At 51.5% G+C, this 141,083-nt stretch overlaps 2 protein-coding genes across 2 annotated transcripts; one reads left to right on the top strand and one right to left on the bottom strand.

Moving 5' to 3' along the window:
- Positions 1–68,998: 68,998 nt before the first annotated feature.
- Positions 68,999–76,956, bottom strand: MED31 (mediator complex subunit 31). Its single transcript, XM_032945525.2, has 4 exons — positions 76,824–76,956; positions 73,619–73,693; positions 72,728–72,824; positions 68,999–69,694 (listed from the first exon to the last, which is right to left on the bottom strand). The coding sequence occupies exons 1-4, from the start codon at positions 76,840–76,842 to the stop codon at positions 69,337–69,339; spliced, it is 549 nt and encodes a 182-aa protein (XP_032801416.2). The 5' UTR covers positions 76,843–76,956; the 3' UTR covers positions 68,999–69,336.
- Positions 76,957–78,137: 1,181 nt separating this feature from the next.
- On the top strand, positions 78,138–138,581 carry LOC116938407 (uncharacterized). The gene is made up of 10 exons (XM_076063460.1): positions 78,138–81,526; positions 85,604–85,656; positions 89,415–89,516; positions 93,185–93,377; positions 96,115–96,272; positions 101,362–101,545; positions 112,750–112,810; positions 113,280–113,323; positions 114,511–114,737; positions 138,460–138,581. The coding sequence occupies exons 1-10, from the start codon at positions 80,655–80,657 to the stop codon at positions 138,579–138,581; spliced, it is 2,016 nt and encodes a 671-aa protein (XP_075919575.1). The 5' UTR covers positions 78,138–80,654.
- Positions 138,582–141,083: the final 2,502 nt, after the last annotated feature.

Below are 141,083 nucleotides of genomic sequence, written 5' to 3'. Positions count from 1 at the left end.
GTCTATGGTACAGTGTTGAGTCTATGGTGCAGGGTTGAGTTTATGGTGCAGTGTTGAGTCTATGGTGCAGTGTTGAGTCTATGTGCAGTGCTGAGTCTATGGTGCAGTGTTGAGTATATTGTGCAGTGTTGAGTCTATGTGCAGTGTTGAGTCTATTGGTAGTGTTGAGTCTATGGGCAGTGTTGTGTCTATGGTGCAGTGTTGAGTCTATGGTGCAGTGCTGAGTCTATGGTGCAGTGTTGAGTTTATGGTGCAGGGTTGAGTTTATGGTGCAGTGTTGAGTCTATGGGCAGTGTTGAGTCTATGGGCAGTGTTGGGTCTGAGTCTATGGTGCAGTGTTGAGTCTATGGTGCAGTGTTGAGTCTATGGTGCAGTGTTGAGTCTATGGTGCATTGTTGAGGCTATGGTGCATTGTTGAGTCTATGGGCAGTGTTGAGTCTATGTGTAGTTTTGAGTATATGGTGCAGTGTTGAGTCTATGGGCAGTGTTGAGTCTATGGTGCGGTGTTGAGTCTATGGGCAGTGCTGAGTCTATTGTGCAGTGTTGAGTTTATGGGCAGTGTTGTGTCTATTGTGCAGTGTTGAGTCTATGGTGCATTGTTGAGTCTATGCGTAGTGTTGAATATATGGTGCAGTGTTGAGTCTATGGTCCAGTGTTGAGTATATGTGTAGTGTTGAGTCTATGGTGTAGTGTTGAGTCTATGGGCAGTGTTGAGTCTATGGGCAGTGTTGGGTCTATGGGATTTGTTGAGTCTATGGTTCAGTGTTGAGTCTATTGTGTAGTGTCCAGACTACGGGCAGTGCTGAGTCTATGGTGCAGTGTTGACTCTCTGGTGCAGTGTTGCGTCTATGGTGCAGTGTTGAGTCTATGTTGCAGTGCTGAGTCTATCGTGCAGTGTTGAGTCTATGGTGCAGTGTTGAGTCTATGGTGCAGTGTTGAGTTTATGGTGCAGTGTTGAGTCTATGGTGCAGTGTTGAGTCTATGGGCAGTGTTGAGTCTATGGGCAGTGTTGGGTCTATGGGCAGTGTTGGGTCTATGGTGCAGTGTTGAGTCTATGGTCCAGTGTTGAGTCTATGTGCAGTGTTGAGTCTATGGGTAGTGTTGAGTCTATCAGCAGTGTTGAGTCTATGGTGCAGTGTTGAGTCTATGGTGCAGTGCTGAGTCTATGGTGCAGTGTTGAGTCTATTGTGCAGTGTTGAGTCTATGCGCAGTGTTGAGTCTATGGGTAGTGTTGAGTCTATGGGCAGTGTTGAGTCTATGGTGCAGTGTTGATTCTATGGTGCAGTGCTGAGTCTATGGTGCAGTGTTGAGTTTATGGTGCAGTGTTGAGTCTATAGTGCAGTGTTGAGTCTATGGGCAGTGTTGAGTCTATGGGCAGTGTTGGGTCTATGGGCAGTGTTGAGTCTATGGTGCAGTGTTGAGTCTATGGTGCAGTGTTGAGTCTATGTGCAGTGTTGAGTCTATGGGTAGTGTTGAGTCTATCAGCAGTGTTGAGTCTATGGTGCAATGTTGAGTCTATGGTGCAGTGCTGAGTCTATGGAGCAGTGTTGATTCTATGGTGCAGTGCTGAGTCTATGGTGCAGTGTTGAGTTTATGGTGCAGTGTTGAGTCTATAGTGCAGTTTTGAGTCTATGGGCAGTGTTGAGTCTATGGGCAGTGTTGGGTCTATGGGCAGTGTTGAGTCTATGGTGCAGTGTCGAGTCTATGGTGCAGTGTTGAGTCTATGTGCAGTGTTGAGTCTATGGGTAGTGTTGAGTCTATCAGCAGTGTTGAGTCTATGGTGCAATGTTGAGTCTATGGTGCAGTGCTGAGTCTATGGTGCAGTGTTGAGTCTATTGTGCAGTGTTGAGTCTATGTGCAGTGTTGAGTCTATGGGTAGTGTTGAGTCTATGGGCAGTGTTGAGTCTATGGTGCAGTGTTGATTCTATGGTGCAGTGCTGAGTCTATGGTGCAGTGTTGAGTTTATGGTGCAGTGTTGAGTCTATGGTGCAGTGTTGAGTCTATGGGCAGTGTTGAGTCTATGGGCAGTGTTGGGTCTATGGGCAGTCTTGAGTCTATGGTGCAGTGCTGAGTCTATGAGAAGTGTTGAGTCTATGGTGCAGTGTTGAGTCTATGGTGCAGTGTTGAGTATATGGTGCAGTGCTGAGTCTATGGTGCAGTGTTGAGCCTAGGGTGCAGTGTTGAGTCTATGGTGCAGTGTTGAGTCTATGGTGCAGTGTTGAGTCTATGGTGCAGTGCTGAGTCTATGGTCCAGTGTTGAGTCTATGGTGCAGTGTTGAGTCTATGGTGCAGTGTTGAGTCTATGGGCAGTGTTGAGTCTATGGGCAGTGTTGGGTCTATGGGCAGTGTTGAGTCTATTGGTAGAGTTGAGTCTATGGGCAGTGTTGTGTCTATGGTGCAGTGTTGAGTCTATGGTGCAGTGCTGAGTCTATGGTGCAGTGTTGAGTTTATGGTGCAGGGTTGAGTCTATGGTGCAGTGTTGAGTCTATTGGCAGTGTTGAGTCTATGGACAGTGTTAGGTCTATGGACAGTGTTGAGTCTATGGTGCAGTGTTGAGTCTATGGGCAGTGTTGGGTCTATGGGCAGTCATGAGTCTATGGTGCAGTGCTGAGTCTATGGTGCAGTGTTGAGTCTATGGTGCAGTGTTGAGTCTATGGTGCAGTGTTGAGTCTATCGTGCAGTGTTGAGTCTATGGTGCAGTGCTGAGTCTATGGTGCAGTGTTGAGTCTATGGTGCAGTGTTGAGTCTATGGTGCATTGTTGAGGCTATGGTGCATTGTTGAGTCTATGGGCAGTGTTGAGTCTATGTGTAGTGTTGAGTCTATGGTGCAGTGTTGAGTCTATGTGTAGTTTTGAGTCTACGGTGCAGTGTTGAGTCTATGGGCAGTGTTGAGTCTATGGTGCGGTGTTGAGTCTATGGGCAGTGCTGAGTCTATTGTGCAGTGTTGAGTTTATGGGCAGTGTTGTGTCTATTGTGCAGTGTTGAGTCTATGGTGCATTGTTGAGTCTATGCGTAGTGTTGAATATATGGTGCAGTGTTGAGTCTATGGTCCAGTGTTGAGTCTATGTGTAGTGTTGAGTCTATGGTGCAGTGTTGAGTCTATGGGCAGTGTTGAGTCTATGGGCAGTGTTGGGTCTATGGGATTTGTTGAGTCTATGGTGCAGTGTTGAGTCTATTGTGTAGTGTCCAGACTACGGGCAGTGCTGAGTCTATGGTGCAGTGTTGACTCTCTGGTGCAGTGTTGCGTCTATGGTGCAGTGTTGAGTCTATGTTGCAGTGCTGAGTCTATGGTGCAGTGTTGAGTCTATGGTGCAGTGTTGAGTCTATGGTGCAGTGTTGAGTTTATGGTGCAGTGTTGAGTCTATGGTGCAGTGTTGAGTCTATGGGCAGTGTTGAGTCTATGGGCAGTGTTGGGTCTATGGGCAGTGTTGAGTCTTTGGTGCAGTGTTGAGTCTATGGTCCAGTGTTGAGTCTATGTGCAGTGTTGAGTCTATGGGTAGTGTTGAGTCTATCAGCAGTGTTGAGTCTATGGTGCAGTGTTGAGTCTATGTTGCAGTGCTGAGTCTATGGTGCAGTGTTGAGTCTATTGTGCAGTGTTGAGTCTATGCGCAGTGTTGAGTCTATGGGTAGTGTTGAGTCTATGGGCAGTGTTGAGTCTATGGTGCAGTGTTGATTCTATGGTGCAGTGCTGAGTCTATGGTGCAGTGTTGAGTTTATGGTGCAGTGTTGAGTCTATAGTGCAGTGTTGAGTCTATGGGCAGTGTTGAGTCTATGGGCAGTGTTGGGTCTATGGGCAGTGTTGAGTCTATGGTGCAGTGTTGAGTCTATGGTGCAGTGTTGAGTTTATGTGCAGTGTTGAGTCTATGGGTAGTGTTGAGTCTATCAGCAGTGTTGAGTCTATGGTGCAATGTTGAGTCTATGGTGCAGGGCTGAGTCTATGGTGCAGTGTTGAGTCTATTGTGCAGTGTTGAGTCTATGTGCAGTGTTGAGTCTATGGGTAGTGTTGAGTCTATGGGCAGTGTTGAGTCTATAGTGCAGTGTTGATTCTATGGTGCAGTGCTGAGTCTATGGTGCAGTGTTGAGTTTATGGTGCAGTGTTGAGTCTATGGTGCAGTGTTGAGTCTATGGGCAGTGTTGAGTCTATGGGCAGTGTTGGGTCTATGGGCAGTCTTGAGTCTATGGTGCAGTGCTGAGTCTATGAGAAGTGTTGAGTCTATGGTGCAGTGTTGAGTCTATGGTGCAGTGTTGAGTATATTGTGCAGTGCTGAGTCTATGGTGCAGTGTTGAGTCTAGGGTGCAGTGTTGAGTCTATGGTGCAGTGTTGAGTCTATGGTGCAGTGTTGAGTCTGTGGTGGAGTGCTGAGTCTATGGTGCATTGTTGAGGCTATGGTGCAGTGTTGAGTCTATGGGCAGTGTTTGGTCTATGGGATTTGTTGAGTCTATGGTGCAGTGTTGAGTCTATTGTGCAGTGTTGAGACTATGGGCTGTGCTGAATCTATGGTGCAGTGTTGACTCTGGTGCAGTGTTGCGTCTATGGTGCAGTGTTGAGTCTGTGGTGCAGTGCTGAGTCTATGGTGCAGTGTTGAGTCTATGGTGCAGTGTTGAGTCTATGGTGCAGTGTTGAGTTTATGGTGCAGTGTTGAGTCTATGGTGCATTGTTGAGTCTATGGGCAGTGTTGAGTCTATGGTGCGGTGCTGAGTCTATGGTGCAGTGTTGAGTCTATGGTACAGTGTTGAGTCTATGGTGCAGGGTTGAGTTTATGGTGCAGTGTTGAGTCTATGGTGCAGTGTTGAGTCTATGTGCAGTGCTGAGTCTATGGTGCAGTGTTGAGTATATTGTGCAGTGTTGAGTCTATGTGCAGTGTTGAGTCTATTGGTAGTGTTGAGTCTATGGGCAGTGTTGTGTCTATGGTGCAGTGTTGAGTCTATGGTGCAGTGCTGAGTCTATGGTGCAGTGTTGAGTTTATGGTGCAGGGTTGAGTTTATGGTGCAGTGTTGAGTCTATGGGCAGTGTTGAGTCTATGGGCAGTGTTGGGTCTGAGTCTATGGTGCAGTGTTGAGTCTATGGTGCAGTGTTGACTCTATGGTGCAGTGTTGAGTCTATGGTGCAGTGTTGAGTCTATGTTGCAGTGCTGAGTCTATGGTGCAGTGTTGAGTCTATTGTGCAGTGTTGAATCTATGGTGCATTGTTGAGGCTATGGTGCATTGTTGAGTCTATGGGCAGTGTTGAGTCTATGTGTAGTGTTGAGTCTATGGTGCAGTGTTGAGTCTATGTGTAGTTTTGAGTCTATGGTGCAGTGTTGAGTCTATGGGCAGTGCTGAGTCTATTGTGCAGTGTTGAGTCTATGGGCAGTGTTGTGTCTATTGTCCAGTGTTGAGTCTATGGTGCATTGTTGAGTCTATGGGTAGTGTTGAGTCTATGGTGCAGTGTTGAGTCTATGGTCCAGTGTTGAGTCTATGTGTAGTGTTGAGTCTATGGTGCAGTGTTGAGTCTATGGGCAGTGTTGAGTCTATGGTGCAGTGTTGGGTCTATGGGATTTGTTGAGTCTATGGTGCTGTGGTGAGTCTATTGTGCAGTGTTGACACTATGGGCAGTGCTGAGTCTATGGTGCAGTGTTGACTCTCTGGTGCAGTGTTGCGTCTATGGTGCAGTGTTGAGTTTATGTTGCAGTGCTGAGTCTTTGGTGCAGTGTTGAGTCTATGGTGCAGGGTTGAGTTTATGGTGCAGTGTTGAGTCTATGGGCAGTGTTGAGTCTATGGGCAGTGTTGAGTCTATGGGCAGTGTTGGGTCTGAGTCTATGGTGCAGTGTTGAGTCTATGGTGCAGTGTTGAGTTTATGGTGCAGGGTTGAGTTTATGGTGCAGTGTTGAGTCTATGGGCAGTGTTGAGTCTATGGGCAGTGTTGGGTCTGAGTCTATGGTGCAGTGTTGAGTCTATGGTGCAGTGTTGACTCTATGGTGCAGTGTTGAGTCTATGGTGCAGTGTTGAGTCTATGGTGCAGTGCTGAGTCTATGGTGCAGTGTTGAGTCTATGGTGCAGTGTTGAATCTATGGTGCATTGTTGAGGCTATGGTGCATTGTTGAGTCTTTGGGCAGTGTTGAGTCTATGTGTAGTGTTGAGTCTATGGTGCAGTGTTGAGTCTATGTGTAGTTTTGAGTCTATGGTGCATTGTTGAGTCTATGGGCAGTGCTGTGTCTATTGTGCAGTGTTGAGTCTATGGTGCATTGTTGAGTCTATGGGTAGTGTTGAGTCTATGGTGCAGTGTTGAGTCTATGGTCCAGTGTTGAGTCTATGTGTAGTGTTGAGTCTATGGTGCAGTGTTGAGTCTATGGGCAGTGTTGAGTCTATGGTGCAGTATTGGGTCTATGGGATTTGTTGAGTCTATGGTGCAGTGTTGAGTCTATGGTGCAGTGTTGAGTTTATGGTGCAGTGTTGAGTCTATGGTGCAGTGTTGAGTCTATGGGCAGTGTTGAGTCTATGGGCAGTGTTGGGTCTATGGGCTGTGTTGAGTCTATGGTGCTGTGTTGAGTCTATGGTCCAGTGCTGAGTCTATGTGCAGTGTTGAGTCTATGGGTAGTGTTGAGTCTATCGGCAGTGTTGAGTCTAAGGTGCAGTGTTGATTCTATGGTGCAGTGCTGAGTCTATGGTGCAGTGTTGAGTCTATTGTGCAGTGTTGAGTCTTTGTGCAGTGTTGATTCTATGGGTAGTGTTGAGTCTATGGGCAGTGTTGAGTCTATGGTGCAGTGTTGACTCTCTGGTGCAGTGTTGCGTCTATGGTGCAGTGTTGAGTCTATGTTGCAGTGCTGAGTCTATGGTGCAGTGTTGAGTCTATGGTGCAGTGTTGAGTCTATGGTGCAGCGTTGAGTTTATGGTGCAGTGTTGAGTCTATGGTGCAGTGTTGAGTCTATGGGCAGTGTTGAGTCTATGGGCAGTGTTGGGTCTATGGGCAGTGTTGAGTCTATGGTGCTGTGTTGAGTCTATGGTCCAGTGTTGAGTCTATGTGCAGTGTTGAGTCTATGCGTAGTGTTGAGTCTATCGGCAGTGTTGAGTCTATGGTGCAATGTTGAGTCTATGGTGCAATGCTGAGTCTATGGTGCAGTGTTGAGTCTATTGTGCAGTGTTGAGTCTATGTGCAGTGTTGAGTCTATGGGTAGTGTTGAGTCTATGGGCAGTGTTGAGTCTATGGTGCAGTGTTGATTATATGGTGCAGTGCTGAGTCTATGGTGCAGTGTTGAGTTTATGGTGCAGTGTTGAGTCTATAGTGCAGTGTTGAGTCTATGGGCAGTGTTGAGTCTATGGGCAGTGTTGGGTCTATAGGCAGTGTTGAGTCTATGGTGCAGTGTTGAGTCTATGGTGCAGTGTTGAGTCTATGTGCAGTGTTGAGTCTATGGGTAGTGTTGAGTCTATCAGCAGTGTTGAGTCTATGGTGCAATGTTGAGTCTATGGTGCAGTGCTGAGTCTATGGTGCAGTGTTGAGTCTATTGTGCAGTGTTGAGGCTATGTGCAGTGTTGAGTCTATGGGTAGTGTTGAGTCTATGGGCAGTGTTGTGTCTATTGTGCAGTGTTGAGTCTATGGTGCATTGTTGAGTCTATGGGTAGTGTTGAGTCTATGGTGCAGTGTTGAGTCTATGGTCCAGTGTTGAGTCTATGTGTAGTGTTGAGTCTATGGTGCAGTGTTGAGTCTATGGGCAGTGTTGAGTCTATGGTGCAGTGTTGGGTCTATGGGATTTGTTGAGTCTATGGTGCAGTGGTGAGTCTATTGTGCAGTGTTGACACTATGGGCAGTGCTGAGTCTATGGTGCAGTGTTGACTCTCTGGTGCAGTGTTGCGTCTATGGTGCAGTGTTGAGTCTTTGTTGCAGTGCTGAGTCTTTGGTGCAGTGTTGAGTCTATGGTGCAGGGTTGAGTTTATGGTGCAGTGTTGAGTCTATGGGCAGTGTTGAGTCTATGGGCAGTGTTGAGTCTATGGGCAGTGTTGGGTCTGAGTCTATGGTGCAGTGTTGAGTCTATGGTGCAGTGTTGAGTTTATGGTGCAGGGTTGAGTTTATGGTGCAGTGTTGAGTCTATGGGCAGTGTTGAGTCTATGGGCAGTGTTGGGTCTGAGTCTATGGTGCAGTGTTGAGTCTATGGTGCAGTGTTGACTCTATGGTGCAGTGTTGAGTCTATGGTGCAGTGTTGAGTCTATGGTGCAGTGCTGAGTCTATGGTGCAGTGTTGAGTCTATGGTGCAGTGTTGAATCTATGGTGCATTGTTGAGGCTATGGTGCATTGTTGAGTCTATGGGCAGTGTTGAGTCTATGTGTAGTGTTGAGTCTATGGTGCAGTGTTGAGTCTATGTGTAGTTTTGAGTCTATGGTGCATTGTTGAGTCTATGGGCAGTGCTGAGTCTATTGTGCAGTGTTGAGTCTATGGGCAGTGTTGTGTCTATTGTGCAGTGTTGAGTCTATGGTGCATTGTTGAGTCTATGGGTAGTGTTGAGTCTATGGTGCAGTGTTGAGTCTATGGTCCAGTGTTGAGTCTATGTGTAGTGTTGAGTCTATGGTGCAGTGTTGAGTCTATGGGCAGTGTTGAGTCTATGGTGCAGTATTGGGTCTATGGGATTTGTTGAGTCTATGGTGCAGTGTTGAGTCTATGGTGCAGTGTTGAGTTTATGGTGCAGTGTTGAGTCTATGGTGCAGTGTTGAGTCTATGGGCAGTGTTGAGTCTATGGGCAGTGTTGGGTCTATGGGCTGTGTTGAGTCTATGGTGCTGTGTTGAGTCTATGGTCCAGTGTTGAGTCTATGTGCAGTGTTGAGTCTATGGGTAGTGTTGAGTCTATCGGCAGTGTTGAGTCTAAGGTGCAGTGTTGATTCTATGGTGCAGTGCTGAGTCTATGGTGCAGTGTTGAGTCTATTGTGCAGTGTTGAGTCTTTGTGCAGTGTTGATTCTATGGGTAGTGTTGAGTCTATGGGCAGTGTTGAGTCTATGGTGCAGTGTTGACTCTCTGGTGCAGTGTTGCGTCTATGGTGCAGTGTTGAGTCTATGTTGCAGTGCTGAGTCTATGGTGCAGTGTTGAGTCTATGGTGCAGTGTTGAGTCTATGGTGCAGCGTTGAGTTTATGGTGCAGTGTTGAGTCTATGGTGCAGTGTTGAGTCTATGGGCAGTGTTGAGTCTATGGGCAGTGTTGGGTCTATGGGCAGTGTTGAGTCTATGGTGCTGTGTTGAGTCTATGGTCCAGTGTTGAGTCTACGTGCAGTGTTGAGTCTATGCGTAGTGTTGAGTCTATCGGCAGTGTTGAGTCTATGGTGCAATGTTGAGTCTATGGTGCAGTGCTGAGTCTATGGTGCAGTGTTGAGTCTATTGTGCAGTGTTGAGTCTATGTGCAGTGTTGAGTCTATGGGTAGTGTTGAGTCTATGGGCAGTGTTGAGTCTATGGTGCAGTGTTGATTCTATGGTGCAGTGCTGAGTCTATGGTGCAGTGTTGAGTTTATGGTGCAGTGTTGAGTCTATAGTGCAGTGTTGAGTCTATGGGCAGTGTTGAGTCTATGGGCAGTGTTGGGTCTATGGGCAGTGTTGAGTCTATGGTGCAGTGTTGAGTCTATGGTGCAGTGTTGAGTCTATGTGCAGTGTTGAGTCTATGGGTAGTGTTGAGTCTATCAGCAGTGTTGAGTCTATGGTGCAATGTTGAGTCTATGGTGCAGTGCTGAGTCTATGGTGCAGTGTTGAGTCTATTGTGCAGTGTTGAGTCTATGTGCAGTGTTGAGTCTATGGGTAGTGTTGAGTCTATGGGCAGTGTTGAGTCTATGGTGCAGTGTTGATTCTATGTTGCAGTGCTGAGTCTATGGTGAAGTGTTGAGTTTATGGTGCAGTGTTGAGTCTATGGTGCAGTGTTGAGTCTATGGGCAGTGTTGAGTCTATGGGCAGTGTTGGGTCTATGGGCAGTCTTGAGTCTATGGTGCAGTGCTGAGTCTATGAGAAGTGTTGAGTCTATGGTGCAGTGTTGAGTCTATGGTGCAGTGTTGAGTATATGGTGCAGTGCTGAGTCTATGGTGCAGTGTTGAGTCTAGGGTGCAGTGTTGAGTCTATGGTGCAGTGTTGAGTCTATGGTGCAGTGTTGAGTCTGTGGTGCAGTGCTGAGTCTATGGTCCAGTGTTGAGTCTATGGTGCAGTGTTGAGTCTATGGTGCAGTGTTGAGTCTATGGGCAGTGTTGAGTCTATGGGCAGTGTTGGGTCTATGGGCAGTGTTGAGTCTATTGGTAGAGTTGAGTCTATGGGCAGTGTTGTGTCTATGGTGCAGTGTTGAGTCTATGGTGCAGTGCTGAGTCTATGGTGCAGTGTTGAGTTTATGGTGCAGGGTTGAGTCTATGGTGCAGTGTTGAGTCTATTGGCAGTGTTGAGTCTATGGACAGTGTTAGGTCTATGGACAGTGTTGAGTCTTTGGTGCAGTGTTGACTCTATGGTGCAGTGTTGAGTCTATGGTGCAGTGTTGAGTCTATGGTGCAGTGCTGAGTCTATGGTGCAGTGTTGAGTCTATGGTGCAGTGTTGAATCTATGGTGCATTGTTGAGGCTATGGTGCATTGTTGAGTCTATGGGCAGTGTTGAGTCTATGTGTAGTGTTGAGTCTATGGTGCAGTGTTGAGTCTATGTGTAGTTTTGAGTCTATGGTGCATTGTTGAGTCTATGGGCAGTGCTGAGTCTATTGTGCAGTGTTGAGTCTATGGGCAGTGTTGTGTCTATTGTGCAGTGTTGAGTCTATGGTGCATTGTTGAGTCTATGGGTAGTGTTGAGTCTATGGTGCAGTGTTGAGTCTATGGTCCAGTGTTGAGTCTATGTGTAGTGTTGAGTCTATGGTGCAGTGTTGAGTCTATGGGCAGTGTTGAGTCTATGGTGCAGTATTGGGTCTATGGGATTTGTTGAGTCTATGGTGCAGTGTTGAGTCTATGGTGCAGTGTTGAGTTCATGGTGCAGTGTTGAGTCTATGGTGCAGTGTTGAGTCTATGGGCAGTGTTGAGTCTATGGGCAGTGTTGGGTCTATGGGCTGTGTTGAGTCTATGGTGCTGTGTTGAGTCTATGGTCCAGTGTTGAGTCTATGTGCAGTGTTGAGTCTATGGGTAGTGTTGAGTCTATCGGCAGTGTTGAGTCTAAGGTGCAGTGTTGATTCTATGGTGCAGTGCTGAGTCTATGGTGCAGTGTTGAGTCTATTGTGCAGCGTTGAGTCTTTGTGCAGTGTTGATTCTATGGGTAGTGTTGAGTCTATGGGCAGTGTTGAGTCTATGGTGCAGTGTTGACTCTCTGGTGCAGTGTTGCGTCTATGGTGCAGTGTTGAGTCTATGTTGCAGTGCTGAGTCTATGGTGCAGTGTTGAGTCTATGGTGCAGTGTTGAGTCTATGGTGCAGCGTTGAGTTTATGGTGCAGTGTTGAGTCTATGGTGCAGTGTTGAGTCTATGGGCAGTGTTGAGTCTATGGGCAGTGTTGGGTCTATGGGCAGTGTTGAGTCTATGGTGCTGTGTTGAGTCTATGGTCCAGTGTTGAGTCTAAGTGCAGTGTTGAGTCTATGCGTAGTGTTGAGTCTATCGGCAGTGTTGAGTCTATGGTGCAATGTTGAGTCTATGGTGCAGTGCTGAGTCTATGGTGCAGTGTTGAGTCTATTGTGCAGTGTTGAGTCTATGTGCAGTGTTGAGTCTATGGGTAGTGTTGAGTCTATGGGCAGTGTTGAGTCTATGGTGCAGTGTTAATTCTATGGTGCAGGCTGAGTCTATGGTGCAGTGTTGAGTTTATGGTGCAGTGTTGAGTCTATAGTGCAGTGTTGAGTCTATGGGCAGTGTTGAGTCTATGGGCAGTGTTGGGTCTATGGGCAGTGTTGAGTCTATGGTGCAGTGTTGAGTCTATGGTGCAGTGTTGAGTCTATGTGCAGTGTTGAGTCTATGGGTAGTGTTGAGTCTATCAGCAGTGTTGAGTCTATGGTGCAATGTTGAGTCTATGGTGCAGTGCTGAGTCTATGGTGCAGTGTTGAGTCTATTGTGCAGTGTTGAGTCTATGTGCAGTGTTGAGTCTATGGGTAGTGTTGAGTCTATGGGCAGTGTTGAGTCTATGGTGCAGTGTTGATTCTATGGTGCAGTGCTGAGTCTATGGTGCAGTGTTGAGTTTATGGTGCAGTGTTGAGTCTATGGTGCAGTGTTGAGTCTATGGGCAGTGTTGAGTCTATGGGCAGTGTTGGGTCTATGGGCAGTCTTGAGTCTATGGTGCAGTGCTGAGTCTATGAGAAGTGTTGAGTCTATGGTGCAGTGTTGAGTATATGGTGCAGTGCTGAGTCTATGGTGCAGTGTTGAGTCTAGGGTGCAGTGTTGAGTCTATGGTGCAGTGTTGAGTCTATGGTGCAGTGTTGAGTCTGTGGTGCAGTGCTGAGTCTATGGTCCAGTGTTGAGTCTATGGTGCAGTGTTGAGTCTATGGTGCAGTGTTGAGTCTATGGGCAGTGTTGAGTCTATGGGCAGTGTTGGGTCTACGGGCAGTGTTGAGTCTATTGGTAGAGTTGAGTCTATGGGCAGTGTTGTGTCTATGGTGCAGTGTTGAGTCTATGGTGCAGTGCTGAGTCTATGGTGCAGTGTTGAGTTTATGGTGCAGGGTTGAGTCTATGGTGCAGTGTTGAGTCTATTGGCAGTGTTGAGTCTATGGACAGTGTTAGGTCTATGGACAGTGTTGAGTCTTTGGTGCAGTGTTGAGTCTATGGGCAGTGTTGGGTCTATGGGCAGTCATGAGTCTATGGTGCAGTGCTGAGTCTATGGTGCAGTGTTGAGTCTATGGTGCAGTGTTGAGTCTATGGTGCAGTGTTGAGTCTATCGTGCAGTGTTGAGTCTATGGTGCAGTGCTGAGTCTATGGTGCAGTGTTGAGTCTATGGTGCAGTGTTGAGTCTATGGTGCATTGTTGAGGCTATGGTGCATTGTTGAGTCTATGGGCAGTGTTGAGTCTATGTGTAGTGTTGAGTCTATGGTGCAGTGTTGAGTCTATGTGTAGTTTTGAGTCTACGGTGCAGTGTTGAGTCTATGGGCAGTGTTGAGTCTATGGGCAGTGTTGGGTCTATGGGCAGTGTTGAGTCTATGGTGCTGTGTTGAGTCTATGGTCCAGTGTTGAGTCTAAGTGCAGTGTTGAGTCTATGCGTAGTGTTGAGTCTATCGGCAGTGTTGAGTCTATGGTGCAATGTTGAGTCTATGGTGCAGTGCTGAGTCTATGGTGCAGTGTTGAGTCTATTGTGCAGTGTTGAGTCTATGTGCAGTGTTGAGTCTATGGGTAGTGTTGAGTCTATGGGCAGTGTTGAGTCTATGGTGCAGTGTTAATTCTATGGTGCAGGCTGAGTCTATGGTGCAGTGTTGAGTTTATGGTGCAGTGTTGAGTCTATAGTGCAGTGTTGAGTCTATGGGCAGTGTTGAGTCTATGGGCAGTGTTGGGTCTATGGGCAGTGTTGAGTCTATGGTGCAGTGTTGAGTCTATGGTGCAGTGTTGAGTCTATGTGCAGTGTTGAGTCTATGGGTAGTGTTGAGTCTATCAGCAGTGTTGAGTCTATGGTGCAATGTTGAGTCTATGGTGCAGTGCTGAGTCTATGGTGCAGTGTTGAGTCTATTGTGCAGTGTTGAGTCTATGTGCAGTGTTGAGTCTATGGGTAGTGTTGAGTCTATGGGCAGTGTTGAGTCTATGGTGCAGTGTTGATTCTATGGTGCAGTGCTGAGTCTATGGTGCAGTGTTGAGTTTATGGTGCAGTGTTGAGTCTATGGTGCAGTGTTGAGTCTATGGGCAGTGTTGAGTCTATGGGCAGTGTTGGGTCTATGGGCAGTCTTGAGTCTATGGTGCAGTGCTGAGTCTATGAGAAGTGTTGAGTCTATGGTGCAGTGTTGAGTCTATGGTGCAGTGTTGAGTATATGGTGCAGTGCTGAGTCTATGGTGCAGTGTTGAGTCTAGGGTGCAGTGTTGAGTCTATGGTGCAGTGTTGAGTCTATGGTGCAGTGTTGAGTCTGTGGTGCAGTGCTGAGTCTATGGTCCAGTGTTGAGTCTATGGTGCAGTGTTGAGTCTATGGTGCAGTGTTGAGTCTATGGGCAGTGTTGAGTCTATGGGCAGTGTTGGGTCTACGGGCAGTGTTGAGTCTATTGGTAGAGTTGAGTCTATGGGCAGTGTTGTGTCTATGGTGCAGTGTTGAGTCTATGGTGCAGTGCTGAGTCTATGGTGCAGTGTTGAGTTTATGGTGCAGGGTTGAGTCTATGGTGCAGTGTTGAGTCTATTGGCAGTGTTGAGTCTATGGACAGTGTTAGGTCTATGGACAGTGTTGAGTCTTTGCTGCAGTGTTGAGTCTATGGGCAGTGTTGGGTCTATGGGCAGTCATGAGTCTATGGTGCAGTGCTGAGTCTATGGTGCAGTGTTGAGTCTATGGTGCAGTGTTGAGTCTATGGTGCAGTGTTGAGTCTATCGTGCAGTGTTGAGTCTATGGTGCAGTGCTGAGTCTATGGTGCAGTGTTGAGTCTATGGTGCAGTGTTGAGTCTATGGTGCATTGTTGAGGCTATGGTGCATTGTTGAGTCTATGGGCAGTGTTGAGTCTATGTGTAGTGTTGAGTCTATGGTGCAGTGTTGAGTCTATGTGTAGTTTTGAGTCTACGGTGCAGTGTTGAGTCTATGGGCAGTGTTGAGTCTATGGTGCGGTGTTGAGTCTATGGGCAGTGCTGAGTCTATTGTGCAGTGTTGAGTTTATGGGCAGTGTTGTGTCTATTGTGCAGTGTTGAGTCTATGGTGCATTGTTGAGTCTATGCGTAGTGTTGAATATATGGTGCAGTGTTGAGTCTATGGTCCAGTGTTGAGTCTATGTGTAGTGTTGAGTCTATGGTGCAGTGTTGAGTCTATGGGCAGTGTTGAGTCTATGGGCAGTGTTGGGTCTATGGGATTTGTTGAGTCTATGGTGCAGTGTTGAGTCTATTGTGTAGTGTCCAGACTACGGGCAGTGCTGAGTCTATGGTGCAGTGTTGACTCTCTGGTGCAGTGTTGCGTCTATGGTGCAGTGTTGAGTCTATGTTGCAGTGCTGAGTCTATGGTGCAGTGTTGAGTCTATGGTGCAGTGTTGAGTCTATGGTGCAGTGTTGAGTTTATGGTGCAGTGTTGAGTCTATGGTGCAGTGTTGAGTCTATGGGCAGTGTTGAGTCTATGGGCAGTATTGGGTCTATGGGCAGTGTTGAGTCTTTGGTGCAGTGTTGAGTCTATGGTCCAGTGTTGAGTCTATGTGCAGTGTTGAGTCTATGGGTAGTGATGAGTCTATCAGCAGTGTTGAGTCTATGGTGCAGTGTTGAGTCTATGTTGCAGTGCTGAGTCTATGGTGCAGTGTTGAGTCTATTGTGCAGTGTTGAGTCTATGCGCAGTGTTGAGTCTATGGGTAGTGTTGAGTCTATGGGCAGTGTTGAGTCTATGGTGCAGTGTTGATTCTATGGTGCAGTGCTGAGTCTATGGTGCAGTGTTGAGTTTATGGTGCAGTGTTGAGTCTATAGTGCAGTGTTGAGTCTATGGGCAGTGTTGAGTCTATGGGCAGTGTTGGGTCTATGGGCAGTGTTGAGTCTATGGTGCAGTGTTGAGTCTATGGTGCAGTGTTGAGTTTATGTGCAGTGTTGAGTCTATGGGTAGTGTTGAGTCTATCAGCAGTGTTGAGTCTATGGTGCAATGTTGAGTCTATGGTGCAGTGCTGAGTCTATGGTGCAGTGTTGAGTCTATTGTGCAGTGTTAAGTCTATGTGCAGTGTTGAGTCTATGGGTAGTGTTGAGTCTATGGGCAGTGTTGAGTCTATGGTGCAGTGTTGATTCTATGGTGCAGTGCTGAGTCTATGGTGCAGTGTTGAGTTTATGGTGCAGTGTTGAGTCTATGGTGCAGTGTTGAGTCTATGGGCAGTGTTGAGTCTATGGGCAGTGTTGGGTCTATGGGCAGTCTTGAGTCTATGGTGCAGTGCTGAGTCTATGAGAAGTGTTGAGTCTATGGTGCAGTGTTGAGTCTATGGTGCAGTGTTGAGTATATGGTGCAGTGCTGAGTCTATGGTGCAGTGTTGAGTCTAGGGTGCAGTGTTGAGTCTATGGTGCAGTGTTGAGTCTATGGTGCAGTGTTGAGTCTGTGGTGCAGTGCTGAGTCTATGGTGCATTGTTGAGGCTATGGTGCAGTGTTGAGTCTATGGGCAGTGTTTGGTCTATGGGATTTGTTGAGTCTATGGTGCAGTGTTGAGTCTATTGTGCAGTGTTGAGACTATGGGCTGTGCTGAATCTATGGTGCAGTGTTGACTCTGGTGCAGTGTTGCGTCTATGGTGCAGTGTTGAGTCTGTGGTGCAGTGCTGAGTCTATGGTGCAGTGTTGAGTCTATGGTGCAGTGTTGAGTCTATGGTGCAGTGTTGAGTTTATGGTGCAGTGTTGAGTCTATGGTGCATTGTTGAGTCTATGGGCAGTGTTGAGTCTATGGTGCGGTGCTGAGTCTATGGTGCAGTGTTGAGTCTATGGTACAGTGTTGAGTCTATGGTGCAGAGTTGAGTTTATGGTGCAGTGTTGAGTCTATGGTGCAGTGTTGAGTCTATGTGCAGTGCTGAGTCTATGGTGCAGTGTTGAGTATATTGTGCAGTGTTGAGTCTATGTGCAGTGTTGAGTCTATTGGTAGTGTTGAGTCTATGGGCAGTGTTGTGTCTATGGTGCAGTGTTGAGTCTATGGTGCAGTGCTGAGTCTATGGTGCAGTGTTGAGTTTATGGTGCAGGGTTGAGTTTATGGTGCAGTGTTGAGTCTATGGGCAGTGTTGAGTCTATGGGCAGTGTTGGGTCTGAGTCTATGGTGCAGTGTTGAGTCTATGGTGCAGTGTTGACTCTATGGTGCAGTGTTGAGTCTATGGTGCAGTGTTGAGTCTATGGTGCAGTGCTGAGTCTATGGTGCAGTCTTGAGTCTATTGTGCAGTGTTGAATCTATGGTGCATTGTTGAGGCTATGGTGCATTGTTGAGTCTATGGGCAGTGTTGAGTCTATGTGTAGTGTTGAGTCTATGGTGCAGTGTTGAGTCTATGTGTAGTTTTGAGTCTATGGTGCAGTGTTGAGTCTATGGGCAGTGCTGAGTCTATTGTGCAGTGTTGAGTCTATGGGCAGTGTTGTGTCTATTGTGCAGTGTTGAGTCTATGGTGCATTGTTGAGTCTATGGGTAGTGTTGAGTCTAAGGTGCAGTGTTGAGTCTATGGTCCAGTGTTGAGTCTATGTGTAGTGTTGAGTCTATGGTGCAGTGTTGAGTCTATGGGCAGTGTTGAGTCTATGGTGCAGTGTTGGGTCTATGGGATTTGTTGAGTCTATGGTGCAGTGGTGAGTCTATTGTGCAGTGTTGACACTATGGGCAGTGCTGAGTCTATGGTGCAGTGTTGACTCTCTGGTGCAGTGTTGCGTCTATGGTGCAGTGTTGAGTCTATGTTGCAGTGCTGAGTCTATGGTGCAGTGTTGAGTCTATGGTGCAGGGTTGAGTTTATGGTGCAGTGTTGAGTCTATGGGCAGTGTTGAGTCTATGGGCAGTATTGAGTCTATGGGCAGTGTTGGGTCTGAGTCTATGGTGCAGTGTTGAGTCTATGGTGCAGTGTTGAGTTTATGGTGCAGGGTTGAGTTTATGGTGCAGTGTTGAGTCTATGGGCAGTGTTGAGTCTATGGGCAGTGTTGGGTCTGAGTCTATGGTGCAGTGTTGAGTCTATGGTGCAGTGTTGACTCTATGGTGCAGTGTTGAGTCTATGGTGCAGTGTTGAGTCTATGGTGCAGTGCTGAGTCTATGGTGCAGTGTTGAGTCTATGGTGCAGTGTTGAATCTATGGTGCATTGTTGAGGCTATGGTGCATTGTTGAGTCTATGGGCAGTGTTGAGTCTATGTGTAGTGTTGAGTCTATGGTGCAGTGTTGAGTCTATGTGTAGTTTTGAGTCTATGGTGCATTGTTGAGTCTATGGGCAGTGCTGAGTCTATTGTGCAGTGTTGAGTCTATGGGCAGTGTTGTGTCTATTGTGCAATTTTGAGTCTATGGTGCATTGTTGAGTCTATGGGTAGTGTTGAGTCTATGGTGCAGTGTTGAGTCTATGGTCCAGTGTTGAGTCTATGTGTAGTGTTGAGTCTATGGTGCAGTGTTGAGTCTATGGGCAGTGTTGAGTCTATGGGCAGTGTTGGGTCTATGGGATTTGTTGAGTCTATGGTGCAGTGTTGAGTCTATTGTGTAGTGTCCAGACTACGGGCAGTGCTGAGTCTATGGTGCAGTGTTGACTCTCTGGTGCAGTGTTGCGTCTATGGTGCAGTGTTGAGTCTATGTTGCAGTGCTGAGTCTATGGTGCAGTGTTGAGTCTATGGTGCAGTGTTGAGTCTATGGTGCAGTGTTGAGTTTATGGTGCAGTGTTGAGTCTATGGTGCAGTGTTGAGTCTATGGGCAGTGTTGAGTCTATGGGCAGTGTTGGGTCTATGGGCAGTGTTGAGTCTTTGGTGCAGTGTTGAGTCTATGGTCCAGTGTTGAGTCTATGTGCAGTGTTGAGTCTATGGGTAGTGATGAGTCTATCAGCAGTGTTGAGTCTATGGTGCAGTGTTGAGTCTATGTTGCAGTGCTGAGTCTATGGTGCAGTGTTGATCTATTGTGCAGTGTTGAGTCCAAGCGCAGTGTTGAGTCTATGGGTAGTGTTGAGTCTATGGGCAGTGTTGAGTCTATGGTGCAGTGTTGATTCTATGGTGCAGTGCTGAGTCTATGGTGCAGTGTTGAGTTTATGGTGCAGTGTTGAGTCTATAGTGCAGTGTTGAGTCTATGGGCAGTGTTGAGTCTATGGGCAGTGTTGGGTCTATGGGCAGTGTTGAGTCTATGGTGCAGTGTTGAGTCTATGGTGCAGTGTTGAGTTTATGTGCAGTGTTGAGTCTATGGGTAGTGTTGAGTCTATCAGCAGTGTTGAGTCTATGGTGCAATGTTGAGTCTATGGTGCAGTGCTGAGTCTATGGTGCAGTGTTGAGTCTATTGTGCAGTGTTAAGTCTATGTGCAGTGTTGAGTCTATGGGTAGTGTTGAGTCTATGGGCAGTGTTGAGTCTATGGTGCAGTGTTGATTCTATGGTGCAGTGCTGAGTCTATGGTGCAGTGTTGAGTTTATGGTGCAGTGTTGAGTCTATGGTGCAGTGTTGAGTCTATGGGCAGTGTTGAGTCTATGGGCAGTGTTGGGTCTATGGGCAGTCTTGAGTCTATGGTGCAGTGCTGAGTCTATGAGAAGTGTTGAGTCTTTGGTGCAGTGTTGAGTCTATGGTGCAGTGTTGAGTATATGGTGCAGTGCTGAGTCTATGGTGCAGTGTTGAGTCTAGGGTGCAGTGTTGAGTCTATGGTGCAGTGTTGCGTCTATGGTGCAGTGTTGAGTCTGTGGTGCAGTGCTGAGTCTATGGGTAGTGTTGAGTCTAAGGTGCAGTGTTGAGTCTATGGTCCAGTGTTGAGTCTATGTGTAGTGTTGAGTCTATGGTGCAGTGTTGAGTCTATGGGCAGTGTTGAGTCTATGGTGCAGTGTTGGGTCTATGGGATTTGTTGAGTCTATGGTGCAGTGGTGAGTCTATTGTGCAGTGTTGACACTATGGGCAGTGCTGAGTCTATGGTGCAGTGTTGACTCTCTGGTGCAGTGTTGCGTCTATGGTGCAGTGTTGAGTCTATGTTGCAGTGCTGAGTCTATGGTGCAGTGTTGAGTCTATGGTGCAGGGTTGAGTTTATGGTGCAGTGTTGAGTCTATGGGCAGTGTTGAGTCTATGGGCAGTATTGAGTCTATGGGCAGTGTTGGGTCTGAGTCTATGGTGCAGTGTTGAGTCTATGGTGCAGTGTTGAGTTTATGGTGCAGGGTTGAGTTTATGGTGCAGTGTTGAGTCTATGGGCAGTGTTGAGTCTATGGGCAGTGTTGGGTCTGAGTCTATGGTGCAGTGTTGAGTCTATGGTGCAGTGTTGACTCTATGGTGCAGTGTTGAGTCTATGGTGCAGTGTTGAGTCTATGGTGCAGTGCTGAGTCTATGGTGCAGTGTTGAGTCTATGGTGCAGTGTTGAATCTATGGTGCATTGTTGAGGCTATGGTGCATTGTTGAGTCTATGGGCAGTGTTGAGTCTATGTGTAGTGTTGAGTCTATGGTGCAGTGTTGAGTCTATGTGTAGTTTTGAGTCTATGGTGCATTGTTGAGTCTATGGGCAGTGCTGAGTCTATTGTGCAGTGTTGAGTCTATGGGCAGTGTTGTGTCTATTGTGCAGTGTTGAGTCTATGGTGCATTGTTGAGTCTATGGGTAGTGTTGAGTCTATGGTGCAGTGTTGAGTCTATGGTCCAGTGTTGAGTCTATGTGTAGTGTTGAGTCTATGGTGCAGTGTTGAGTCTATGGGCAGTGTTGAGTCTATGGGCAGTGTTGGGTCTATGGGATTTGTTGAGTCTATGGTGCAGTGTTGAGTCTATTGTGTAGTGTCCAGACTACGGGCAGTGCTGAGTCTATGGTGCAGTGTTGACTCTCTGGTGCAGTGTTGCGTCTATGGTGCAGTGTTGAGTCTATGTTGCAGTGCTGAGTCTATGGTGCAGTGTTGAGTCTATGGTGCAGTGTTGAGTCTATGGTGCAGTGTTGAGTTTATGGTGCAGTGTTGAGTCTATGGTGCAGTGTTGAGTCTATGGGCAGTGTTGAGTCTATGGGCAGTGTTGGGTCTATGGGCAGTGTTGAGTCTTTGGTGCAGTGTTGAGTCTATGGTCCAGTGTTGAGTCTATGTGCAGTGTTGAGTCTATGGGTAGTGATGAGTCTATCAGCAGTGTTGAGTCTATGGTGCAGTGTTGAGTCTATGTTGCAGTGCTGAGTCTATGGTGCAGTGTTGAGTCTATTGTGCAGTGTTGAGTCCAAGCGCAGTGTTGAGTCTATGGGTAGTGTTGAGTCTATGGGCAGTGTTGAGTCTATGGTGCAGTGTTGATTCTATGGTGCAGTGCTGAGTCTATGGTGCAGTGTTGAGTTTATGGTGCAGTGTTGAGTCTATAGTGCAGTGTTGAGTCTATGGGCAGTGTTGAGTCTATGGGCAGTGTTGGGTCTATGGGCAGTGTTGAGTCTATGGTGCAGTGTTGAGTCTATGGTGCAGTGTTGAGTTTATGTGCAGTGTTGAGTCTATGGGTAGTGTTGAGTCTATCAGCAGTGTTGAGTCTATGGTGCAATGTTGAGTCTATGGTGCAGTGCTGAGTCTATGGTGCAGTGTTGAGTCTATTGTGCAGTGTTAAGTCTATGTGCAGTGTTGAGTCTATGGGTAGTGTTGAGTCTATGGGCAGTGTTGAGTCTATGGTGCAGTGTTGATTCTATGGTGCAGTGCTGAGTCTATGGTGCAGTGTTGAGTTTATGGTGCAGTGTTGAGTCTATGGTGCAGTGTTGAGTCTATGGGCAGTGTTGAGTCTATGGGCAGTGTTGGGTCTATGGGCAGTCTTGAGTCTATGGTGCAGTGCTGAGTCTATGAGAAGTGTTGAGTCTTTGGTGCAGTGTTGAGTCTATGGTGCAGTGTTGAGTATATGGTGCAGTGCTGAGTCTATGGTGCAGTGTTGAGTCTAGGGTGCAGTGTTGAGTCTATGGTGCAGTGTTGCGTCTATGGTGCAGTGTTGAGTCTGTGGTGCAGTGCTGAGTCTATGGTGCAGTGTTGAGTCTATGGTGCAGTGTTGAGTCTATGGTGCAGTGTTGAGTTTATGGTGCAGTGTTGAGTCTATGGTGCATTGTTGAGTCTATGGGCAGTGTTGAGTCTATGGTGCGGTGCTGAGTCTATGGTGCAGTGTTGAGTCTATGGTACAGTGTTGAGTCTATGGTGCAGAGTTGAGTTTATGGTGCAGTGTTGAGTCTATGGTGCAGTGTTGAGTCTATGTGCAGTGCTGAGTCTATTGTGCAGTGTTGAGTATATTGTGCAGTGTTGAGTCTATGTGCAGTGTTGAGTCTATTGGTAGTGTTGAGTCTATGGGCAGTGTTGTGTCTATGGTGCAGTGTTGAGTCTATGGTGCAGTGCTGAGTCTATGGTGCAGTGTTGAGTTTATGGTGCAGGGTTGAGTTTATGGTGCAGTGTTGAGTCTATGGGCAGTGTTGAGTCTGAGTCTATGGTGCAGTGTTGAGTCTATGGTGCAGTGTTGACTCTATGGTGCAGTGTTGAGTCTATGGTGCAGTGTTGAGTCTATGGTGCAGTGCTGAGTCTATGGTGCAGTGTTGAGTCTATTGTGCAGTGTTGAATCTATGGTGCATTGTTGAGGCTATGGTGCATTGTTGAGTCTATGGGCAGTGTTGAGTCTATGTGTAGTGTTGAGTCTATGGTGCAGTGTTGAGTCTATGTGTAGTTTTGAGTCTATGGTGCAGTGTTGAGTCTATGGGCAGTGCTGAGTCTATTGTGCAGTGTTGAGTCTATGGGCAGTGTTGTGTCTATGGGCAGTGTTGGGTCTGAGTCTATGGTGCAGTGTTGAGTCTATGGTGCAGTGTTGACTCTATGGTGCAGTGTTGAGTCTATGGTGCAGTGTTGAGTCTATGGTGCAGTGCTGAGTCTATGGTGCAGTGTTGAGTCTATTGTGCAGTGTTGAATCTATGGTGCATTGTTGAGGCTATGGTGCATTGTTGAGTCTATGGGCAGTGTTGAGTCTATGTGTAGTGTTGAGTCTATGGTGCAGTGTTGAGTCTATGTGTAGTTTTGAGTCTATGGTGCATTGTTGAGTCTATGGGCAGTGCTGAGTCTATTGTGCAGTGTTGAGTCTATGGGCAGTGTTGTGTCTATTGTGCAGTGATGAGTCTATGGTGCATTGTTGAGTCTATGGGTAGTGTTGAGTCTATGGTGCAGTGTTGACTCTCTGGTGCAGTGTTGCGTCTATGGTGCAGTGTTGAGTCTATGTTGCAGTGCTGAGTCTATGGTGTAGTGTTGAGTCTATGGTGCAGTGTTGAGTCTATGGTGCAGTGTTGAGTTTATGGTGCAGTGTTGAGTCTATGGTGCAGTGTTGAGTCTATGGGCAGTGTTGAGTCTATGGGCAGTGTTGGGTCTATGGGCAGTGTTGAGTCTTTGGTGCAGTGTTGAGTCTATGGTCCAGTGTTGAGTCTATGTGCAGTGTTGAGTCTATGGGTAGTGATGAGTCTATCAGCAGTGTTGAGTCTATGGTGCAGTGTTGAGTCTATGTTGCAGTGCTGAGTCTATGGTGCAGTGTTGAGTCTATTGTGCAGTGTTGAGTCTATGCGCAGTGTTGAGTCTATGGGTAGTGTTGAGTCTATGGGCAGTGTTGAGTCTATGGTGCAGTGTTGATTCTATGGTGCAGTGCTGAGTCTATGGTGCAGTGTTGAGTTTATGGTGCAGTGTTGAGTCTATAGTGCAGTGTTGAGTCTATGGGCAGTGTTGAGTCTATGGGCAGTGTTGGGTCTATGGGCAGTGTTGAGTCTATGGTGCAGTGTTGAGTCTATGGTGCAGTGTTGAGTTTATGTGCAGTGTTGAGTCTATGGGTAGTGTTGAGTCTATCAGTAGTGTTGAGTCTATGGTGCAATGTTGAGTCTATGGTGCAGTGCTGAGTCTATGGTGCAGTGTTGAGTCTATTGTGCAGTGTTAAGTCTATGTGCAGTGTTGAGTCTATGGGTAGTGTTGAGTCTATGGGCAGTGTTGAGTCTATGGTGCAGTGTTGATTCTATGGTGCAGTGCTGAGTCTATGGTGCAGTGTTGAGTTTATGGTGCAGTGTTGAGTCTATGGTGCAGTGTTGAGTCTATGGGCAGTGTTGAGTCTATGGGCAGTGTTGGGTCTATGGGCAGTCTTGAGTCTATGGTGCAGTGCTGAGTCTATGAGAAGTGTTGAGTCTATGGTGCAGTGTTGAGTCTATGGTGCAGTGTTGAGTATATGGTGCAGTGCTGAGTCTATGGTGCAGTGTTGAGTCTAGGGTGCAGTGTTGAGTCTATGGTGCAGTGTTGAGTCTATGGTGCAGTGCTGAGTCTATGGTGCAGTGTTGAGTCTATTGTGCAGTGTTGAATCTATGGTGCATTGTTGAGGCTATGGTGCATTGTTGAGTCTATGGGCAGTGTTGAGTCTATGTGTAGTGTTGAGTCTATGGTGCAGTGTTGAGTCTATGTGTAGTTTTGAGTCTATGGTGCAGTGTTGAGTCTATGGGCAGTGCTGAGTCTATTGTGCAGTGTTGAGTCTATGGGCAGTGTTGTGTCTATGGGCAGTGTTGGGTCTGAGTCTATGGTGCAGTGTTGAGTCTATGGTGCAGTGTTGACTCTATGGTGCAGTGTTGAGTCTATGGTGCAGTGTTGAGTCTATGGTGCAGTGCTGAGTCTATGGTGCAGTGTTGAGTCTATTGTGCAGTGTTGAATCTATGGTGCATTGTTGAGGCTATGGTGCATTGTTGAGTCTATGGGCAGTGTTGAGTCTATGTGTAGTGTTGAGTCTATGGTGCAGTGTTGAGTCTATGTGTAGTTTTGAGTCTATGGTGCATTGTTGAGTCTATGGGCAGTGCTGAGTCTATTGTGCAGTGTTGAGTCTATGGGCAGTGTTGTGTCTATTGTGCAGTGTTGAGTCTATGGTGCATTGTTGAGTCTATGGGTAGTGTTGAGTCTATGGTGCAGTGTTGACTCTCTGGTGCAGTGTTGCGTCTATGGTGCAGTGTTGAGTCTATGTTGCAGTGCTGAGTCTATGGTGCAGTGTTGAGTCTATGGTGCAGTGTTGAGTCTATGGTGCAGTGTTGAGTTTATGGTGCAGTGTTGAGTCTATGGTGCAGTGTTGAGTCTATGGGCAGTGTTGAGTCTATGGGCAGTGTTGGGTCTATGGGCAGTGTTGAGTCTTTGGTGCAGTGTTGAGTCTATGGTCCAGTGTTGAGTCTATGTGCAGTGTTGAGTCTATGGGTAGTGATGAGTCTATCAGCAGTGTTGAGTCTATGGTGCAGTGTTGAGTCTATGTTGCAGTGCTGAGTCTATGGTGCAGTGTTGAGTCTATTGTGCAGTGTTGAGTCTATGCGCAGTGTTGAGTCTATGGGTAGTGTTGAGTCTATGGGCAGTGTTGAGTCTATGGTGCAGTGTTGATTCTATGGTGCAGTGCTGAGTCTATGGTGCAGTGTTGAGTTTATGGTGCAGTGTTGAGTCTATAGTGCAGTGTTGAGTCTATGGGCAGTGTTGAGTCTATGGGCAGTGTTGGGTCTATGGGCAGTGTTGAGTCTATGGTGCAGTGTTGAGTCTATGGTGCAGTGTTGAGTTTATGTGCAGTGTTGAGTCTATGGGTAGTGTTGAGTCTATCAGCAGTGTTGAGTCTATGGTGCAATGTTGAGTCTATGGTGCAGTGCTGAGTCTATGGTGCAGTGTTGAGTCTATTGTGCAGTGTTAAGTCTATGTGCAGTGTTGAGTCTATGGGTAGTGTTGAGTCTATGGGCAGTGTTGAGTCTATGGTGCAGTGTTGATTCTATGGTGCAGTGCTGAGTCTATGGTGCAGTGTTGAGTTTATGGTGCAGTGTTGAGTCTATGGTGCAGTGTTGAGTCTATGGGCAGTGTTGAGTCTATGGGCAGTGTTGGGTCTATGGGCAGTCTTGAGTCTATGGTGCAGTGCTGAGTCTATGAGAAGTGTTGAGTCTATGGTGCAGTGTTGAGTCTATGGTGCAGTGTTGAGTATATGGTGCAGTGCTGAGTCTATGGTGCAGTGTTGAGTCTAGGGTGCAGTGTTGAGTCTATGGTGCAGTGTTGAGTCTATGGTGCAGTGTTGAGTCTGTGGTGCAGTGCTGAGTCTATGGTGCATTGTTGAGGCTATGGTGCAGTGTTGAGTCTATGGGCAGTGTTTGGTCTATGGGATTTGTTGAGTCTATGGTGCAGTGTTGAGTCTATTGTGCAGTGTTGAGACTATGGGCTGTGCTGAATCTATGGTGCAGTGTTGACTCTGGTGCAGTGTTGCGTCTATGGTGCAGTGTTGAGTCTGTGGTGCAGTGCTGAGTCTATGGTGCAGTGTTGAGTCTATGGTGCAGTGTTGAGTCTATGGTGCAGTGTTGATTTTTTGGTGCAGTGTTGAGTCTATGGTGCATTGTTGAGTCTATGGGCAGTGTTGAGTCTATGGTGCGGTGCTGAGTCTATGGTGCAGTGTTGAGTCTATGGTACAGTGTTGAGTCTATGGTGCAGAGTTGAGTTTATGGTGCAGTGTTGAGTCTATGGTGCAGTGTTGATTCTATGTGCAGTGTTGGGTCTATGGGCAGTCTTGAGTCTATGGTGCAGTGCTGAGTCTATGAGAAGTGTTGAGTCTATGGTGCAGTGTTGAGTCTATGGTGCAGTGTTGAGTATATGGTGCAGTGCTGAGTCTATGGTGCAGTGTTGAGTCTAGGGTGCAGTGTTGAGTCTATGGTGCAGTGTTGAGTCTATGGTGCAGTGCTGAGTCTATGGTGCAGTGTTGAGTCTATTGTGCAGTGTTGAATCTATGGTGCATTGTTGAGGCTATGGTGCATTGTTGAGTCTATGGGCAGTGTTGAGTCTATGTGTAGTGTTGAGTCTATGGTGCAGTGTTGAGTCTATGTGTAGTTTTGAGTCTATGGTGCAGTGTTGAGTCTATGGGCAGTGCTGAGTCTATTGTGCAGTGTTGATTCTATGGTGCAGTGCTGAGTCTATGGTGCAGTGTTGAGTTTATGGTGCAGTGTTGAGTCTATAGTGCAGTGTTGAGTCTATGGGCAGTGTTGAGTCTATGGGCAGTGTTGGGTCTATGGGCAGTGTTGAGTCTATGTGTAGTTTTGAGTCTATGGGTAGTGTTGAGTCTATGGGCAGTGTTGAGTCTATGGTGCAGTGTTGATTCTATGGTGCAGTGCTGAGTCTATGGTGCAGTGTTGAGTTTATGGTGCAGTGTTGAGTCTATAGTGCAGTGTTGAGTCTATGGGCAGTGTTGAGTCTATGGGCAGTGTTGGGTCTATGGGCAGTGTTGAGTCTATGGTGCAGTGTTGAGTCTATGGTGCAGTGTTGAGTTTATGTGCAGTGTTGAGTCTATGGGTAGTGTTGAGTCTATCAGCAGTGTTGAGTCTATGGTGCAATGTTGAGTCTATGGTGCAGTGCTGAGTCTATGGTGCAGTGTTGAGTCTATTGTGCAGTGTTAAGTCTATGTGCAGTGTTGAGTCTATGGGTAGTGTTGAGTCTATGGGCAGTGTTGAGTCTATGGTGCAGTGTTGATTCTATGGTGCAGTGCTGAGTCTATGGTGCAGTGTTGAGTTTATGGTGCAGTGTTGAGTCTATGGTGCAGTGTTGAGTCTATGGGCAGTGTTGAGTCTATGGGCAGTGTTGGGTCTATGGGCAGTCTTGAGTCTATGGTGCAGTGCTGAGTCTATGAGAAGTGTTGAGTCTATGGTGCAGTGTTGAGTCTATGGTGCAGTGTTGAGTATATGGTGCAGTGCTGAGTCTATGGTGCAGTGTTGAGTCTAGGGTGCAGTGTTGAGTCTATGGTGCAGTGTTGAGTCTATGGTGCAGTGTTGAGTCTGTGGTGCAGTGCTGAGTCTATGGTGCATTGTTGAGGCTATGGTGCAGTGTTGAGTCTATGGGCAGTGTTTGGTCTATGGGATTTGTTGAGTCTATGGTGCAGTGTTGAGTCTATTGTGCAGTGTTGAGACTATGGGCTGTGCTGAATCTATGGTGCAGTGTTGACTCTGGTGCAGTGTTGCGTCTATGGTGCAGTGTTGAGTCTGTGGTGCAGTGCTGAGTCTATGGTGCAGTGTTGAGTCTATGGTGCAGTGTTGAGTCTATGGTGCAGTGTTGATTTTTTGGTGCAGTGTTGAGTCTATGGTGCATTGTTGAGTCTATGGGCAGTGTTGAGTCTATGGTGCGGTGCTGAGTCTATGGTGCAGTGTTGAGTCTATGGTACAGTGTTGAGTCTATGGTGCAGAGTTGAGTTTATGGTGCAGTGTTGAGTCTATGGTGCAGTGTTGATTCTATGTGCAGTGTTGGGTCTATGGGCAGTCTTGAGTCTATGGTGCAGTGCTGAGTCTATGAGAAGTGTTGAGTCTATGGTGCAGTGTTGAGTCTATGGTGCAGTGTTGAGTATATGGTGCAGTGCTGAGTCTATGGTGCAGTGTTGAGTCTAGGGTGCAGTGTTGAGTCTATGGTGCAGTGTTGAGTCTATGGTGCAGTGCTGAGTCTATGGTGCAGTGTTGAGTCTATTGTGCAGTGTTGAATCTATGGTGCATTGTTGAGGCTATGGTGCATTGTTGAGTCTATGGGCAGTGTTGAGTCTATGTGTAGTGTTGAGTCTATGGTGCAGTGTTGAGTCTATGTGTAGTTTTGAGTCTATGGTGCAGTGTTGAGTCTATGGGCAGTGCTGAGTCTATTGTGCAGTGTTGAGTCTATGGGCAGTGTTGTGTCTATGGGCAGTGTTGGGTCTGAGTCTATGGTGCAGTGTTGAGTCTATGGTGCAGTGTTGACTCTATGGTGCAGTGTTGAGTCTATGGTGCAGTGTTGAGTCTATGGTGCAGTGCTGAGTCTATGGTGCAGTGTTGAGTCTATTGTGCAGTGTTGAATCTATGGTGCATTGTTGAGGCTATGGTGCATTGTTGAGTCTATGGGCAGTGTTGAGTCTATGTGTAGTGTTGAGTCTATGGTGCAGTGTTGAGTCTATGTGTAGTTTTGAGTCTATGGTGCATTGTTGAGTCTATGGGCAGTGCTGAGTCTATTGTGCAGTGTTGAGTCTATGGGCAGTGTTGTGTCTATTGTGCAGTGTTGAGTCTATGGTGCATTGTTGAGTCTATGGGTAGTGTTGAGTCTATGGTGCAGTGTTGACTCTCTGGTGCAGTGTTGCGTCTATGGTGCAGTGTTGAGTCTATGTTGCAGTGCTGAGTCTATGGTGCAGTGTTGAGTCTATGGTGCAGTGTTGAGTCTATGGTGCAGTGTTGAGTTTATGGTGCAGTGTTGAGTCTATGGTGCAGTGTTGAGTCTATGGGCAGTGTTGAGTCTATGGGCAGTGTTGGGTCTATGGGCAGTGTTGAGTCTTTGGTGCAGTGTTGAGTCTATGGTCCAGTGTTGAGTCTATGTGCAGTGTTGAGTCTATGGGTAGTGATGAGTCTATCAGCAGTGTTGAGTCTATGGTGCAGTGTTGAGTCTATGTTGCAGTGCTGAGTCTATGGTGCAGTGTTGAGTCTATTGTGCAGTGTTGAGTCTATGCGCAGTGTTGAGTCTATGGGTAGTGTTGAGTCTATGGGCAGTGTTGAGTCTATGGTGCAGTGTTGATTCTATGGTGCAGTGCTGAGTCTATGGTGCAGTGTTGAGTTTATGGTGCAGTGTTGAGTCTATAGTGCAGTGTTGAGTCTATGGGCAGTGTTGAGTCTATGGGCAGTGTTGGGTCTATGGGCAGTGTTGAGTCTATGGTGCAGTGTTGAGTCTATGGTGCAGTGTTGAGTTTATGTGCAGTGTTGAGTCTATGGGTAGTGTTGAGTCTATCAGCAGTGTTGAGTCTATGGTGCAATGTTGAGTCTATGGTGCAGTGCTGAGTCTATGGTGCAGTGTTGAGTCTATTGTGCAGTGTTAAGTCTATGTGCAGTGTTGAGTCTATGGGTAGTGTTGAGTCTATGGGCAGTGTTGAGTCTATGGTGCAGTGTTGATTCTATGGTGCAGTGCTGAGTCTATGGTGCAGTGTTGAGTTTATGGTGCAGTGTTGAGTCTATGGTGCAGTGTTGAGTCTATGGGCAGTGTTGAGTCTATGGGCAGTGTTGGGTCTATGGGCAGTCTTGAGTCTATGGTGCAGTGCTGAGTCTATGAGAAGTGTTGAGTCTATGGTGCAGTGTTGAGTCTATGGTGCAGTGTTGAGTATATGGTGCAGTGCTGAGTCTATGGTGCAGTGTTGAGTCTAGGGTGCAGTGTTGAGTCTATGGTGCAGTGTTGAGTCTATGGTGCAGTGTTGAGTCTGTGGTGCAGTGCTGAGTCTATGGTGCATTGTTGAGGCTATGGTGCAGTGTTGAGTCTATGGGCAGTGTTTGGTCTATGGGATTTGTTGAGTCTATGGTGCAGTGTTGAGTCTATTGTGCAGTGTTGAGACTATGGGCTGTGCTGAATCTATGGTGCAGTGTTGACTCTGGTGCAGTGTTGCGTCTATGGTGCAGTGTTGAGTCTGTGGTGCAGTGCTGAGTCTATGGTGCAGTGTTGAGTCTATGGTGCAGTGTTGAGTCTATGGTGCAGTGTTGATTTTTTGGTGCAGTGTTGAGTCTATGGTGCATTGTTGAGTCTATGGGCAGTGTTGAGTCTATGGTGCGGTGCTGAGTCTATGGTGCAGTGTTGAGTCTATGGTACAGTGTTGAGTCTATGGTGCAGAGTTGAGTTTATGGTGCAGTGTTGAGTCTATGGTGCAGTGTTGATTCTATGTGCAGTGCTGAGTCTATGGTGCAGTGTTGAGTATATTGTGCAGTGTTGAGTCTATGTGCAGTGTTGAGTCTATTGGTAGTGTTGAGTCTATGGGCAGTGTTGTGTCTATGGTGCAGTGTTGAGTCTATGGTGCAGTGCTGAGTCTATGGTGCAGTGTTGAGTTTATGGTGCAGGGTTGAGTTTATGGTGCAGTGTTGAGTCTATGGGCAGTGTTGAGTCTATGGGCAGTGTTGGGTCTGAGTCTATGGTGCAGTGTTGAGTCTATGGTGCAGTGTTGACTCTATGGTGCAGTGTTGAGTCTATGGTGCAGTGTTGAGTCTATGGTGCAGTGCTGAGTCTATGGTGCAGTCTTGAGTCTATTGTGCAGTGTTGAATCTATGGTGCATTGTTGAGGCTATGGTGCATTGTTGAGTCTATGGGCAGTGTTGAGTCTATGTGTAGTGTTGAGTCTATGGTGCAGTGTTGAGTCTATGTGTAGTTTTGAGTCTATGGTGCAGTGTTGAGTCTATGGGCAGTGCTGAGTCTATTGTGCAGTGTTGAGTCTATGGGCAGTGTTGTGTCTATTGTGCAGTGTTGAGTCTATGGTGCATTGTTGAGTCTATGGGTAGTGTTGAGTCTAAGGTGCAGTGTTGAGTCTATGGTCCAGTGTTGAGTCTATGTGTAGTGTTGAGTCTATGGTGCAGTGTTGAGTCTATGGGCAGTGTTGAGTCTATGGTGCAGTGTTGGGTCTATGGGATTTGTTGAGTCTATGGTGCAGTGTTGAGTCTATTGTGCAGTGTTGAGACTATGGGCTGTGCTGAATCTATGGTGCAGTGTTGACTCTGGTGCAGTGTTGCGTCTATGGTGCAGTGTTGAGTCTGTGGTGCAGTGCTGAGTCTATGGTGCAGTGTTGAGTCTATGGTGCAGTGTTGAGTCTATGGTGCAGTGTTGATTTTTTGGTGCAGTGTTGAGTCTATGGTGCATTGTTGAGTCTATGGGCAGTGTTGAGTCTATGGTGCGGTGCTGAGTCTATGGTGCAGTGTTGAGTCTATGGTACAGTGTTGAGTCTATGGTGCAGAGTTGAGTTTATGGTGCAGTGTTGAGTCTATGGTGCAGTGTTGAGTATATGTGCAGTGCTGAGTCTATGGTGCAGTGTTGAGTATATTGTGCAGTGTTGAGTCTATGTGCAGTGTTGAGTCTATTGGTAGTGTTGAGTCTATGGGCAGTGTTGTGTCTATGGTGCAGTGTTGAGTCTATGGTGCAGTGCTGAGTCTATGGTGCAGTGTTGAGTTTATGGTGCAGGGTTGAGTTTATGGTGCAGTGTTGAGTCTATGGGCAGTGTTGAGTCTATGGGCAGTGTTGGGTCTGAGTCTATGGTGCAGTGTTGAGTCTATGGTGCAGTGTTGACTCTATGGTGCAGTGTTGAGTCTATGGTGCAGTGTTGAGTCTATGGTGCAGTGCTGAGTCTATGGTGCAGTCTTGAGTCTATTGTGCAGTGTTGAATCTATGGTGCATTGTTGAGGCTATGGTGCATTGTTGAGTCTATGGGCAGTGTTGAGTCTATGTGTAGTGTTGAGTCTATGGTGCAGTGTTGAGTCTATGTGTAGTTTTGAGTCTATGGTGCAGTGTTGAGTCTATGGGCAGTGCTGAGTCTATTGTGCAGTGTTGAGTCTATGGGCAGTGTTGTGTCTATTGTGCAGTGTTGAGTCTATGGTGCATTGTTGAGTCTATGGGTAGTGTTGAGTCTAAGGTGCAGTGTTGAGTCTATGGTCCAGTGTTGAGTCTATGTGTAGTGTTGAGTCTATGGTGCAGTGTTGAGTCTATGGGCAGTGTTGAGTCTATGGTGCAGTGTTGGGTCTATGGGATTTGTTGAGTCTATGGTGCAGTGGTGAGTCTATTGTGCAGTGTTGACACTATGGGCAGTGCTGAGTCTATGGTGCAGTGTTGACTCTCTGGTGCAGTGTTGCGTCTATGGTGCAGTGTTGAGTCTATGTTGCAGTGCTGAGTCTATGGTGCAGTGTTGAGTCTATGGTGCAGGGTTGAGTTTATGGTGCAGTGTTGAGTCTATGGGCAGTGTTGAGTCTATGAGCAGTATTGAGTCTATGGGCAGTGTTGGGTCTGAGTCTATGGTGCAGTGTTGAGTCTATGGTGCAGTGTTGAGTTTATGGTGCAGGGTTGAGTTTATGGTGCAGTGTTGAGTCTATGGGCAGTGTTGAGTCTATGGGCAGTGTTGGGTCTGAGTCTATGGTGCAGTGTTGAGTCTATGGTGCAGTGTTGACTCTATGGTGCAGTGTTGAGTCTATGGTGCAGTGTTGAGTCTATGGTGCAGTGCTGAGTCTATGGTGCAGTGTTGAGTCTATGGTGCAGTGTTGAATCTATGGTGCATTGTTGAGGCTATGGTGCATTGTTGAGTCTATGGGCAGTGTTGAGTCTATGTGTAGTGTTGAGTCTATGGTGCAGTGTTGAGTCTATGTGTAGTTTCGAGTCTATGGTGCATTGTTGAGTCTATGGGCAGTGCTGAGTCTATTGTGCAGTGTTGAGTCTATGGGCAGTGTTGTGTCTATTGTGCAGTGTTGAGTCTATGGTGCATTGTTGAGTCTATGGGTAGTGTTGAGTCTATGGTGCAGTGTTGAGTCTATGGTCCAGTGTTGAGTCTATGTGTAGTGTTGAGTCTATGGTGCAGTGTTGAGTCTATGGGCAGTGTTGAGTCTATGGGCAGTGTTGGGTCTATGGGATTTGTTGAGTCTATGGTGCAGTGTTGAGTCTATTGTGTAGTGTCCAGACTACGGGCAGTGCTGAGTCTACGGTGCAGTGTTGACTCTCTGGTGCAGTGTTGCGTCTATGGTGCAGTGTTGAGTCTATGTTGCAGTGCTGAGTCTATGGTGCAGTGTTGAGTCTATGGTGCAGTGTTGAGTCTATGGTGCAGTGTTGAGTTTATGGTGCAGTGTTGAGTCTATGGTGCAGTGTTGAGTCTATGGGCAGTGTTGAGTCTATGGGCAGTGTTGGGTCTATGGGATTTGTTGAGTCTATGGTGCAGTGTTGAGTCTATTGTGTAGTGTCCAGACTACGGGCAGTGCTGAGTCTACGGTGCAGTGTTGACTCTCTGGTGCAGTGTTGCGTCTATGGTGCAGTGTTGAGTCTATGTTGCAGTGCTGAGTCTATGGTGCAGTGTTGAGTCTATGGTGCAGTGTTGAGTCTATGGTGCAGTGTTGAGTTTATGGTGCAGTGTTGAGTCTATGGTGCAGTGTTGAGTCTATGGGCAGTGTTGAGTCTATGGGCAGTGTTGGGTCTATGGTGCAGTGCTGAGTCTATGGTGCAGTGTTGAGTTTATGGTGCAGTGTTGAGTCTATAGTGCAGTGTTGAGTCTATGGGCAGTGTTGAGTCTATGGGCAGTGTTGGGTCTATGGGCAGTGTTGAGTCTATGGTGCAGTGTTGAGTCTATGGTGCAGTGTTGAGTTTATGTGCAGTGTTGAGTCTATGGGTAGTGTTGAGTCTATCAGCAGTGTTGAGTCTATGGTGCAATGTTGAGTCTATGGTGCAGTGCTGAGTCTATGGTGCAGTGTTGAGTCTATTGTGCAGTGTTAAGTCTATGTGCAGTGTTGAGTCTATGGGTAGTGTTGAGTCTATGGGCAGTGTTGAGTCTATGGTGCAGTGTTGATTCTTTGGTGCAGTGCTGAGTCTATGGTGCAGTGTTGAGTTTATGGTGCAGTGTTGAGTCTATGGTGCAGTGTTGAGTCTATGGGCAGTGTTGAGTCTATGGGCAGTGTTGGGTCTATGGGCAGTCTTGAGTCTATGGTGCAGTGCTGAGTCTATGAGAAGTGTTGAGTCTATGGTGCAGTGTTGAGTCTATGGTGCAGTGTTGAGTATATGGTGCAGTGCTGAGTCTATGGTGCAGTGTTGAGTCTAGGGTGCAGTGTTGAGTCTATGGTGCAGTGTTGAGTCTATGGTGCAGTGTTGAGTCTGTGGTGCAGTGCTGAGTCTAAGGTGCATTGTTGAGGCTATGGTGCAGTGTTGAGTCTATGGGCAGTGTTTGGTCTATGGGATTTGTTGAGTCTATGGTGCAGTGTTGAGTCTATTGTGCAGTGTTGAGACTATGGGCTGTGCTGAATCTATGGTGCAGTGTTGACTCTGGTGCTGTGTTGCGTCTATGGTGCAGTGTTGAGTCTGTGGTGCAGTGCTGAGTCTATGGTGCAGTGTTGAGTCTATGGTGCAGTGTTGAGTCTATGGTGCAGTGTTGAGTTTATGGTGCAGTGTTGAGTCTATGGTGCATTGTTGAGTCTATGGGCAGTGTTGAGTCTATGGTGCGGTGCTGAGTCTATGGTGCAGTGTTGAGTCTATGGTACAGTGTTGAGTCTATGGTGCAGAGTTGAGTTTATGGTGCAGTGTTGAGTCTATGGTGCAGTGTTGAGTCTATGTGCAGTGCTGAGTCTATGGTGCAGTGTTGAGTATATTGTGCAGTGTTGAGTCTATGTGCAGTGTTGAGTCTATTGGTAGTGTTGAGTCTATGGGCAGTGTTGTGTCTATGGTGCAGTGTTGAGTCTATGGTGCAGTGCTGAGTCTATGGTGCAGTGTTGAGTTTATGGTGCAGGGTTGAGTTTATGGTGCAGTGTTGAGTCTATGGGCAGTGTTGAGTCTATGGGCAGTGTTGGGTCTGAGTCTATGGTGCAGTGTTGAGTCTATGGTGCAGTGTTGACTCTATGGTGCAATGTTGAGTCTATGGTGCAGTGTTGAGTCTATGGTGCAGTGCTGAGTCTATGGTGCAGTGTTGAGTCTATTGTGCAGTGTTGAATCTATGGTGCATTGTTGAGGCTATGGTGCATTGTTGAGTCTATGGGCAGTGTTGAGTCTATGTGTATTGTTGAGTCTATGGTGCAGTGTTGAGTCTATGTGTAGTTTTGAGTCTATGGTGCAGTGTTGAGTCTATGGGCAGTGCTGAGTCTATTGTGCAGTGTTGAGTCTATGGGCAGTGTTGTGTCTATTGTGCAGTGTTGAGTCTATGGTGCATTGTTGAGTCTATGGGTGGTGTTGAGTCTAAGGTGCAGTGTTGAGTCTATGGTCCAGTGTTGAGTCTATGTGTAGTGTTGAGTCTATGGTGCAGTGTTGAGTCTATGGGCAGTGTTGAGTCTATGGTGCAGTGTTGGGTCTATGGGATTTGTTGAGTCTATGGTGCAGTGGTGAGTCTATTGTGCAGTGTTGACACTATGGGCAGTGCTGAGTCTATGGTGCAGTGTTGACTCTCTGGTGCAGTGTTGCGTCTATGGTGCAGTGTTGAGTCTATGTTGCAGTGCTGAGTCTATGGTGCAGTGTTGAGTCTATGGTGCAGGGTTGAGTTTATGGTGCAGTGTTGAGTCTATGGGCAGTGTTGAGTCTATGGGCAGTATTGAGTCTATGGGCAGTGTTGGGTCTGAGTCTATGGTGCAGTGTTGAGTCTATGGTGCAGTTTTGAGTTTATGGTGCAGGGTTGAGTGTATGGTGCAGTGTTGAGTCTATGGGCAGTGTTGAGTCTATGGGCAGTGTTGGGTCTGAGTCTATGGTGCAGTGTTGAGTCTATGGTGCAGTGTTGACTCTATGGTGCAGTGTTGAGTCTATGGTGCAGTGTTGAGTCTATGGTGCAGTGCTGAGTCTATGGTGCAGTGTTGAGTCTATGTGTAGTGTTGAGTCTATGGTGCAGTGTTGAGTCTATGTGTAGTTTTGAGTCTATGGTGCATTGTTGAGTCTATGGGCAGTGCTGAGTCTATTGTGCAGTGTTGAGTCTATGGGCAGTGTTGTGTCTATTGTGCAGTGTTGAGTCTATGGTGCATTGTTGAGTCTATGGGTAGTGTTGAGTCTATGGTGCAGTGTTGAGTCTATGGTCCAGTGTTGAGTCTATGTGTAGTGTTGAGTCTATGGTGCAGTGTTGAGTCTATGGGCAGTGTTGAGTTTATGGTGCAGTGTTGAGTCTATGGTGCAGTGTTGAGTCTATGGTGCAGTGTTGAGTTTATGGTGCAGTGTTGAGTCTATGGTGCATTGTTGAGTCTATGGGCAGTGTTGAGTCTATGGTGCGGTGCTGAGTCTATGGTGCAGTGTTGAGTCTATGGTACAGTGTTGAGTCTATGGTGCAGAGTTGAGTTTATGGTGCAGTGTTGAGTCTATGGTGCAGTGTTGAGTCTATGTGCAGTGCTGAGTCTATGGTGCAGTGTTGAGTATATTGTGCAGTGTTGAGTCTATGTGCAGTGTTGAGTCTATTGGTAGTGTTGAGTCTATGGGCAGTGTTGTGTCTATGGTGCAGTGTTGAGTCTATGGTGCAGTGCTGAGTCTATGGTGCAGTGTTGAGTTTATGGTGCAGGGTTGAGTTTATGGTGCAGTGTTGAGTCTATGGGCAGTGTTGAGTCTATGGGCAGTGTTGGGTCTGAGTCTATGGTGCAGTGTTGAGTCTATGGTGCAGTGTTGACTCTATGGTGCAGTGTTGAGTCTATGGTGCAGTGTTGAGTCTATGGTGCAGTGCTGAGTCTATGGTGCAGTCTTGAGTCTATTGTGCAGTGTTGAATCTATGGTGCATTGTTGAGGCTATGGTGCATTGTTGAGTCTATGGGCAGTGTTGAGTCTATGTGTAGTGTTGAGTCTATGGTGCAGTGTTGAGTCTATGTGTAGTTTTGAGTCTATGGTGCAGTGTTGAGTCTATGGGCAGTGCTGAGTCTATTGTGCAGTGTTGAGTCTATGGGCAGTGTTGTGTCTATTGTGCAGTGTTGAGTCTATGGTGCATTGTTGAGTCTATGGGTAGTGTTGAGTCTAAGGTGCAGTGTTGAGTCTATGGTCCAGTGTTGAGTCTATGTGTAGTGTTGAGTCTATGGTGCAGTGTTGAGTCTATGGGCAGTGTTGAGTCTATGGTGCAGTGTTGGGTCTATGGGATTTGTTGAGTCTATGGTGCAGTGGTGAGTCTATTGTGCAGTGTTGACACTATGGGCAGTGCTGAGTCTATGGTGCAGTGTTGACTCTCTGGTGCAGTGTTGCGTCTATGGTGCAGTGTTGAGTCTATGTTGCAGTGCTGAGTCTATGGTGCAGTGTTGAGTCTATGGTGCAGGGTTGAGTTTATGGTGCAGTGTTGAGTCTATGGGCAGTGTTGAGTCTATGGGCAGTATTGAGTCTATGGGCAGTGTTGGGTCTGAGTCTATGGTGCAGTGTTGAGTCTATGGTGCAGTGTTGAGTTTATGGTGCAGGGTTGAGTTTATGGTGCAGTGTTGAGTCTATGGGCAGTGTTGAGTCTATGGGCAGTGTTGGGTCTGAGTCTATGGTGCAGTGTTGAGTCTATGGTGCAGTGTTGACTCTATGGTGCAGTGTTGAGTCTATGGTGCAGTGTTGAGTCTATGGTGCAGTGCTGAGTCTATGGTGCAGTGTTGAGTCTATGGTGCAGTGTTGAATCTATGGTGCATTGTTGAGGCTATGGTGCATTGTTGAGTCTATGGGCAGTGTTGAGTCTATGTGTAGTGTTGAGTCTATGGTGCAGTGTTGAGTCTATGTGTAGTTTTGAGTCTATGGTGCATTGTTGAGTCTATGGGCAGTGCTGAGTCTATTGTGCAGTGTTGAGTCTATGGGCAGTGTTGTGTCTATTGTGCAGTGTTGAGTCTATGGTGCATTGTTGAGTCTATGGGTAGTGTTGAGTCTATGGTGCAGTGTTGAGTCTATGGTCCAGTGTTGAGTCTATGTGTAGTGTTGAGTCTATGGTGCAGTGTTGAGTCTATGGGCAGTGTTGAGTCTATGGGCAGTGTTGGGTCTATGGGATTTGTTGAGTCTATGGTGCAGTGTTGAGTCTATTGTGTAGTGTCCAGACTACGGGCAGTGCTGAGTCTATGGTGCAGTGTTGACTCTCTGGTGCAGTGTTGCGTCTATGGTGCAGTGTTGAGTCTATGTTGCAGTGCTGAGTCTATGGTGCAGTGTTGAGTCTATGGTGCAGTGTTGAGTCTATGGTGCAGTGTTGAGTTTATGGTGCAGTGTTGAGTCTATGGTGCAGTGTTGAGTCTATCGGCAGTGTTGAGTCTATGGACAGTGTTGGGTCTATGGGCAGTGTTGAGTCTTTGGTGCAGTGTTGAGTCTATGGTCCAGTGTTGAGTCTATGTGCAGTCTTGAGTCTATGGGTAGTGATGAGTCTATCAGCAGTGTTGAGTCTATGGTGCAGTGTTGAGTCTATGTTGCAGTGCTGAGTCTATGGTGCAGTGTTGAGTCTATTGTGCAGTGTTGAGTCCAAGCGCAGTGTTGAGTCTATAGTGCAGTGTTGAGTCTATAGTGCAGTGTTGAGTCTATGGGCAGTGTTGAGTCTATGGGCAGTGGTGGGTCTATGGGCAGTGTTGAGTCTATGGTGCAGTGTTGAGTCTATGGTGCAGTGTTGAGTTTATGTGCAGTGTTGAGTCTATGGGTAGTGTTGAGTCTATCAGCAGTGTTGAGTCTATGGTGCAATGTTGAGTCTATGGTGCAGTGCTGAGTCTATGGTGCAGTGTTGAGTCTATTGTGCAGTGTTAAGTCTATGTGCAGTGTTGAGTCTATGGGTAGTGTTGAGTCTATGGGCAGTGTTGAGTCTATGGTGCAGTGTTGATTCTATGGTGCAGTGCTGAGTCTATGGTGCAGTGTTGAGTTTATGGTGCAGTGTTGAGTCTATGGTGCAGTGTTGAGTCTATGGGCAGTGTTGAGTCTATGGGCAGTGTTGGGTCTATGGGCAGTCTTGAGTCTATGGTGCAGTGCTGAGTCTATGAGAAGTGTTGAGTCTTTGGTGCAGTGTTGAGTCTATGGTGCAGTGTTGAGTATATGGTGCAGTGCTGAGTCTATGGTGCAGTGTTGAGTCTAGGGTGCAGTGTTGAGTCTATGGTGCAGTGTTGCGTCTATGGTGCAGTGTTGAGTCTGTGGTGCAGTGCTGAGTCTATGGTGCAGTGTTGAGTCTATGGTGCAGTGTTGAGTCTATGGTGCAGTGTTGAGTTTATGGTGCAGTGTTGAGTCTATGGTGCATTGTTGAGTCTATGGGCAGTGTTGAGTCTATGGTGCGGTGCTGAGTCTATGGTGCAGTGTTGAGTCTATGGTACAGTGTTGAGTCTATGTGCAGTGCTGAGTCTATGGTGCAGTGTTGAGTATATTGTGCAGTGTTGAGTCTATGTGCAGTGTTGAGTCTATTGGTAGTGTTGAGTCTATGGGCAGTGTTGTGTCTATGGTGCAGTGTTGAGTCTATGGTGCAGTGCTGAGTCTATGGTGCAGTGTTGAGTTTATGGTGCAGGGTTGAGTTTATGGTGCAGTGTTGAGTCTATGGGCAGTGTTGAGTCTGAGTCTATGGTGCAGTGTTGAGTCTATGGTGCAGTGTTGACTCTATGGTGCAGTGTTGAGTCTATGGTGCAGTGTTGAGTCTATGGTGCAGTGCTGAGTCTATGGTGCAGTGTTGAGTCTATTGTGCAGTGTTGAATCTATGGTGCATTGTTGAGGCTATGGTGCATTGTTGAGTCTATGGGCAGTGTTGAGTCTATGTGTAGTGTTGAGTCTATGGTGCAGTGTTGAGTCTATGTGTAGTTTTGAGTCTATGGTGCAGTGTTGAGTCTATGGGCAGTGCTGAGTCTATTGTGCAGTGTTGAGTCTATGGGCAGTGTTGTGTCTATTGTGCAGTGTTGAGTCTATGGTGCATTGTTGAGTCTATGGGTAGTGTTGAGTCTAAGGTGCAGTGTTGAGTCTATGGTCCAGTGTTGAGTCTATGTGTAGTGTTGAGTCTATGGTGCAGTGTTGAGTCTATGGGCAGTGTTGAGTCTATGGTGCAGTGTTGGGTCTATGGGATTTGTTGAGTCTATGGTGCAGTGGTGAGTCTATTGTGCAGTGTTGACACTATGGGCAGTGCTGAGTCTATGGTGCAGTGTTGACTCTCTGGTGCAGTGTTGCGTCTATGGTGCAGTGTTGAGTCTATGTTGCAGTGCTGAGTCTATGGTGCAGTGTTGAGTCTATGGTGCAGGGTTGAGTTTATGGTGCAGTGTTGAGTCTATGGGCAGTGTTGAGTCTATTCGCAGTATTGAGTCTATGGGCAGTGTTGGGTCTGAGTCTATGGTGCAGTGTTGAGTCTATGGTGCAGTGTTGAGTTTATGGTGCAGGGTTGAGTTTATGGTGCAGTGTTGAGTCTATGGGCAGTGTTGAGTCTATGGGCAGTGTTGGGTCTGAGTCTATGGTGCAGTGTTGAGTCTATGGTGCAGTGTTGACTCTATGGTGCAGTGTTGAGTCTATGGTGCAGTGTTGAGTCTATGGTGCAGTGCTGAGTCTATGGTGCAGTGTTGAGTCTATGGTGCAGTGTTGAATCTATGGTGCATTGTTGAGGCTATGGTGCATTGTTGAGTCTATGGGCAGTGTTGAGTCTATGTGTAGTGTTGAGTCTATGGTGCAGTGTTGAGTCTATGTGTAGTTTTGAGTCTATGGTGCATTGTTGAGTCTATGGGCAGTGCTGAGTCTATTGTGCAGTGTTGAGTCTATGGGCAGTGTTGTGTCTATTGTGCAGTGTTGAGTCTATGGTGCATTGTTGAGTCTATGGGTAGTGTTGAGTCTATGGTGCAGTGTTGAGTCTATGGTCCAGTGTTGAGTCTATGTGTAGTGTTGAGTCTATGGTGCAGTGTTGAGTCTATGGGCAGTGTTGAGTCTATGGGCAGTGTTGGGTCTATGGGATTTGTTGAGTCTATGGTGCAGTGTTGAGTCTATTGTGTAGTGTCCAGACTACGGGCAGTGCTGAGTCTATGGTGCAGTGTTGACTCTCTGGTGCAGTGTTGCGTCTATGGTGCAGTGTTGAGTCTATGTTGCAGTGCTGAGTCTATGGTGCAGTGTTGAGTCTATGGTGCAGTGTTGAGTCTATGGTGCAGTGTTGAGTTTATGGTGCAGTGTTGAGTCTATGGTGCAGTGTTGAGTCTATGGGCAGTGTTGAGTCTATGGGCAGTGTTGGGTCTATGGGCAGTGTTGAGTCTTTGGTGCAGTGTTGAGTCTATGGTCCAGTGTTGAGTCTATGTGCAGTGTTGAGTCTATGGGTAGTGATGAGTCTATCAGCAGTGTTGAGTCTATGGTGCAGTGTTGAGTCTATGTTGCAGTGCTGAGTCTATGGTGCAGTGTTGAGTCTATTGTGCAGTGTTGAGTCAGGCGCAGTGTTGAGTCTATGGGTAGTGTTGAGTCTATGGGCAGTGTTGAGTCTATGGTGCAGTGTTGATTCTATGGTGCAGTGCTGAGTCTATGGTGCAGTGTTGAGTTTATGGTGCAGTGTTGAGTCTATAGTGCAGTGTTGAGTCTATGGGCATTGTTGAGTCTATGGGCAGTGTTGGGTCTATGGGCAGTGTTGAGTCTATGGTGCAGTGTTGAGTCTATGGTGCAGTGTTGAGTTTATGTGCAGTGTTGAGTCTATGGGTAGTGTTGAGTCTATCAGCAGTGTTGAGTCTATGGTGCAATGTTGAGTCTATGGTGCAGTGCTGAGTCTATGGTGCAGTGTTGAGTCTATTGTGCAGTGTTAAGTCTATGTGCAGTGTTGAGTCTATGGGTAGTGTTGAGTCTATGGGCAGTGTTGAGTCTATGGTGCAGTGTTGATTCTATGGTGCAGTGCTGAGTCTATGGTGCAGTGTTGAGTTTATGGTGCAGTGTTGAGTCTATGGTGCAGTGTTGAGTCTATGGGCAGTGTTGAGTCTATGGGCAGTGTTGGGTCTATGGGCAGTCTTGAGTCTATGGTGCAGTGCTGAGTCTATGAGAAGTGTTGAGTCTATGGTGCAGTGTTGAGTCTATGGTGCAGTGTTGAGTATATGGTGCAGTGCTGAGTCTATGGTGCAGTGTTGAGTCTAGGGTGCAGTGTTGAGTCTATGGTGCAGTGTTGAGTCTATGGTGCAGTGTTGAGTCTGTGGTGCAGTGCTGAGTCTATGGTGCATTGTTGAGGCTATGGTGCAGTGTTGAGTCTATGGGCAGTGTTTGGTCTATGGGATTTGTTGAGTCTATGGTGCAGTGTTGAGTCTATTGTGCAGTGTTGAGACTATGGGCTGTGCTGAATCTATGGTGCAGTGTTGACTCTGGTGCAGTGTTGCGTCTATGGTGCAGTGTTGAGTCTGTGGTGCAGTGCTGAGTCTATGGTGCAGTGTTGAGTCTATGGTGCAGTGTTGAGTCTATGGTGCAGTGTTGATTTTTTGGTGCAGTGTTGAGTCTATGGTGCATTGTTGAGTCTATGGGCAGTGTTGAGTCTATGGTGCGGTGCTGAGTCTATGGTGCAGTGTTGAGTCTATGGTACAGTGTTGAGTCTATGGTGCAGAGTTGAGTTTATGGTGCAGTGTTGAGTCTATGGTGCAGTGTTGAGTCTATGTGCAGTGCTGAGTCTATGGTGCAGTGTTGAGTATATTGTGCAGTGTTGAGTCTATGTGCAGTGTTGAGTCTATTGGTAGTGTTGAGTCTATGGGCAGTGTTGTGTCTATGGTGCAGTGTTGAGTCTATGGTGCAGTGCTGAGTCTATGGTGCAGTGTTGAGTTTATGGTGCAGGGTTGAGTTTATGGTGCAGTGTTGAGTCTATGGGCAGTGTTGAGTCTATGGGCAGTGTTGGGTCTGAGTCTATGGTGCAGTGTTGAGTCTATGGTGCAGTGTTGACTCTATGGTGCAGTGTTGAGTCTATGGTGCAGTGTTGAGTCTATGGTGCAGTGCTGAGTCTATGGTGCAGTCTTGAGTCTATTGTGCAGTGTTGAATCTATGGTGCATTGTTGAGGCTATGGTGCATTGTTGAGTCTATGGGCAGTGTTGAGTCTATGTGTAGTGTTGAGTCTATGGTGCAGTGTTGAGTCTATGTGTAGTTTTGAGTCTATGGTGCAGTGTTGAGTCTATGGGCAGTGCTGAGTCTATTGTGCAGTGTTGAGTCTATGGGCAGTGTTGTGTCTATTGTGCAGTGTTGAGTCTATGGTGCATTGTTGAGTCTATGGGTAGTGTTGAGTCTAAGGTGCAGTGTTGAGTCTATGGTCCAGTGTTGAGTCTATGTGTAGTGTTGAGTCTATGGTGCAGTGTTGAGTCTATGGGCAGTGTTGAGTCTATGGTGCAGTGTTGGGTCTATGGGATTTGTTGAGTCTATGGTGCAGTGGTGAGTCTATTGTGCAGTGTTGACACTATGGGCAGTGCTGAGTCTATGGTGCAGTGTTGACTCTCTGGTGCAGTGTTGCGTCTATGGTGCAGTGTTGAGTCTATGTTGCAGTGCTGAGTCTATGGTGCAGTGTTGAGTCTATGGTGCAGGGTTGAGTTTATGGTGCAGTGTTGAGTCTATGGGCAGTGTTGAGTCTATGGGCAGTATTGAGTCTATGGGCAGTGTTGGGTCTGAGTCTATGGTGCAGTGTTGAGTCTATGGTGCAGTGTTGAGTTTATGGTGCAGGGTTGAGTTTATGGTGCAGTGTTGAGTCTATGGGCAGTGTTGAGTCTATGGGCAGTGTTGGGTCTGAGTCTATGGTGCAGTGTTGAGTCTATGGTGCAGTGTTGACTCTATGGTGCAGTGTTGAGTCTATGGTGCAGTGTTGAGTCTATGGTGCAGTGCTGAGTCTATGGTGCAGTGTTGAGTCTATGGTGCAGTGTTGAATCTATGGTGCATTGTTGAGGCTATGGTGCATTGTTGAGTCTATGGGCAGTGTTGAGTCTATGTGTAGTGTTGAGTCTATGGTGCAGTGTTGAGTCTATGTGTAGTTTCGAGTCTATGGTGCATTGTTGAGTCTATGGGCAGTGCTGAGTCTATTGTGCAGTGTTGAGTCTATGGGCAGTGTTGTGTCTATTGTGCAGTGTTGAGTCTATGGTGCATTGTTGAGTCTATGGGTAGTGTTGAGTCTATGGTGCAGTGTTGAGTCTATGGTCCAGTGTTGAGTCTATGTGTAGTGTTGAGTCTATGGTGCAGTGTTGAGTCTATGGGCAGTGTTGAGTCTATGGGCAGTGTTGGGTCTATGGGATTTGTTGAGTCTATGGTGCAGTGTTGAGTCTATTGTGTAGTGTCCAGACTACGGGCAGTGCTGAGTCTATGGTGCAGTGTTGACTCTCTGGTGCAGTGTTGCGTCTATGGTGCAGTGTTGAGTCTATGTTGCAGTGCTGAGTCTATGGTGCAGTGTTGAGTCTATGGTGCAGTGTTGAGTCTATGGTGCAGTGTTGAGTTTATGGTGCAGTGTTGAGTCTATGGTGCAGTGTTGAGTCTATGGGCAGTGTTGAGTCTATGGGCAGTGTTGGGTCTATGGGCAGTGTTGAGTCTTTGGTGCAGTGTTGAGTCTATGGTCCAGTGTTGAGTCTATGTGCAGTGTTGAGTCTTTGGGTAGTGATGAGTCTATCAGCAGTGTTGAGTCTATGGTGCAGTGTTGAGTCTATGTTGCAGTGCTGAGTCTATGGTGCAGTGTTGAGTCTATTGTGCAGTGTTGAGTCTATGCGCAGTGTTGAGTCTATGGGTAGTGTTGAGTCTGTGGGCAGTGTTGAGTCTATGGTGCAGTGTTGATTCTATGGTGCAGTGCTGAGTCTATGGTGCAGTGTTGAGTTTATGGTGCAGTGTTGAGTCTATAGTGCAGTGTTGAGTCTATGGGCAGTGTTGAGTCTATGGGCAGTGTTGGGTCTATGGGCAGTGTTGAGTCTATGGTGCAGTGTTGAGTCTATGGTGCAGTGTTGAGTTTATGTGCAGTGTTGAGTCTATGGGTAGTGTTGAGTCTATCAGCAGTGTTGAGTCTATGGTGCAATGTTGAGTCTATGGTGCAGTGCTGAGTCTATGGTGCAGTGTTGAGTCTATTGTGCAGTGTTAAGTCTATGTGCAGTGTTGAGTCTATGGGTAGTGTTGAGTCTATGGGCAGTGTTGAGTCTATGGTGCAGTGTTGATTCTATGGTGCAGTGCTGAGTCTATGGTGCAGTGTTGAGTTTATGGTGCAGTGTTGAGTCTATGGTGCAGTGTTGAGTCTATGGGCAGTGTTGAGTCTATGGGCAGTGTTGGGTCTATGGGCAGTCTTGAGTCTATGGTGCAGTGCTGAGTCTATGAGAAGTGTTGAGTCTATGGTGCAGTGTTGAGTCTATGGTGCAGTGTTGAGTATATGGTGCAGTGCTGAGTCTATGGTGCAGTGTTGAGTCTAGGGTGCAGTGTTGAGTCTATGGTGCAGTGTTGAGTCTATGGTGCAGTGTTGAGTCTGTGGTGCAGTGCTGAGTCTAAGGTGCATTGTTGAGGCTATGGTGCAGTGTTGAGTCTATGGGCAGTGTTTGGTCTATGGGATTTGTTGAGTCTATGGTGCAGTGTTGAGTCTATTGTGCAGTGTTGAGACTATGGGCTGTGCTGAATCTATGGTGCAGTGTTGACTCTGGTGCAGTGTTGCGTCTATGGTGCAGTGTTGAGTCTATGGTGCAGTGTTGAGTTTATGGTGCAGGGTTGAGTTTATGGTGCAGTGTTGAGTCTATGGGCAGTGTTGAGTCTATGGGCAGTGTTGGGTCTGAGTCTATGGTGCAGTGTTGAGTCTATGGTGCAGTGTTGACTCTATGGTGCAGTGTTGAGTCTATGGTGCAGTGTTGAGTCTATGGTGCAGTGTTGAGTTTATGGTGCAGGGTTGAGTTTATGGTGCAGTGTTGAGTCTATGGGCAGTGTTGAGTCTATGGGCAGTGTTGGGTCTGAGTCTATGGTGCAGTGTTGAGTCTATGGTGCAGTGTTGACTCTATGGTGCAGTGTTGAGTCTATGGTGCAGTGTTGAGTCTATGGTGCAGTGCTGAGTCTATGGTGCAGTGTTGAGTCTATGGTGCAGTGTTGAATCTATGGTGCATTGTTGAGGCTATGGTGCATTGTTGAGTCTATGGGCAGTGTTGAGTCTATGTGTAGTGTTGAGTCTATGGTGCAGTGTTGAGTCTATGTGTAGTTTTGAGTCTATGGTGCATTGTTGAGTCTATGGGCAGTGCTGAGTCTATTGTGCAGTGTTGAGTCTATGGGCAGTGTTGTGTCTATTGTGCAGTGTTGAGTCTATGGTGCATTGTTGAGTCTATGGGTAGTGTTGAGTCTATGGTGCAGTGTTGAGTCTATGGTCCAGTGTTGAGTCTATGTGTAGTGTTGAGTCTATGGTGCAGTGTTGAGTCTATGGGCAGTGTTGAGTCTATGGGCAGTGTTGGGTCTATGGGATTTGTTGAGTCTATGGTGCAGTGTTGAGTCTATTGTGTAGTGTCCAGACTACGGGCAGTGCTGAGTCTATGGTGCAGTGTTGACTCTCTGGTGCAGTGTTGCGTCTATGGTGCAGTGTTGAGTCTATGTTGCAGTGCTGAGTCTATGGTGCAGTGTTGAGTCTATGGTGCAGTGTTGAGTCTATGGTGCAGTGTTGAGTTTATGGTGCAGTGTTGAGTCTATGGTGCAGTGTTGAGTCTATGGGCAGTGTTGAGTCTATGGGCAGTGTTGGGTCTATGGGCAGTGTTGAGTCTTTGGTGCAGTGTTGAGTCTATGGTCCAGTGTTGAGTCTATGTGCAGTGTTGAGTCTATGGGTAGTGATGAGTCTATCAGCAGTGTTGAGTCTATGGTGCAGTGTTGAGTCTATGTTGCAGTGCTGAGTCTATGGTGCAGTGTTGAGTCTATTGTGCAGTGTTGAGTCAGGCGCAGTGTTGAGTCTATGGGTAGTGTTGAGTCTATGGGCAGTGTTGAGTCTATGGTGCAGTGTTGATTCTATGGTGCAGTGCTGAGTCTATGGTGCAGTGTTGAGTTTATGGTGCAGTGTTGAGTCTATAGTGCAGTGTTGAGTCTATGGGCATTGTTGAGTCTATGGGCAGTGTTGGGTCTATGGGCAGTGTTGAGTCTATGGTGCAGTGTTGAGTCTATGGTGCAGTGTTGAGTTTATGTGCAGTGTTGAGTCTATGGGTAGTGTTGAGTCTATCAGCAGTGTTGAGTCTATGGTGCAATGTTGAGTCTATGGTGCAGTGCTGAGTCTATGGTGCAGTGTTGAGTCTATTGTGCAGTGTTAAGTCTATGTGCAGTGTTGAGTCTATGGGTAGTGTTGAGTCTATGGGCAGTGTTGAGTCTATGGTGCAGTGTTGATTCTATGGTGCAGTGCTGAGTCTATGGTGCAGTGTTGAGTTTATGGTGCAGTGTTGAGTCTATGGTGCAGTGTTGAGTCTATGGGCAGTGTTGAGTCTATGGGCAGTGTTGGGTCTATGGGCAGTCTTGAGTCTATGGTGCAGTGCTGAGTCTATGAGAAGTGTTGAGTCTATGGTGCAGTGTTGAGTCTATGGTGCAGTGTTGAGTATATGGTGCAGTGCTGAGTCTATGGTGCAGTGTTGAGTCTAGGGTGCAGTGTTGAGTCTATGGTGCAGTGTTGAGTCTATGGTGCAGTGTTGAGTCTGTGGTGCAGTGCTGAGTCTATGGTGCATTGTTGAGGCTATGGTGCAGTGTTGAGTCTATGGGCAGTGTTTGGTCTATGGGATTTGTTGAGTCTATGGTGCAGTGTTGAGTCTATTGTGCAGTGTTGAGACTATGGGCTGTGCTGAATCTATGGTGCAGTGTTGACTCTGGTGCAGTGTTGCGTCTATGGTGCAGTGTTGAGTCTGTGGTGCAGTGCTGAGTCTATGGTGCAGTGTTGAGTCTATGGTGCAGTGTTGAGTCTATGGTGCAGTGTTGATTTTTTGGTGCAGTGTTGAGTCTATGGTGCATTGTTGAGTCTATGGGCAGTGTTGAGTCTATGGTGCGGTGCTGAGTCTATGGTGCAGTGTTGAGTCTATGGTACAGTGTTGAGTCTATGGTGCAGAGTTGAGTTTATGGTGCAGTGTTGAGTCTATGGTGCAGTGTTGAGTCTATGTGCAGTGCTGAGTCTATGGTGCAGTGTTGAGTATATTGTGCAGTGTTGAGTCTATGTGCAGTGTTGAGTCTATTGGTAGTGTTGAGTCTATGGGCAGTGTTGTGTCTATGGTGCAGTGTTGAGTCTATGGTGCAGTGCTGAGTCTATGGTGCAGTGTTGAGTTTATGGTGCAGGGTTGAGTTTATGGTGCAGTGTTGAGTCTATGGGCAGTGTTGAGTCTATGGGCAGTGTTGGGTCTGAGTCTATGGTGCAGTGTTGAGTCTATGGTGCAGTGTTGACTCTATGGTGCAGTGTTGAGTCTATGGTGCAGTGTTGAGTCTATGGTGCAGTGCTGAGTCTATGGTGCAGTCTTGAGTCTATTGTGCAGTGTTGAATCTATGGTGCATTGTTGAGGCTATGGTGCATTGTTGAGTCTATGGGCAGTGTTGAGTCTATGTGTAGTGTTGAGTCTATGGTGCAGTGTTGAGTCTATGTGTAGTTTTGAGTCTATGGTGCAGTGTTGAGTCTATGGGCAGTGCTGAGTCTATTGTGCAGTGTTGAGTCTATGGGCAGTGTTGTGTCTATTGTGCAGTGTTGAGTCTATGGTGCATTGTTGAGTCTATGGGTAGTGTTGAGTCTAAGGTGCAGTGTTGAGTCTATGGTCCAGTGTTGAGTCTATGTGTAGTGTTGAGTCTATGGTGCAGTGTTGAGTCTATGGGCAGTGTTGAGTCTATGGTGCAGTGTTGGGTCTATGGGATTTGTTGAGTCTATGGTGCAGTGGTGAGTCTATTGTGCAGTGTTGACACTATGGGCAGTGCTGAGTCTATGGTGCAGTGTTGACTCTCTGGTGCAGTGTTGCGTCTATGGTGCAGTGTTGAGTCTATGTTGCAGTGCTGAGTCTATGGTGCAGTGTTGAGTCTATGGTGCAGGGTTGAGTTTATGGTGCAGTGTTGAGTCTATGGGCAGTGTTGAGTCTATGGGCAGTATTGAGTCTATGGGCAGTGTTGGGTCTGAGTCTATGGTGCAGTGTTGAGTCTATGGTGCAGTGTTGAGTTTATGGTGCAGGGTTGAGTTTATGGTGCAGTGTTGAGTCTATGGGCAGTGTTGAGTCTATGGGCAGTGTTGGGTCTGAGTCTATGGTGCAGTGTTGAGTCTATGGTGCAGTGTTGACTCTATGGTGCAGTGTTGAGTCTATGGTGCAGTGTTGAGTCTATGGTGCAGTGCTGAGTCTATGGTGCAGTGTTGAGTCTATGGTGCAGTGTTGAATCTATGGTGCATTGTTGAGGCTATGGTGCATTGTTGAGTCTATGGGCAGTGTTGAGTCTATGTGTAGTGTTGAGTCTATGGTGCAGTGTTGAGTCTATGTGTAGTTTCGAGTCTATGGTGCATTGTTGAGTCTATGGGCAGTGCTGAGTCTATTGTGCAGTGTTGAGTCTATGGGCAGTGTTGTGTCTATTGTGCAGTGTTGAGTCTATGGTGCATTGTTGAGTCTATGGGTAGTGTTGAGTCTATGGTGCAGTGTTGAGTCTATGGTCCAGTGTTGAGTCTATGTGTAGTGTTGAGTCTATGGTGCAGTGTTGAGTCTATGGGCAGTGTTGAGTCTATGGGCAGTGTTGGGTCTATGGGATTTGTTGAGTCTATGGTGCAGTGTTGAGTCTATTGTGTAGTGTCCAGACTACGGGCAGTGCTGAGTCTATGGTGCAGTGTTGACTCTCTGGTGCAGTGTTGCGTCTATGGTGCAGTGTTGAGTCTATGTTGCAGTGCTGAGTCTATGGTGCAGTGTTGAGTCTATGGTGCAGTGTTGAGTCTATGGTGCAGTGTTGAGTTTATGGTGCAGTGTTGAGTCTATGGTGCAGTGTTGAGTCTATGGGCAGTGTTGAGTCTATGGGCAGTGTTGGGTCTATGGGCAGTGTTGAGTCTTTGGTGCAGTGTTGAGTCTATGGTCCAGTGTTGAGTCTATGTGCAGTGTTGAGTCTTTGGGTAGTGATGAGTCTATCAGCAGTGTTGAGTCTATGGTGCAGTGTTGAGTCTATGTTGCAGTGCTGAGTCTATGGTGCAGTGTTGAGTCTATTGTGCAGTGTTGAGTCTATGCGCAGTGTTGAGTCTATGGGTAGTGTTGAGTCTGTGGGCAGTGTTGAGTCTATGGTGCAGTGTTGATTCTATGGTGCAGTGCTGAGTCTATGGTGCAGTGTTGAGTTTATGGTGCAGTGTTGAGTCTATAGTGCAGTGTTGAGTCTATGGGCAGTGTTGAGTCTATGGGCAGTGTTGGGTCTATGGGCAGTGTTGAGTCTATGGTGCAGTGTTGAGTCTATGGTGCAGTGTTGAGTTTATGTGCAGTGTTGAGTCTATGGGTAGTGTTGAGTCTATCAGCAGTGTTGAGTCTATGGTGCAATGTTGAGTCTATGGTGCAGTGCTGAGTCTATGGTGCAGTGTTGAGTCTATTGTGCAGTGTTAAGTCTATGTGCAGTGTTGAGTCTATGGGTAGTGTTGAGTCTATGGGCAGTGTTGAGTCTATGGTGCAGTGTTGATTCTATGGTGCAGTGCTGAGTCTATGGTGCAGTGTTGAGTTTATGGTGCAGTGTTGAGTCTATGGTGCAGTGTTGAGTCTATGGGCAGTGTTGAGTCTATGGGCAGTGTTGGGTCTATGGGCAGTCTTGAGTCTATGGTGCAGTGCTGAGTCTATGAGAAGTGTTGAGTCTATGGTGCAGTGTTGAGTCTATGGTGCAGTGTTGAGTATATGGTGCAGTGCTGAGTCTATGGTGCAGTGTTGAGTCTAGGGTGCAGTGTTGAGTCTATGGTGCAGTGTTGAGTCTATGGTGCAGTGTTGAGTCTGTGGTGCAGTGCTGAGTCTAAGGTGCATTGTTGAGGCTATGGTGCAGTGTTGAGTCTATGGGCAGTGTTTGGTCTATGGGATTTGTTGAGTCTATGGTGCAGTGTTGAGTCTATTGTGCAGTGTTGAGACTATGGGCTGTGCTGAATCTATGGTGCAGTGTTGACTCTGGTGCAGTGTTGCGTCTATGGTGCAGTGTTGAGTCTGTGGTGCAGTGCTGAGTCTATGGTGCAGTGTTGAGTCTATGGTGCAGTGTTGAGTCTATGGTGCAGTGTTGAGTTTATGGTGCAGTGTTGAGTCTATGGTGCATTGTTGAGTCTATGGGCAGTGTTGAGTCTATGGTGCGGTGCTGAGTCTATGGTGCAGTGTTGAGTCTATGGTACAGTGTTGAGTCTATGGTGCAGAGTTGAGTTTATGGTGCAGTGTTGAGTCTATGGTGCAGTGTTGAGTCTATGTGCAGTGCTGAGTCTATGGTGCAGTGTTGAGTATATTGTGCAGTGTTGAGTCTATGTGCAGTGTTGAGTCTATTGGTAGTGTTGAGTCTATGGGCAGTGTTGTGTCTATGGTGCAGTGTTGAGTCTATGGTGCAGTGCTGAGTCTATGGTGCAGTGTTGAGTTTATGGTGCAGGGTTGAGTTTATGGTGCAGTGTTGAGTCTATGGGCAGTGTTGAGTCTATGGGCAGTGTTGGGTCTGAGTCTATGGTGCAGTGTTGAGTCTATGGTGCAGTGTTGACTCTATGGTGCAATGTTGAGTCTATGGTGCAGTGTTGAGTCTATGGTGCAGTGCTGAGTCTATGGTGCAGTGTTGAGTCTATTGTGCAGTGTTGAATCTATGGTGCATTGTTGAGGCTATGGTGCATTGTTGAGTCTATGGGCAGTGTTGAGTCTATGTGTAGTGTTGAGTCTATGGTGCAGTGTTGAGTCTATGTGTAGTTTTGAGTCTATGGTGCAGTGTTGAGTCTATGGGCAGTGCTGAGTCTATTGTGCAGTGTTGAGTCTATGGGCAGTGTTGTGTCTATTGTGCAGTGTTGAGTCTATGGTGCATTGTTGAGTCTATGGGTAGTGTTGAGTCTAAGGTGCAGTGTTGAGTCTATGGTCCAGTGTTGAGTCTATGTGTAGTGTTGAGTCTATGGTGCAGTGTTGAGTCTATGGGCAGTGTTGAGTCTATGGTGCAGTGTTGGGTCTATGGGATTTGTTGAGTCTATGGTGCAGTGGTGAGTCTATTGTGCAGTGTTGACACTATGGGCAGTGCTGAGTCTATGGTGCAGTGTTGACTCTCTGGTGCAGTGTTGCGTCTATGGTGCAGTGTTGAGTCTATGTTGCAGTGCTGAGTCTATGGTGCAGTGTTGAGTCTATGGTGCAGGGTTGAGTTTATGGTGCAGTGTTGAGTCTATGGGCAGTGTTGAGTCTATGGGCAGTATTGAGTCTATGGGCAGTGTTGGGTCTGAGTCTATGGTGCAGTGTTGAGTCTATGGTGCAGTGTTGAGTTTATTGTGCAGGGTTGAGTGTATGGTGCAGTGTTGAGTCTATGGGCAGTGTTGAGTCTATGGGCAGTGTTGGGTCTGAGTCTATGGTGCAGTGTTGAGTCTATGGTGCAGTGTTGACTCTATGGTGCAGTGTTGAGTCTATGGTGCAGTGTTGAGTCTATGGTGCAGTGCTGAGTCTATGGTGCAGTGTTGAGTCTATTGTGCAGTGTTGAATCTATGGTGCATTGTTGAGGCTATGGTGCATTGTTGAGTCTATGGGCAGTGTTGAGTCTATGTGTAGTGTTGAGTCTATGGTGCAGTGTTGAGTCTATGTGTAGTTTTGAGTCTATGGTGCAGTGTTGAGTCTATGGGCAGTGCTGAGTCTATTGTGCAGTGTTGAGTCTATGGGCAGTGTTGTGTCTATTGTGCAGTGTTGAGTCTATGGTGCATTGTTGAGTCTATGGGTAGTGTTGAGTCTAAGGTGCAGTGTTGAGTCTATGGTCCAGTGTTGAGTCTATGTGTAGTGTTGAGTCTATGGTGCAGTGTTGAGTCTATGGGCAGTGTTGAGTCTATGGTGCAGTGTTGGGTCTATGGGATTTGTTGAGTCTATGGTGCAGTGGTGAGTCTATTGTGCAGTGTTGACACTATGGGCAGTGCTGAGTCTATGGTGCAGTGTTGACTCTCTGGTGCAGTGTTGCGTCTATGGTGCAGTGTTGAGTCTATGTTGCAGTGCTGAGTCTATGGTGCAGTGTTGAGTCTATGGTGCAGGGTTGAGTTTATGGTGCAGTGTTGAGTCTATGGGCAGTGTTGAGTCTATGGGCAGTATTGAGTCTATGGGCAGTGTTGGGTCTGAGTCTATGGTGCAGTGTTGAGTCTATGGTGCAGTGTTGAGTTTATGGTGCAGGGTTGAGTGTATGGTGCAGTGTTGAGTCTATGGGCAGTGTTGAGTCTATGGGCAGTGTTGGGTCTGAGTCTATGGTGCAGTGTTGAGTCTATGGTGCAGTGTTGACTCTATGGTGCAGTGTTGAGTCTATGGTGCAGTGTTGAGTCTATGGTGCAGTGCTGAGTCTATGGTGCAGTGTTGAGTCTATGTGTAGTGTTGAGTCTATGGTGCAGTGTTGAGTCTATGTGTAGTTTTGAGTCTATGGTGCATTGTTGAGTCTATGGGCAGTGCTGAGTCTATTGTGCAGTTTTGAGTCTATGGGCAGTGTTGTGTCTATTGTGCAGTGTTGAGTCTATGGTGCATTGTTGAGTCTATGGGTAGTGTTGAGTCTATGGTGCAGTGTTGAGTCTATGGTCCAGTGTTGAGTCTATGTGTAGTGTTGAGTCTATGGTGCAGTGTTGAGTCTATGGGCAGTGTTGAGTTTATGGTGCAGTGTTGAGTCTATGGTGCATTGTTGAGTCTATGGGCAGTGTTGAGTCTATGGTGCGGTGCTGAGTCTATGGTGCAGTGTTGAGTCTATGGTACAGTGTTGAGTCTATGGTGCAGAGTTGAGTTTATGGTGCAGTGTTGAGTCTATGGTGCAGTGTTGAGTCTATGTGCAGTGCTGAGTCTATGGTGCAGTGTTGAGTATATTGTGCAGTGTTGAGTCTATGTGCAGTGTTGAGTCTATTGGTAGTGTTGAGTCTATGGGCAGTGTTGTGTCTATGGTGCAGTGTTGAGTCTATGGTGCAGTGCTGAGTCTATGGTGCAGTGTTGAGTTTATGGTGCAGGGTTGAGTTTATGGTGCAGTGTTGAGTCTATGGGCAGTGTTGAGTCTATGGGCAGTGTTGGGTCTGAGTCTATGGTGCAGTGTTGAGTCTATGGTGCAGTGTTGACTCTATGGTGCAATGTTGAGTCTATGGTGCAGTGTTGAGTCTATGGTGCAGTGCTGAGTCTATGGTGCAGTGTTGAGTCTATTGTGCAGTGTTGAATCTATGGTGCATTGTTGAGGCTATGGTGCATTGTTGAGTCTATGGGCAGTGTTGAGTCTATGTGTAGTGTTGAGTCTATGGTGCAGTGTTGAGTCTATGTGTAGTTTTGAGTCTATGGTGCAGTGTTGAGTCTATGGGCAGTGTTGAGTCTATGGTGCGGTGCTGAGTCTATGGTGCAGTGTTGAGGCTATGGTACAGTGTTGAGTCTATGGTGCAGAGTTGAGTTTATGGTGCAGTGTTGAGTCTATGGTGCAGTGTTGAGTCTATGTGCAGTGTTGAGTCTATGGTGCGGTGCTGAGTCTATGGTGCAGTGTTGAGTCTATGGTACAGTGTTGAGTCTATGGTGCAGAGTTGAGTTTATGGTGCAGTGTTGAGTCTATGGTGCAGTGTTGAGTCTATGTGCAGTGCTGAGTCTATGGTGCAGTGTTGAGTATATTGTGCAGTGTTGAGTCTATGTGCAGTGTTGAGTCTATTGGTAGTGTTGAGTCTATGGGCAGTGTTGTGTCTATGGTGCAGTGTTGAGTCTATGGTGCAGTGCTGAGTCTATGGTGCAGTGTTGAGTTTATGGTGCAGGGTTGAGTTTATGGTGCAGTGTTGAGTCTATGGGCAGTGTTGAGTCTATGGGCAGTGTTGGGTCTGAGTCTATGGTGCAGTGTTGAGTCTATGGTGCAGTGTTGACTCTATGGTGCAATGTTGAGTCTATGGTGCAGTGTTGAGTCTATGGTGCAGTGCTGAGTCTATGGTGCAGTGTTGAGTCTATTGTGCAGTGTTGAATCTATGGTGCATTGTTGAGGCTATGGTGCATTGTTGAGTCTATGGGCAGTGTTGAGTCTATGTGTAGTGTTGAGTCTATGGTGCAGTGTTGAGTCTATGTGTAGTTTTGAGTCTATGGTGCAGTGTTGAGTCTATGGGCAGTGCTGAGTCTATTGTGCAGTGTTGAGTCTATGGGCAGTGTTGTGTCTATTGTGCAGTGTTGAGTCTATGGTGCATTGTTGAGTCTATGGGTAGTGTTGAGTCTAAGGTGCAGTGTTGAGTCTATGGTCCAGTGTTGAGTCTATGTGTAGTGTTGAGTCTATGGTGCAGTGTTGAGTCTATGGGCAGTGTTGAGTCTATGGTGCAGTGTTGGGTCTATGGGATTTGTTGAGTCTATGGTGCAGTGGTGAGTCTATTGTGCAGTGTTGACACTATGGGCAGTGCTGAGTCTATGGTGCAGTGTTGACTCTCTGGTGCAGTGTTGCGTCTATGGTGCAGTGTTGAGTCTATGTTGCAGTGCTGAGTCTATGGTGCAGTGTTGAGTCTATGGTGCAGGGTTGAGTTTATGGTGCAGTGTTGAGTCTATGGGCAGTGTTGAGTCTATGGGCAGTATTGAGTCTATGGGCAGTGTTGGGTCTGAGTCTATGGTGCAGTGTTGAGTCTATGGTGCAGTGTTGAGTTTATGGTGCAGGGTTGAGTGTATGGTGCAGTGTTGAGTCTATGGGCAGTGTTGAGTCTATGGGCAGTGTTGGGTCTGAGTCTATGGAGCAGTGTTGAGTCTATGGTGCAGTGTTGACTCTATGGTGCAGTGTTGAGTCTATGGTGCAGTGTTGAGTCTATGGTGCAGTGCTGAGTCTATGGTGCAGTGTTGAGTCTATGTGTAGTGTTGAGTCTATGGTGCAGTGTTGAGTCTATGTGTAGTTTTGAGTCTATGGTGCATTGTTGAGTCTATGGGCAGTGCTGAGTCTATTGTGCAGTGTTGAGTCTATGGGCAGTGTTGTGTCTATTGTGCAGTGTTGAGTCTATGGTGCATTGTTGAGTCTATGGGTAGTGTTGAGTCTATGGTGCAGTGTTGAGTCTATGGTCCAGTGTTGAGTCTATGTGTAGTGTTGAGTCTATGGTGCAGTGTTGAGTCTATGGGCAGTGTTGAGTTTATGGTGCAGTGTTGAGTCTATGGTGCATTGTTGAGTCTATGGGCAGTGTTGAGTCTATGGTGCGGTGCTGAGTCTATGGTGCAGTGTTGAGTCTATGGTACAGTGTTGAGTCTATGGTGCAGAGTTGAGTTTATGGTGCAGTGTTGAGTCTATGGTGCAGTGTTGAGTCTATGTGCAGTGCTGAGTCTATGGTGCAGTGTTGAGTATATTGTGCAGTGTTGAGTCTATGTGCAGTGTTGAGTCTATTGGTAGTGTTGAGTCTATGGGCAGTGTTGTGTCTATGGTGCAGTGTTGAGTCTATGGTGCAGTGCTGAGTCTATGGTGCAGTGTTGAGTTTATGGTGCAGGGTTGAGTTTATGGTGCAGTGTTGAGTCTATGGGCAGTGTTGAGTCTATGGGCAGTGTTGGGTCTGAGTCTATGGTGCAGTGTTGAGTCTATGGTGCAGTGTTGACTCTATGGTGCAGTGTTGAGTCTATGGTGCAGTGTTGAGTCTATGGTGCAGTGCTGAGTCTATGGTGCAGTGTTGAGTCTATTGTGCAGTGTTGAATCTATGGTGCATTGTTGAGGCTATGGTGCATTGTTGAGTCTATGGGCAGTGTTGAGTCTATGTGTAGTGTTGAGTCTATGGTGCAGTGTTGAGTCTATGTGTAGTTTTGAGTCTATGGTGCAGTGTTGAGTCTATGGGCAGTGCTGAGTCTATTGTGCAGTGTTGAGTCTATGGGCAGTGTTGTGTCTATTGTGCAGTGTTGAGTCTATGGTGCATTGTTGAGTCTATGGGTAGTGTTGAGTCTAAGGTGCAGTGTTGAGTCTATGGTCCAGTGTTGAGTCTATGTGTAGTGTTGAGTCTATGGTGCAGTGTTGAGTCTATGGGCAGTGTTGAGTCTATGGTGCAGTGTTGGGTCTATGGGATTTGTTGAGTCTATGGTGCAGTGGTGAGTCTATTGTGCAGTGTTGACACTATGGGCAGTGCTGAGTCTATGGTGCAGTGTTGACTCTCTGGTGCAGTGTTGCGTCTATGGTGCAGTGTTGAGTCTATGTTGCAGTGCTGAGTCTATGGTGCAGTGTTGAGTCTATGGTGCAGGGTTGAGTTTATGGTGCAGTGTTGAGTCTATGGGCAGTGTTGAGTCTATGGGCAGTATTGAGTCTATGGGCAGTGTTGGGTCTGAGTCTATGGTGCAGTGTTGAGTCTATGGTGCAGTGTTGAGTTTATGGTGCAGGGTTGAGTGTATGGTGCAGTGTTGAGTCTATGGGCAGTGTTGAGTCTATGGGCAGTGTTGGGTCTGAGTCTATGGAGCAGTGTTGAGTCTATGGTGCAGTGTTGACTCTATGGTGCAGTGTTGAGTCTATGGTGCAGTGTTGAGTCTATGGTGCAGTGCTGAGTCTATGGTGCAGTGTTGAGTCTATGTTGCAGTGCTGAGTCTATGGTGCAGTGTTGAGTCTATGTGTAGTGTTGAGTCTATGGGCAGTGTTGTGTCTATTGTGCAGTGTTGAGTCTATGGTGCATTGTTGAGTCTATGGGTAGTGTTGAGTCTATGGTGCAGTGTTGAGTCTATGGTCCAGTGTTGAGTCTATGTGTAGTGTTGAGTCTATGGTGCAGTGTTGAGTCTATGGGCAGTGTTGAGTTTATGGTGCAGTGTTGAGTCTATGGTGCATTGTTGAGTCTATGGGCAGTGTTGAGTCTATGGTGCGGTGCTGAGTCTATGGTGCAGTGTTGAGTCTATGGTACAGTGTTGAGTCTATGGTGCAGAGTTGAGTTTATGGTGCAGTGTTGAGTCTATGGTGCAGTGTTGAGTCTATGTGCAGTGCTGAGTCTATGGTGCAGTGTTGAGTATATTGTGCAGTGTTGAGTCTATGTGCAGTGTTGAGTCTATTGGTAGTGTTGAGTCTATGGGCAGTGTTGTGTCTATGGTGCAGTGTTGAGTCTATGGTGCAGTGCTGAGTCTATGGTGCAGTGTTGAGTTTATGGTGCAGGGTTGAGTTTATGGTGCAGTGTTGAGTCTATGGGCAGTGTTGAGTCTATGGGCAGTGTTGGGTCTGAGTCTATGGTGCAGTGTTGAGTCTATGGTGCAGTGTTGACTCTATGGTGCAGTGTTGAGTCTATGGTGCAGTGTTGAGTCTATGGTGCAGTGCTGAGTCTATGGTGCAGTGTTGAGTCTATTGTGCAGTGTTGAATCTATGGTGCATTGTTGAGGCTATGGTGCATTGTTGAGTCTATGGGCAGTGTTGAGTCTATGTGTAGTGTTGAGTCTATGGTGCAGTGTTGAGTCTATGTGTAGTTTTGAGTCTATGGTGCAGTGTTGAGTCTATGGGCAGTGCTGAGTCTATTGTGCAGTGTTGAGTCTATGGGCAGTGTTGTGTCTATTGTGCAGTGTTGAGTCTATGGTGCATTGTTGAGTCTATGGGTAGTGTTGAGTCTAAGGTGCAGTGTTGAGTCTATGGTCCAGTGTTGAGTCTATGTGTAGTGTTGAGTCTATGGTGCAGTGTTGAGTCTATGGGCAGTGTTGAGTCTATGGTGCAGTGTTGGGTCTATGGGATTTGTTGAGTCTATGGTGCAGTGGTGAGTCTATTGTGCAGTGTTGACACTATGGGCAGTGCTGAGTCTATGGTGCAGTGTTGACTCTCTGGTGCAGTGTTGCGTCTATGGTGCAGTGTTGAGTCTATGTTGCAGTGCTGAGTCTATGGTGCAGTGTTGAGTCTATGGTGCAGGGTTGAGTTTATGGTGCAGTGTTGAGTCTATGGGCAGTGTTGAGTCTATGGGCAGTATTGAGTCTATGGGCAGTGTTGGGTCTGAGTCTATGGTGCAGTGTTGAGTTTATGGTGCAGGGTTGAGTGTATGGTGCAGTGTTGAGTCTATGGGCAGTGTTGAGTCTATGGGCAGTGTTGGGTCTGAGTCTATGGTGCAGTGTTGAGTCTATGGTGCAGTGTTGACTCTATGGTGCAGTGTTGAGTCTATGGTGCAGTGTTGAGTCTATGGTGCAGTGCTGAGTCTATGGTGCAGTGTTGAGTCTATGTGTAGTGTTGAGTCTATGGTGCAGTGTTGAGTCTATGTGTAGTTTTGAGTCTATGGTGCATTGTTGAGTCTATGGGCAGTGCTGAGTCTATTGTGCAGTGTTGAGTCTATGGGCAGTGTTGTGTCTATTGTGCAGTGTTGAGTCTATGGTGCATTGTTGAGTCTATGGGTAGTGTTGAGTCTATGGTGCAGTGTTGAGTCTATGGTCCAGTGTTGAGTCTATGTGTAGTGTTGAGTCTATGGTGCAGTGTTGAGTCTATGGGCAGTGTTGAGTCTATGGTGCAGTATTGGGTCTATGGGATTTGTTGAGTCTATGGTGCAGTGTTGAGTCTATGGTGCAGTGTTGAGTTTATGGTGCAGTGTTGAGTCTATGGTGCAGTGTTGAGTCTATGGACAGTGTTGAGTCTATGGGCAGTGTTGGGTCTATGGGCTGTGTTGAGTCTATGGTGCTGTGTTGAGTCTATGGTCCAGTGTTGAGTCTATGTGCAGTGTTGAGTCTATGGGTAGTGTTGAGTCTATCGGCAGTGTTGAGTCTAAGGTGCAGTGTTGATTCTATGGTGCAGTGCTGAGTCTATGGTGCAGTGTTGAGTCTATTGTGCAGTGTTGAGTCTTTGTGCAGTGTTGATTCTATGGGTAGTGTTGAGTCTATGGGCAGTGTTGAGTCTATGGTGCAGTGTTGACTCTCTGGTGCAGTGTTGCGTCTATGGTGCAGTGTTGAGTCTATGTTGCAGTGCTGAGTCTATGGTGCAGTGTTGAGTCTATGGTGCAGTGTTGAGTCTATGGTGCAGCGTTGAGTTTATGGTGCAGTGTTGAGTCTATGGTGCAGTGTTGAGTCTATGGGCAGTGTTGAGTCTATGGTCCAGTGTTGAGTCTATGTGCAGTGTTGAGTCTATGCGTAGTGTTGAGTCTATCGGCAGTGTTGAGTCTAAGGTGCAGTGTTGAGTCTATGGTACAGTGCTGAGTCTATGGTGCAGTGTTGAGTCTATTGTGCAGTGTTGAGTCTATGTGCAGTGTTGAGTCTATGGGCAGTGTTGAGTCTATGGGCAGTGTTGAGTCTATGGTGCAGTGTTGATTCTATGGTGCAGTGCTGAGTCTATGGTGCAGTGTTGAGTTTATGGTGCAGTGTTGAGTCTATGGTGCAGTGTTGAGTCTATGGGCAGTGTTGAGTCTATGGGCAGTGTTGGGTCTATGGACAGTCTTGAGTCTATGGTGCAGTGTTGAGTCTATGGGCAGTGTTGGGTCTATGGGCAGTCTTGTGGCTATGGTGCAGTGTTGAGTCTATGTTGCAGTGTTGAGTCTATCGTGCAGTGTTGAGTCTATGGTGCAGTGTTGAGTCTATGGTGCAGTGCTGAGTCTATGGTGCAGTGTTGAGTCTATGTTGCAGTGTTGAGTCTATGGTGCAGTGTTGAGTCTATGGTGCAGTGTTGAGTCTATGGTGCAGTGCTGAGTCTATGGTGCAGTGTTGAGTCTATGGTGCAGTGTTGAGTCTATGGTGCATTGTTGAGGCTATGGTGCAGTGTTGAGTCTATGGGCAGTGTTGAGTCTATGTGTAGTGTTAAGTCTATGGTGCAGTGTTGAGTCTACGTGTAGTTTTGAGTCTATGGTGCAGTGTTGAGTCTATGGGCAGTGTTGAGTCTATGGTGCGGTGTTGAGTCTATGGTGCAGTGTTGAGTCTACGTGTAGTTTTGAGTCTATGGGCAGTGTTGAGTCTATGGGCAGTGTTGAGTCTATGGTGCGGTGTTGAGTCTATGGGCAGTGCTGAGTCTATTGTGCAGTGTTGAGTCTATGGTGCAGTGCTGAGTCTATGGTGCAGTGTTGAGTCTATTTTGCAGTGGTGAGTCTATGGTGCATTGTTGAGTCTATGGTGCAGTGTTGAGTCTATGGTGCAGTGTTGAGTCTATGGTGCAGTGTTGAGTCTATGGTGCAGTGTTGAGTCTATGGTGCAGTGTTGAGTCTATGGTGCAGTGTTGAGTCTATGGGCAGAATTCCTTTAGGATTGTACTCTCAAGCTCACATGTCCCTTGGATTACACTCTCATGCTCACATGTCCTTTGGATTACACTCTCATACTCACATGTCCTTTGGATTACACTCTCATGCTCACATGTCCTTTGGATTACACTCTCAAACGCAAAGTCACGTGAGGCATAAAATAAAATAATAAATCACGACGTTTCGTTCGCAACGCAGCAAGCGGTCGTCCTCAGGCGGGGAGTAAAATATAATCCAGCAGTGGAACTGCTGAACCAGCGGGAGAGCAGCTACCACAACAACAACAACAACGAGCGGTCGCGATTTGACTCATTGTCTCCCTACTACGTGGCGACTTCAACGATAAAACAAAATCAAAGAGTGCGGATCGCTGCAAATCAAGACCACCCATTGTCCCTTTGTCGCTCCCGTGTCCTTCTCGCTGAACGTCCCTTCCTCCTTCTTTGGTTCTTTCGGTAAAGTCACGTGGAATGAGAATAAAATAACGAGATAATAAAATAAGACAAGGCAATGAAATTCCCACGACGTTCCGGCCACAACACAAGTAGCCCTCATCAGGTGAAAGAACAGAACTGTCGGGACGACAGAGCTCCAATGAGCGCTGCTGAGATTCGTAGCGTCTTCTTAGGCTCGGCGAGAGGCGTGAAACGTCTTGACAAAGGAGTTTACGTATCAAAGCAGGAGAATTTAGCATTGAAATAGCTGAGGGATTAGCTTGTGACAGACATGGCTGTGTTAAAGTTTACCTATCAACAGAGGTATTTAGTATATGGACTCTAAAGGCCTCCAACGACCCCCTTCAAACTAAGTCTATATTACATCATTATAATAAATGTACTTAATATATTCTTCAATAAGCTGAGCTATTTATCACAAAGCTACTGGGTGTACACTATGCTATAAAATGAGCGTCTTTTTAGCTCGCGAGAGGCGTGAAACGTCTTGACAAAGGAGTTTACGTATCAAAGCAGGAGAATTGAGCATTGAAATAGCTGAGGGATTAGCTTGTGACAGAAATAGCTGTGTTAAAGTTAAAGTTTACCTATCAACACAGGCATTTGGTATATGGACGCTAAAGGTCTCCAACTACCCAACTATCACACAGTAAAACCGATGTGAAAAAACTAAGTCTATATTACATCAATATAATAAATGTACTTAATATATTCTTCAATAAGCTGAGCTATTAATCACAAAGCGACTGGGTATTCACTACACTATGTAATGAGCGTCTTTTTAGCTCAGCGAGAGGCGTGAAACGTCTTGACAAAGGAGTTTGCGTATCAAAGTGGGAGAATTGAGCGTTGAAATAGCTGAGGGATTAGCTTGTGACAGAAATAGCTGTGTTAAAGTCAAAGTTTACATATCAACAGAGGCATTTGGTATATGGACGCTAAAGGCCTCCAACTGCCCAACTATCATACAGTAAACCAATGTGAAAAAACTAAGTCTATATTACATCAATATAATAAATGTACTTAATATATTCTTCAATAAGCTGAGCTATTAATCACAAAGCTACTGGGTATACACTACGCTATAAAATGAGCGTCTTTTTAGCTCGCGAGAGGCGTGAAACGTCTTGACAAAGGAGTTTACGTATCAAAGCAGGAGAATTGAGCATTGAAATAGCTGAGGGATTAGCTTGTGACAGAAATAGCTGTGTTAAAGTTAAAGTTTACCTATCAACAGAGGCATTTGGTATATGGACGCTAAAGGACTCCAACTACCCAACTCTCACACAGTAAAACCGATGTGAAAAAACTACGTCTGTATTACATCAATATAATAAATGCGCTTAATATATTATTCAATAAGCTGAGCTATTAATCACAAAGCAACTGGGCATTCACTACACTATAAAATGAGCATCTTTTTAGCTCGGCGAGAGGCGTGAAACGTCTTGACAAAGGAGTTTACGTATCAATGCGGGAGAATTGAGCGTTGAAATAGCTGAGGGATTAGCTTGTGACAGAAATAGCTGTGTTAAAGTTTACCTATCAACAGAGGCATTTAGTAAATGGACGCTAAAGGCCTCCAACGACCCCCTTCAAACTAAGTCTATATTACATCAATATAATAAATGTACTTAATATATTCTTCAATAAGCTGAGCTATTAATCACAAAGCTACTGGGTATACACTACGCTATAAAATGAGCGTCTTTTTAGCTCGGCGAGAGGCGTGAGACGTCTTGACAAAGGAGTTTACGTATCGAAGCAGGAGCGTTGAAATAGCTGAGGGATTAGCTTGTGACAGACATAGCTGTGTTAAAGTCGCCTCGTCCCTTCCTCCGTTCTGCACTCCAAGTTGCACCTCATTGCAGGTTGGCCCCGGTGGGGGAAAACCTTTTTTTCTGTGTAGAGTGGTGAGCAGGGTGGTGAGTAGTGTGGTGAGTAGTGTGGTGAGTAGGGTGGTGAGCAGAGTGGTGAGTAGTGTGGTGAGTAGTGTGGTGAGTAGGGTGGTGAGTAGAGTGGTGAGCAGAGTGGTGAGTAGTGTGGTGAGTAGTGTGGTGAGTAGAGTGGTGAGCAGTGTGATGAGTAGTGTGGTGAGTAGGGTGGTGAGTAGTGTGGTAAGCAGTGTGGTGAGTAGAGTGGTGAGCAGAGTGGTGAGTAGTGTGGTGAGCAGAGTGGTGAGTAGGGTGGTGAGTAGTGTGGTGAGTAGTGTGGTGGCCAGTGTGGTGAGTAGTGTGGTGAGTAGTGTGGTGAGTAGAGTGGTGAGTAGTGTGGTGAGTGGAGTGGTGAGCAGTGTGGTGAGTAGTGTGGTGAGTAGGGTGGTGAGCAGAGTGGTGAGTAGTGTGGTGAGTAGAGTGGTGAGTAGTGTGGTGAGCAGTGTGGTGAGTAGTGTGGTGAGTAGGGTGGTGAGTAGTGTGGTAAGCAGTGTGGTGAGTAGAGTGGTGAGCAGAGTGGTGAGTAGAGTTGTGAGTAGGGTGGTGAGTAGTGTGGTGAGTAGTGTGGTGAGTAGTGTGGTGAGCAGTGTGGTGAGTAGAGTGGTGAGCAGAGTGGTGAGTAGTGTGGTGAGTAGGGTGGTGAGTAGAGTGGTGAGCAGTGTGGTGAGTAGTGTGGTGAGCAGTGTGGTGAGTAGAGTGGTGAGCAGTGTGGTGAGTAGTGTGGTGAGTAGAGTGGTGAGCAGTGTGGTGAGTAGTGTGGTGAGTAGTGTGGTGAGTAGGGTTGTGAGTAGTGTGGTGAGCAGAGTGGTGAGTAGTGTGGTGAGTAGAGTGGTGAGTAGATTGGTGAGTAGTGTGGTGAGTAGTGTGGTGAGTAGGGTGGTGAGTAGTGTGGTGAGTAGTGTGGTGAGTAGAGTGGTGAGTAGAGTGGTGAGGAGTGTGGTGAGTAGAGTGGTGAGTAGGGTGGTGAGTAGTGTGGTGAGTAGTGTGGTGAGTAGTGTGGTGAGTAGGGTGGTGAGTAGTGTGGTGAGTAGGGTTGTGAGTAGGGTGGTGAGTAGGGTGGTGAGTAGAGTGGTGAGTAGAGTGGTGAGTAGAGTGGTGAGCAGAGTGGTGAGTAGTGTGGTGAGTAGTGTGGTGAGTAGGGTGGTGAGTAGGGTGGTGAGCAGTGTGGTGAGTAGAGTGGTGAGTAGAGTGGTGAATAGTGTGGTGAGTAGAGTGGTGAGTAGTGTGGTGAGCAGTGTGGTGAGAAGCATGGTGAGCAGCATGGTGAGGAGTGTGGTGAGAAGTGTGGTGAGGAGTGTGGTGAGGAGTGTGGTGAGGAGTGTGGTGAGTAGTGTGGCGAGTTTTGTAACTCAACGCGTGAGGCATTCATCCAGAGGGGGGCGCCGCTACTCGGCCCGTCCTGGCAAGGGGTCGGCCAATCTGCTGCCGCCGGGAAACCGCGGGACCCTCCCCTCTAGGGGCCCCTTCGGATTAAAACCCGACGTGCCAGGCGATCCCCCCCGGCCAGGGCGGCGCTACGTGGGTGTGTGTGTGTGTGCTCACCGTGTGTGTGTGTGTGGGTGTGCACTACGTGGGTGTGTGTGGGTGTGTGCTCACCGTGTGTGTGTGTGTGGGTGTGTGCGTGTGGGTGTGCGCTACGTGCGGGTGTTCACCGTGTGTGTGTGTGTGGGTGTTCACCGTGTGTGTGTGGGTGTGTGTGCGTGTGTTCGCCGTGTGTGTGTGTGCGGGTGTGTGTGTGTGTGTGGGTGTTCACTGTGTGTGTGTGTGCGCTACGTGGGTGTGTGTGTGGGTGTGTTTGTGTGTGCGCTGCGTGCGGGTGCTCACCGTGTATGTGTGTGTGTGTTTGTTCACCGTCTGTGTGTGTGGGTGTGTGGGTGTGCGCTACGTGTGTGTGTGGGTGTTCACCGTGTGTGTGTTCACCGTGTGTGGGTGCTCACCGTGTGTATGTGTGTGTGTTCACCGTGTGTGTGTGTTCACCGTGTGTGTGTGTTCACCGTGTGTGTTCACCGTGTGTGTGTGTTCACCGTGTGTGTGTGTGTGTTCACCGTGTGTGTGTGTTCACTGTGTGTGTTCACCGTGTGTGTGTGTTCACCGTGTGTGTTCACCGTGTGTGTGTGTTCACCGTGTGTGTGTGTGTGTTCACCGTGTGTGTGTGTTCACCGTGTGTGTGTGTGTTCACCGTGTGTGTGTGTTCACCGTGTGTGTGTGTGTTCACCGTGTGTGTTCACCGTGTGTGTGTGTTCACCGTGTGTGTGTGTGTGTTCACCGTGTGTGTGTGTGTTCACCGTGTGTGTGTTCACCGTGTGTGTATTCACCGTGTGTGTGTATGTGCTCACCGTGTGTATGTGTGTGTTCACCGTGTGTGTGTGTTCACCGTGTGTGTGTGTTCACCCTGTGTGTGTTCACCGTGTGTGTGTGTTCACCGTGTGTGTTCACCGTGTGTGTGTTCACCGTGTGTGTGTGTGTTCACCGTGTGTGTGTGTGTTCACCGTGTGTGTTCACCGTGTGTGTGTGTGTTCACCGTGTGTGTTCACCGTGTGTGTGTGTTCACCGTGTGTGTGTGTGTTCACCGTGTGTGTGTGTGTGTTCACCGTGTGTGTGTGTTTGTGCGTGTGTTCACCATGTGTGTGTGCGCTGAGTGCGTGTGTTCACCGTGTGTGTGTGTGCGGGTGTTCACCGTGTGTGTGTGTGCGCTGCGTGTGGGTGCTCACCGTGTATGTGTGGGTGTGTGTGCGTGTGTTCACCGTGTGTGTGTGTGGGTGTTCACCGTGTGTGGGTGTGTGTGGGTGTGTATGTGGGTGTTCACCGTGTGTGTGTGTTCACCATGTGTGTATGTGCTCACCGTGTGTATGTGTGTGTTCACCGTGTGTGTGTGTGTTCACCGTGTGTGTGTGTTCACCGTGTGTGTGTTCACCGTGTGTGTGTTCACCGTGTGTGTTCACCGTGTGTGTGTGTTCACCGTGTGTGTGTTCACCGTGTGTGTGTGTGTTCACCGTGTGTGTGTTCACCGTGTGTGTGTGTTCACCGTGTGTGTGTGTGTTCACCGTGTGTGTGTGTGTGTTCACCGTGTGTGTGTGTTCACCGTGTGTGTGTGTGTGTTCACCGTGTGTGTGTGTTCACCGTGTGTGTGTGTGTGTTCACCGTGTGTGTGTATGTGCTCAGTGTGTGTGTGTGTGTTCACCGTGTGTGTGTGTTCACCGTGTGTGTGTTCACCGTGTGTGTGTTCACCGTGTGTGTGTGTTCACCGTGTGTGTTCACCGTGTGTGTGTTCACCGTGTGTGTGTGTTCACCGTGTGTGTGTGTGTTCACCGTGTGTGTGTATGTGCTCACCGTGTGTATGTGTGTTCACCGTGTGTGTGTGTTCACCGTGTGTTCACCGTGTGTGTGTGTGTGTTCACCGTGTGTTCACCGTGTGTGTGTGTGTGTTCACCGTGTGTTCACCGTGTGTGTGTGTGTGTTCACCGTGTGTTCACCGTGTGTGTGTGTGTTCACCGTGTGTGTGTGTGTGTGTTCACCGTGTGTGTGTTCACCGTGTGTGTTCACCGTGTGTTCACCGTGTGTGTGTGTTCACCGTGTGTTCACCGTGTGTGTGTGTGTTCACCGTGTGTGTGTTCACCGTGTGTGTGTGTTCACCGTGTGTGTGTGTGTTCACCGTGTGTATGTGTGTGTTCACCGTGTGTTTGTGTGTGTTCACCGTGTGTGTGTTCACCGTGTGTTTGTGTGTGTTCACCGTGTGTGTTCACCGTGTGTGTGTTCACCGTGTGTTTGTGTGTGTTCACCGTGTGTGTTCACCGTGTGTGTGTTCACCGTGTGTGTGTGTTCACCGTGTGTTCACCGTGTGTGTGTTCACCGTGTGTGTGTTCACCGTGTGTGTGTGTTCACCGTGTGTGTGTGTGTTCACCGTGTGTTCACCGTGTGTGTGTGTTCACCGTGTGTGTGTGTTCACCGTGTGTTCACCGTGTGTGTGTGTTCACCGTGTGTGTGTTCACCGTGTGTGTGTGTTCACCGTGTGTGTGTTCACCGTGTGTGTGTGTTCACCGTGTGTGTGTTCACCGTGTGTGTGTGTGTTCACCGTGTGTGTGTTCACCGTGTGTGTGTGTTCACCGTGTGTGTGTTCACCGTGTGTGTGCGCTGCGTGCAGGTTGTGCGTTCAGTGCGGGGGCCGGGAGGGTATCGCGACGTTCGCACGGCAGTGGCACCGCGGCACCTTGCTGGGTCTGCCCCGTGGCCCTCCCGGTGCACCTAGCCTGGCACGGCAGAGTTGGCACAGGCGGCGCACCGGTGGGGCGTCTCCCGTTGGCAACCTTGCTGGGTCTGCCCCGTGACCTCCTGCCGGCGGGAGGAGGTCACGGCCAGGGTCCGGGCATCGAACCCACGACCTCCAGCGTACCGGGCGAGGGATTTCACCACCGGGACGCCCCAAAAAGCAGCCGACCCGGCGGTTCAAGTCACCGGCCGCTTGTGCCAGGCTAGGTGCACGCACGCACGCTGCCGCCGCCGCTGCTGCTGCGTTGTGTACAACGAAAGAGCCGGGAACATCTGTGAACCATCGCGCAATAATTTATTGATCAATGCTCGAGTCCCAATGGCGCCCCCCCCCTCCCTCTCTCCAGTTGGTTCGGTCCAACTGCAGCCCCCTCCACCGCCCCCATCACAGATGGTACAGTCCAAATGCAGCCCCCTTCCATCCCTGGTTCAGTTGGTGCGGTCCAACTGCGGCCCCCATTCCACCTTCCCCCCCACCTCCCCGTTCAGTTGGTACGGTCCAACTGCAGCCCCCTTCAACCCCCATCACGTTCATGTTCAGTTGGTACGGTCCAACTGCAACCCCCTTCAACCCCCCCCCCCCCCATCACGTTCATGTTCAGTTGGTACGGTCCCAACTGCAACCCCCTTCAACACCCCCCCACACCATCACGTTCATGTTCAGTTGGTATGCTCCAACTGCAACCCCCTTCAACCCCCCCATCACTTTCATGTTCAGTTGGTACGGTCCAACTGCAGCCCCTTCAACCCCCCCATCACGTTCATGTTCAGTTGGTACGGTCCAACTGCAACCCCCTTCAACCCCCCCCCCCCCCCCCCCTCCACGTTCATGTTCAGTTGTATGCTCCAACTGCAACCCTCTTCAAACTCCCCCCCCCCCCATCACGTTCATGTTCAGTTGGTATGGCTCCAACTGCAACCCCCTTCAACCCCCCTCCATCACGTTCATGTTAGTTGGTATGGTCCAACTGCAACCCCCTTCAACCCCCCCCCCCCCCCATCACGTTCATGTTCAGTTGGTACGCTCCAACTGCAACCCCCTTCAACCCCCCCCCCCCCATCACGTTCATGTTCAGTTGGTATGCTCCAACTGCAACCCCCTTCAACCCCCTCCATCACGTTCATGTTCAGTTGGTATGGTCCAACTGCAACCCCCTTCAACCCCCCCCCCCATCACGTTCATGTTCAGTTGGTATGCTCCAACTGCAACCCCCCCCCCCCCCCCCATTCAGTTGGTTCGGTCCAACTGCAACCCCCTTCACCCATGCTGCTGCTGATTCTGCTGCTGCTGATTCTGCTGCTGCTGATTCTGCTGCTGCTGATTCTGCTGCTGATTCTGCTGCTGCTGATTCTGCTGCTGCTGTTTCTGCTGCTGCTGATTCCGCTGCTGATTCCGCTACCAACAACAACATCCAATCACTTCCCAGCCCCATGCTGCTGCTGATTCTGCTGCTGCTGCTGCTGCTGCTGCTGATTCTGCTGCTGCTGATTCTGCTGCTGCTGATTCTGCTGCTGCTGATTCTGCTGCTGCTGCTGATTCTGCTGCTGCTGATTCTGCTGCTGCTGATTCCGCTACCAACAACAACATCCAATCACTTCCCAGCCCCATGCTGCTGCTGATTCTGCTGCTGCTGCTGCTGATCTCTGCTGCTGATTCTGCTGCTGCTGATTCTGCTGCTGCTGCTGATTCTGCTGCTGCTGATTCTGCTGCTGCTGCTGCTGATTCTGCTGCTGCTGCTGACTCTGCTGCTGCTGCTGCTGACTCTGCTCGGCGGCGAGGGCGTGCTGCAAGCGAACTCTCCGCCGTGTGTAGTGCTGCCAATGCAACAGCTGCTGCTCGTCCATGAACTTGGAGCACTGCGAGGTGGCCAGCTCCTTGCGCAGGTGCTCGTACTGGAGCAGCTCCAGCATGTGGAGAGCCTGGGGATACCTGGCGGGGGGGGGGGGGGGGAGGTTATGGTGGTGGTGGTGATAGAGGTGGTGGTGGTGGTGGTGGTGGGGGAGGTGGTGGTGGTAGTGGTGGTGGAGGTGGTGGTGGTGGCGGTGGAGGGGGAGGAGGTGGTGGAGGTGGTAGTGGTTAGTGGTGGTAGTGGTAGTGGTGGTGGAGGTGGTGGTGGTGGAGGTGGTGGTGGTTGTGGAGGTCATGGTGGAGGTGATGGTGGTGGTGGAAGAGGAGGTGGTGGTATGGGTGGTGGTAGGGGTGGTGGTGGTAGGGGTGGTGGTGGTGGTGGGTGGGGGAGGTGGTGGTGGGGGAGGTTATGGAGGAGGTGATGGTGGTGGAGGTGGTGGTGGGGGAGGTGGAGGTGGTGGGGGAGGTGGAGGTGGTGGGGGAGGGGGAGGTGGTGGTAGTGGTGGTAGTGGAGGTGGTGGTGGAGGGGGAGGAGGTGGTGGTGAAGGGGGAGGAGGAGGTGATGGTGGTGGAGTGGTGGACGTGGTGGTGGTGGGGGAGGTGGTGGTGGGGGAGGTTATGGAGAAGGTGGTGGTGGTGGTGGTGGAGGTGGTGGTGGAGGTGGTGGGGGAGGTGGTGGTGGTTATGGAGGAGGTGGTGGTGGTGGAGGTGGTGGAGGTGGTGGAGGTGGTGGGGGAGGTGGTGGAGGTGGTGGTGGAGGTGATGGTGGTAGTGGTGGTGGTGGTAGTGGTGGTGGTAGTGGTGGTGGTGGAGGTGGTGGTGGAGGAGGTGGTGGAGGAGGAGGTGATGGTGGTGGAGGTGGTGGCGGTGGAGGTGGTGGCGGTGGGGGAGGTGGTGGTGGAGGTGGTGGTGGAGGTGGTGGAGGAGGTGGTGGAGGAGGAGGTGATGGTGGTGGAGATGGTGGTGGAGGGAGTGAAGGTGGTGGTGGAGGAGGTGGTGGTGGAGGTGGTGGAGGTGGTGGTGGAGGTGGTGGAGGTGGTGGTGGTGGAGGGAGTGAAGGTGGTAGTGGTGGTAGTGGTGGTAGTGGTGGAGGTGGTGGAGGTGGTGGTGGTAGTGGTGGTAGTGGAGGTGGTGGTGGAAGGGGAGGAGGTGGTGGAGGTGGTAGTGGTGGTGGTGGTGGCCTCAATGTGCACATAGCCTGGCACAAGCGTCGTGATTACGTCACCGCCACTTAGTGGCAAATGGCGGTTGTTGTTGGTGGTGGTGATGGAGGAGGAGGTGATGGAGGAGGAGGTGGTCGTGGAGGTGGTGGCGGTGGAGGTGGTGAAGGTGGTGGTGGTGAAGGTGGTGGTGGTGGTGAAGGTGGTGGTTGTGAAGGTGGTGGTGGTGAAGGTGGTGGTGGTGGTGGTGAAGGTGGTGGTGGCGGTGGAGGTAGTGGTGAAGGTGGTGGTGGTGGAGGTGGTGGCGGTGGAGGTAGTGGTGAAGGTGGTGAAGGTGGTGGCGGTGGAGGTAGTGGTGGTGGTGAAGGTGGTGAAGGTGGTGGAGGTGGTGGAGGTGGAGTAGGTGGGAGGTGGTGGTGGTGGTGGTGGTGAAGGTGGTGATGGTGGTGAAGGTGAAGGTGGTGGTGGTGGTGGTGAAGGTGGTGGAGGTGGTGGAGGTGGAGGTAGTGGTGAAGGTGGTGAAGGTGGAGTAGGTGGAGGTAGTGGTGGTGGTGGTGAAGGTGGAGTAGGTGGAGGTGGTGGAGGTGGTGGCGGTGGAGGTAGTGGTGGTGAAGGTGGAGTAGTGGTGGCGGTGGAAGTAGTGGTGAAGGTGGTGGTGGTGGTGGTGGCGGTGGAGGTAGTGGTGAAGGTGGTGGCGGTGGAGGTAGTGGTGGTGGTGAAGGTGAAGGTGGTGGTGGTGAAGGTGGTGGAGGTGGTGGAGGTGGAGGTAGTGGTGAAGGTGGTGAAGGTGGTGGCGGTGGAGTTAGTGGTGGTGGTGGTGAAGGTGGAGTAGGTGGAGGTGGTGGCGGTGGAGGTGGTGGCGGTGGAGGTGGTGGTGGTGGCGGTGGAGGTAGTGGTGAAGGTGGTGGTGGTGGAGGTGGTGGCGGTGGAGGTAGTGGTGAAGGTGGTGAAGGTGGTGGCGGTGGAGGTAGTGGTGGTGGTGAAGGTGAAGGTGGTGGTGGTGGTGAAGGTGGTGGAGGTGGTGGAGGTAGTGGTGAAGGTGGTGAAGGTGGTGATGGTGGAGTTAGTGGTGGTGAAGGTGGAGTAGGTGGAGGTGGTGGCGGTGGAGGTGGTGGAGGTGGTGGTGGTGGCGGTGGTGGTGAAGGTGGAGTAGGTGGAGGTAGTGGTGGTGGTGGTGAAGGTGGAGTAGGTGGAGGTGGTGGAGGTGGTGGCGGTGGAGGTAGTGGCGGTGGAGGTGGTGGTGGTGGCGGTGGAGGTGGTGGTGGTGGCGGTGGAGGTAGTGATGAAGGTGGTGGTGGTGGAGGTGGTGGCGGTGGAGGTAGTGGTGAAGGTGGTGAAGGTGGTGGCGGTAAAGGTGAAGGTGGTGGTGGTGAAGGTGGTGGAGGTGGTGGAGGTGGAGGTAGTGGTGAAGGTGGTGGTGGTGGAGTTAGTGGTGGTGGTGGTGAAGGTGGAGTAGGTGGAGGTGGTGGCGGTGGAGGTGGTGGAGGTGGTGGTGGTGGCGGTGGAGGTAGTGGTGAAGGTGGTGAAGGTGGAGGTGGTGGTGGTGAAGGTGGAGTAGGTGGAGGTAGTGGTGGTGGTGGTGGTGGTGAAGGTGGAGTAGGTGGAGGTGGTGGAGGTGGTGGCGGTGGAGGTAGTGGTGGTGAAGGTGGAGTAGTGGTGGCGGTGGAAGTAGTGGTGGTGGTGGTGAAGGTGGAGTAGGTGGAGGTGGAGTAGGTGGAGGTGGTGGTGAAGGTGGAGTAGGTGGAGGTGGTGGTGGTGAAGGTGGAGTAGGTGGAGGTGGTGGTGGTGAAGGTGGAGTAGGTGGAGGTGGTGGTGGTGAAGGTGGAGTAGGTGGAGGTGGTGGTGGAGTAGGTGGAGGTGGTGGAGGTGGAGTAGGTGGAGGTGGTGAAGGTGGAGTAGGTGGAGGTGGTGGTGGTGGTGAAGGTGGAGTAGTTGCAGGTAGCCAGCTTATTACTTGAGGAACTTGGCATACGCTGGCTCCTTCCAGTAGAGGAGGTACTTGAGGTAGTTGATGAAAACACGCTCCTTGAAATACCCTCTCTGTGCCAGAACTGTGGGGAGACACGGGGGGAGACACGGGGGGAGACACGGGGAGAGACGGGGGAGACACGGGGAGACACGGGGAGAGACGGGGAGAGATGGGGGAGAGATGGGGGAGAGATGGGGGAGAGACACGGGGAGAGACGGGGAGATATGGGGAGAGACACGGGGAGAGACACGGAGAGACACGGGGGGAGACACGGGGGAGAGACGGGGGGAGACACGGGGGGAGACACGGTGAGACACGGGGAGAGACGGGGGAGACACGGGGAGACATGGGGAGATACGGGGAGAGACGGGGAGAGATGGGGAGAGACGGGGAGAGATGGGGGAGAGATGGGGGAGAGACACGGGGAGAGACACGGGGGGAGACACGGGGAGACACGGGGAGAGACGGGGAGATATGGGGAGAGACACGGGGGGAGACAGGGGGGAGACACGGGGAGACACGGGGGAGACACGGGGGAGACACGGGGAGAGATGGGGGAGAGACACGGGGAGAGACACGGGGGGAGACACGGGGGGAGACACGGGGAGAGACGGGGAGATATGGGGAGACACGGGGGGAGACACGGGGAGACACGGGGAGAGACACGGGGAGACACGGGGGGAGACACGGGGAGATACGGGGAGAGATGGGGGAGAGACACGGGGAGAGACACGGGAGGAGAGACACGGGGGGAGAGACACGGGGGGAGAGACGGGAGAGTGTGGGTTAGGGGTAGACTCACAGTGTGACTGTAGTGTAGTATGGACGAAAGGTGGTGCTAACAGTGGTGAAGTATGGATGAAAGGTGGAGCTCACAGTTAAGGTAGTAGGGATTAGCGAGGCACTGCACCATTTCAAGCTCCACCTGGAACCTCAGACTTGCTTGGTCCTCTGCAAAGACACAGACAAAGGTCCCCCAGGTAGCCTCGCACAGTGCTGGAGGGGGCAACTGCCCGACCGTCTTTGTTTCACCCCAGCGGCACACGCAGACTCACTCACTCGCTCGCTCACTCGCCCACTCACTCACCCATTCATTCACTCATACACTCACCTCACCCATTCACTCACTCATACACTCACCTACTCACTCACCCACTCACCTACCCATTCACTCACTCACCTACTCACACAGAGACAAACACAGACACACACACAGACACACACAGACAGACACACACAGAGACACAGACACACACAGAGACACAACAACAACAACCGCCATTCGCCACTAAGTGGCGGTGACGTCACCACGACGCTTGTGCCAGGCTATGTGCACCCTGAGGCCACGTGAAGTGTCGAACGCCCGCTGGCAGGAGGTCACGGGGCAGACCCAGGTGCCACGGGTCGACTGAGATGACTGGCTGATGCACCACCTGTGCCCCCTACTGTGCCAACCTGCTGTGCTTTAGCCACCCGGCGCTCCGCTCGTTGTTCTGAGCGTCGCTCCTCCGCCCTCCGTTGTTGTTGGAGGGCGACTGCCTCCAACTGCCCAGTAGCATCCTTCACGAGCCTCCTCCACAGAGGCCGATCTTGACACCGCTGGTACCAGTCATCGGCAAGTCCACTCAGCTCCACGTCACTCCATCTCTTCTCTAGCCCGTGCCGCGCCCGCTTAGCCCCCTCAATCCGGCCAAACAAAAGCTGTTTCGGCATGCGGTGACTGGGCATGCGGGCTACATGACCCAGCCATCGCAGCCTTGCCTGCCGGAGGAGCTCACCGATGGGACCCTGCCCAGATCTTTCAAGGATTTGTGAGCTCCTCACACAATCCAGTCTGGTTAAACCCAGGATGGATCGTAGGCAGGCCAGCCTAAATGTTTCTAACCGGCGAAGATGTTCCATTAGGGGGGTCCACGTTTCGCAAGCGTAGAGAAGGGAGGGAATGACCGTGGCCGAGAAGACCCGAAGCTTAGTGCCGAGCGACAGACCAGGTAGCTTCCACACAGCGTTACGCAACCGATGAAAAGATATTGCCGCTCGACTGATTCGGAGTGAGACCTCTGCTGTTAAACTGGAGCCAGTCATAAGCACACTGCCCAGGTATGGGAAACTCTCCACTCTCTCCACAACTGCCCCATCACCGATTGGGAGTTGTGGGGGTGGAGTGTCCGATGGTACAAAATACCCAGGCAGGTGCTTAGTTTTGGTGGGGCTGATTGTAAGGCCCCACCTCTTAGTGGCACGCTCCAGTCTCAGCAGCAGCGTCTCCAACTCCTCCTCTGACTGAGCAGCTATTACCAAATCATCAGCATACATAACGTGGTTGAGCAATAGGGAGCCATCCCTTGACCGCACCCGGGCATCGATTAGCCTCCCATTATATCTGTACCATATGGAGATTCCCCCGGTACAGCTATTGAAGGCTTCACAAACTACGTGGTCAAAATAGATGTTAAATAATGTGGGAGCCAGAGGACATCCCTGTCGCACCCCAAGGTGTACAGGGAATGGCTCTGACTCCCGGCCACGTAGTTTTACCCGGGCCCGCTCACCATCATGAAGGTCCTTAATGATCGTGAGCAGAGGGTCAGGTACTCCAAAAGCACGAAGAACGACCCACACACACAGACACACACACAGACACACACACTGAGACCCACACACTGAGACACACACACACAGACACACACAGACACACACACAGAGACACACACAAAGACACACACACAGACAGAGACACACGCAGACACACACACGCAGACACACACACAGACACACACACAGAGACACACACACACACAGACACACACACACACTGAGAGACACACACTGAGACACACACACACACAGACACACACACAGACACACACACACACACAGACACACACACAGACACACACACACACAGACACACACACACAGAGACACACACACACACATAGACACACACAGAGACACACACACAGAGACACACACACTGAGACACACACACTGAGACACACACACACACTAGACACACACACACACTAGACACACACACACACTAGACACACACACAGACACACACACACACAGACACACACACAGAGACACACACACTGAGACACACACACAGAGACACACACACTGAGACACACACAGAGACACACACACTGAGACACACACAGAGACACACACACTGAGACACACACACAGACACACACACACAGAGACACACACACACAGAGACACACACAGACACACACACAGAGACACACACACTGAGACACACACACACAGACACACACACAGTGACACACACAGAGACACACACACTGAGACACACACACTGAGACACACACACAGACACACACAGAGACACACACAGAGACACACACACTGAGACACACACAGAGACACACACACTGAGACACACACAGAGACACACACACACACACAGAGACACACACACTGAGACACACACACACAGACACACACACAGAGACACACACAGAGACACACACACACAGAGACACACACACAGAGACACACACACACAGAGACACACACACAGAGACACACACACAGAGACACACACACAGAGACACACACACACAGACACACACACAGAGACACACACTGAGACACACACACAGACACACACACACAGACACACACACTGAGACACACACACACAGACAGACACACACACTGAGACACACACACAGAGACACACACACAGACAGACACACACACTGAGACACACACACACAGAGACACACACACACACTGAGAAACACACACACAGACAGACAGACACACACACAGAGACACACAGACACACACTGAGACACACACACACAGACACACACACACTGAGAAACACACACACAGACACACAGGCACACACAGACAGACACACACACACACACTGAGACACACACACACTGAGACACACACACACTGAGACACACACACACTGAGACACACACACACTGAGACACACACACACTGAGACACACACACACTGAGACACACACACACTGAGACACACACACACTGAGACACACACACACTGAGACACACACACAGAGACACTCACCACTTTCGGGCGCTGCCATCTTGGATACTGTGAGTGACGTCGAAACGGGTTGACGTCACCGAGCACGGCGTGCGTGATGACGTCGCCGAGCACGGAGTGCGTGATGGCGTCACGAGACCGGTAGACGTCACCGCGCGCGTTTTTGTTCCACGCGGCGGGGTGTGACGTCATCACGCGCGCCGTGACGTCACCACGCTAATGCCAGCGCCTCTCGTGCGTGATGACATCACCGCATGAAACGTCGCGCCTCGCTCTATACGTGATGACGTCACCACACGAGACGTATCGACGTGTACGTGATGACGTCGCTAAACGAGACGTATCGACGTGTACGTGATGACGTCCACAAACGAGACGTACGTGATGACGTCGACGGCCTAGGCGCTTCCCCCCCTCTCCGCCTCCAGCCCAGCGATGTTACCACGGTGTACCAAAACCCGGAACGGATTTTTCTTCCTTCAACAAGTAGCTCGCGAAATGGATTCTGGATTTCCGGTGACGTCGCGCGTGGGCGCCCCCCACCCACCTCGTGGGCCGACGTCAACACGGAGTAGGGGGAGGAGGTGGGCGGGGGGGGAGAAAAACCCGGAGCGGAGTAATCCTCCTCCCCATCCCCTTTTTGCACAGCACAGGCTTGCTCGGATTTTGGATTCAATGGATTCTGGATTTTCTACCACGGGCTCCGGATCCCACAGTGTCGAGAAGGATCGGAGGTAAAACCCGTGGCGGAGTTATTGAGTTGGTGGTGGGGGCGGATGGAGCCTGGAGTCACATAACGGGAAACTGCTACGGCGGCGGTGGAGGGAAGAAGGGTCGGAGGTAAAACCCGTGGCGGGTTCCTGGAGTTAGGGATGGGTACGGATGGAGCCTGGAGTCAACGTAACTGGAGGGAAGGGGGACTGCTACGAGCCTCCGACAGCGACGTCGGAGGTAAAACCCGTGGCGGATTCCTTGAGTAAGTGGTGGGTACGGATGGAGCCTTGAGTCAACATAACGGGAGGGAGGGGGGAGACTGCTACGACAGTGACGTCGGAGGTAAAACCCGTGACGGATTCCTTTAGTTAGCGATAGGTACGGATGGAGCCTGGAGTCACAATAACTGGAGGGAAGGGGGACTGCTACGAGCCTCCGACAGCGACGTCGGAGGTAAAACCCGTGGCAGATTACTGAAGTTAGCGATGGGTACGGATGGAGCCTGGAGTCAACATAACGGGAGGGAGGCAGGGGGGGGAGACTGCTACGACAGCGACGTCGGAGGTAAAACCCGTGACGGATTCCTTGAGTAAGCGGTGGGTACGGATGGAGCCTGGAGTCAACATAACGGGAGGGAGTGAGGGGGGGGAGACTGCTACGACAGCGACGTCGGAGGTAAAACCCGTGGCGGATTCCTTGAGTAAGCGGTGGATACGGATGGAGCCTGGAGTCAACATAACGGGAGGGGGGAGACTGCTACGACAGCGACGTCGGAGGTAAAACCCGTGGCGGATTCCTTGAATTAGAGATGGTACGGATGGAGCCTGGAGTCAACATAACGGGAGGGAGGGAGGGGGAGACTGCTACGACAGCGACGTCGGAGGTAAAACCCGTGGCGGATTCCTTGAGTTATAGCGACGGGTACGGACGGAGCCTGGAGTCGACATAACGGGAGGGCTGAACCCCGCGAAAGCATCGCGGAGATTTACGGGATAGCTGCGAACGGTTTCCGTTGTGGGGGGTTTGAGCGTTGAGGGTTGTTATTAAAATAAATATAAAGTTGAGGGGGGAAAAGTCGCCTCGAAGTCGCCCGCAACTCGTAGCTGCTGCGGTGGACGAGGAGAGAGGGAGGAGGAGGGAGGAGGTGGAGGAGGTGGAGAGAGAAGGCCGTAAAATGGGAGGCGATCTGACGTTGGGGTTGGGAGGGTGGTGGAAGTTGCTTCAAAAGTTGAGGTAAAGTTGCCTCGGAGTTTGGGGGTGGTGTTGGGGGGGGGGTAAAGTTGCCTCAGTTATAGTAAAGTTGCCTCAGTTATAGTAAAGTTGCTTCAGAGTTGGGGGGCGGGGGGGGGTAAAGTTGCTTCAGTTATAGTAAAGTTGCCTCAGTTATAGTAAAGTTGCCTCAGTTATAGTAAAGTTGCTTCAGAGTTGGGGGGCGGTAAAGTTGCCTCAGTTATAGTAAAGTTGCCTCAGTTATAGTAAAGTTGCTTCAGAGTTGGGGGGCGGGGGGGGGGGTAAAGTTGCTTCAGTTATAGTAAAGTTGCCTCAGTTATAGTAAAGTTGCCTCAGTTATAGTAAAGTTGCTTCAGAGTTGGGGGGCGGTAAAGTTGCCTCAGTTATAGTAAAGTTGCCTCCATTATAGTAAAGTTGTCTCAGTTATAGTAAAGTTGCCTCAGAGTTGGGGGTGGTTAAAGTTGCCTCAGAGTTTGGGGGGCGGGTAAAGTTGCCTCAGTTATAGTAAAGTTGCCTCAGTTATAGTAAAGTTGCTTCAGAGTTGGGGGGCGGGGCGGGTAAAGTTGCCTCAGTTATAGTAAAGTTGTCTCAGTTAGTGTAAAGTTGCCTCAGAGTTTGGGGTGGTTAAAGTTGCCTCAGAGTTTGGGGGGCGGGTAAAGTTGCCTCAGTTATAGTAAAGTTGCCTCAGTTATAGTAAAGTTGCCTCAGTTATAGTAAAGTTGCCTCAGAGTAAAGTTGCCTCAGAGTTAGGGGTGGGTAAAGTTGCTTCAGAGTTGGGTAAAGTTGCCTCGAAGTAGTGGGGGGGGGGGAATAAGCCTAAGATTTTGGATAAAGTTGTCTCAGATTTTGGATGAAGTTGCCTTAAAGTTGAGGTAAAGTTGTCTCGTAGTACGGGTAAAGTTCCCTCAGATTTTGGATAATGTTGCCTAAAGAGTTGAGGTAAAGTTACCTCAGATTTGAGGTAAAGTTACCTCAGAGTTTAAGTAATGTTGCCTCAGATTTTGTATAAAGTTGCCTAAAATTTTTAAAACAGTTCCTCAGAGTTGAGATAAAGTTGCCTCAGATTTTTGATAGCATTGCCTTTGAGTTTGAGTAAAGTTCCCTCAGAGTTGAGGTAAAGTCGCCTCAGAGTTGAGGTAAAGTTGCCTCAGAGTTGAGGTGAAGTCGCCTCAGAGTTTAGGTAAAATCGCCTCAGATTTTGGATAAAGTTGCCTTAGAGTTAAGGTGAAGTTTCCTCAGAGTTGAGGAAAAGTTGCCTCAGATTTTGGATAGAGTCACCTCAGAGTTGAGGTAAAGTTGCCTCAGAGTTGAGGTAAAGTCGCCTCAGAGTTGAGGTAAAGTCGCCTCAAAGTTGAGGTGAAGTTGCCTCAGAGTTGAGGAAAAGTCGCCTCAGAGTTGAGGTGAAGTCGCCTCAGTTGAGGTAAAGTTGCCTCAGAGTTGAGGTAAAGTTGCCTCAGAGTTGAGGTAAAGTCGCCTCAGAGTTGAGGTAAAGTCTCCTCAGAGTTGAGGTAAAGTCGCCTCAGAGTTGAGGTAAAGTTGCCTCAGAGTTGAGGTAAAGTCGCCTCAGAGTTGAGGTGAAGTTGCCTCAGAGTTGAGGTAAAGTCGCCTCAGAGTTTAGGTAAAATCGCCTCAGATTTTGGATAAAGTTTCCTCAGAGTTGAGGAAAAGTTGCCTCAGATTTTGGATAAAGTTGCCTCAGAGTTGAGGTAAAGTTGCCTCAGAGTTGAGGTAAAGTTGCCTCAGAGTTGAGGTAAAGTTGCCTCAGAGTTGAGGTAAAGTCGCCTCAGTTGAGGTAAAGTTGCCTCAGAGTTGAGGAAAAGTTGCCTCAAAGTTGAGGTAAAGTTCAGTGTTGGTGGGGGGGGGGGGTGTTTTTGGCGGGAGAATGAGGGGTTGAATCAGGGATCCGCGATGGCTCGGGGTCCCCGGCTACCCCTGCTGCTGCTGCCCCTGCTGCTGCTGCTGCCCCTTAGAAAGGGGACCCTGAGAGAGGGGACCCTAACAGAGGGGACCCTGACTGAGGGGACCCTGACTGAGGGGACCCTGACAGAGGGGACTCTGACAGAGGGGGTCCTCAGTGAGGGGACCTTGACAGAGGGGGCCCTGATAGAGGGGACCCTGAGAGAGGGGACTCTGAGAAAGGGGACCCTGACTGAGGGGGCCCTGACTGAGGGTGTCCTCAGTGAGGGGACTCTGACAGAGGGGACCCTGACAGAGGGGACCCTGACAGAGGGGGTGCTCAGTGAGGGGACCCTGACAGAGGGAACCCAGACTGAGGGGACCCTGACAGAGGGGACCCTGACTGAGGGGACTCTGACTGAGGGGACTCTGACTGAGGGGACTCTGACAGAGGGGACCCTGAGAGAGGGGACCCTGAGAGAGGGGGTCCTCAGTGAGGGGACCCTGACAGAGGGGACTCTGACAGAGGGGACCCTGACTGAGGGGACCCTGACAGAGGGGGTCCTCAGTGAGGGGACCCTGACAGAGGGGACCCTGACAGAGGGGACCCTGAGAGAGGGGACCCTGAGAGAGGGGACCTTGAGAAAGGGGGCCCTGATAAAGGGGACCCTGAGAAAGGGGGCCCTGAGAGAGGGGACCCTGAGAGAGGGGACCCTGACAGAGGGGACCCTGACTGAGGGGACCTTGAGAAAGGGGGCCCTGATAAAGGGGACTCTGAGAAAGGGGGTCCTGACAGAGGGGGCCGGAAGGGAGCGGAGGGGCCTGGACCCCTCGCCAGCACCTGGACTCAAGCCGGGCGGCCGGAACGTCTGCAGCACCGCGGGGTGAGACCACAAACCATCATCACCATCATCATCACCATCATCACCAACACCATCACCACCATCACTAACACCATCACTAACACCACCATCACTAACACCACCACCATCACCATCACTAACACCATCACCACCACCATCACTAACACCATCACTAACACCACCATCACTAACACCACCACCATCACCATCACTAACACCATCACCACCACCATCACTAACACCATCACTAACACCACCATCACTAACACCACCATCATCACCACCGCTAACACCACCATCACCACCATCACTAACACCACCATCACCACCATCACTAACACCATCACTAACACCACCATCACTAACACCACCACCACCATCACCACCATCACTAACACCATCACTAACACCATCACTAACACCACCACCATCACTAACACCATCATCACTAACACCATCACTAACACCACCATCACCACCATCACTAACACCATCATCACCATCACTAACACCACCACCATCACCACCATCATCACTAACACCATCACTAACACCACCATCACTAACACCACCACCACCATCACCACCATCACTAACACCATCACTAACACCACCACCATCACTAACACCATCATCACTAACACCATCACTAACACCACCATCACCACCATCACTAACACCATCATCACCATCACTAACACCACCACCATCACCACCATCATCACTAACACCATCACTAACACCACCATCACTAACACCACCACCATCACCATCACCACCACCATCACCACCACCATCACTAACACCATCACTAACACCACCACCATCACCACCACCACTAACACCATCACTAACACCATCACTAACACCACCATCACTAACACCACCACCATCATCATCACTAACACCATCACTAACACCACCATCACTAACACCACCATCATCACCAACACCATCACTAACACCATCACTAACACCACCATCACTAACACCACCACTAACACCATCACTAACACCACCATCACTAACACCACCATCATCATCACCATCACTAACACCACCACCATCACCACCATCATCACTAACACCATCACTAACACCACCATCACTAACACCACCACCATCACCACCATCATCACTAACACCATCACCACCATCATCACTAACACCATCACTAACACCACCATCACTAACACCACCACCATCACCACCATCACCACCATCACTAACACCATCACTAACACCACCACCATCACCAGCACCACTAACACCATCACTAACACCATCACTAACACCACCATCACTAACACCACCACCATCATCATCACCATCACTAACACCATCACCACCACCATCACTAACACCATCACTAACACCACCATCACTAACACCACCATCATCACCACCACTAACACCACCATCACCACCATCACTAACACCACCATCACCACTAACACCACCATCACTAACACCACCATCACTAACACCACCATCACCACCACCATCACTAACACCATCACTAACACCACCATCACCATCATCACCATCATCACCATCACTAACACCACCACCATCACTAACACCACCACCATCACCACCACCATCACTAACACCACCATCACCACCACCATCACTAACACCATCACTAACACCACCACCATCACCACCACCATCACCACCATCACCACCACCATCACCACCACCACTATCACCACCATCACCACCACCATCACCACCATCACCACCACCACTAACACCATCATCACCACCACTATCACCACCATCACCACCACCATCACCACCATCACCACCACCATCACCACCACCATCACCACCACCACCATCATCACCATCACTAACACCACCATCACTAACACCACCACCATCATCATCACCATCACTAACACCATCACTAACACCACCATCACTAACACCACCACCATCACCATCACTAACACCATCACCACCACCATCACTAACACCATCACTAACACCACCATCACTAACACCACCATCATCACCACCACTAACACCACCATCACCACCATCACTAACACCACCATCACCACTAACACCACCATCACTAACACCACCATCACCACCACCATCACTAACACCATCACTAACACCACCATCATCACCATCATCACCATCACTCACACCACCACCATCACTAACACCACCACCATCACCACCACCATCACTAACACCACCATCACCACCACCATCACTAACACCATCACTAACACCACCACCATCACCACCACCACCACCATCACCACCACCACTATCACCACCATCACCACCACCATCACCACCATCACCACCACCACTAACACCATCATCACCACCACTATCACCACCATCACCACCACCATCACCACCATCACCACCACCATCACCACCACCACCACCATCACCACCACTAACACCACCATCACCACCATCACCACCACCATCACCACCACTATCATCACCACCATCACCACCACCATCACCACCATCACCACCACTATCACCACCATCACCACCACCATCACCACCACCATCATCACCACCATCACCACCACTATCAACACCATCACCACCACTAACATCACCATCACCACCATCACCACCATCACCACCACCATCACCACCACTATCACCACCATCACCACCACCACTAACACCACCATCACCACCATCACCACCACTTTCATCACCAGCATCACACCATCACCACTATCATCACCATCACCACCACCATCACCACCACTATCACCACCATTACCATCATCATCACCACCACTAACACCACCATCAGCACTACTGTCATCACCACCATCATCATCACCACCACCATCACCACCATCACCACCACTATCATCACCACCACCATCACCACCACCATCACCACCATTACCACCACCATCATCACCACCATCACCACTACTATCATCACCACCATCACCACCACCATCACCACCACTATCACCACCATCACCACCACCATCATCATCACCACCACCATCATCATCACCACCACCATCATCATCACCACCACCATCACCACTATCAACACCATCATCACCACCATCATCACCACCATCACTACCATCATCACCACCATCATCACCACCATCATCACCATTACTACCATCATCACCATCACCACCATCGTCATCACCATCACCACCATCATCACCATCACCACTACCATCACAACTACCATCACCACTACCATCACTACCACCACTACCATCACTACCACCACTACCATCACCATCATTACCACCATCACTTTATCGTCACCTAACTAATCACCGCGTGTCCTGGTGTCTCCGTGTCCCCGTGTCCCCATGTCTACCTCTCCCCGTGTCCTGGTGTCTCTGTGTCCCCGTGTCTCTGTGTACCCGTGTCCCCGTGTCTCCGTGTCTCCCTCTCCCCGTGTCTCCCTGTGTCCATGTCGCCATGTCCCCGTGTCCCCGTGTCTCTGTGTCTCCCTGTCATGGTGTCACCATGTTTCCATGTCTACCTCTCCCCGTGTCCTGGTGTCTCTGTGTCCCCGTGTCTCTGGGTACCCGTGTCCCCGTGTCTCCGTGTCTCCCTCTCCCCGTGTCTCCCTGTGCCCATGTCCCCGTGTCTCTGTGTCTCCCTGTCATGGTGTCACCATGTTTCCATGTCTACCTCTCCCCGTGTCTCCATGTCCCCGTGTCTCCGTGTCTCTGTGTCCCCTATCTCCGTGTCACCGTGTCTCCATGTCTCCGTGTCTCCATCTCCCCGTGTCCTGGTGTCTCTGTGTCTCCATGTCCCCGTGTCTCCCTCTCCCCGTGTCTCCATCTCCCCGTGTCCCCGTGTCTCTGTGTCTCCCTCTCCCCGTGTCTCCCTGTCCCCGTGTCCTGGTGTCTCTGTGTCTCCATGTCCCCGTGTCTCCCTCTCCCCGTGTCTCCGTGTCCCCGTGTCTCTGTGTCTCCCTCTCCCCGTGTCTCCATCTCCCCGTGTCCTGGTGTCTCTGTGTCTCCATGTCCCCGTGTCTCCCTCTCCCCGTGTCTCCCTCTCCTCGTGTCCCCGTGTCTCCGTGTCCCCGTGTCTCGGTGTCTCCGTGTCCCCGCGCAGGAGTCTACAATGCTGCCCTGGATGGGAACAGCTTCTGGATGAATGCCTCACACGTGAGTTACAAAACTCACCACCCTACTCGCCACCCTACTCACCACACTACTCACCACACTACTCACCACACTACTCACCACACTCCTCACCACTCTACTCACCACACTACTTACCACACTACTCACCACTCTACTCACCACACTACTCACCACACTCCTCACCACACTACTCACCACACTACTCACTACACTACTCACCACGCCACTCACCACACTACTCACCACACTACTCACCACACTACTCACCACTCTACTTACCACACTACTCACCACACTACTCAAAACCCTACTCACCACGCCACTCACCACACCACTCACCACGCCCCTCACCACCCTACTCACCACCCTACTCACCACCCTACTCACCACCCTACTCACTACCCTACTCACCACCCTACTCATCACACTACTCACCACTCTACTCACCACACTACTCACCACCCTACTCACCACACTCCTCACCACTCTACTCACCACACTACTCACCACACTACTCACCACTCGACTCACCACACTACTCACCACCCTACTTACCACACTACTCACCACTCTACTCACCACACTACTCACCACACTCCTCACCACTCTACTCACCACACTACTTACCACACTACTCACCACTCTACTCACCACACTACTCACCACACTCCTCACCACACTCCTCACCACACTACTCACCACACTACTCACCACGCCACTCACCACACTACTCACCACACTACTCACCACACTACTCACCACTCTACTTACCACACTACTCACCACACTACTCAAAACCCTACTCACCACGCCACTCACCACGCCACTCACCACGCCCCTCACCACCCTACTCACCACCCTACTCACCACCCTACTCACTACCCTACTCACCACCCTAATCATCACACTACTCACCACTCTACTCACCACACTACTCACCACCCTACTCACCACACTACTCACCACTCACCACACTCCTCACCACCTTACTCACCACACTACTCACCACACTACTCACCACCCTACTCACCAGTCTACTCACTACACTCCTCACCACTCTGCTCACCACTCTACTCACCACCCTACTCACCACACTACTCACCACTCTACTCACCACACTGCTCACCACTCTACTCACCACACTGCTCACCACTCTACTCACCACACTGCTCACCACTCTACTCACCACTCTACTCACCACTCTACTCACCACACTACTCACCACACTACTCACCACTCTACTCACCACACTACTCACCACTCTACTCACCACTCTACTTACCACACTACTCACCACACTGCTCACCACTCTACTCACCACTCTACTCACCACACTACTCACCACACTACTCACCACACTGCTCACCACTCTACTCACCACTCTACTCACCACACTACTCACCACACTGCTCACCACTCTACTCACCACACTACTCACCACACTGCTCACCACACTACTCACCACCCTACTCACCAAACTACTCACCACCCTACTCACCACACTACTCACCACTCACCACACTCGTGTGTCTGTATGTATGTGTCACATGTGTATGTGTCACATGTGTGTATGTGTCACACACTCCTGTGTGCGTGTGTGACACATACACACATGTGACACACGCACAGACACGCATGTGGCACGTATGTTCGTACGTACAGACACACGCACGCGGGAGCGTGTGACACACACACACACACGTGTGGCACATACAGACACACGTACGCGCGAGTGTGTGACACATACACACACGTGACACCTACAGACACACAGACACACATACGCGCGAGTGTGTGACACACACACACACGTGATACATACATACAGACACACGCACACACGAGTGTTTGACACATACATGTGACACACACACATACACACATGTGACACACACACACGTGACACATACATACAGACACATGCACACACGAGTGTGTGACAGATACACACGTGACACATACACACACGTGACACACACACGTGACACATACACAAAGACAAAGGTCCCCCGTGTAGCCTTAACAGACTGTAGGGGCAAGTGCTGTTAGCGAGCACCTATGAAGGCCGGAACGGTACACGAGGGGGTGGGTGGCCAGCACCACGCCCGACCGCCTTTGTCTCCCCAGTGGCAATGTTTACACACCGCACCAGGTACTCATTTGCGGATGAGTCAACCTAGGGGAGGCCCGGGACCGGTTCAGAGAATCGTCACCGGTGGTGGCCGTGAGCAGGAATCGAACCCAGGTCGCCGGGTTCATAGCGCAGCGCGCTACCTGCTACACTACCGCTCCCCACACACACATGCATACAGACAGACAGACACACGTACACACGCGTGTGTGACACACACAGACACGCACGTGACACGTACACACAGACAGACACACGTACACACGCGTGTGTGACACACACAGACACGCACGTGACACGTACACACACAGACACACGTACACACGAGTGTGTGACACACGGACGTGACACGTACACACACGCAGACAGACACACGTACAAACGCGTGTGTGACACACACAGACACGCACGTGACACGTACACACAGACACACGTACACACGAGTGAGTGACACACACAGACACGCACGTGACACGTACATACACACAGACAGACACACGTACACACGAGTGTGTGACACACACAGACACGCACGTGACACGTACACACAGACAGACACACGTACACACGAGTGTGTGACACACGCACGTGACACACACATACACACACGCAGACAGACACACGTACACACGAGTGTGTGACACACACAGACACGCACGTGACATGTACACACAGACAGACACACGTACACACGAGTGTGTGACACACGCACGTGACACACACATACACACACACAGACAGACACACGTACACACGAGTGTGTGACACACACACGTGACACACACATACACACACACAGACAGACACACGTACACACGAGTGTGTGACACACACAGACACGCACGTGACACGTACACACAGACAGACACACGTACACACGAGTGTGTGACACACGCATGTGACACACACATACACACACACAGACAGACACACGTACACACGAGTGTGTGACACACACACGTGACACACACATACACACACACAGACAGACACACGTACACACGAGTGTGTGACACACACAGACACGCACGTGACCCGTACACACAGACAGACACACGTACACACGAGTGTGTGACACACGCACGTGACACACACACACAGACAGACACACGTACACACGAGTGTGTGACACACGCACGTGACACATATACACATACACACAGACAGACACACGTACACACGAGTGTGTGACACACGCACGTGACACACACATACACACACACAGACAGACACACGTACACACGAGTGTGTGACACACACAGACACGCACGTGACACGTACACACACACACACACGTACGCACGAGTGTGTGACACGAACGTGACACACACATACACACGTACACACACGTACACACGCGTGTGTGACACACGTACACACGAGTGTGTGACACACGCACGTGACACACATACACACGTACACACACGTACACACGAGTGTGTGACACACGCACGTGACACGTACATACAGAGACAGACACACGTACACACGCGTGTGCGACACACGTACACACGAGTGTGTGACACAAGCGCGTGACACACACGTACATACACACAGAGACAGACACACGTACACACGCGTGTGTGACACAGCACTTGCCCCAGCAGTCTGTTGACAGGCTACACGGGGGATCTTTGTCTTTGCGTAGCGGTGTGCGCAGGCAATGACACCTGTGCTCAGGGGGAGGTGTGCGTCAAGCCCGGAGAATGTCGCTGTCGCCACGGATACTTCGGGGCGCACTGTGACACAAGTGCGTGACACGCACAGACACGCATGTGGCACGTATGTTCGTACGTACAGACACACGCACGCGGGAGCGTGTGACACACACACACACACACGTGTGGCACATACAGACACACGTACGCGCGAGTGTGTGACACACACACACACACACACGTGACACATACATACAGACACACGCACACGTGACACATACATACAGACACACGCACACACGAGTGTGACACATTCACACACGTGACACATACATACACGCAGACACACGTACGCGCGAGTGTGTGACACACACACACGTAACACATACATACAGACACACACACACACGTGGCACATACATACATACAGACACACGCACACACGAGTGTGTGACACACACACACGTGACACATACATACAGACACACACACGTGACACATACATACAGACACACGTACGCGCGAGTGTGTGACACACACACACACACGTGACACATACATACAGACACACGCACACACGAGCGTGTAACACACACACACGTGACACATACAGACACACAGACACACGTACGCGCGAGTGTGTGACACACACACACACGTGACACATACATTCAGACACACACACACGTGACACATACATACAGACACACGCACACACGAGTGTGTGACACATACACACACGTGACACATACAGACACACAGACACGCGTACGCGCGAGTGTGTGACACACACACACACGTGACACATACATACAGACACACGTACGCGCGAGTGTGTGACACACACACACGTGGCACATACATACAGACACACACACACACAGGCGACACATACATACAGACACATGCACACACGAGTGTGTGACACATACACACGTGACACATACACACGTGACGCACACACACGTGACACACACACACGTGACACATACATACGGACACACAAGTGTGTGACACACACACACGTGAGGCATACATATAGACATACATGCACGAGTGTGTGACACACACAGACACACGTGACACATACAAACACATGCACACACGAGTGTGTGACACACACATACACGTGACACATACATACATATAGACATACATACACGAGTGTGTGACACACACACAGACACACATGTGACACATACAGACATACACGAGTGTGTGACACACACAGACACACACGTGACACATACAGACATACACGAGTGTGTGACACACACAGACACACGTGACACATACAGACATACACGAGTGTGTGACACACACAGACACACACGTGACACATACAGACATACACGAGTGTGTGACACACACAGACACACGTGTGACACATACAGACATACACGAGTGTGTGACACACACAGACACACATGTGACACAGACATACACGAGTGTGTGACACACACAGACACACACGTGACACATACAGACATACACGAGTGTGTGACACACACAGACACACGTGACACATACAGACATGCACGAGTGTGTGACACACACACACACATGTGACACATACAGACATACACGAGTGTGGGACACACACAGACACACATGTGACACATACATACATACACGAGTGTGTGACACACACATAGACACTCGTACACAGAGACACAGACATACACGAGTGTGTGACACACACATAGACACACGTGACACATACATACAGACACACGCACATGTGACACATACATACAGACACACGTACGCGCCAGTGTGTGACACACACACACACACACACGTGACACATACATACAGACACACGCACACACGAGTGTGTGACACATTCACACACGTGACACATACAGACACACAGACATGCGTACGCGCGAGTGTGTGACACACACATACACGTGACACATACATACAGACACAAACACACACGTGACACATACATACAGACACACCCACACACACGCGACACATACATACAGACACACGCACACAGGAGTGTGTGACACATACACACATGTGACACACACACATATGACACATACATACAGACACATGCACACAGGAGTGTGTGACACATACACACGTGACACATACACACACGTGACACATACACACATGTGACACATACATACGGACACACTTACACACGAGTGTGTGACACACACACACGTGACGCATACATATAGACACACATACACGAGTGTGTGACACACACAGACACACATGTGACACATACAGACATACACGAGTGTGTGACACACACAGACACACATGTGACACATACAGACATACACGAGTGTGTGACACACACAGACACACGTGTGACACATACAGACATACACGAGTGTGTGACACACACAGACACACATGTGACACAGACATACACGAGTGTGTGACACACACAGACGCACACGTGACACATACAGACATACACGAGTGTGTGACACACACACACACATGTGACACATACAGACATACATGAGTGTGTGACACACACAGACACTCATGTGACACATACAGACATACACGAATGTGTGACACACACAGACACACATGTGACACATACATACATACACGAGTGTGTGACACACACAGACACACACGTGACACATACAGACATACACGAGTGTGTGACACTCATATAGACACACGTGACACATACAGACATACACGAGTGTGTGACACACACACATTAGACACTCATACACAGAGATACAGACACAACAACAGCCGCCATTCACCACGAAGTGACGGTGTCGTCACCACGGCGCCTGTGCCAGGCTAGGTGCACTTTGAAGCCACGTGGAGTGTTGAAGGCTCGCTGCTTTCAGGAGGTCACGTGACAAACCAACGTGCCATGGGTTGACTGCTGTGCCAGGCTAGGTGCACGAGGAGGTCATGGGACAGACCCAGCAGGTGCCACGGGTTGACTGCTGTGCCAGGCTAGGTGCAGAAGGAGGAGGTTACGGGACAGAGCCAGCAGGTGCCAAGGGTTGCACTGCTGTGCCAGGCTAGGTGCATGAGGAGGAGGTCACGGGACAGACCCAGCAGGTGGCATGGGTTGACTGCTGTGCCAGGCTAGGTGCAGGAGGAGGAGGTCACGGGACAGACCCTGCAGGTGTCATGGGTTGTACTGCTGTGCCAGGCTAGGTGCAGGAGGAGGAGGTCACGGAACAGACCCTGCAGGTGTCATGGGTTGACTGCTGTGCCAGGCTAGGTGCAGGAGGAGGTCACGGGACAGACCCTGCAGGTGTCATGGGTTGACTGCTGTGCCAGGCTAGGTGCAGGAGGAGGTCACGGGACCATCTCTCCCTGTGTCCGTGCGCGCGTGCACACACACACCACCATCACCACCACCACTACCATCACCACCACTACCACCACCACTACTACACTACCACCACTACTACCACCACCACTACTACCACCACTACTACCACTACTACTACCACCACCACCCCAACCACCACCATCACCACCACCATCACCACCACTATCACCACCACAACCACCATCACCACTACCACCACTGCTACCACCACCATCACCACCCCCACCACCATCACCACCATCACCACCACTATCACCACCACAACCACCATCACCACCCCCACCACCCCCCCTACCACCACCACCACTACCACCACCGCTACCATCACCACCCCCACCACCACCACAACCACCACCCCCACCACCACCACCACCACAACCACCACCCCCACCACCCTCACCACCACCACCACAGAGTGCCCCAGCCAGTACTGGGGTCCCGAGTGTAAGCGCCAGTGCCTCTGCCACCCGCACGGAACCTGTGACGCTCGCACGGGAGCCTGCACCTGCGCGCCCGCACGCTGGGGAGAGCGCTGCCAGGAGGCCTGCGCCTGTAACTTCGGAGTCTGCGACGCGGCCACCGGAGCCTGCAGCTGTCACCACGGCTGGTGAGGGAGAGGCACGGGGAGGGAGAGACACGGGGGGAGACACACGGGGGGAGAGACACGGGGAGAGACACGGGGGGAGAGACATGGGGAGAGACGGGGGGAGAGACACGGGGGGAGAGACGGGGAGAGACGGGGAGACACAGGGAGAGACGGGGAGAGACACGGGGAGGCACTGGGAGAGACAGGGAGAGACGGGGAGAGACGGGGAGACAGGGGGAGACACGGGGAGAGACACAGGGACACGGGGAGGGACACGGGGGGAGACACGGGGAGAGACACGGGGGGAGACACGGGGAGAGACATGGGGAGAGCGCTGCCAGGAGGCTGCGCCTGTAGCTTCGGAGTCTGCGACGCGGCCACCGGAGCCTGCAGCTGTCACCACGGCTGGTGAGGGAGGGACACGGGGAGGGAGAGACACGGGGAGACATGGGTAGAGACACAGGGAGAGACATGGGGAGACACGGGGAGACACACGGGAGACGGGAGACATGGAGAGACACGGGGAGAGACACTGGGAGAGACGGAGAGAGACACGGGGAGAGACACGGGGAGAGACAGGGAGAGACACGGGGAGACACGGGGACACGGGGAGGGACACGGGGGGAGACACGGGGAGACATGGGGAGAGACACGGGGAGAGACAGGGGGAGACACGGGGAGAGACACGGGGAGACACGGGGACACGGGGAGGGACACGGGGGGAGACACGGGGAGACACGGGGAGACATGGGGAGAGACTCGGAGACACAGGGAGAGAGGGAGACACGGGGAGACACAGGGATCTACAGGGAGACACGGGAAGACACGATGAGAGACAGAGAGAGACACGGGGAGACACGGGGAGACACGATGAGAGACAGAGACACGGGGAGACGCACGGAGACACGGGGAGAGAAACGGGGAGACGCGGGGAGAGACTCAGAGACACGGGGAGACACGGGGAGAGACAGAGAGAGAGAGACGTGGGGAGACACGGGGAGACACGGGGAGACACGGGGAGACACACAGAGACACACACAGACACACAGAGACACACAGAGACACACGGAGACACGGGGAGAGACAGAGAGAGATACGTGGAGACACGGGGAGAAACGGGGAGACAGACACGGGGAGACACACAGAGACACACGGAGACACGGGGAGAGACAGAGAGAGACACGGGGCAACACGGGGAGACACGGAGACACGGGGAGAGACAGAGGGAGACATGGGTAGACACGGGGACAGTTGGAGACATGGAGAGATGCATGCGTGTGTGCTCCCACACTGTGTGTGTGTTTGTGTGTGTCCATCAGTAACGATTATCTGAACCGGTCTTGGTCCTCCCTTAGGTCGACTTAGTCTCAAATGAGTACCTGGTGCGCTGTGTAGTGAACATCGCTAGCAATGGGGAGACAAAGGCAGCCGGGTGCGGTGCTGGCCACCCACCCCCTCTTGATAGGTGCTCGCTAACAGCACTTGCCCCTACAGCCATGTTAGAGGCTACACGGGGGACCTTTGTCTGTGTCTACCTTCATAGGTGCTGCTCGCTAACAGCACTTGCCCCTACAGCCCTGTTAGAGGCTACACGGGGGACCTGTGTCTGTGTGTAGGTGCTGCTACTCGCTACTGACAGCACTTGCCCCCTACAGCCCTGTTAGAGGCTACACGGGGGACCTTTGTCTGTGTCTACCTTCATAGGTGCTGCTCGCTAACAGCACTTGCCCCTACAGCCTGTTAGAGGCTACACGGGGGACCTTTGTCTGTGTCTACCTTCATAGGTGCTGCTCGCTAACAGAACTTGCCCCTACAGCCCTGTTAGAGGCTACACGGGGACCTTTGTCTGTGTGTGTGTAGGTACTGCTACTCGCTACTGACAGCACTTGCCCCTACAGCCCTGTTAGAGGCTACACGGGGGACCTTTGTCTGTGTGTGTAGGTGCTGCTCGCTACTAACAGCACTTGCCCCTGCAGCCTGTTAGAGGCTACACGGGGGACCTTTGTCTGTGTGTCTGTGTAGGTGCTGCTCGCTAACAGCACTTGCCCCTACAGCATGTTAGAGGCTATACGGGGGACCTTTGTCTGTCTGTGTGTGTGTGTAGGTGCTGCTCGCTACTGACAGCACTTGCCCCCTACAGCCCTGTTAGAGACTACACGGGGGACCTTTGTGTGTGTGTGTAGGTGCTGCTACTCGCTACTAACAGCACTTGCCCCTTACAGCCCTGTTAGAGGCTACACGGGGGACCTTTGTCTGTGTCTACCTTCATAGGTGCTGCTCGCTAACAGCACTTGCCCCTACAGCCCTGTTAGAGGCTACACGGGGGACCTTTGTCTGTGTGTGTGTAGGTGCTGCTCGCTACTAACAGCACTTGCCCCTACAGCCCTGTTAGAGGCTACACGGGGGACCTTTGTCTGTGTGTGTGTAGGTGCTGCTACTCGCTACTAACAGCACTTGCCCCCTGCAGCCCTGTTAGAGGCTACACGGGGGACCTTTGTCTGTGTCTGTGTGTGTAGGTGCTGCTACTCGCTACTAACAGCACTTGCCCCTGCAGCCCTGTTAGAGGCTACACGGGGGACCTTTGTCTGTGTGTCTGTGTGTAGGTGCTGCTACTCGCTACTAACAGCACTTGCCCCCTGCAGCCCTGCTAGAGGCTACACGGGTGACCTATTCCTTTGCCCAGGTGGGGCTGCCAGTGGTGAGGTGCTCTCTGACCGCGTGCCGTGCCCTCGCCCTCCCCCACCGTGCGCGTGCCCAGGTGGGGCGCCACGTGCGGTGCCACCTGCCGGTGCGGTGCCGGTGCGGTGCTGTGCGAGCAGGCGACGGGTCGCTGTGTGTGCAGTGCCGGCTGGTGGGGGCCCAGCTGCAGCGCTCGCTGCCACTGTGGGGGGGGCTCCCCCTGCAACCCGGCAAACGGTGAGCGAGCGTGCGTGTGTGTCTGTGTGTGACGCTGTGTGTACGTGTGTGTGTGACGCCGTGTGTGTGACGCTGTGTGTGAGTGTGACGCCGTGTGTGTGTGTGACGCCGTGCGTGCGTGACGCTGTGTGTGTGACGCTGTGCGTGTGTGTGACGCCGTGTGTGTGACGCTGTGTGTGCGTGTGTGTCACGCCGTGCGTGCGTGTGTGGCGCTGTGCGTGTGTGAAGCTGTGTGTGTGTGACGCCGTGTGTGTGTGTGATGCTGTGTGTGTGTGTGACGCTGTGTGTGTGTGCGTGTGACGCTGTGCGTGCGTGTGACGCTGTGCGTGAGTGTGTGACACTGAGTGTGTGACGCTGTGTGTGTGACGCTGTGTGTACGTGTGTGACGCTGTGCGTGCATGTGACGCTGTGCGTGCGTGACGCTGTGTGTGTGAGACGCTGTGTGTGTGTGACGCTGTGTGTGTGACGCTGTGCGTGTGTGAAGCTGTGTGTGTGACGCTGTGCGTGAGTGTTACGCTGTGTGTGTGTGTGACGCTGTGTGTGCGTGTGTGACGCTGTGTGTGTGTGACGCCGTGTGTGACGCTGTGTGTGTGACGCTGTGTGTGTGACGCTGTGTGTACGTGTGTGACGCTGTGTGTGACGCTGTGTGTACGTGTGTGACGCTGTGTGTGACGCTGTGTGTACGTGTGTGACGCTGTGTGTGACGCTGTGCGTGCGTGTGTGATGCTGTGTGTGTGACGCTGTGTGTGTGACGCTGTGTGTGTGACGCTGTGTGTACGTGTGTGACGCTGTGTGTGTGTGACGCTGTGTGTGCGTGTGTGTCACGCCGTGCGTGCGTGTGTGACGCTGTGCGTGTGTGTGTGACGCCGTGTGTGTGACGCCGTGTGTGTGACGCTGTGTGTGACGCTGTGTGTGTGACGCTGTGCGTGTGTGTACGTGTGTGATGCTGTGCGTGCGTGTGTGACGCTGTGTGTGTGTGTGACGCTGTGCGTGTGTGACGCTGTGTGCGTGTGACGCTGTGTGTGTGACGCTGTGTGTGTGTGACGCTGTGTGTGTGACGCTGTGTGTGTGTGACGCTGTGTGTGTGACGCTGTGTATGCGTGTGTGACGCCGTGCGTGCGTGTGTGACGCCGTGCGTGCGTGTGTGACGCTGTGTGTGTGTGACGCCGTGTGTGTGACGCCGTGTGTGTGACGCCGTGTGTGTGACGCTGTGTGCGTGTGTGACGCTGTGTGTGTGTGACGCTGTGTGTGTGACGCTGTGTGTGTGACGCTGTGTGTGACGCTGTGCGTGTGACGCTGTGTGTACGTGTGTGACGCTGTGTGTACGTGTGTGGCGCTGTGTGTGACGCTGTGTGTACGTGTGTGACGCTGTGTGTGTGACGCTGTGTGTGACGCTGTGTGTACATGTGTGACGCTGTGCGTGAGTGTGACGCTGTGTGTGTGACGCTGTGTGTACGTGTGTGACGCTGTGTGTACGTGTGTAACGCTGTCTGTACGTGTGTGACGCTGTGTGTGTGACGCTGTGTGTACGTGTGTGACGCTGTGCGTGTGACGCTGTGTGTAAGTGTGTGACGCTGTGCGTGTGTGTGACGCTGTGTGTGTGACGCTGTGTGTGTGTGACGCTGTGTGTGTGACGCTGTGTGTGTGTGACGCTGTGTGTGTGATGCTGTGTGTACGTGTGTGACGCTGTGTGTGTGACGCTGTGTGTGTGTGATGCTGTGTGTGTGACACTGTGTGTGTGACGCTGTGTGTACGTGTGTGGCGCTTTGTGTGTGACGCTGTGCGTGTGTGTGACGCTGTGCGTGTGTAAAGCTGTGTGTGTAACGCTGTGTGTGTGTGACGCTGTGTGTGTGACGCTGTGTGTGTGACGCCGTGCGTGTGTGTGACGCTGTGCGTGTGAGACACTGTGTGTGTGTGATGCTGTGTGTACGTGTGTGACGCCGTGTGTACGTGTGTGACGCTGTGCGTACATGTGTGACGCTGTGTGTGTGACGCCGTGTGTACGTATGTGACGCTGTGTGTATGTGTGATGCTGTGTGTGTGTGAGACGCTGTGTGTTTGTGATGCTGTGTGTACGTGTGTGACGCCGTGTGTACGTGTGTGACGCTGTGCGTACATGTGTGACGCTGTGTGTGTGACGCCGTGTGTACGTGTGTGACGCTGTGTGTGTGTGACGCTGTGTGTGTGTGACGCTGTGCATGTGTGACGCTGTGTGTACGTGTGTGACGCTGTGCGTGTGTGACACTGTGCGTGTGACGCTGTGTGTACGTGTGTGACGCTGTGCGTGTGACGCTGTGTGTACGTGTGTGACGTTGTGTGTGTGACGCTGTGTGTGTGATGCTGTGTGTGTAATGCTGTGTGTACGTGTGTGACGCTGTGTGTACGTGTGTGACGCTGTGTGTACGTGTGTGACGCTGTGTGTACGTGTATAACGCTGTGTGTGTGACGCTGTGTGTGTGACGCCGTGTGTGCGTGTGTGACGCTGTGTGTGTGTGACGCTATGCATGTGTGACGCTGTGTGTACGTGTGTGACGCTGTGCGTGTGTGACACTCTGCGTGTGACGCTGTGTGTACGTGTGTGACGCTGTGCGTGTGACGCTGTGTGTACGTGTGTGACGTTGTGTGTGTGTGACGCTGTGTGTGTGATGCTGTGTGTGTGATGCTGTGTGTACGTGTGTGACGCTGTGTGTACGTGTGTGACGCTGTGCGTGTTACGCTGTGTGTGTGTGACGCTGTGCGTGTGTGACGCTGTGTGTACGTGTGTGTGACGCTGTGTGTACGTGTGTGACGCTGTGTGTGTGTGTGACGCTGTGTGTACATATGTGACGCTGTGTGTACGTGTGTAACGCTGTGTGTGTGTGACGCTGTGTGTGTGACGCTGTGTGTACGTGTGTGACGCTGTGTGTGACGCTGTGTGTGTGACGCTGTATGTGTGTGACGCTGTGTGTGTGACGGGCTTTGTGTGTGACGCGCTGTGTGTGTGACAGTGTGTGTACGTGTGTGACTCTGTGTGCGTGTGACGCTGTGTGTACGTGTGTGACGCTGTGTGTGTGTGTGAGACGCTGTGTGTGTGACGCTGTGTGTGCGTGCGTGTGACGCTGTGCGTGTGACGCTGTGCGTGTGTGTGCGACGCTGTGTTGTGTGTGACGATGTGCGTGTGACGTGTGTGACGCTGTGCGTGTAACGTGTGTGACGCTGTGTGTACGTGTGTGACGCTGTGTGTACGTGTGTGACGCTGTGTGTGTGTGACGCTGTGTGTGTGTGACACTGTGCGTGTGACGCTGTGTGTACGTGTGTGACGCTGTGTGCACGTGTGTGATGCTGTGCGTGCGTGTGTGACGCTGTGCGTACGTGTGTGCGACGCTGTGTGTATGTGACGCTGTGCGTGTGACGCTGTGTGTACATGTGTGACGCTGTGTGTGCGTGTGTGACGCTGTGCGTACGTGTGTGACGCTGTGTGTGTGACGCTGTGCGTGTGATCCTGTGTGCGTGTGACGCCGTGTGTACGTGTGTGTGACGCCGTGTGTACGTGTGTGATGCTGTGTGTGTGTGACGCTGTGTGTGTGTGACACTGTGCGTGTGACGCTGTGTGTACGTGTGTGACGCTGTGCGTGTGTGACGCTGTGCGTGTGTGTGTGACGCTGTGTGTGCGACGCTGTGTGTGTGCGTGCATGACACTGTGTGTGACGCTGTGTGTGTGACGCTGTGTGTGACGCTGTGTGTGTGACGCTGTGTGTGTGACGCTGTGCGTGTGACGCTGTGCGTGTGTGTGTGTAACGCTGTGTATGTGACGCTGTGCATGTGTGACGCTGTGCGTGTGTGTGAGGCTGTGTGCGTGACGCTGTGTATGTGTGTGTGCGTGCGACGCTGTGTGTGTGACACTGTGCGCGTGTGTGTGTGGGGAGCGGTGGTGGTGTCGTAAACATCGCTAGCACTGGGGAGAGACAAAGGCGGCCGGGCGTCGTGCCGGCCACCCACCCCCTCGCGTGCCGTGCCGGCCTTTGTAGCCGCTCGCTCGCTCGCTCGATTGCTTTCAGTTTTCAGTTTAATTAATTTGGTATAGCCCTGTGAGCCATTCGGCGCTTGAATCGGGTGCAGCCGCAACAAACAGCAAACAGAAACACGAACAATAAAAACACCTTAAAGTGACTGCGGTTGACTTTGCGCAAACAGAAAATCCATGGGGAAAAAAAACAGCAAAATTTTCCTGAAAAAAGCCACCGTTACACCACCAAACGCTGTGTGCAAAAAAATCCCAGCGGGATGCAAAGTCAAACAACAACAACAACCACAAGACAACTTAGATGAAGGCCATCAGTCTAACTCCGTACTACAACAAACAAACCATGGCCCAAACAAAACGAAAAAAACTTTTCGAAATCGCCCAGAATAAAGCCATAAATGCAATGTAACAGTGATCGTAGGGGCTATGGTTAATTCATGTCTGCATTAACCACATTTTGGTGCTGGCAAAGGAGGTCTAATGATGTAGATGCTCACCCCGAGCCCTCGTTACTTTGATAGTGGCGTTGTCTTTGAGCTGTACGCCGTTGGGCGTCATCTGGTCGAGCACCAATTGGGTCGAAAGAAAGCCGTCCCTTGATGTGGACCAATCAGTTTCAAGGGCAATGCATCATGTATATTATCATGGTATGTTTTTGTTTGCATTTTGACTGCAGGTATTGTGGTTAATGCAGACATGAATCCTGATGATGATTGCTGCTTGTGTGTTGCAGTCGAAACGTCGTGAGAATTTCATTGTTTTATATTTATTTCATTATTTTATTGTTTCCCTTCTACGTGGTGACTTTACCGAAAAAACCAAGAATAATAATTTTATTGTCTTACAATAATTTTATATTTTTATTATTTTATTGTTTCCCCTTCTACGTGGTGGTGACTTTACCGAAAGAGCCAAGGGTATTTATTTCATTGTTTGTTGGCGGTTGCACCCAAATCAAGAGCCGGACGGCTCACGGGGGTGGTAAATCCCAATAAATGAAACCTGAAACTACCAGAGGACCCAATTAGCACGGCAAGGGGGGGGGTTCTTTCCCTCTCCCCTACCCACCCCCCACCCCCGCCGCAGGTCGCTGCGCTTGCCGCGAGGGCCTGTGGGGGGCCCGGTGCGAGCATCGCTGCGCCTGCCGCCCCGCCGCCACGGAGCGGTGCGTGACGCTCAACGGCTCGTGCGTGTGCCGCCCGGGACACCGGGGCCGCTACTGCGCCGAGGCGTGCCCCGCCGGCCTCTACGGATACCAGTGTGCCCACAGGTAGCGCGCCGGCGGGGAGAGAGAGGGGGATATCTGAGGGTACCAGCGTGCTCACAGGTAGTGCACTAGTGGAGAGAGAGAGAGAGGGGGGGATATCTGAGGGTACCAGCGTACTCACAGGTAGTGTGCTAGTGGAGAGAGAGAGGGGGGGGATATCTGAGGGTACCAGCTTGCTCACAGGTAGTGCGCTAGCGGAGAGAGAGAGGGGGGATATCTGAGGGTACCAGCGTACTCACAGGTAGTGCACTAGCGGAGAGAGAGAGAGGGGATTTCTGAGGGTACCAGCGTGCTCACAGGTAGTGTGCTAGTGGAGAGAGAGAGAGAGAGGGGGGGATATCTGAGGGTACCAGGGTGCTCACAGGTAGTGCACTAGCAGAGAGAGAGAGAGGGGGGATATCTGAGGGTACCAGCGTGCCCATAGATAGTGTGCTAGTGGAGAGAGAGAGAGAGAGGGGGGATATCTGAGGGTACCAGCGTGCCCATAGATAGTGTGCTAGTGGAGAGAGAGAGAGAGAGGGGGGATATCTGAGGGTACCAGCGTGCCCATAGATAGTGTGCTAGTGGAGAGAGAGAGAGAGAGGGGGGATATCTGAGGGTACCAGCGTGCCCATAGATAGTGTGCTAGTGGAGAGAGAGAGAGAGAGGGGGGATATCTGAGGGTACCAGCGTGCCCATAGATAGTGTGCTAGTGGAGAGAGAGAGAGAGAGGGGGGATATCTGAGGGTACCAGTGTGCTCACAGCTAGTGCGCTAGCGGAGAGAGAGAGAGGGGGGATATCTGAGGGTACCAGCTTGCTCACAGGTAGTGCACTAGTGGAGAGAGAGAGGGGGTATCTGAGGGTACCAGCGTGCTCACAGGTAGTGCACTAGTGGAGAGAGAGAGGGGGGATATCTGAGGGTACCAGCGTACTCACAGGTAGTGCACTAGCGGAGAGAGAGAGAGGGGATTTCTGAGGGTACCAGCGTGCTCACAGCTAGTGCACTAGCGGAGAGAGGGGGGTTTTCTGGGGGTACCAGCGTGTTCACAGGTAGTGCACTAGCGGAGAGAGAGAGAGGGGGGATTTCTGAGGGTACCAGCGTGCTCACAGGTAGTGCACTAGCGGAGAGAGAGAGAGGGGGATTTCTGAGGGTACCAGCGTGCTCACAGGTAGTGCACTAGCGGAGAGAGAGAGAGGGGGGATATCTGAGGGTACCAGTGTGCTCACAGCTAGTGCACTAGCGGAGAGAGAGAGGGGGGGTATCTGAGGGTACCAGCGTGCTCACAGCTAGTGCACTAGCGGAGAGAGAGAGGGGGGATATCTGAGGGTACCAGCGTGCCCATAGATAGTGTGCTAGTGGAGAGAGAGAGAGAGAGGGGGGATATCTGAGGGTACCAGGGTGCTCACAGGTAGTGCACTAGTGGAGAGAGAGAGGGGGGATATCTGAGGGTACCAGCGTGCCCATAGATAGTGTGCTAGTGGAGAGAGAGAGAGAGAGGGGATATCTGAGGGTACCAGCGTGCTCACAGGTAGTGCACTGGCGGAGAGAGAGAGGGGGGATATCTGAGGGTACCAGCGTGCTCACAGGTAGTGCACTAGCGGAGAGAGAGAGGGGGGATATCTGAGGGTACCAGCGTGCTCACAGCTAGTGCACTAGCGGAGAGAGAGAGAGAGGGGGGATTTCTGAGGGTACCAGCGTACTCACAGGTAGTGCACTAGTGGAGAGAGAGAGAGAGGGGGATATCTGAGGGTACCAGCGTACTCACAGGTAGTGCACTAGTGGAGAGAGAGAGAGGGGGGGATATCTGAGGGTACCAGCGTGCCCATAGATAGTGTGCTAGTGGAGAGAGAGAGAGAGAGGGGATATCTGAGGGTACCAGCTTGCTCACAGGTAGTGCACTAGAGAGAGAGAGGGGGGATATCTGAGGGTACCAGCGTGCCCACAGGTAGTGCACTAGTGGAGAGAGAGAGGGGGGATATCTGAGGGTACCAGCGTGCTCACAGCTAGTGCACTAGCGGAGAGAGAGAGGGGGGGTATCTGAGGGTACCAGCGTGCCCATAGATAGTGTGCTAGTGGAGAGAGAGAGAGAGAGGGGGGATATCTGAGGGTACCAGTGTGCCCATAGATAGTGTGCTAGTGGAGAGAGAGAGAGGGGGGATATCTGAGGGTACCAGCGTGCTCACAGGTAGTGCACTAGTGGAGAGAGAGAGGGGGGATATCTGAGGGTACCAGCGTGCCCATAGATAGTGTGCTAGTGGAGAGAGAGAGAGAGAGGGGGGATATCTGAGGGTACCAGTGTGCTCACAGCTAGTGCACTAGCGGAGAGAGAGAGAGAAGGGGGGTTTTCTGGGGGTACCAGCGTGCTCACAGGTAGTGCACTAGTGGAGAGAGAGAGGGGGGATATCTGAGGGTACCAGCGTGCCCACAGGTAGTGCACTAGTGGAGAGAGAGAGGGGGGATATCTGAGGGTACCAGCGTACTCACAGGTAGTGCACTAGCGGAGAGAGAGAGAGGGGATTTCTGAGGGTACCAGCGTGCTCACAGCTAGTGCACTAGCGGAGAGAGAGAGAGAAGGGGGATATCTGAGGGTACCAGCGTGCTCACAGGTAGTGCACTAGTGGAGAGAGAGAGGGGGGATATCTGAGGGTACCAGTGTGCTCACAGGTAGTGCACTAGTGGAGAGAGAGAGAGGGGGGGATATCTGAGGGTACCAGCGTGCTCACAGGTAGTGCACTAGCGGGGAGAGAGAGAGGGGGGGATTTCTGAGGGTACCAGCGTGCCCACAGGTAGTGCACTAGCGGGGAGAGAGAGAGGGGGGGATTTCTGAGGGTACCAGCGTGCCCATAGATAGTGTGCTAGTGGAGAGAGAGAGAGAGAGGGGGGATATCTGAGGGTACCAGCTTGCTCACAGGTAGTGCACTAGTGGAGAGAGAGAGGGGGTATCTGAGGGTACCAGCGTGCCCATAGATAGTGTGCTAGTGGAGAGAGAGAGAGGGGGGATATCTGAGGGTACCAGCGTGCCCATAGATAGTGTGCTAGTGGAGAGAGAGAGAGAGAGGGGGGATATCTGAGGGTACCAGCGTGCCCATAGATAGTGTGCTAGTGGAGAGAGAGAGAGAGAGGGGGGATATCTGAGGGTACCAGCGTGCTCACAGGTAGTGCACTAGTGGAGAGAGAGAGAGGGGGGATATCTGAGGGTACCAGCGTGCTCACAGGTAGTGCACTAGCGGACAGAGAGAGAGAGAGGGGGATATCTGAGGGTACCAGCGTACCCACAGGTAGTGCGCTAGCGGAGAGAGAGAGAGGGGGGATATCTGAGGGTACCAGTGTGCTCACAGCTAGTGCACTAGCGGAGAGAGAGAGGGGGGGTATCTGAGGGTACCAGCGTGCTCACAGCTAGTGCACTAGTGGAGAGAGAGAGGGGGGATATCTGAGGGTACCAGCGTGCCCATAGATAGTGTGCTAGTGGAGAGAGAGAGAGGGGGGATATCTGAGGGTACCAGTGTGCTCACAGGTAGTGCGCTAGCGGAGAGAGAGAGAGGGGGGATATCTGAGGGTACCAGCTTGCTCACAGGTAGTGCACTAGTGGAGAGAGAGAGGGGGGATATCTGAGGGTACCAGCTTGCTCACAGGTAGTGCACTAGTGGAGAGAGAGAGGGAGGATATCTGAGGGTACCAGCGTACTCACAGGTAGTGCACTAGCGGAGAGAGAGAGGGGGGATATCTGGGGGTACCAGCGTGCTCACAGGTAGTGCACTAGCAGAGAGAGAGAGGGGGGATATCTGAGGGTACCAGCGTGCTCACAAGTAGTGCACTAGCAGAGAGAGAGAGAGAGAGGGGGATATCTGAGGGTACCAGCGTGCTCACAGGTAGTGCACTAGTGGAGAGAGAGAGGGGGGATATCTGAGGGTACCAGCGTGCTCACAGGTAGTGCACTAGCGGACAGAGAGAGAGAGAGGGGGATATCTGAGGGTACCAGCGTACCCACAGGTAGTGCGCTAGCGGAGAGAGAGAGAGGGGGGATATCTGAGGGTACCAGCGTGCCCATAGATAGTGTGCTAGTGGAGAGAGAGAGAGAGAGGGGGGATATCTGAGGGTACCAGTGTGCTCACAGGTAGTGCGCTAGCGGAGAGAGAGAGAGGGGGGATATCTGAGGGTACCAGCTTGCTCACAGGTAGTGCACTAGTGGAGAGAGAGAGGGGGGATATCTGAGGGTACCAGCTTGCTCACAGGTAGTGCACTAGTGGAGAGAGAGAGGGAGGATATCTGAGGGTACCAGCGTACTCACAGGTAGTGCACTAGCGGAGAGAGAGAGGGGGGATATCTGGGGGTACCAGCGTGCTCACAGGTAGTGCACTAGCAGAGAGAGAGAGGGGGGATATCTGAGGGTACCAGCGTGCTCACAAGTAGTGCACTAGCAGAGAGAGAGAGAGAGAGGGGGATATCTGAGGGTACCAGCGTGCTCACAGGTAGTGCACTAGTGGAGAGAGAGAGGGGGGATATCTGAGGGTACCAGCGTGCTCACAGGTAGTGCACTAGCGGACAGAGAGAGAGAGAGGGGGATATCTGAGGGTACCAGCGTACCCACAGGTAGTGCGCTAGCGGAGAGAGAGAGAGGGGGGATATCTGAGGGTACCAGCGTGCCCATAGATAGTGTGCTAGTGGAGAGAGAGAGAGAGAGGGGGGATATCTGAGGGTACCAGCGTGCTCACAGGTAGTGCGCTAGCGGAGAGAGAGAGAGGGGGGATATCTGAGGGTACCAGCTTGCTCACAGGTAGTGCACTAGTGGAGAGAGAGAGGGGGGATATCTGAGGGTACCAGCGTGCCCATAGATAGTGTGCTAGTGGAGAGAGAGAGAGAGAGGGGGGATATCTGAGGGTACCAGTGTGCTCACAGGTAGTGCGCTAGCGGAGAGAGAGAGAGGGGGGATATCTGAGGGTACCAGCTTGCTCACAGGTAGTGCACTAGCGGAGAGAGAGAGAGAGGGGGGATATCTGAGGGTACCAGCGTGCCCATAGATAGTGCACTAGTGGAGAGAGAGAGAGGGGGGATATCTGAGGGTACCAGCGTGCTCACAGGTAGTGCACTGGCGGAGAGAGAGAGGGCGGATATCTGAGGGTACCAGCGTGCTCACAGGTAGTGCACTAGTGGAGAGAGGGGGGGGGGGATATCTGAGGGTACCAGCGTACCCACAGGTAGTGCGCTAGCGGAGAGAGAGAGGGGGGATATCTGGGGGTATCAGCGTGCCCATAGGTAGTGCACTAGTGGAGAGAGGGGGGGGGGGATATCTGAGGGTACCAGCGTGCTCACAGATAGTGCGCTAGTGGAGAGAGATAGGGCGGATATCTGAGGGTACCAGCGTGCTCACAGGTAGTGCAATAGTGGAGAGAGAGAGGGGGGATATCTGAGGGTACCAGCGTGCCAACAGGTAGTGCACTAGTGGAGAGAGAGAGAGGGGGGATATCTGAGGGTACCAGCTTGCTCACAGGTAGTGCACTAGCGGAGAGAGAGAGAGGGGGGATATCTGTGGGTACCAGCGTGCCTACAGGTAGTGCACTAGTGGAGAGAGAGGGGGGATATCTGAGGGTACCAGCGTGCTCACAGGTAGTGCACTAGTGGAGAGAGAGAGGGGGGATATCTGAGGGTACCAGCGTACCCACAGGTAGTGCTAGTGGAGAGAGAGAGAGAGGGGATATCTGAGGGTACCAGCGTGCTCACAGGTAGTGCACTAGTGGAGAGAGAGAGGGGGGATATCTGAGGGTACCAGCGTGCTCACAGGTAGTGCACTAGCGGAGAGAGAGAGAGGGGGGATATCTGTGGGTACCAGCGTGCCTACAGGTAGTGCACTAGTGGAGAGAGAGGGGGGATATCTGAGGGTACCAGCGTACTCACAGGTAGTGCACTAGTGGAGAGAGAGAGGGGGGTATCTGAGGGTACCAGCGTGCCCATAGATAGTGCACTAGTGGAGAGAGAGGGGGGGGATATCTGAGGGTACCAGCGTGCTCACAGGTAGTGCACTAGCGGAGAGAGAGAGAGAGAGGGGGGATATCTGAAGGTACCAGCGTGCCTACAGGTAGTGCACTAGCGGAGAGAGAGAGAGGGGGGGATATCTGAGGGTACCAGCGTGCTCACAGGTAGCGCTAGTGGAGAGAGAGGGGGGGGATATCTGAGGGTACCAGCGTGCTCACAGGTAGTGCACTGTCGGAGAGAGAGAGGGGGGATATTTGAGGGTACCAGCGTGCTCACAGGTAGTGCACTAGTGAAGAGAGAGAGGGGGGATATCTGAGGGTACCAGCGTGCTCACAGGTAGTGCACTAGTGGAGAGAGAGGGGATATCTGAGGGTACCAGCGTGCTCACAGCTAGTGCACTAGCGGAGAGAAAGAGGGGGGATATCTGAGGGTACCAGCGTGCCCACAGGTAGTGCACTAGCGGAGAGAGAGAGGGGGGGATATCTGAGGGTACCAGCGTGCTCACAGGTAGTGCACTAGTGGAGAGAGAGGGGGGGGGGATATCTGAGGGTACCAGCGTGCCCACAGGTAGCGCTAGTGGAGAGAGAGAGGGGGGGATATCTGAGGGTACCAGCGTGCCCACAGGTAGTGCGCTAGTGGAGAGAGAGAGGGGGGGGATATCTGAGGGTACCAGCGTGCTCACAGGTATCGCGCTAGTGGAGAGAGAGGGGGGGGGGATATCTGAGGGTACCAGCGTGCTCACAGGTAGTGCACTAGTGGAGAGAGAGAGAGGGGGGATATCTGAGGGTACCAGCGTGCTCACAGGTAGTGCACTAGTGGAGAGAGAGAGGGGGGGGATATCTGAGGGTACCAGCGTGCTCACAGGTAGTGCACTAGCGGAGAGAGGGGGGATATCTGAGGGTACCAGCGTGCCCACGGGTAGTGCACTAGCGGAGAGAGAGAGGGGGGATATCTGAGGGTACCAGCGTGCACTAGTGGAGAGAGAGAGGGGGGATATCTGAGGGTACCAGCGTGCTCACGGGTAGTGCACTAGTGGAGAGAGATGGGGGGGATATCTGAGGGTACCAGCGTGCTCACAGGTAGTGCACTAGTGGAGAGAGAGAGAGGGGATATCTGAGGGTACCAGCGTGCTCACAGGTAGTGCACTAGTGGAGAGAGAGAGGGGGGATATCTGAGGGTACCAGCGTGCTCACAGGTAGTGCACTAGTGGAGAGAGAGAGAGGGGGGGGATATCTGAGGGTACCAGCGTGCTCACAGGTAGTGCACTAGTGGAGAGAGAGGGGGGGATATCTGAGGGTACCAGCGTGCTCACAGGTAGTGCACTAGTGGAGAGAGAGAGGGGGGATATCTGAGGGTACCAGCGTACCCACAGGTAGTGCACTAGTGGAGAGAGAGAGGGGGGATATCTGAGGGTACCAGCGTGCTCACAGGTAGTGCACTGGCGGAGAGAGAGAGGGCGGATATCTGAGGGTACCAGCGTGCTCACAGGTAGTGCACTAGTGGAGAGAGAGAGAGGGGGGGATATCTGAGGGTACCAGCGTGCTCACAGGTAGTGCACTAGTGGAGAGAGAGAGGGGAGGGGATATCTGAGGGTACCAGCGTGCCCATAGATAGTGCACTAGTGGAGAGGGAGAGGGCGGATATCTGAGGGTACCAGCGTGCTCACAGGTAGTGCACTAGTGGAGAGAGAGAGAGAAGGGGGATATCTGAGGGTACCAGCGTGCCCACAGCTAGTGCACTAGCGGAGAGAGAGAGAGAAGGGGGATATCTGAGGGTACCAGCGTGCTCACAGGTAGTGCACTAGCGGACAGAGAGAGAGAGGGGGGATATCTGAGGGTACCAGCGTGCTCACAGGTAGTGCACTAGTGGAGAGAGAGAGAGGGGGGATATCTGAGGGTACCAGCGTGCTCACAGGTAGTGCACTAGTGGAGAGAGAGAGGGGGGATATCTGAGGGTACCAGCGTGCTCACAGCTAGTGCACTAGCGGAGAGAGAGAGAGAAGGGGGATATCTGAGGGTACCAGCGTGCTCACAGCTAGTGCACTAGCGGGGAGAGAGAGAGGGGGGATATCTGAGGGTACCAGCGTGCTCACAGGTAGTGCACTAGTGGAGAGAGAGAGGGGGGATATCTGAGGGTACCAGCGTGCCTACAGGTAGCGCACTAGTGGAGAGAGAGAGGGGGGATCTCTAAGGGTACCAGCGTACCCACAGGTAGTGCACTAGTGGAGAGAGAGAGGGGGGATATCTGAGGGTACCAGCGTACTTACAGCTAGCGCTAGTGGAGAGAGAGAGGGGGGGGATATCTGAGGGTACCAGCGTGCCCACAGCTAGTGCACTAGCGGAGAGAGGGGGGTTTTCTGGGGGTACCAGCGTGCCCACAGGTAGTGCACTAGTGGAGAGAGAGAGAGGGGGGATATCTGAGGGTACCAGCGTGCTCACAGGTAGTGCACTAGTGGAGAGAGAGAGGGGGGATATCTGAGGGTACCAGCGTGCCCATAGATAGTGTGCTAGTGGAGAGAGGGAGAGGGGGGATATCTGAGGGTACCAGTGTGCTCACAGGTAGCGCTAGTGGAGAGAGGGAGAGGGGGGATATCTGAGGGTACCAGCGTGCTCACAGGTAGTGCACTAGTGGAGAGAGAGAGGGGGGGTATCTGAGGGTACCAGCGTGCCCACGGGTAGTGCACTAGCGGAGAGAGAGAGGGGGGATATCTGAGGGTACCAGCGTGCCCACAGGTAGCGCTAGTGGAGAGAGAGAGAGGGGATATCTGGGGGTACCAGCGTGCTCACAGGTAGCGCGCTAGCGGAGAGAGAGGGGGGGTTTATGGGGGTACCAGCGTGCTCACAGGTAGTGCACTAGTGGAGAGAGAGGGGGGGTTTATGGGGGTACCCGCAGGTTCTTGGGGGTGCCTGGGGGCTACCTGGGGGTACCAGCTTGCTCGCAGGTAGTGCGCTACCAGGGGGAGGTGGGTCACAGGGGGTGCCTGGGGGTCCCTGAGAGCACCAGTGAGATACCAGCGTGCCAACAGGTAGCGCGCTACCAGGGGGAGGTGGGTCACAGGGGGTACCTGGGGGTCCCTGAGAGTACCAGTGAGATACCAGCCTGCCAACAGGTAGCGCGCTGCCGGAGTGGTGGGTGAGCATCCGTGTGATGCCTGTGTGTGTGTGACACCTGTGTGTGTGAGACGCCTGTGTGTGTGACACCTGTGTGTGTGTGACACCTGTGTGTGTGTGTGACGCCTGTGTGTGTGACGCCTGTGTGAGTGTGTGTGATGCCTGTGTGTGTGTGTGACACCTGTGTATGTGTGTGATGCCTGTGTGTGTGTGACACCTGTGTGTGTGTGTGAGACGCGTGTGTGTGTGACGCCTGTGTATGTGTGATGCCTGTGTGTGTGTGTGATGCCTGTGTGTGTGTGACACCTGTGTGTGTGTGTGACACCTGTGTGTGTGTGTGAGACGCCTGTGTGTGTGTGTGTGATGCCTGTGTGTGTGTGACGCCTGTGTGTGTGTGTGACGCCTGTGTGTGTGAGACGCCTGTGTGTGTCACACCTGTGTGTGTGTGTGATGCCTGTGTGTGTGACGCCTGTGTGTGTGTGATGCCTGTCTGTGTGTGTGACGCCTGTGTGTGTGTGACGCCTGTGTGTGTGTGTGACGCCTGTGTGTGTGTGTGTGTGACGCCTGTGTGTGTGTGAGACACCTGTGTGTGTGTGTCACACCTGTGTGTGTGATGCCTGTGTGTGTGATGCCTGTGTGTGTGTGATGCCTGTGTGTGTGTGACGCCTGTGTGTGTGTGATGCCTGTGTTTGTGATGCCTGTGTGAGTGTGTGTGACACCTGTGTGAGTGTGTGTGATGCCTGTGTGTGTGTGTGATGCCTGTGTGTGTGTGTGACGCCTGTGTGTGTGAGACGCCTGTGTGTGTGTGATGCCTGTGTGTGTGTGACGCCTGTGTGTGTGTGACGCCTGTGTGTTTGTGTGACGCCTGTGTGTGTGTGTGATGCCTGTGTGTGTGTGTGACACCTGTGTGTGTGTGAGACGCCTGTGTGTGTGTGTCACACCTGTGTGTGTGTGATGCCTGTGTGTGTGACGCCTGTGTGTGTGACGCCTGTGTGTGACGCCTGTGTTTGTGTGATACCTGTGTGTGTGTGACGCCTGTGTGTGTGTGACGCCTGTGTGTGTGTGTGTGACACCTGTGTGTGATGCCTGTGTGTGTGTGTGATGCCTGTGTGCGTGTGTGATGCCTGTGTGTGTGTGACGCCTGTGTGTGTGTGATGCCTGTGTGTGTGATGCCTGTGTGAGTGTGTGTGACGCCTGTGTGAGTGTGTGTGACGCCTGTGTGAGTGTGTGTGATGCCTGTGTGTGTGTGATGCCTGTGTGTGTGATGCCTGTGTGTGTGTGTGACGCCTGTGTGTGTGAGACGCCTGTGTGTGTGTGTGTGACGCCTGTGTGTTTGTGTGACGCCTGTGTGTGTGTGTGACGCCTGTGTGTGTGTGTGACGCCTGTGTGTGTGTGACGCCTGTGTGTGTGTGTGTGTGACGCCTGTGTGTGTGTGTGACGCGTGTGTGTGTGTGTGTGACGCCTGTGTGTGTGTGTGACGCCTGTGTGTGTGTGTGACGCCTGTGTGTGTGTGTGATGCCTGTGTGTGTGTGTGACACCTGTGTGTGTGTGTGATGCCTGTGTGTGTGATGCCTGTGTGTGTGTGATGCCTGTGTGTGTGATGCCTGTGTGTGTGAGTGTGTGTGATGCCTGTGTGTGTGACGCCTGTGTGTGTGACGCCTGTGTGTGTGACGCCTGTGTGTGTGTGACGCCTGTGTGTGTGAGTGACGCCTGTGTGTGTGTGACGCCTGTGTGTGTGTGACACCTGTGTGTGTGTGTAACGCCTGTGTGTGTGACGCCTGTGTGTGTGTGACGCCTGTGTGTGTGACGCCTGTGTGTGTGTGGCCTGTGTGTGTGTAACGCCTGTGTGTGTGACGCCTGTGTGTGTGTGACACCTGTGTGTGTGTGATGCCTGTGTGTGTGACGCCTGTGTGTGTGTGTGACACCTGTGTGTGTGTGTGACACCTGTGTGTGTGTGTGACACCTGTGTGTGTCACACCTGTGTGTGTGTGTGTAACACCTGTGTGTGTGTGTGTGACACCTGTGTATGTGTCACACCTGTGTGTGTGACGCCTGTGTGTGTGTGTGTGACACCTGTGTGTGTGTGTGTGTGTGTGTGACGCCTGTGTGTGTGTGTGACGCCTGTGTGTGTGTGTGACGCCCGTAGGTGCGGGCGCTGCAAGCGTGCCGCGCCGTGCGACGCCCAGCGGGGTCTGTGTGACACCTGTGTGTGTGTGTGACGCCTGTGTGTGTGTGTGACGCCTTTGTGTGTGTGACGCCTGTATGTGTGATGTGTGTGTGTGACACCTGTGTGTGTGTGTGACGCCTGTATGTGTGATGTGTGTGTGTGTCACACCTGTGTGTGTGTGTGACGCCTGTGTGTGTGTGTGTGTGACGCCTCTCTGTGTGTGTGTGTGACGCCTGTGTGTGTGTGTGACACCTGTGTGTGTGTGACACCTGTGTGTGTGTGTGACGCCTGTGTGTGTGTGTGACGCCTTTGTGTGTGTGTGACGCCTGTGTGTGTGTGTGTGTGACACCTGTGTGTGTGTGACACCTGTGTGTGTGTGTGACACCTGTGTGTGTGTGTGACACCTGTGTGTGTGTGTGTGACACCTGTGTGTGTGTGTGACACCTGTGTGTGTGTGTGACGCCTGTGTGTGTGTGTGTGTGACGCCTGTGTGTGTGTGACGCCCGTAGGTGCGGGCGCTGCAAGCGTGCCGCGCCGTGCGACGCCCAGCGCGGTCTGTGTGACGCCTGTGTGTGTGTGACGCCTTTGTGTGTGTGTGACGCCTCTCTGTGTGTGTGTGTGACGCCTGTGTGTGTGTGTGACGCCTGTGTGTGATGTGTGTGTGTGACACCTGTGTGTGTGTGTGTGACACCTGTGTGTGTGTCACAACTGTGTGTGTGTGTGACACCTGTGTGTGTGTGTGACGCCTGTGTGTGTGTGTGACACCTGTGTGTGTGTGTGTGACACCTGTGTGTGTGTGTGACGCCTGTGTGTGTGTGTGTGTGTGACACCTGTGTGTGTGTGTGTGACACCTGTGTGTGTGTCACAACTGTGTGTGTGTGTGACACCTGTGTGTGTGTGTGATGCCTGTATGTGTGATGTGTGTGTGTGACGCCTGTGTGTGTGTGTGTGACACGTGTGTGTGTGTGTGACACCTGTGTGTGTGTGTGACGCCTCTCTGTGTGTGTGTCACACCTGTGTGTGTGTGTGTGACACCTGTGTGTGTGTCACACCTGTGTGTGTGACGCCTGTGTGTGTGTGTGTGACACCTGTGTGTGTGTGTGTGACGCCTGTGTGTGTGTGTGACGCCTGTGTGTGTGTGTGTGTGACGCCTGTGTGTGTGTGTGTGACGCCTGTGTGTGTGTGTGTGACGCCTGTGTGTGTGTGTGTGACGCCTCTCTGTGTGTGTGTGTGTGTGACGCCCGTAGGTGCGGGCGCTGCAAGCGTGCCGCGCCGTGCGACGCCCAGCGGGGTCTGTGTGACGCCTGTGTGTGTGTGACGCCTCTCTGTGTGTGTGTGTGTGTGACACCTGTGTGTGTGTCACACCTGTGTGTGTGACGCCTCTCTGTGTGTCTGTGTGACGCCTGTGTGTGTGTGTGTGTGACGCCTGTGTGTGTGTGTGACACCTGTGTGTGTGTGTGACGCCTGTGTGTGTGTGACACCTGTGTGTGTGTGTGTGACGCCTGTGTGTGTGTGACGCCTGTGTGTGTGTGTGTGTGACGCCTGTGTGTGTGTGTGTGACGCCTGTGTGTGTGTGTGACGCCTGTGTGTGTGTGTGTGTGTCACAACTGTGTGTGTGTGTGACACCTGTGTGTGTGTCACAACTGTGTGTGTGTGTGACACCTGTGTGTGTGTCACACTTGTGTGTGTGTGTGTGACGCCTGTGTGTGTGACGCCTGTGTGTGTGTGTGACGCCCGTAGGTGCGGGCGCTGCAAGCGTGCCGCGCCGTGCGACGCCCAGCGGGGTCTGTGTGACGCCTGTGTGCCGGGCTGGCGGGGCGAGCGATGTGTGGAGCGCTGTGCCACCGGCTGGTTTGGCGAGGGCTGCGCCCACCCCTGCCCCGTGTGCCACCCGGACACCGCCTGCCACCCCGAGGACGGCACCTGCCCACACTGCCCGCCCGGCTACACGGGGCCCAGGTGGGTGGGTGGGTGGGTGAGTGGGTGGGTGAGTGATTGAGTGAGTCAGTGGGTGGGTGAGTGAGTGAGTGGGTGGGTGGGTGGGTGAGTGAGTGAGTCAGTGGGTGGGTGAGTGAGTGGGTGGGTGGGTGAGTGGATGTATGGATGGATGGGTGGGTGAGTGGGTTGGTGGGTGGGTGAGTCGATGGTTGAGTGAGTGGATTGGTAAATTATTGAATGAATGGGTGGATGGATGGATGGGTGGATGGTTGAGTGAGTGAGTAGATGGATGGATGCATGAATGAGTGGGTGAGTGAGTGAGTGGATCGGTGAGTGAGTGGGTTGATAGATTGTTGAGTGAGTAGATGGATTGGTGGATGAGTGACTGAGTGGGTAAGTAGATGGTTGAGTGGGTGGGTGGGTGAGTGGGTGGGTGGGTAGGTGGGTGGGTGGGTGGGTGGGTGAGTGGGTGGGTGGGTGGGTGGTTTAGCGAGGGCTGCGCCCACCCCTGCCCCGTGTGCCACCCGGACACCGCCTGCCACCCCGAGGACGGCACCTGCCCACACTGCCCGCCCGGCTACACGGGGCCCAGGTGGGTGGGTGGGTGGGTGAGTGGGTGGGTGGGTGAGTGGGTGGGTGAGTGATTGAGTGAGTCAGTGGGTGGGTGAGTGAGTGAGTGGGTGGGTGGGTCGGTGAGTGAGTGAGTCAGTGGGTGGGTGAGTGAGTGGGTGGGTGGGTGAGTGGATGTATGGATGGATGGGTGGGTGAGTGGGTTGGTGGGTGGGTGAGTCGATGGTTGAGTGAGTGGATTGGTAAATTATTGAATGAATGGGTGGATGGATGGATGGGTGGATGGTTGAGTGAGTGAGTAGATGGATGGATGCATGAATGAGTGGGTGAGTGAGTGGATCGGTGAGTGAGTGAGTTGATAGATTGTTGAGTGAGTAGATGGATTGGTGGATGAGTGACTGAGTGGGTAAGTAGATGGTTGAGTGGGTGGGTGGGTGAGTGGGTGGGTGGGTAGGTGGGTGGGTGGGTGGTTTAGCGAGGGCTGCGCCCACCCCTGCCCCGTGTGCCACCCGGACACCGCCTGCCACCCCGAGGACGGCACCTGCCCTCACTGCCCGCCCGGCTACACGGGGCCCAGGTGGGTGGGTGGGTGGGTTGGTCAGTGGGCGGGTGAGTGAGTGGGTGGGTGAGTGGGCGGGTGAGTGGGTGGGTGAGTGGGTGGGTGAGTGAGTGGATGGATGGATGGGTGGGTGATTGAGTAGGTGGATGAGTGAGTGGATGGGTGAGTGGATGGATGGATGGGTGGGTGAGTGGGCGGGTGAGTGGGTGGGTGGGTGAGTGGGTGGGTGGGTGAGTGGATGGATGGGTGGGTGAGTGGGTGGGTGGGTGGGCGGGTGAGTGAGTGGGTGGGTGAGTGGGTGGGTGGGTGAGTGAGTGGATGGGTGAGTGGATGGGTGAGTGGGTGGATGGGTGAGTGGATGGATGGGTGGGTGAGTAGGTGGGTGAGTGAGTGGGTAGATGGGTGAGTGGATGGATGGATGGGTGGGTGGGTGAGTGGGTGGATGGGTGAGTGGATGGATGGATGGGTGAGTGAGTAGGTGGGTGAGTGAGTGGATGGGTGAGTGGGTAGATGGGTGAGTGGATGGATGGATGGGTGGGTGAGTGGGTGGGTGAGTGGTTGGATGGGTGAGTGAGTGGGCGGGTGAGTGAGTGGATGGGTGAGTGGATGGGTGAGTGGGTTGGTGGGTGAGTGGGTGGGTGAGTAGATGGTTGAGTGGGTGGGTGGGTGAGTGGGTGGATGGGTGAGTGAGTGAGTCAGTGGGTGGGTGGGTGGGTGAGTGAGTGAGTAGGTGGATGTATGAATGAGTGGGTGAGTGAGTGGGTGGATGAGTGAGTGGATCGGTGAGTGAGTGGGTTGGTAGATTGTTGAGTGAGTAGATGGATTGGTGGATGAGTGACTGAGTGGGTAAGTAGATGGTTGAGTGGGTGGGTGGGTGGGTGAGTGAGTAGGTGAGTGGGTGGGTGAGTGAGTGGATGGGTGAGTGGATGGATGGGTAGGTGGGTGGGTGGGTGGCTGGTTTGGCGAGGGCTGCGCCCACCTCTGCCCCGTGTGCCACCCGGACACCGCCTGCCACCCCGAGGACGGCACCTGCCCACACTGCCCGCCCGGCTACACGGGGCCCAGGTGGGTGGGTGGGTGAGTGGGTGGGTGAGTGGGTGGGTGAGTGGGTGGGTGAGTGGGTGGGTGGGTGAGTGAGTGGGTGGGTGGGTGAGTGGGTGGGTGAGTGGGTGGGTGGGTGGGTGAGTAGATGTTGAGTGGGCGGGTGGGTGAGTGGATGGGTGAGTGGATGGGTGAGTGGATGGGTGAGTGGATGGATGGGTGGGTGAGTGGATGGATGGATGGGTGGGTGAGTGAGTGGGTGGGTGAGTGGGCAGGTGAGTGGGTGAGTGAGTGAGTCAGTGGGTGGGTGAGTGAGTGGGTGGGTGGGTGAGTGGATGTATGGATGGATGGGTGGGTGAGTGGGTTGGTGGGTGGGTGAATCGATGGTTGCGTGAGAGGATTGGTAAATTATTGAATGAATGGGTGGATTGATGGGTGGAAGGTTGAGTGAGTAGATGGATGCATGAATGAGTGAGTGAGTGGGTGGATGGGTGAGTGTGATGGATGGATGGGTGGGTGAGTCGATGGTTGAGTGAGTGGATTGGTAAATTATTGAGTGAGTGGGTGGGTGGATGGATGGGTGGATCGGTGAGTGAGTGAGTAGGTGGATGTATGAATGAGTGGGTGAGTGAGTGAGTGGGTGGATGAGTGAGTAGATCGGTGAGTGAGTGGGTTGATAGATTGTTGAGTGAGTAGATGGATTGGTGGATGAGTGACTGAGTGGGTAAGTAGATGGTTGAGTGGGTGGGTGAGTGGATGGGTGAGTGGGTGGATGGGTGAGTGGATGGATGGGTGGGTGAGTAGGTGGGTGAGTGAGTGGGTAGATGGGTGAGTGGGTGGGTGAGTGGGCGGGTGAGTGGATGGATGGTAGGGTCAGTGGGTGGATGGATGGATGGGTGAGTGGATGGATGGATGGGTGAGTGGGTGGATGGGTGAGTGGATAGATGGATGGGTGGGTGAGTGGGCGGGTGAGTGGGTGGGTGGGTGAGTGGGTGGGTGAGTGGATGGGTGAGTGGATGGATGGGTGGGTTGGTGGGTGAGTGGGTGAGTAGATGGTTGAGTGGGCGGGTGGGTGAGTGGATGGGTGAGTGGATGGGTGAGTGGATGGATGGGTGGGTGGGTGAGTGGATGAATGGATTGGTGGGTGAGTGAGTGGGTGGGTGAGTGGATGGGTGAGTGAGTGGATGGGTGAGTGGATGGGTGAGTGGGTGGATGGGTGAGTGGATGGGTGGGTGGGTGAGTGAGTAGGTGGGTGAGTGAGTGGGTAGATGGGTGAGTGGATGGATGGATGGGTGGGTGAGTGGGTGGGTGAGTGAGTGGGTGAGTGGTTGGATGGGTGAGTGAGTGGGCGGGTGAGTGAGTGGATGGGTGAGTGGATGGGTGAGTGGGTTGGTGGGTGAGTGGGTGGGTGAGTAGATGGTTGAGTGGGTGGGTGGGTGAGTGGGTGGGTGGGTGAGTGAGTGAGTCGGTGGGTGAGTGGGTGAGTCAGTGGGTGGGTGAGTGAGTGGGTGGATGAGTGGGTGGGTGAGTGAGTGGGCGGGTGAGTGGGTGAGTCAGTGGGTGGGTGAGTGAGTGGGTGGGTGAGTGGGCGGGTGAGTGGGTGAGTGGGTGAGTGGGTGGGTGGATGGATGGGTGGGTGAGTCGATGGTTGACTGAGTGGATTGGTAAATTATTGAGTGAGTGGGTGGGTGGATGGATGGATGCATGAATGAGTGGGTGAGTGAGTGAGTGAGTGGATCGGTGAGTGAGTGGGTTGATAGATTGTTGAGTGAGTAGATGGATTGGTGGATGAGTGACTGAGTGGGTAAGTAGATGGTTGAGTGGGTGGGTGGGTGGGTGAGTGGGTGGGTGGGTGGGTGGGTGGGTGAGTGGGTGGGTGGGTGGGTGAGTGGGTGGGTGGGTGGCTGGTTTAGCGAGGGCTGCGCCCACCCCTGCCCCGTGTGCCACCCGGACACCGCCTGCCACCCCGAGGACGGCACCTGCCCACACTGCCCGCCCGGCTACACGGGGCCCAGGTGGGTGGGTCGGTGGGTGGGTGGGTGAGTGGGTGGGTGGGTGGGTGAGTGAGTGGGTGGGTGTGTGAGTGGATGGATGGGTGGGTGGGTGATTGAGTAGGTGGGTGAGTGAGTGGATGGGTGAGTGGATGGATGGATGGGTGAGTGGGCGGGTGAGTGGGTGGGTGGGTGAGTGGGTGGGTGAGTGGATGGGTGAGTGGATGGATGGGTGGGTTGGTGGGTGAGTGGGTGAGTAGATGGTTGAGTGGGCGGGTGGGTGAGTGGATGGGTGAGTGGATGGGTGAGTGGATGGGTGAGTGGATGGATGGGTGGGTGAGTGGATGGATGGATTGGTGGGTGAGTGAGTGGGTGGGTGAGTGGATGGGTGAGTGAGTGGATGGGTGAGTGGATGGGTGAGTGGGTGGATGGGTGAGTGGATGGGTGGGTGGGTGAGTGAGTAGGTGGGTGAGTGAGTGGGTAGATGGGTGAGTGGATGGATGGATGGGTGGGTGAGTGGGTGGGTGAGTGAGTGGGTGAGTGGTTGGATGGGTGAGTGAGTGGGCGGGTGAGTGAGTGGATGGGTGAGTGGATGGGTGAGTGGGTTGGTGGGTGAGTGGGTGGGTGGGTGAGTGAGTGAGTCGGTGGGTGAGTGGGTGAGTCAGTGGGTGGGTGAGTGAGTGGGTGGATGAGTGGGCGGGTGAGTGAGTGGGTGGGTGAGTGGGTGAGTCAGTGGGTGGGTGAGTGAGTGGGTGGGTGAGTGGGCGGGTGAGTGGGTGAGTGGGTGAGTGGGTGGGTGGGTGGGTGGATGGGTGGGTGGGTGAGTCGATGGTTGACTGAGTGGATTGGTAAATTATTGAGTGAGTGGGTGGGTGGATGGATGGATGCATGAATGAGTGGGTGAGTGAGTGAGTGAGTGGATCGGTGAGTGAGTGGGTTGATAGATTGTTGAGTGAGTAGATGGATTGGTGGAGGAGTGACTGAGTGGGTAAGTAGATGGTTGAGTGGGTGGGTGAGTGGGTGGATGGGTGAGTGAGTGAGTCAGTGGGTGGGTGGGTGAGTGAGTGAGTAGGTGGATGTATGAATGAGTGGGTGAGTGAGTGGGTGGATGAGTGAGTGGATCGGTGAGTGAGTGGGTTGATAGATTGTTGAGTGAGTAGATGGATTGGTGGATGAGTGACTGAGTGGGTAAGTAGATGGTTGAGTGGGTGGGTGGGTGGGTGGGTGAGTGAGTAGGTGAGTGGGTGGGTGAGTGGGTGGGTGGGTGGGTGGGTGAGTGAGTAGGTGAGTGGGTGGGTGAGTGGGTGGGTGAGTGAGTGGATGGGTGAGTGGGTGGGTGGGTGGCTGGTTTGGCGAGGGCTGCGCCCACCCCTGCCCCGTGTGCCACCCGGACACCGCCTGCCACCCCGAGGATGGCACCTGCCCACACTGCCCGCCCGGCTACACGGGGCCCAGGTGGGTGGGTGGGTGGGTGAGTGAGTGGGTGGGTGAGTGGGCGGGTGAGTGGGTGGGTGGGTGGGTGAGTGAGTGGGTGGGTGAGTGGATGGATGGGTGGGTTGATGGGTGAGTGGGTGAGTAGATGGTTGAGTGGGCGGGTGGGTGAGTGGATGGGTGAGTGGATGGGTGGGTGGGCGAGTGAGTGGTTGGATGGGTGAGTGAGTGGGTGGGTGAGTGAGTGGATGGGTGAGTGGATGGGTGAGTGGGTGGATGGGTGAGTGGGGGGATGAGTGAGTGAGTGGGTGAGTGAGTAGGTGCATGAGTGAGTGGGTGAGTGAGTGGGTGGGTGAGTGGATGGGTGAGTGGATGGATGGGTGGGTGAGTCGATGGTTGAGTGAGTGGATTGGTAAATTATTGAGTGAATGGGTGGATTGATGGGTGGAAGGTTGAGTGAGTAGATGGATGCATGAATGAGTGAGTGGGTGGATGGGTGAGTGTGATGGAGTGATGGGTGGGTGAGTGGATGGATGGATGGGTGGGTGAGTCGATGGTTGAGTGAGTGGATTGGTAAATTGAGTGAGTGGGTGGATGGATGGGTGGATCGGTGAGTGAGTGAGTAGGTGGATGGATGCATGAATGAGTGGGTGAGTGAGTGAGTGGGTGGATGAGTGAGTGGATCGGTGAGTGAGTGGGTTGATAGATTGTTGAGTGAGTAGATGGATTGGTGGATGAGTGACTGAGTGGGTAAGTAGATGGTTGAGTGGGTGGGTGGGTGAGTGGGTGGGTGGGTGGGTGAGTGGGTGGGTGGGTGGGTGAGTGGGTGGGTGGGTGGGTGGGTGGGTGAGTGGGTGGGTGGGTGAGTGGGTGGGTGGGTGGCTGGTTTAGCGAGGGCTGCGCCCACCCCTGCCCCGTGTGCCACCCGGACACCGCCTGCCACCCCGAGGACGGCACCTGCCCACACTGCCCGCCCGGCTACACGGGGCCCAGGTGGGTGGGTGGGTGGGTTGGTCAGTGGGCGGGTGAGTGAGTGGGTGGGTGGGTGAGTGGGTGGTTGAGTCAGTGGGTGGGTGGGTGGGTGAGTGAGTCAGTGGGTGGGTGAGTGAGTGAGTCAGTGGGTGGGTGAGTGAGTGGGTGGGTGAGTGGGTGGGTGATTGGATGTATGGATGGATGGGTGGGTGAGTGGGTGGGTGGGTGAGTCGATGGTTGAGTGAGTGGATTGGTAAATTATTGAGTGAATGGGTGGATTGATGGGTGGATGGTTGAGTAAGTAGATGGATGCATGAGTGAGTGAGTGGGTGGATGGGTGAGTGTGATGGATGGATGGGTGGGTGAGTGGATGGATGGATGGGTGGGTGCGTGGATGGATGGATGGGTGAGTCGATGGTTGAGTGAGTGGATTGGTAAATTATTGAGTGAGTGGGTGGATGGATGGATGGGTGGATGGTTGAGTGAGTGAGTAGATGGATGGATGCATGAATGAGTGGGTGAGTGAGTGAGTGAGTGGATCGGTGAGTGAGTGGGTTGATAGATTGTTGAGTGAGTAGATGGATTGGTGGATGAGTGACTGAGTGGGTAAGTAGATGGTTGAGTGGGTGGGTGGGTGAGTGAGTAGGTGAGTGGGTGGGTGAGTGAGTGGATGGGTGAGTGGATGGATGGGTAGGTGGGTGGGTGGGTGGCTGGTTTGGCGAGGGCTGCGCCCACCCCTGCCCCGTGTGCCACCCGGACACCGCCTGCCACCCCGAGGACGGCACCTGCCCTCACTGCCCGCCCGGCTACACGGGGCCCAGGTGGGTGGGTGGGTGGGTGAGTGGGTGGGTGAGTGGGTGGGTGAGTGGGTGGGTGAGTGAGTGGGTGGGTGAGTGGGTGGGTGAGTGGATGGGTGAGTGAGTGGGTGGGTGAGTGAGTGGGTGAGTGAGTGGGTGAGTGAGTGGGTGGGTGAGTGGGTGGGTGAGTGAGTGAGTGGGTGGGTGAGTGGATGGATGGGTGGGTTGGTGGGTGAGTGGGTGGGTGAGTAGATGGTTGAGTGGGCGGGTGGGTGAGTGGATGGGTGAGTGGATGGGTGAGTGGATGGATGGGTGGGTGAGTGGATGGATGGATGGGTGGGTGAGTGAGTGGGTGGGTGAGTGGATGGGTGAGTGAGTGGATGGGTGAGTGGATGGGTGAGTGGGTGGATGGGTGAGTGGATGGGTGGGTGGGTGAGTGAGTAGGTGGGTGAGTGAGTGGGTAGATGGGTGAGTGGATGGATGGATGGGTGGGTGGGTGGGTGAGTGGGTGGGTGAGTGAGTGGGTGAGTGGTTGGATGGGTGAGTGAGTGGGCGGGTGAGTGAGTGGATGGGTGAGTGGATGGGTGAGTGGGTTGGTGGGTGAGTGGGTGGGTGGGTGAGTGAGTGAGTCGGTGGGTGAGTGGGTGAGTCAGTGGGTGGGTGAGTGAGTGGGTGGATGAGTGGGCGGGCGAGTGAGTGGGTGGGTGAGTGGGTGAGTCAGTGGGTGGGTGAGTGAGTGGGTGGGTGAGTGGGCGGGTGAGTGGGTGAGTGGGTGGGTGGATGGGTGGGTGAGTCGATGGTTGACTGAGTGGATTGGTAAATTATTGAGTGAGTGGGTGGGTGGATGGATGGATGCATGAATGAGTGGGTGAGTGAGTGAGTGAGTGGATCGGTGAGTGAGTGGGTTGATAGATTGTTGAGTGAGTAGATGGATTGGTGGATGAGTGACTGAGTGGGTAAGTAGATGGTTGAGTGGGTGGGTGGGTGGGTGAGTGGGTAGGTGGGTGGGTGAGTCGATGGTTGAGTGAGTGGATTGGTAAATTAAGTGAGTGGGTGGATGGATGGGTGGGTGGTTGAGTGAGTGAGTTAATAGATTTTTGAGTGAGTAGATGGATTGGTGGATGAGTGACTGAGTGGGTGGGTGGGTAAGTAGATGGTTGAGTGGGTGGGTGAGTGGGTGGGTGAGTGGGTGGGTGCATGGGTGGGTGGGTGAGTGGGTGGGTGGTTGAGTCAGTGGGTGGGTGGGTGAGTGAGTGAGTGAGTGGGTGAGTGAGTAGGTGCGTGAGTGAGTGGGTGAGTGAGTGGGTGGGTGAGTGGGTGGGTGGGTGGGTGAGTCGATGGTTGAGTGAGTGGATTGGTAAATTATTGAGTGAGTGGGTGGATGGTTGAGTGAGTGAGTTGATAGATTGTTGAGTGAGTAGATGGATTGGTGGATGAGTGACTCAGTGGGTGGGTGGGTAATTTACCAGTGGGTGGGTGCGTGGGTGGGTGGGTGAGTGGGTGGGTGCGTGGGTGGGTGGGTGTGTGGGTGGGTGGGTGAGTGGGTGGGTGAGTAGATGGTTGAGTGGGTGAGTGAGTGGATGTATGGGTGGGTAGGTTAATGGATGTATGGGTGGATTAGTGAGTTATTGGGTGGCTGATTGAGTGCGTGGGTGGGTTAGTGGGTTGCTGGGTGGGTGAGTGGGTTGGTGGGTAACTAGTGTGGGTGAGTGTGTAGGTGAGTGGGGAGCGGTGGGTGTAGCGGTTAGCGCTATGCTGCGCTAGGAACCCGGCGACCCGAGTTCGATTCCCGCTCACGGCCAACACCACCAGTGACGATTATCTGAACCGGTCCTGGGCCTCCCCTAGGTCGACTCAGCCGCAAATGAGTACCTGGAGAGACAAAGGCGGCCGGGCGGGGGGGGCGTGGTGCTGGCCACCCACTCCCTCGTGTGCCACAGATCCGGTAGCCTTCATAGGTGCTGCTACTCGCTCACAGCACTTGCCCCTCTGTTACAGGCTACACGGGGGATCTTTGTCTTTGTGTGAGGAGTGTGGGTAGGTGAGTGACGTGGTGATTGAGGGACGCGGTGAGGACTTGGTGAGTGACGTGGTGAGTGAGTGACGCAGTGACTTGGTGAGTGACGTGGTGAGTGACTTGGTGAGTGACGTGGTGAGTGACTTGGTGAGTGACGTGGTGAGTGACGTGATGAGTGAGTGACTTGGTGAGTGACGTGGTGAGTGACTTGGTGAGTGACTTGGTGAGTGACGTGGTGAGTGAGTGACGCAGTGAGTGACTTGGTGAGTGACGTGGTGAGTGACTTGGTGAGTAACGTGGTGAGTGAGTGACGCAGTGAGTGACGCAGTGAGTGACGTGGTAAGTGACTTGGTGAGTGAGTAACTTGGTGAGTGAGGTGGTGAGTGACTTTGTGAGTGACTTGGTGAGTGACTTGGTGAGTGACTTGGTGAGTGACTTGGTGAGCCGCTCCCCTCTCACCCTGTAGGTGTGACTCCCCGTGGTGAGTGAGTGACGCGGTGAGTGACGCGGTGAGTGACTTGGTGAGTGAGTGACTTGGTGAGTGACTTGGTGAGTGACTTGGTGAGCTGCTCCCGCCTCACCCTGTAGGTGTGACGCACCGTGGTGAGTGAGTGACTTGGTGAGTGACGTGGTGAGTGACGTGGTGAGTGATGTAGTGAGTGACGTGGTGAGTGACGTGGTGAGTGACGTGGTGAGTGACGTGGTGAGTGACTTGGTGAGTGACGTGGTGAGTGAGTCACGTGGTGAGTGACTTGGTGAGTGAGTGACTTGGTGAGTGACTTGGTGAGTGACGTGGTGAGTGACTTGGTGAGTGAGTGACTTGGTGAGTGACTTGGTGAGTGACTTGGTGAGTGAGTGACGTGGTGAGTGAGTGACGTGGTGAATGACTTGGTGAGTGACTTGGTGAGTGAGTGACTTGGTGAGTGACTTGGTGAGTGACTTGGTGAGTGACTTGGTGAGCTGCCCTCACCCTCACCCTGTAGGTGTGACTCCCCATGCCCTCCGGGTTGGTTTGGTCCACGCTGCTCGCTGCTCTGCCCGGACTGCTTCAACGGCTCCTGCGACCCTGCGAGCGGGGGGTGTCGCTGTCCCCCAGGGCTCAGCGGGGCCAGGTCCACCATCACTACCACCACTACCACTATTACCACTACCACCACCACTACCATCACTACCACCAGTACACTACCACCACTACCACCACCACTACCACCACTAAACTACTATCACTACCACTACTACCACTACTACCACCACTACCACTACTACTACCACTACTACCACTACTGCCACCACCACTACCACCACTACACTACTATCACTACCACTACTACCACTACTACCACCACTACTACTACCACTACCACCACTACCACTACTACACTACTATCACTACCACCACTACCACCAGTACACTACCACCACTACCACCACCACTACCACTACTACCACTACTACCACCACTACTACTACCACTACCACCACTACTACACTACTATCACTACCACCACTACCACCACTACCACCAGTACACTACCACCACTACCACTACTACCACTACTACTGCCACCACTACTACTACCACTACCACCACTACTACCACCACTGCTACTACCATTACTACCACCACTGCCACTACTACCACTACTACCACCACTACCACTACTACCACCACTATCACTACCACTACCACCACTACCACCACCACTACCACCACTACCACTACTACCACTACTGCTACCACTACTACCACTACCACCACTACTACCACCACTACCACTACTACCACCACTACTAATACCACCACTACCACTACTACCATCACTACTACACTACCACCACCACTACTACCACCACTACTACTATCACTACTACCACCACTACCACCACCACCACACTACTACCACTACACTACCACCACTACCACCACCACTACTACCACTACTACTACCACTACTACTACCACCACTACTACTACCACTACCACCACTACTACTACCACCACTACTACTACCACTACTACCACCACTACCACTACTACCACTACCACCACTATCACTACCACTACCACCACTACTACCACCACTACCACCACTACCATCACTACTACCACTACTACCACTACCACCACTACTAATTCCACCGCTACTACCACCACTACTACACTACCACCAATATCACCACCACTACTACCACCACTACTACCACTACCACCACTACCACCACTACTACACTACCACCACCACTACTACCACCACTACCACCACCACAACCACCACCACTGTGTGTGTGTGTACTGTGTGTATACTGTGTATACTGTGTGTGTTCTGTCTGTGTGTGTGTATATACTGTGTATACTGTGTGTGTTCTGTCTGTGTGTGTGTATACTGTGTATGCTATGTGTGTATACTGTGTGTATACTCTGTGTGTGTATCCTGTGTGTATACTGTGTGTGTATATACTGTGCGTATACTATGTGTATGCTGTGTGTGTGCATGCTGTGTGTGTATACTGAGTATACTGTGTGTGTGTATGCTGTGTGTATGCTGTGTGTGTATTCTCTGTGTGTGCTGTGTGTGTACTGTGTGTGTGTATATTGTATAAAACTGCGTGTATATGCTGTGTGTGTATACTGTGTGTGTATGCTGTGTGTGTATGCTGTGTGTGTATACTGTGTGTGTATGCTGTGTGTGTATATATACTGTGTGTATATACTGTGTGTAAGCTGTGTGTGTATATCCTGTGTGTGTATGCTGTGTGTTTGTATATGCTGTGTGTATGCTGTGTGTGTATATATATACTGTGTGTGTGTGCTGTGTGTGTATGCTGTGTGTGTATACTGTGTGTATGCTGTGTGTGCTGTGTGTGTATACTGTGTGTATGCTGTGTGTGCTGTGTGTGTATACTGTGTGTGTACGCTGTGTGTATGCTGTGTGTGTGTATATACACTGTGTATACTGTGTGTATATACTGTGTGTGTATGCTGTGTGTATACTGTGTGTGTCTATACTGTGTGTGTGTATACTTTGTGTATACTGTGTGTGCTGTGTGTGTGTATACTGTGTGTGTGCTGTGTGTGTGCTGTGTGTATGCTGTGTGTGTATACTGTGTGTATACTGTGTGTGTATATAATGTGTGTGTGCTGTGTGTATACTGTGTGTATGCTGTGTGTGTATACTGTGTGTGTATACTGTGTGTGTGCTGTGTGTGTGCTGTGTGTATGCTGTGTATACTGTGTGTGTATACTGTGTGTGTATATTTTGTGTATACTGTGTGTCTACTGTGTGTGTGCTGTGTGTGTGTATACTGTGTGTGTGCTGTGTGTGTATACTGTGTGTGTGCTGGGTGTGTGTGTATGCTGTGTGTGTGCTGTGTGTGTGTATGCTGTGTGTATGCTGTGTGTGTGCTGTGTGTGTATACTGTGTGTATACTGTGTGTATGCTGTGTGTATATGCTGTGTGTATATACTGTGTGTGTATATACTGTGTGTGTATGCTGTGTGTGTGCTATGTGTGTATACTGTGTGTATACTCTGTGTGTGTATCCTGTGTGTATACTGTGTGTGTATATACTGTGCGTATACTATGTGTATGCTGTGTGTGTGCATGCTGTGTGTGTATACTGTGTATACTGTGTGTGTGTATGCTGTGTGTATGCTGTGTGTGTATTCTCTGTGTGTGCTGTGTGTGTGTACTGTGTGTGTGTATATTGTATAAAACTGCGTGTATATGCTGTGTGTGTATACTGTGTGTGTATGCTGTGTGTGTATGCTGTGTGTGTATACTGTGTGTTTATGCTGTGTGTGTATATATACTGTGTGTATATACTGTGTGTAAGCTGTGTGTGTATATCCTGTGTGTGTATGCTGTGTGTATACTGTGTGTGTCTATACTGTGTGTGTGTATACTTTGTGTATACTGTGTGTGCTGTGTGTGTGTATACTGTGTGTGTGCTGTGTGTGTGCTGTGTGTATGCTGTGTGTGTATACTGTGTGTATACTGTGTGTGTATATAATGTGTGTGTGCTGTGTGTATACTGTGTGTATGCTGTGTGTGTATACTGTGTGTGTATACTGTGTGTGTGCTGTGTGTGTGCTGTGTGTATGCTGTGTATACTGTGTGTGTATACTGTGTGTGTATATTTTGTGTATACTGTGTGTCTACTGTGTGTGTGCTGTGTGTGTGTATACTGTGTGTGTGCTGTGTGTGTATACTGTGTGTGTGCTGGGTGTGTGTGTATGCTGTGTGTGTGCTGTGTGTGTGTATGCTGTGTGTATGCTGTGTGTGTGCTGTGTGTGTATACTGTGTGTATACTGTGTGTATGCTGTGTGTATATGCTGTGTGTATATACTGTGTGTGTATATACTGTGTGTGTATGCTGTGTGTGTGCTATGTGTGTATACTGTGTGTATACTCTGTGTGTGTATCCTGTGTGTATACTGTGTGTGTATATACTGTGCGTATACTATGTGTATGCTGTGTGTGTGCATGCTGTGTGTGTATACTGTGTATACTGTGTGTGTGTATGCTGTGTGTATGCTGTGTGTGTATTCTCTGTGTGTGCTGTGTGTGTGTACTGTGTGTGTGTATATTGTATAAAACTGCGTGTATATGCTGTGTGTGTATACTGTGTGTGTATGCTGTGTGTGTATGCTGTGTGTGTATACTGTGTGTTTATGCTGTGTGTGTATATATACTGTGTGTATATACTGTGTGTAAGCTGTGTGTGTATATCCTGTGTGTGTATGCTGTGTGTTTGTATATGCTGTGTGTATGCTGTGTGTGTATATATATACTGTGTGTGTGTGCTGTGTGTGTATGCTGTGTGTGTATACTGTGTGTATGCTGTGGGTGCTGTGTGTGTATACTGTGTGTATGCTGTGTGTGCTGTGTGTGTATACTGTGTGTGTACGCTGTGTGTATGCTGTGTGTGTCTATATACACTGTGTATACTGTGTGTATATACTGTGTGTGTATGCTGTGTGTATACTGTGTGTGTCTATACTGTGTGTGTGTATACTTTGTGTATACTGTGTGTGCTGTGTGTGTGTATACTGTGTGTGTGCTGTGTGTGTGCTGTGTGTATGCTGTGTGTGTATACTGTGTGTATACTGTGTGTGTATATAATGTGTGTGTGCTGTGTGTATACTGTGTGTATGCTGTGTGTGTATACTGTGTGTGTATACTGTGTGTGTGCTGTGTGTGTGCTGTGTGTATGCTGTGTATACTGTGTGTGTATACTGTGTGTGTATATTTTGTGTATACTGTGTGTCTACTGTGTGTGTGCTGTGTGTGTATACTGTGTGTGTGCTGTGTGTGTATACTGTGTGTGTGCTGGGTGTGTGTGTATGCTGTGTGTGTGCTGTGTGTGTGTATGCTGTGTGTATGCTGTGTGTGTGCTGTGTGTGTGTATGCTGTGTGTGTATGCTGTGTGTATATACTGTGTGTGTATGCTGTGTGTATACTGTGTGTATACTGTGTATATACTGTGTGTGTGCTGTGTGTATACTGTGTGTGTATACTGTGTGCGTGTATGCGAAATGTGTGCTGTGTGTGTGTATGCTGTATGTGTATACTGTGTGTGTATACTGTGTGTGTGCTGTGTGTATAGTTTGTGTGTATACTGTGTGTGTGTGTGTGTGCTGTGTGTGTATACTGTGTGTGTGCTGTGTGTGTGTATACTGTGTGTATGCTGTGTGTATATGCTGTGTGTATATACTGTGTGTGTATATACTGTGTGTGTATGCTGTGTGTGTGCTGTGTGTGTGTATACTGTGTGTGTATGCTGTGTGTGTGCTGTGTGTGTGTGTGTGCTGTGTGTGTGTATGCTGTGTGTATATACTGTGTGTATATACTGTGTGTGTATACTGTGTGTGTGCTGTGTGTATACCGTGTGTATGTGCTGTGTGTGTGCTGTGTGTGTGTATATACTGTGTGTATACTGTGTATATACTGTGTATATACTATGTGTGTATGCTGTGTGTATACTGTGTGTGTGCTGTGTGTGTGTATACTGTGTGTATATACTGTGTATATACTGTGTGTGTATACTGTGTGTGTGTATGCTGTGTGTGTGTATGCTGTGTGTGTGCTGTGTGTGTGTATACTGTGTATATACTATGTGTGTATACTGTGTGTATACTGTGTATGCTGTGTGTGTGCTGTGTGTGTGTATACTGTGTATATACTATGTGTGTATACTGTGTGTATACTGTGTATGCTGTGTGTGTGCTGTGTGTGTGTATACTGTGTATATACTGTGTGTATACTGTGTGTGTATGCTGTGTGTATACTGTGTGTGTACTGTGTGTGTGCTGTGTGTATATACTATGTGTGTATACTGTGTGTATGCTGTGTGTATGCTGTGTGTATACTGTGTGTGTGCTGTGTGTGTATACTGTGTGTATATACTGTGTGTGTATATACTGTGTGTGTATATACTGTGTGTATACTGTGTGTATATACTGTGTGTGTATATACTGTGTGTATATACTGTGTGTGTATATACTGTGTGTATGCTGTGTGTGTATGCTGTGTGTGTGTGTGCTGTGTGTGTGTATACTGTGTATATACTATGTGTGTATACTGTGTATGCTGTGTGTGTGCTGTGTGTGTGTATACTGTGTATATACTGTGTGTATACTGTGTGTGTGTGCTGTGTGTGTGTGCTGTGTGTGTGTGCTGTGTGTGTGCTGTGTGTAGCTGTAACGAGTCGTGCGCTCTGGGTTGGTTTGGCGCTGGCTGTGTCAACCTCTGTGAGTGCCGCTCTGGGTCGTGCGACGCCGCTACGGGGGCCTGCCTGCTGTGTGAGTCTCACACACACACACACACGGGTGGGTGGGTGGGTGAGTGAGTGGGTGGGGGGTGAGTGGGTGGGTGAGTGAGTGGGTGGGTGGGTGAATGAGTGGGTGAGTGAGTGGGTGAGTGGGTGGGTGGGTGGGTGAGTGGGTTGGTGGGTGAGTGAGTGAGTGGGTGGAGGGTGAGTGTGTGTGTGAGTCTCACACACACACATGGGCTGGAGAAGATATGGAGCTGAGGGGTGGGTGGGTGGGTGGGTGAGTGGGTGAGTGAGTGGGTGGGTGGGTGGGTGAGTGGGTGGGTGGGTGGGTGGATGGGTGGGTGAGTGGGTGGGCGGGTGAGTGGGTGGGTGGGCGGGTGGGTGAGTGGGTGGGTGGGTGGGTGAGTGGGTGGGTGGGTGAGTGGGTGGGTGGGTGAGTGAGTGAGTGGGTGAGTGAGTGAGGGGGTGGGTGGGTGGGTGAGTGAGTGGGTGAGTGAGTGAGTGGGTGGGTGGGTGAGTGAGTGAGTGAGTGGGTGGGTGGGTGGGTGAGTGAGTGAGTGGGTGGGTGAGTGAGTGAGTGGGTGAGTGGGTGGGTGAGTGGGTGGGTGAGTGGGTGGGTGGGTGGGTGAGTGGGTTGGTGGGTGAGTGAGTGAGTGAGTGGGTGGAGGGTGAGTGTGTGTGTGTGAGTCACACACACACACACGGGCTGGAGAAGATATGGAGCTGAGGGGTGGGTGAGTGGGTGGGTGGGTGAGTGGGTGGGTGGGTGAGTGAGTGGGTGGGTGGGTGGGTGAGTGAGTGGGTGAGTGAGTGAGTGGGTGGGTGAGTGAGTGGGTGGGTGGGTGGGTGAGTGGGTGGGTGAGTGAGTGGGTGGGTGGGTGAGTGAGTGGGTGGATGGGTGGGTGAGTGAGTGAGTGAGTGGGTGGGTGAGTGGGTTGGTGGGTGAGTGAATGAGTGGGTGGAGGGTGAGTGTGTGTGTGAGTCTCACACACACACACACGGGCTGGAGAAGATATGGAGCTGAGGGGTGGGTGGGTGAGTGGGTGGGTGGGTGGGTGAGTGGGTGGTTGGGTGGGTGGGTGGGTGAGTGGGTGGGGGGGGTGAGTGGGTGGGTGGGTGGGTGAGTGAGTGGGTGGGTGGGTGGGTGAGTGAGTGAGTGGGTGAGTGAGTGAGTGGGTGGGTGAGTGAGTGGGTGAGTGGGTGGGTGAGTGGGTGAGTGGGTGGGTGAGTGAGTGGGTGGGTGGGTGGGTGAGTGGGTGGGTGAGTGAGTGGGTGAGTGGGTGAGTGAGTGAGTGGGTGGGTGAGTGAGTGAGTGGGTGAGTGAGTGGGTGGGTGGGTGAGTGAGTGGGTCAGTGAGTGAGTGAGTGGGTGGGTGGGTGGGTGAGTGAGTGGGTGAGTGGGTGGGGTGTGTGTGTGTGAGTCTCACACACACACACACGGGCTGGAGAAGATATGGAGCTGAGGGGTGGGTGAGTGGGTGGGTGGGTGAGTGAGTGAGTGGGGGGTGAGTGGGTGGGTGGGTGGGTGAGTGAGTGGGGGGTGAGTGAGTGGGGGGTGAGTGAGTGAGTGAGTGGGTGGGTGGGTGGGTGAGTGAGTGGGTGAGTGAGTGGGTGGGTGGGAGAGTGGGTGAGTGAGTGAGTGAGTGGGTGAGTGGGTGGGTGGGTGAGTGAGTGGGTGAGTGAGTGAGTGAGTGGGTGGGTGAGTGAGTGAGTGAGTGGGTGGGTGGGTGGGTGAGTGAGTGAGTGGGTGGGGGGTGAGTGGGTGGGTGGGTGGGTGAGTGAGTGGGGGGTGAGTGAGTGAGTGGGTGGGTGGGTGAGTGAGTGGGTGAGTGAGTGAGTGGGTGGGTGGGTGGGTGAGTGAGTGGGTGGGTGGGTGGGTGAGTGAGTGAGTGAGTGGGTGAGTGGGTGGGTGGGTGAGTGGGTGAGTGAGTGAGTGGGTGGGTGGGTGGGTGAGTGAGTGAGTGGGTGGGTGGGTGGGTGAGTGAGTGAGTGGGTGAGTGGGTGGGTGGGTGGGTGGGTGAGTGGGTGAGTGAGTGAGTGAGTGGGTGGGTGGGTGGGTGAGTGAGTGGGTGAGTGGGTGGGGTGTGTGTGTGTGAGTCTCACACACACACACGGGCTGGAGAAGATATGGAGCTGAGGGGTGGGTGAGTGGGTGGGTGGGTGAGTGAGTGAGTGGGGGGTGAGTGGATGGGTGGGTGGGTGGGTGAGTGAGGGGGGGGTGAGTGAGTGAGTGGGTGGGTGGGTGGGTGAGTGAGTGGGTGAGTGAGTGAGTGGGTGGGTGGGTGAGTGAGTGAGTGGGTGGGTGGGTGGGTGAGTGAGTGAGTGAGTGGGTGAGTGGGTGGGTGGGTGGGTGAGTGAGTGGGTGAGTGAATGAGTGAGTGGGTGGGTGGGTGGGTGAGTGGGTGGGGTGTGTGTGTGTGAGTCTCACACACACACGGGCTGGAGAAGATATGGAGCTGAGGAGTGAGTAGGTGGGTGGGTGAGTGAGTGGGTGAGTGAGTGAGTGGGTGAGTGAGTGGGTGAGTGAGTGAGTGGGTGGGGGGTGAGTGGGTGGGTGAGTGGGTTGGTGGGTGGGTGAGTGAGTGAGTGGGTGTGGGGTGAGTGTGTGTGTGTGTGAGTCTCACACACACACACACGGGCTGGAGAAGATATGGAGCTGAGGGGTGGGTGAGTGGGTGGGTGGGTGGGTTGGTGGGTGGGTGGGTGAGTGAGTGAGTGGGTGAGTGAGTCAGGGGGTGGGTGGGTGAGTGAGTCAGGGGGTGGGTGGGTGAGTGGGTGGGGGGTGAGTGGGTGGGTGGGTGAGTGGGTGAGTGAGTGAGTGAGTGGGTGGGGGGTGAGTGGGTGGGTGGGCGAGTGAGTGGGTGAGTGAGGGAGTGGGTGGGTGAGTGGTTTGGTGGGTGGGTGAGTGAGTGAGTGGGTGGAGGGTGAGTGTGTGTGTGTGTGTCTTACACACACACACGGGCTGGAGAAGATATGGAGCTGAGGGGTGAGTGAGTGGGTGGGTGGGTGGGTGAGTGAGTGAGTGGGTGAGTGAGTGGGTAAGTGGGTGGGGGGTGAGTGGGTGGGTAGGTGGGTGAGTGAGTGGGTGAGTCGGTGAGTGAGTGGGTGGGGGGTGAGTGGGTGGGGGGTGAGTGGGTGGGTGGGTGGGTGAGTGGGTTGGTGGGTGGGTGAGTGAGTGAGTGAGTGGATGGGGGGTGAGTGTGTGTGTGAGTCTCACACACACACGGGCTGGAGAAGATATGGAGCTGAGGGGTGGGTGAGTGGGTGGGTGGGTGGGTGAGTGAGTGAGTGGGTGGGTGGGTGGGTGAGTGGGTTGGTGGGTGGGTGAGTGAGTGAGTGGGTGAGTGAGTCAGGGGGTGGGTGGGTGAGTGAGTGAGTGGGTGAGTGAGTGAGTGGGTGGGGGGTGAGTGGGTGGGTGAGTGAGTGGGTGGGTGGGTGGGTGAGTGGGTGAGTGAGTGGGTGAGTGAGTGGGTGGGGGGTGAGTGGGTGGGTGGGTGGGCGAGTGAGTGGGTGAGTGAGTGAGTGGGTGGGTGAGTGAGTGAGTGGGTGGGTGAGTGGTTTGGTGGGTGGGTGAGTGAGTGAGTGGGTGGAGGGTGAGTGTGTGTGTGTGTCTTACACACACACACACGGGCTGGAGAAGATATGCAGCTGAGGGGTGGGTGAGTGGGTGGGTGGGTGAGTGAGTGGGTGGGTGGGTGAGTGAGTGGGTAAGTGAGTGAGTGGGTGGGTGGGGGGTGAGTGTGTGTGTGTGTGAGTCTCACACACACACACACGGGCTGGAGAAGATATGGAGCTGAGGGGTGAGTGAGTGAGTGAGTGGGTGGGTGGGTGAGTGAGTGGGTGAGTGAGTGAGTGGGTGGGGGGTGAGTGGGTGGGTGGGTGGGTGAGTGGGTTGGTGGATGGGTGAGTGAGTGAGTGAGTGGGTGGGGGGTGAGTGTGTGTGTGTGAGGCTCTCACACACACACACACGGGCTGGAGAAGATATGGAGCCGAGGGGTGGGTGAGTGGGTTGGTGGGTGAATGAGTGAGTGGGTGGGTGGGTGAGTGGCACGGGCGAGAGAAGAGATGGAGTGATGGATGAGTGAGTGTGTGGGTGAGTGAGTGAGTGAGTGGGTGAGTGGGTGGGTGGGTGGGTGAGTGGGTGAGTGAGTGGGTGAGTGAGTGAGTGAGTGGGTGAGTGAGTGGGTGAGTGAGTGGGTGAGTGAGTGGGTGAGTGAGTGGGTGAGTGGCACAGGCGAGAGAAGAGATGGAGTGATGGATGATTGAATGGGTGGGTGAGTGAGTGGGTTGGTGGGTGAGTGGGTTGGTGGGTGAGTGGGTGAGTGAGTGGGTGAGTGAGTGAGTGGCTGAGTGGCACGTGCTAGAGAAGAGATGGAGTGATGTGGTACGGGAGGACGTGGAGCTGAGTGGACTTGCCGATGACTGGTACCAGCGGTGTCAAGATTGGCCTCTGTGGAGGATGCTCGTGAAGGACGCTATTGGGCAGTTGGAGGCAGTCGCCCTCCAACAACAACGGAGGGCGGAGGAGCGACGCTCAGAACAACGAGCGGAGCGCCGGGTGGCTAAAGCACAGCAGGTTGGCACAGTAGGGGGCACAGGTGGTGCACCAGCCAGTCGTCTCAGTCAGTCGACCCGTGGCACCTGGGTCTGCCCCGTGACCTCCTGCCCGCGGGCGTTCGACACTTCACGTGGCCTCAAGGTGCACATGGCCTGGCACAAGCGTCGTGGTGACGTCACCGCCACTTATTGGAGAATGGCGGTTGTTGTTGTTGTTGTGTGCGCGTACGTGCGTGCGTGTGCATGTATGTGTGTGTACGTGTGTATGAGCGTGTGTGTGCGTGTACGTGTGCGTGTATGTACGTGTATGTACGTGTGTGTGCGTGTACATGTGTATGAGCGTGTACGTGTGTATGAGCGTGTGTGCGTGTATGCGTGTGTGTGCATGTACGTGCGTGTGTGTACGTGTGTATGAGCGTGTGTGTACGTGCGTGTACATGTGTATGAGCGTGTGTATGAGCATGTGCGTGTGTGCATGCGTGTGTGCATGCGTGTATGAGCGTGTGTGTGTGTACGTGCGTGTGCGTGCGTGTATGAGCGTGTGTGTGTGTATGTGCGTGTTTGTGCGTGTGTGTGCGTGTACGTGTGTATGAGCGTGTGCGTGTGTGCGTGTACATCTGTATGAGCGTGAGTGTGTGTACGTGCGTGTGTGTGTATGACCGAGTGCGTGTACGTGCGTGTGTATGAGCGTGTGCGTGCGCATGCGTGCGCGTACGTGTGTATGAGTGTGTGTGCGTGCGTGTGTGTGTGTGTATGAGCATGTGTGCGTGCACGTGCGTGTGTGTATGAGTGCGTGTGTGTGTGTATAAACGTGTGCGTGCGCGTACATGTGTGTATGAGCGTGTGTATGAGTGTGTGTATGAGTGTGTGCGTGTACGTGCGTGTGTGTGTATATGAACGTGTGCGTGTACGTGCGTGTGTGTATGAACGTGTGCATGTACGTGCGTGTGTGTATGAACGTGTGCGTGCGTGTGTGTGTGCATGAATGTGTGCGTGCGTGTGTGTGTATGAACCTGTGCGTGTATGTGTGTATGAACGTGTGTGTGCGTGTGAACGTGTGTGTGTGTATGAACGTGTGCGTGCGTTTGTGTGTATGAACCTGTGCATGTACGTGTGTATGAACGTGTGCGTGCGTGTGTGTGTGAACGTGTGTGTGTATGAACGTGTGTGTGTGTGTATGAACGTGTGTGTGTGTACGTGCGTGTGTGTGTGTGTATGAACGTGTGTGTGTGTATGAACGCGTGCGTGTGTGTGTGTGTATGAACGTGTGCGTGCGCGTACATGTGTGTATGAGCGTGTGTATGTGCGTGTGTATGAGTGTGTGCGTGTACGTGCGTGTGTGTGTATATGAACGTGTGCGTGTACGTGCGTGTGTGTGTGTGCATGAATGTGTGCGTGCGTGTGTGTGTATGAACCTGTGCGTGTATGTGTGTATGAACGTGTGTGTGCGTGTGAACGTGTGTGTGTGTATGAATGTGTGCGTGCGTGTGTGTGTATGAACCTGTGCGTGTACGTGTGTATGAACGTGTGCGTGCGTGTGTGTGTGAACGTGTGTGTGTATGAACGTGTGTGTGTGTATGAACGTGTGTGTGTGTATGAACGTGTGTGTGTATGAACGTGTGTGTGTATGAACGTGTGCGTGCGTGTATGAACCTGTGTGTGCGTGTGTATGAACCTGTGTATGTGTGTGTATGAACGTGTGTGTGTATGAACGTGTGCGTGTGTGTGTGTATGAACGTGTGTGTGTGTGTATGAACGTGTGTGTGTATGAACGTGCGTGCGTGTGTGTGAACGTTTGTGTGTGTGTATGAACGTGCGTGTGTGTGTATGAACGTGCGTGTGTATGAACGTGCGTGTGTGTGTATGAACGTGCGTGTGTATGAACGTGCGTGTGTATGAACCTGTGTATGTGTGTGATCGTGTGTGTATGAACGTGTGTGTGTGTGTATGAACGTGTGTGTATGAACGTGTGTGCGTGTGTATGCACGTGTGTGTGTGTATGAACGTGTGTGTGTGTGTATGAACGTGTGTGTGTGTATGAACGTGTGTGTGTGTATGAACGTGTGTGTGTGTATGAACGTGTGTGTGTATGAACGTGTGCGTGCGTGTGTGTATGTATGTGTGTATGTATGTGTGTATGTATGTGTGTGAATGTACGTGTGTGTGAACATGTGTGTGTGTGTATGAACGTGTGTGTGTGTGTATGAACGTGTGTGTGTGTATGAACGTGTGTGTATGAACGTGTGTGTGTGTATGAACGTGTGTGTGTGTATGAACCTGTTTATGTGTGTGTGTATGAACGTGTGTGTGTGTATGAACGTGTGTGTGTATGAACGTGTGTGTGTGTGTGTGAACCTGTGTATGTGTGTGAACGTGTGTGTGTGTGTATGAACGTGTGTGTTTGTGTGTGTGTATGAACGTGTGTGTGTATGAACGTGTGTGTGTATGAACGTGTGTGTGTGTGTGTATGAACGTGTGTGTGTATGAACATGTGTGTGTATGAACGTGTGTGTGTGTATGAACGTGTGTGTGTATGAACGTGTGTGTGTGTATGAACGTGCGTGCGTGTGTGTGTATGAACGTGTGTGTGTATGAACCTGTGTATGTGTGTGAACGTGTGTGTGTATGAACGTGTGCGTGTGTGTGTATGAACGTGTGTGTGTATGAACGTGTGTGTGTATGAACGTGTGTGTGTATGAACGTGTGCGTGTGTGTGTGTATGAACGTGTGTGCGTGTGTATGAACGTGTGTGTGTATGAACGTGTGTGTGTATGAACGTGTGTGTGTATGAACGTGTGCGTGTGTGTGTGTATGAACGTGTGTGCGTGTGTATGAACGTGTGTGTGTATGAACATGTGTGTGTGTATGAACGTGTGTGTGTATGAACGTGTGTGTGTGTGTGTATGAACGTGCGTGTGTGTGTGTGTATGAACGTGTGTGTGTGTATGAACGTGTGTGTGTGTGAACCTGTGTGTGTGTGTGTGTATGAACGTGTGTGTGTGTGTGTATGAACGTGTGTGTGTGTGCGTGTGCGTGCGTGCAGACTCGCGCAGCCACTTGGGGCTGCTGGGGGTGGCGGCCCTGCTGCTGCTGCTGCTGCTCCTCCTGGCGGGCAGCGCCTGCCTGTGCGTGGGCAGCGAGCACAGGCGCCAGCGCACCACGTGAGCCACACACACCACACACGCACCACACACACACCACACACACACTATAACACACACCACACACGCACCACACACGCACCACACACGCACCACACACACACCACACACGCACTATAACACACACCACACACGCACCACACACGCACCACACACGCACCACACACGCACCACACACACCACACACGCACCACACACGCACCACACACACACCACACACGCACTATAACACACACCACACACGCACCACACACGCACCACACACGCACCACACACACACCACACACACCACACACACACCACACACGCACCACACACGCACTGGCACCTCGCACCACACACGCACCACACACGGACCACACACGCACCACACACGCACTATAACACACACCACACACACACCACACACACACCACACACATCCCACACACACACCACACACGCACCACACACGCACCACACACGCACCACACACGCACCACACACACACCACACACGCACCACACACACACCACACACGCACCACGTGAGCCACACACACCACACACGCACCACACACGCACCACACACGCACCACACACGCACCACACACACACCACACACGCACCACACACGCACCACACACGCACCACACACACACACCACACGCACTGGCACCTCGCACCACACACGCACCACGCACGCACCACACACGCACTGGCACCTCGCACCACACACGCACCACACACGCACCACACACGCACCACACACGCACACCACACACGCACCACACACGCACACCACACGCACTGGCACCTCGCACACGACACGCACCACACACGCACCACACACGCACTGGCACCTCGCACCACACTCTACACCACACACGCACCACACACGCACACCACACACGCACCACACACGCACGGGCACCTCACACAGCACTGGCACCTCGCACACACACGTGGCGGAGCGCGGGGTGCTGTGTGCGGTGTGCGGTGTCTGTAGTGTGGTGTGTATAGTGAGTATGGTGTGTATAGTGTGGTGTGTATAGTGTGTGTGGTGTGTATAGTGTGGTGTGTATAGTGAGTGTGGTGTGTATAGTGTGGTGTGTATAGTGTGGTGTGTATAGTGTGTGTGGTGTGTATAGTGAGTGTGGTGTGTATAGTGTGGTGTGTATAGTGAGTGTGGTGTGTATAGTGTGGTGTGTATAGTGAGTGTGGTGTGTATAGTGAGTGTGTATAGTGAGTGTGGTGTGTATAGTGTGGTGTGTATAGTGTGGTGTGTATAGTGTGGTGTGTGTAGTGAGTGTGGTGTGTATAGTGTGGTGTGTATAGTGAGTGTGTATAGTGAGTGTGGTGTGTATAGTGTGGTGTGTATAGTGTGGTGTGTATAGTGTGGTGTGTATAGTGTGGTGTGTATAGTGAGTGTGGTGTGTATAGTGTGGTGTGTATAGTGTGGTGTGTATAGTGAGTGTGGTGTGTATAGTGTGGTGTGTATAGTGTGGTGTGTATAGTGTGGTGTGTGTAGTGTGGTGTGTGTAGTGTGGTGTCTGTAGTGTGGTGTGTATAGTGTGGTGTGTATAGTGTGGTGTGTATATTGTGGTGTGTATAGTGTGGTGTGTATAGTGTGGTGTGTATATTGTGGTGTGTATAGTGTGGTGTGTATAGTGTGGTGTGTATAGTGTGGTGTGTATAGTGTGGTGAGTATAGTGTGGTGTGTATAGTGTGGTGTGTATAGTGAGTGTGGTGTGTATAGTGAGTGTGGTGTGTATAGTGAGTGTGGTGTGTATATAGTGTGGTATGTATAGTGAGTGTGTATAGTGTGGTGTGTATAGTGAGTGTGTATAGTGAGTGTGTATAGTGAGTGTGTATAGTGAGTGTGTATAGTGAGTGTGGTGTGTATAGTGTAGTGTTTATAGTGAGTGTGGTGTGTATAGTGTGGTGTCTGTAGTGTGGTGTGTATAGTGAGTGTGGTGTGTATAGTGTGGTGTCTGTAGTGTGGTGTGTATAGTGTGTATAGTGTGGTGTGTATAGTGAGTGTGCTGTGTATAGTGAGTGTGGTGTGTATAGTGAGTGTGGTGTGTATAGTGTGGTGTGTATAGTGTGGTGTGTATAGTGAGTGTGTATAGTGTGGTGTGTATAGTGAGTGTGTATAGTGAGTGTGTATAGTGAGTGTGGTGTGTATAGTGTAGTGTTTATAGTGAGTGTGTATAGTGTGGTGTGTATAGTGAGTGTAGTGTGTATAGTGAGTGTAGTGTGTATAGTGTGGTGTGTATAGTGTGGTGTGTATAGTGTGTATAGTGTGGTGTGTATAGTGAGTGTGGTGTGTATAGTGAGTGTGTATAGTGTGGTTTGTATAGTGAGTGTGGTGTGTATAATGTGGTGTGTATAGTGAGTGTGGTGTGTATAGTGTGGTGTGTATAGTGAGTGTGGTGTGTATAGTGTGGTGTGTATAGTGTGGTGTGTATAGTGAGGTGTGGTGTGTATAGTGTGGTGTGTATAGTGAGTGTGGTGTGTATAGTGAG

Source organism: Petromyzon marinus, unplaced genomic scaffold (genome assembly GCF_048934315.1).
Source record: "Petromyzon marinus isolate PM22_M1 ecotype Great Lakes invasive population unplaced genomic scaffold, UKy_Petmar_22M1.pri1.0 PM_Scaffold_129, whole genome shotgun sequence".
Lineage (NCBI taxonomy): Eukaryota > Metazoa > Chordata > Hyperoartia > Petromyzontiformes > Petromyzontidae > Petromyzon > Petromyzon marinus.
Note: the sequence above shows the minus strand (reverse complement) of the source record. Positions and strands in the feature narration are given on the sequence as shown.

Bases quoted from the DNA above. Each gene is read 5' to 3' on its own strand.
- MED31 (XM_032945525.2), bottom strand. The intron at 72,825-73,618 runs GTGAGCTCCACC...GTCTCCCCACAG, and splicing joins TAATCCCTACTACCTTAACT to TTCTGGCACAGAGAGGGTAT. The intron at 69,695-72,727 runs GTAATAAGCTGG...CCCCCCCGCCAG, and splicing joins GCGTATGCCAAGTTCCTCAA to GTATCCCCAGGCTCTCCACA.
- LOC116938407 (XM_076063460.1), top strand. From the start codon at position 80,655: ATGGCTCGGGGTCCCCGGCTACCCCTGCTGCTGCTGCCCCTGCTGCTG. The intron at 96,273-101,361 runs GTGAGCGAGCGT...CCCCCGCCGCAG, and splicing joins CCCCTGCAACCCGGCAAACG to GTCGCTGCGCTTGCCGCGAG. The intron at 112,811-113,279 runs GTGTGTGTGTGA...TGACGCCCGTAG, and splicing joins GGGGTCTGTGTGACACCTGT to GTGCGGGCGCTGCAAGCGTG.